The sequence below is a fragment of the Misgurnus anguillicaudatus genome, chromosome 24 (assembly GCF_027580225.2).
Source record: "Misgurnus anguillicaudatus chromosome 24, ASM2758022v2, whole genome shotgun sequence".
NCBI classification, from domain to species: Eukaryota; Metazoa; Chordata; class Actinopteri; order Cypriniformes; family Cobitidae; genus Misgurnus; species Misgurnus anguillicaudatus.
The window spans coordinates 24,313,161-24,423,861 of NC_073360.2; the positions used below are offsets into that span (position 1 = coordinate 24,313,161).

The 110,701-nt window shown below is 36.8% G+C and overlaps 5 protein-coding genes and 1 long non-coding RNA gene across 7 annotated transcripts; 2 read left to right on the plus strand and 4 right to left on the minus strand.

Moving 5' to 3' along the window:
* Positions 1-15,797: 15,797 nt before the first annotated feature.
* On the plus strand, positions 15,798-42,108 carry gipr (gastric inhibitory polypeptide receptor). The gene is made up of 14 exons (XM_055196729.2): positions 15,798-16,047; positions 28,351-28,505; positions 28,615-28,711; positions 29,790-29,897; positions 32,894-33,015; positions 33,577-33,683; positions 35,083-35,236; positions 36,621-36,780; positions 36,891-36,951; positions 37,051-37,120; positions 37,588-37,676; positions 40,675-40,810; positions 40,962-41,003; positions 41,176-42,108. Exons 2-14 carry the CDS (start codon positions 28,449-28,451, stop codon positions 41,527-41,529), a joined length of 1,557 nt encoding a protein of 518 aa, XP_055052704.2. The 5' UTR covers positions 15,798-16,047; positions 28,351-28,448; the 3' UTR covers positions 41,530-42,108.
* Positions 42,109-43,557: 1,449 nt separating this feature from the next.
* LOC129438144 (cytochrome P450 2M1) lies at positions 43,558-52,796 on the minus strand. Its single transcript, XM_073862880.1, has 9 exons — positions 52,510-52,796; positions 51,594-51,749; positions 51,005-51,154; positions 50,063-50,223; positions 49,412-49,591; positions 48,622-48,763; positions 45,381-45,568; positions 45,155-45,296; positions 43,558-44,959 (listed from the first exon to the last, which is right to left on the minus strand). The coding sequence occupies exons 1-9, from the start codon at positions 52,706-52,708 to the stop codon at positions 44,775-44,777; spliced, it is 1,503 nt and encodes a 500-aa protein (XP_073718981.1). The 5' UTR covers positions 52,709-52,796; the 3' UTR covers positions 43,558-44,774.
* Positions 52,797-53,572: 776 nt separating this feature from the next.
* Positions 53,573-56,969, minus strand: LOC141361571 (uncharacterized). Its single transcript, XR_012367699.1, has 3 exons — positions 56,745-56,969; positions 56,240-56,334; positions 53,573-55,947 (listed from the first exon to the last, which is right to left on the minus strand). It is a non-coding gene; the product is annotated as an uncharacterized lncRNA (long non-coding RNA).
* Positions 56,970-69,289: 12,320 nt separating this feature from the next.
* Positions 69,290-81,839, minus strand: LOC129438146 (cytochrome P450 2M1-like). Its single transcript, XM_055196731.2, has 9 exons — positions 81,594-81,839; positions 78,442-78,604; positions 77,461-77,610; positions 76,932-77,092; positions 75,090-75,269; positions 73,829-73,970; positions 70,870-71,057; positions 70,572-70,713; positions 69,290-69,530 (listed from the first exon to the last, which is right to left on the minus strand). Exons 1-9 carry the CDS (start codon positions 81,783-81,785, stop codon positions 69,346-69,348), a joined length of 1,503 nt encoding a protein of 500 aa, XP_055052706.2. The 5' UTR covers positions 81,786-81,839; the 3' UTR covers positions 69,290-69,345.
* Positions 81,840-83,639: 1,800 nt separating this feature from the next.
* Positions 83,640-106,617, plus strand: clip3 (CAP-GLY domain containing linker protein 3). 2 transcript variants are annotated; one of them, XM_055196727.2, is made up of 14 exons: positions 83,640-83,794; positions 86,880-87,029; positions 87,170-87,309; positions 98,193-98,286; positions 98,489-98,650; positions 98,864-98,982; positions 101,321-101,557; positions 102,033-102,168; positions 102,279-102,425; positions 103,165-103,299; positions 103,431-103,554; positions 103,873-103,934; positions 104,427-104,499; positions 104,611-106,617. In XM_055196727.2, the coding sequence occupies exons 2-14, from the start codon at positions 86,900-86,902 to the stop codon at positions 104,666-104,668; spliced, it is 1,617 nt and encodes a 538-aa protein (XP_055052702.1). In that variant the 5' UTR covers positions 83,640-83,794; positions 86,880-86,899; the 3' UTR covers positions 104,669-106,617. The 2 variants fall into 2 exon arrangements, with proteins under 2 accessions (XP_055052702.1, XP_055052703.1); XM_055196728.2 differs by having other exon boundaries at positions 104,614-106,617.
* A 616-nt stretch (positions 106,618-107,233) lies between these two features.
* dharma lies at positions 107,234-108,828 on the minus strand. The gene is made up of 3 exons (XM_055196733.2): positions 107,932-108,828; positions 107,519-107,703; positions 107,234-107,428 (listed from the first exon to the last, which is right to left on the minus strand). The coding sequence occupies exons 1-3, from the start codon at positions 108,269-108,271 to the stop codon at positions 107,336-107,338; spliced, it is 618 nt and encodes a 205-aa protein (XP_055052708.2). The 5' UTR covers positions 108,272-108,828; the 3' UTR covers positions 107,234-107,335.
* Between the last annotated feature and the right edge of the window lie 1,873 nt (positions 108,829-110,701).

Genomic DNA, 110,701 nt, shown 5'->3' on the forward strand with positions numbered 1-110,701 from the left:
TCATATATTTGATAGTTATTGTATTTTAAATGAAAGAAAACACGGTTTTTGATCTAAAAAAAAGCATTTTCCCTCTGTACATGACTGTGGGGACGAGCACTTCTGTGGTGCTTGGAATTCTAATTAATTAATAAAAATCAAACATTGCTACATTGATGGCTCAAGAAGGTGTAATTGTTCAAATAACATGTTGTTTCATTTTAAAATATAAAAAAAATGTCACCCTAAAGTGTTTTACAAGTGTAATATTTCTGTAAAGGCTAGGGAAAGAAAAATTGACATTTCCGCACAATGACACTTTTACTTTATCACTATAAAGTGCCTTGTTGTATAATTGAGGAGCACATTCTACAAAAGGTTCATTTAGCAAGAAACGTTCCAGGATACCTTTTGCGATAGACAGAAGCTAACTTTAGGCCTGGGCCCGGTTGCATAAAGCACCTTAAGTTTTTCCCTTAAGTATGACACTTAAGGGGTAAATTCCCCTTAACTAAGAGAATAATTTAAGGGTATTGCATACAGTATAATTCCTTAAACGGTTATCTTAGGTAAAAGTAATCGTTAAGTGTTTCACGACAGTGACCCAGGTTTGTCGTTATAAAATACTATTGTTCCAATGGAGATGCAACAGAAAAAACTTAAGGTTTTTCTGCAACACCCTTAAGTTTAAAAGAGACATAAGGGTGAACTTAAGGGAAAATTACACTTAAGGTGCTTTATGCAACCGGGCCCTGGTGCGTAACCATGACAATGTGCACACGTCTATCTATAAAGATCAAGAAGTCAAACCCCCCTAATATTTATGAGTGGAGTGAACAATTAAAAATAAAGGAACCAACATTACAATGAAAGCAGTGGCTGTGTAACTGCCTACTATAATTGTAACAATAAGCTTGGGTTGACATATCATTCAAAAGAGTCCATGCTGCTGTTTTCCAACAGATGATAAAGTACGTGTGTGAATAAGGTTGATAAAACCAGAATCACTGAATGTTTTCACAAGTTTTGAATTAGAGAAATATTAGAAAAAAAATGGCATTTTGATCTTGATATTTGGTTTTATATTTTGGTTTTAAGTTATTTATATTGCAGTCCATTTTTGTTAGTGTGCGCTCTGGTGATTTGTGTGGGTGCCAGGGATAATAGTGCCAGATACTGAGGTAATGGGAATTAAGAATGCAGTAAATCTCCGCTGGCAAAATAGACCCGTCAGGTCAACTCAGTGACTTACAGATATGTTCCAGTGAGTTTTTCAGCTTAGATTTCAGCTTAGATTTAATTGGGCACTGAATTGCATATTCAATTGAAGGAGTTCTGTTGTCACACTATGATGTTTGGCTTTTTATGAATTTAGACATTTAGATTACTGTTAGGTATGGCAACTGGCATGCGTTTGTGTGGTGGATAAATAAACAATAATGTGATGACATATGTCTCTATAAGGTCATCATCAGTCATTTATGATGCAGTATTAAATTCTTGACAATTGATCAAACCACAGAAAAAATATTTGATATACGTCTTAGCAGTAGGGCTGTACAGAATAATAATAATTAAAAACTCAAATGTTTTTAGTAGCTGGGTTATATGTTGCGGAAAAAGTAGGCATCACTAAATGAAAGCAATTTTCTTTGGGAGTGCTTTACAGAGTGTGAATTCAATTTGATTTGGTTAATAAACTCTCAGTGTTTGCTTGAGGAGGCTTGCAACTAATGATGATTCTCTAAAATTACATTTCATTCTCATAAGCAAAACAGCAGTTACCACTCAATGTAGGAGTGTTATTAACTTAACTTGTTTTGCTTATTGGTTTATTAAATCTAGAGAATATACTGAAAATGGGTGGATGCTGTATTACAAGCTGTCTTATTTGTACGAACACACTGCCTGTATAGGATCCTTCAGCAATGCCACAATACAAGCCTCACATTCTCATACAAGAAGTTAAAAGCATCAGGCTTAAACAGAACATCCACAAATGGTTGCCAGTGTGGATTTAGGCATTTTGGAAACTTGAATATTCATTCCACTTGATATTGTCATCCATCAGATTTTGCTTCTTAACTTTTTGTAAACATAATCAATTACAGAATGTACGGGTGGAACAAATACAAAATTATTCCCTTGAGTCCTTCAGTCTAGCGTCCTTCCTCCAAACTGGAGACAGCCACTGGCTGTTGGAGAATTCCTGCATTATGTCATTCCAGGTTGCAGCTTTTCTGTAAAAACGGAGAATTAAGTAAGCTTTAAGGTTTTATTCCAGGTTTTAAATGGAGACCTGTGAAATAACAAGTTACTAAATGCCACAAACATCACAGCTTTTCTACTGTGTGACTACTTGATTTACAATCCCGGTAGCTATTTTTTAAAGTTATATAGTAATGTAGTTTTAATGCTTGTTTACAGAAGTATTATTTCCCCCTACAGCAAACATTTTCAGTTAATCATTATGCTTCCCATCATGTCCTCATTTGACCTATGAAGCAAACACAAAGGCTTTGAGCTTTTAGATATAGTACAGTATGAATGCAGAGATTACTGCACCTCTGAATTGGAGTTGTTTGTATGACTCATAGTTTGCTTAAACCAATAATAAGCCTGGGAACTGGGTGATCATCGGCCAGTCAGTCAGTCTTTGAACAGATGGAAACAGAAAGCATATACTGGAAATGTATCTTTGAGGTACAAATATGGACTCATGGGACCCAAGGGTAGCACTGTAATTCTGTAGTTATTATTTCCAGTGGATTGTCATGTGTGTTAAACAGAACATCACCTGACGTTAGGCTCTAGCGTCGACCTGACGTGAAAACCTAACGGTGCCCTGACGTCAAAACCCAACGTCATACTGATGTCAAAACCTAACGTCAGTCTGACATGAACACCTAACAACATCCTGACATCCAAAGACTTCGTCGGCCTGACGTCCAAAGACAAATTTGACCTGACGTCAAAACCCAGCGTCATTCTGAAGTCAAAACCCAACGTCATTCTAAAGTCAAAACTCAACGTCGGCTTGATGTCAAAGCCCAACATCATTCTGACGTCAAAACCCAACGTCGGCCTGACGTCAAAGCCCAACATCATTCTGACGTCAAAACCCAACATCGGCATGACGTCAAAACCCAACGTCGGCCTGACGTCAAAGCCCAACATCATTCTGATGTCAAAACCCATCATCGGCATGACGTCAAAACCCAACGTCGGCCTGACGTCAAAGCCCAACATCATTCTGACGTCAAAACCCAACATCGGCATGACGTCAAAACCCAACGTCATTCTTACGTCAAAACTCAACATCACTCTGACATCAAAACCCAACGTCGGCCTGACATCAAAATCCAACATCATTCTGCCGTCAAAACCCAACATCATTCTGAGGTCAAAACCCAACATCACTCTGAGGTCAAAACCCAACATCACTCTGAGGTCAAAACCTAACGTCGTCCTGACATCAAAACCCAACATCATTCTGCCGTCAAAATCCAACATCATTCTGACGTCAAAACCCAATATCATTCTGAGGTCAAAACCCAACGTCATTCTAAAGTCAAAACTCAACGTCGGCTTGATGTCAAAGCCCAACATCAATCTGACGTCAAAACCCAACATCGGCATAACGTCAAAACCCAACGTCGGCCTGACGTCAAAGCCCAACATCATTCTGACGTCAAAACCCAACATCGGCATGACGTCAAAACCCAACGTCATTCTTACGTCAAAACTCAACATCACTCTGACATCAAAACCCAACGTCGGCCTGACATCAAAATCCAACATCATTCTGCCGTCAAAACCCAACATCATTCTGAGGTCAAAACCCAACATCACTCTGACGTCAAAACCTAAAGTCGTCCTGACATCAAAACCCAACATCATTCTGCCGTCAAAATCCAACATCATTCTGACGTCAAAACCCAATATCATTCTAAGGTCAAAACCCAACATCACTCTGACGTCAAAACCTAACGTCGTCCTTACATCAAAACCCAACATCATTCTGCCGTCAAAACCCAACATCATTCTGACGTCAAAACCCAATATCATTCTGAGGTCAAAACCCAACATCACTCTGACGTCAAAACCTAACGTCGCCCTGACATCAAAATCCAACATCAATCTGCCGTCAAAACCCAACATCATTCTGAGGTCAAAACCCAACATCATTCTGACGTCAAAACCCAATATCATTCTGAGGTGAAAACCCAACATCACTCTGACGTCAAAACCTAACGTCGCCCTGACATCAAAATCCAACATCAATCTGCCGTCAAAACCCAACATCATTCTGAGGTCAAAACCCAACATCACTCTGACGTCAAACCTAACGTCGTCCTGACATCAAAACCCAACATCATTCTGCCGTCAAAACCCAACATCATTCTGATGTCAAAACCCAATATCGGCATGATGTCAAAACCCAACGTCATTCTGAAGTCAAAACCCAACGTCATTCTGAAGTCAAAACCCAACGTCATTCTTATGTCAAAACTCAGCATCACTCTGACATCAAAACCCAACGTCGTCCTGACATCAAAATCCAACATCATTCTGCCGTCAAAACCCAACATCATTCTGAGGTCAAAACCCAACATCAATCTGACGTCAAAACCTAACGTCGTCCTGACATCAAAACCCAACATCATTCTGCCATCAAAACCCAACATCATTTTGACGTCAAAACCCAACATCGGCATGACGTCAAAACCCAACGTCATTCTGAAGTCAAAACCCAACGTCATTTTGAAGTCAAAACCCAACGTCATTCTCACGTCAAAACCCAACGTCATTCTGACGTCAAAACTCAACTTCGGCAGGACTTCAAAACCCAACGTCGACATGACTCCAAACCCAATGTCATTCTGACGTCAAAACCCAACGTCAGTATGACGTCAAAACCCAATGTCATTCTGATGTCAAAACCCAACGTCATTCTGATGTCAAAACTCAACGTCACTCTGATGTCAAAATCCAATGTCACTTTGACATCAAAACCCAATGTTGCCCTGACGTCAAAACCCAACATCATTCTGACGTCAAAACCCAACGGCGATCTGTCGTCAGAACACAACGTCGAGCTGTCGTCAAAACACAACGTTGCCCTGGCGTCAAAACACAACGTTGCCCTGGGGTCAAAACCCAAAGTTGAGCTGACTTCAAAACCTAATGTCGGACTGATGACAGAACACAACGTTAGCCTGATGTCAGAACCCAATGTCATTCTTAAGTCAAAACTCCAATTTGGCCTGACGTCAAAACCCAATACTTTCTCACATCAAAACTTAACGTTATTCTGACGTCAAAATCTAACATCATTCTGGCGTCAAAACCCAACAACATTCTGAAGTCAAAATATATAAAACCCACTCAATTAAATACAATTTGTCTAATAATAACCACTAAACATGACAACACAGGTGAGCTTGTATGTTTTTAAATATGTGACCTTGTTTGTGAAATCCAGGCTTTGACATTGATTTCAATATTTGACATGGCCTTACTCAGATAAAGATATCAAGGTTATAATTTCACAGAATCTTCTTTAGAATGACTTTATTTTTAAAAAGAGGATATGTCAAAATCAATTTAGCTGGGTCTGGGTCACATATACCATTTTCTTTTTTGGGGGATATGTATTAAAGTAAAGTGAAAAGAAGTTACCAAGTCTTTTCAGAAAATTAGCAGTTTAATGCAAAGCTTTTCCTCTGAACCCATTATTTTGTAGAGCCATGTGAGCTGTTCTTAACTCTTATTTCATTTAAATCCAGAAGTAATACAAGTGGGGTAAACAAACACCACTGGTCAACCTTACTACACTCAGACTGTGAGGAATTAAACTGTCATTCTGACGTCAAAACCCAACATCGGCATGACGTCAAAACCCAACGTCATTCTTACGTCAAAACTCAACATCACTCTGACATCAAAACCCAACGTCGTCCTGACATCAAAATCCAACATCATTCTGCCGTCAAAACCCAACATCATTCTGAGGTCAAAACCCAACATCAATCTGACGTCAAAACCTAACGTCGTCCTGACATCAAAACCCAACATCATTCTGCCATCAAAACCCAACATCATTTTGACGTCAAAACCCAACATCGGCATGACGTCAAAACCCAACGTCATTCTGAAGTCAAAACCCAACGTCATTCTGAAGTCAAAACCCAACGTCATTCTGAAGTCAAAACCCAACGTCATTCTGAAGTCAAAACCCAACGTCATTCTGAAGTCAAAACCCAACGTCATTCTCACGTCAAAACCCAACGTCATTCTGACGTCACAACTCAACTTCGGCAGGACTTCAAAACCCAACGTCGACATGACTCCAAACCCAATGTCATTCTGACGTCAAAACCCAACGTCAGTATGACGTCAAAACCCAATGTCATTCTGATGTCAAAACCCAACGTCATTCTGATGTCAAAACTCAACGTCACTCTGATGTCAAAATCCAACGTCACTTTGACATCAAAACCCAATGTTGCCCTGACGTCAAAACCCAACATCATTCTGACGTCAAAACCCAACGTCGATCTGTCGTCAGAACACAACGTCGAGCTTTCGTCAAAACACAACGTTGCCCTGGCGTCAAAACACAACGTTGCCCTGGCGTCAAAACCCAAAGTTGAGCTGACTTCAAAACCTAATGTCGGACTGATGACAGAACACAACGTTAGCCTGATGTCAGAACCCAATGTCATTCTTAAGTCAAAACTCCAATTTGGCCTGACGTCAAAACCCAATATCATTCTCACATCAAAACTTAACGTTATTCTGACGTCAAAATCTAACATCATTCTGGCGTCAAAACCCAACAACATTCTGAAGTCAAAATATATAAAACCCACTCAATTAAATACAATTTGTCTAATAATAACCACTAAACATGACAACACAGGTGAGCTTGTATGTTTTTAAATATGTGATCTTGTTTGTGAAAGCCAGGCTTTGACATTGATTTCAATATTTGACATGGCCTTACTCAGATAAAGATATCAAGGTTATAATTTCACAGAATCTTCTTTAGAATGACTTTATTTTTAAAAAGAGGATATGTCAAAATCAATTTAGCTGGGTCTGGGTCACATATACCATTTTCTTTTTTGGGGGATATGTATTAAAGTAAAGTGAAAAGAAGTTACCAAGTCTTTTCAGAAAATTAGCAGTTTAATGCAAAGCTTTTCCTCTGAACCCATTATTTTGTAGAGCCATGTGAGCTGTTCTTAACTCTTATTTCATTTAAATCCAGAAGTAATACAAGTGGGGTAAACAAACACCACTGGTCAACCTTACTACACTCAGACTGTGAGGAATTAAACTGTCATTCTGACGTCAAAACCCAACATCGGCATGACGTCAAAACCCAACGTCATTCTTACGTCAAAACTCAACATCACTCTGACATCAAAACCCAACGTCGTCCTGACATCAAAATCCAACATCATTCTGCCGTCAAAACCCAACATCATTCTGAGGTCAAAACCCAACATCAATCTGACGTCAAAACCTAACGTCGTCCTGACATCAAAACCCAACATCATTCTGCCATCAAAACCCAACATCATTTTGACGTCAAAACCCAACATCGGCATGACGTCAAAACCCAACGTCATTCTGAAGTCAAAACCCAACGTCATTCTGAAGTCAAAACCCAACGTCATTCTGAAGTCAAAACCCAACGTCATTCTGAAGTCAAAACCCAACGTCATTCTGAAGTCAAAACCCAACGTCATTCTCACGTCAAAACCCAACGTCATTCTGACGTCACAACTCAACTTCGGCAGGACTTCAAAACCCAACGTCGACATGACTCCAAACCCAATGTCATTCTGACGTCAAAACCCAACGTCAGTATGACGTCAAAACCCAATGTCATTCTGATGTCAAAACCCAACGTCATTCTGATGTCAAAACTCAACGTCACTCTGATGTCAAAATCCAACGTCACTTTGACATCAAAACCCAATGTTGCCCTGACGTCAAAACCCAACATCATTCTGACGTCAAAACCCAACGTCGATCTGTCGTCAGAACACAACGTCGAGCTGTCGTCAAAACACAACGTTGCCCTGGCGTCAAAACCCAAAGTTGAGCTGACTTCAAAACCTAATGTCGGACTGATGACAGAACACAACGTTAGCCTGATGTCAGAACCCAATGTCATTCTTAAGTCAAAACTCCAATTTGGCCTGACGTCAAAACCCAATGTCATTCTCACATCAAAACTTAACGTTATTCTGACGTCAAAATCTAACATCATTCTGGCGTCAAAACCCAACAACATTCTGAAGTCAAAATATATAAAACCCACTCAATTAAATACAATTTGCCTAATAATAACCACTGAACATGACAACACAGGTGAGCTTGTATGTTTTTAAATATATGACCTTGTTTGTGAAATCCAGGCTTTGACATTGATTTCAATCTTTGACATGGCCTTACGCAGATAAAGATATCAAGGTTATAATTTCACAGGATCTTCTTTAGAATGACTTTATTTTTAAAAAGAGTATATCACAAAATCAATTTAGCTGGGTCTGGGTCACATATACCGTTTTCTTTTTGAGGGGGATATGTATTGATACTAAAGTAAAGTAAAAAGAGCTTGACCAAGTCTTTTAGAAAATTAGCAGTTTATTGCAAAGCTTTTCCTCTGAACCCATTATTTTGTAGAGCCATGTGAGCTGTTCTTAACTCTTATTTCATTTAAATCCAGAAGTAATACAAGTGGGGTAAACAAACACTACTGGTCAACCTTATTACACTCAGACTGTGAGGAATTAAACTGTCATAAAACATCTCACTCCAGACTCCAGTTAAGTAACCCAAATGCAAATCATGCATGTTTATACTTGTAACATTCGGGTGAAATTGGCAACATACAGCTCCTCTGAACACGGTTTTGTTGTTGGTTCAATTGTATTGTGTCTCCACATAGGCATTGGGAATAAATTATATACCTTAGTCAGTTTAATGAGTTTACTTGTTCTTATCGTTGTAGCTTCTGACAATTCTTTACAAGTTGAAGGTATTGTAGTGACATTTTAATTCACAAAAACTAAAAACAAAGATTTACTCTATTAGGTGCATGAGGTTCAAATCTTTCAACAGCTGAACTAATGCCACTCATGTTTCTTATGCAACAGTTTGTTTAAGGTTTTACTATTATTTAAAAAATACAAAAGGGATTAATGAACCAGAAAATCTCAATATCCTTGCTTATGGAGGGCATTCACAATTACGGCACCATTTCCTAAATGTTTTGCATGTATAAGGATCACTAACAGTTATTAATTATCCTTTAAAAATAAAATTAAACAAAATTTAAATAAAGAAACCAAAATACACAGTAAGAAAGGATTGGAGGTGAAATGATGCGTGTTGGGAAGGACGACAGAGACAAGGGAATTCCAAGAAACATATAAGCTCTACTGAACAAGGAACAAAATAAACATACATGCAAGGAGCATGGCTGGCAGGTAAGGATGATTAAAGATGACGAGCAGATGCGGAAGAGTGAGAGATTCTGGGATTCAGAGTCCATATGGAGATGACAGGAAAAAACAAAAGGAAAACAGGCAGGCAGACAGACTGGGATCCTGATGGTCCGATTTCCACGTGTCAGTTCAGGTTTCCAGATGCTTGAAAGTATTAAAGTGCTTTTGAATATTTGACTAAAACTGTAGAATAACAAAATTTTAAGTTTTGCAAAGCTTGCACCAAATATCCCTAAAATATTTTTCTAACCTACACAAAGAAATATTGTCTCATGACTTACATCACATCCAGCTTCAGTGGCCATATACATTAAGAATAAAACTTACAGCAATGTCTTTCAAAGCCTCCGTCTCAAAACAGAAACTTGGTGACCTTCTCTGTGTAAATAATAATGAATGTTGAGATGAAGGTTCGAGTGTCCACTCAGTATTACAGACAAAATTACATCATGAATGCCACCATCAAAGATCTGGCTGCCCTAGAATGTGTTACAGTAGTAGCTGGAACGTTTAGCATTAAGCTACTGCTGCCAAAACCAATGTATAACTGTCAGTGATTATTATGAAGAGATATTTTTTCTGATAAGATCATATCCTCATAAAGCTCAGCTGTTATTGGCAGCCCCAAGAGAAAATGTCAGCCAATGGAATGTAGACCTCAAGTGCTGGAGCCAAACACCTGTCTCTGGATCTCATCCCTTTCGCCAATCCCAGTTACAAGTCAAGTATATCTGGCAAAAAAGCCTTTCTTATCAAAGGCCAGACAACAGCTTTATTTCAACTTTAAATTGAAATAATTTTACATCGAAAGATTTAGTTTTCCTTTTAAATCTATGTAAACAAACCTGAAACATAGGACTCAAAAGAAGGCCTAATGCATGGTTTCCTATAATCATTAGTATGCATTCCTAATAAGAATGAAGGATGCGTCAACCCTGAAGTTTACTGACTTTAATGCTGTTTAATATCTTCTGTTTTGTTACTGTGCCAACAAGATGTTCAGTGTTTAATTGTAGTTGCCCAAACTCCCTTTATTAACAGCTTGAGCAGCTTTGTTATTGTAGTTTCACCTTGCTTTCATTATTAGCCTCTTTCACACAGTAATTCTGTTAAATTACCATGAAGTAAATACAAAAATGTGCTGTTCACACATCCAGCGACGTTACGTCTTTTTACCAGTAGACATCATTCAAACATCAGTATCAAAATACCGGTAAACTCAGAGAGAACGCGGAAGTTACCTGTGGTGCGCGGCCGGCGAGCTTCTTGTCGTATTTGTAAACAACGGCGGGTTATGACTTTATATCCACGGTCCGTATTTTGTTGTTTTCACATCTGTGGCAAACAGTCGCGAAGTTGCTCGTGACCAAACAAATTGCGTGAGGCGGCGTCAACCTGCGTTTGCACATTAGGCTTCATAGATGGTGTGCTAAGGACGTCGGCAATATGGCAAATAGACGGTAAGCTGTTTTAAACAACTTTGGTGAAGAAATGTGGATGTTAACTTCAGGTGTGCTCGACTTTTAAGCAGCATGTGTGTGAAAACGTCCGTAAACAGTTCGGGGGGAATCCACTGATCTATATAAATGACTGGATTGCGCATAGAACGCTTGACGTAACTACGTGAGGTGAAGCCAGCGCAGAGTTCGAGCCGCCATCTTGGTATACCCAACCGGCAGAGAGCGTCATTGACTTCCATTCAAAATCATGATCAAAATTTACACCCTTTACAGCGTATCAGTTACACAAGGTTAATTTTTAGGATATGTGTACGTTAATTATTTGTTAATTCTGGTGTTATTTGCAATGTTTATGTTTTAATCGGGCAGGATAATGGATTAAAAAAAAAAACGTTAAGGTGAGTGTGTCTGCTGCATTCTGTTAATGACACGGGTATAAATAAAGTTTTTTTTTGACATTCAGCTATAGGGTCAGCGTTATTTCTTTAAATAAGTTTAGGTAACTTGTAAGTTTAAATAACATAATTACACAACCAGGAAATTATTGCATACACATACGGTACAAAGTATGATTATTTATTTAGATTTCAGAATGAGCACGTAATTGTCATTAATACTAAATATGCTGCGGTCTGTCTACTGATCTGATACTGTAATGAAGATGAATGTATAATAACTGATTAAAAACTAAAATGTACAACTTTCACCAAATAACTATGTACATGCTTAGGACGTTTGTGGTGTAATAATGTACAGGGTAACTTCAGATATAAAACGAAGAATAGTAAAGTGATGTTTTATCATTAAAATCTGATCGCGTCCATTGATTTAATAGAACGTTTGGGTATACCAACATGGCGGCGCGGTGGCTTCACAGTTGTGACGTCATGCGTAATCCAGTCATTTATATAGATCAGTGGGGGAAACGCGTCACCTGTATAAAATTTTTTTTGATTGGCCCGATCTGTCAGCGCGGTCTGACGTCTGTTCAAATGCCGGTAATCCTATATTTTTCGTTCACACATAGCACTTACCGGTAAATTACTGGTAATCTTACAACCTGTCTTACTGGTAAATTGGGAGCACTGATTTACCAGAAAGGTTCTGTTCACACATGACATTTTAACTGCAATTTACCAGTAAATTACCAGTAAAGACTGTATGTGTGAAAGGGACTATTGATACACTGCATGTCCCGTGTCCAACCATATTTACGATGCTTCATTTCGGCACCCAGGTTCACCCCCAAAATGTTTTTACTGTTTAGGAAGACTTCTCATTAACAGCTCTTAAACACATTGTAAATATGTCAGTGGCTGGAATTGCCTTTGGACAAGGACACTATTCTGGGGTACTGCTGTATTCACCGTGCCTTTTTTTCTGCAGCACAGGCCAACATAAATTTGGATTAGGCTGATGGGTCCAATATAAGGCTGGTAAACAGCAGTACTGGTGGTTTCATCGAGATTATCAATCGGGAACTAATTAAAATTGCAAGTGTTATCTATTGGTAGAACCTAAATATGTTTCTAGTTTTCTTTTATGTTATTGGCTGAAATATTTGAGTTTTTAAATGATTTCCTCACACTAGGTTCACCACAATCACACTGTCCAAATGTTTCTTATTTGAATGATGTATATGGTAAAAGAAAAAACTTGCATTAAAAAAATTATTGATGTAGCTTCCTTTGTATTATTTTACATGTATGCATTTGGCAGATCCTGGTAACGTGACTTACACTGCAATTCAAACAATCAAATGTGTTGGAGATTTCCAGGACACTGTTTAATTTAAACAGCTGTTTTAGGTCACTGTGTGCCAAGAAATGGTAACACAATAATCTTTCTCATGCAGTAGAATTGCTGAGAACTGTCAACTGGGGTTAACAAGATAAAGTAGATATTTTACTTTCTTTATTTACAATGAGCTTGTTTGCAGTGAATCTAAATTAATAATTAAGGTCACTAAATCGCTACAAAATTACTCATTACCAGAAGAGTTTGTGATTAACTTGAAAGTTATTTTTCTTTACCCATATAGAGATAAACTTTTACCTATGCCTTTGTATCTGTGGCTTTAAATTAGCCACAGATACAACTTTTAAACTAACTTTTTACAGGACTTGAGCTTTCACATCTCCAGAGTTAAAAATAGACAAAACTGTGTATTAAAAATAGATTGCTATAGAGATTACTATACCAGCTTTTAGCAGAATTCAGATCTTGGGAGATTTTGATGCACTGTCTAAATGTTGTTTTAAAAGCCAGCCTCGGCTAAGAGCTCCATTCCTCTTTTCATCAAATTATCCAGTGAATTATCACTTACAGTAGCAAAATGTAATATTGTATGCATTTAGAAATGTTACTTTGTGCATACAGTACAGAAACTGATAACCCAAACCTTGACTGCTGTGCTTGAGAGAAATGTGAATTGTGCATTAACTTGGCTCTTTGCCTGCAATTCTTTCCCAGCGTTATGCTATCATTTAACTTATACAGTAGAATCATTAATGAACATAGTTAAACTCTAAACCTGTTTTGCCATAATCTGTATTTTCAGCTTATCTTGCATGTTAGGGCTTTGGCTTGATGATAATTAATCTTGTTGTGAAACCATTAATTAAATGAAATCTGTTTCTCTGTGATCACAGAAGCATTACAAACATCAACATGAATTAAACTCAGTTATGTCATTTTTTTATTTATTTTTTTAGTTTATGTGGTACACTGTCAGAAAAAAATGGTAAAAGAAAAGGTCCCTATAGACGCTTTCAGCAGTAACAACATAAACAAGCAGCTGTCGTGGTCCGCACGTAACTTCCGGTAAACTCCGCTAAGAATAAATAACAACAAAGTTCTTTAAACGTAGTTTATTTATATAACAAGCAAAAAACAACACATAAAATACATAGGGAACCAAAACATTTGTTATTTTCGACGAGGCATTTGTTCAAGAGATCAGTTTAGCAACTAGTCAGACCATTAAAAAAAACGAAACCGGAAGTAAAAAAACCCGTCTATAGCTGTCACTCGGGCAGTAACCTTTAAAAAAATACAGCTTTGGATCTATACGGTTAGGCCTATACCTCAGAGGTATTACTGTACCAAAGAGTGCATACCTCAAAGGTATACAATATACCTCTAAATGGTATGTTAGGATCTTTTTAAAAGGTACTGCCCTAGTTACAGCTTGGGACAATTTGTTTGGGCATTGTTAATGACAATGTATCAAGGTAATCTGTACAACCTGGTAATTTTCTTGTCCCCATGTAATAATCCAAATCTTAAAGGTGCCAATGAAATAATAAATTGTTCTTTGATATTTACATAGAAGGTGTGTAACTTTATTAAGTAAAAAAATTATTTTGCTTTTACATGTCCATTTACAACCCTAGGATTTATCATTTGAATGAAATGGTCTATTTTGCTCTATTTGTAAGGGTCATTAATAATAATGTTGAGCTCTGCTCTGAGGCTCATGCCAGTGGCTCACATAAGTAAACGGACCTTATATGTTTGAGCCTGTATCATTGTTTGGAGATTGTTAATGGATGTTTCTGAGTGGTAAGTTTGTGGGGTTTTTTTTTCAGTATGGACCTGCATAATGTAACATCAATAGCAGAACTAGCCTAAATGCTATGCATATAACATATATAACACATATAACAGCTAACTCAGCAGTCACAACTTTGTCATTAATTTAATGTGTAATTTAATGTTGGGGCGTACATTTCGACTGTGACGTCACAGTCTGTGTTATGTTGAGATTGGCCTATTTTCCAGCAGTCTTTTGCACGCATGAGGTTTACATAAAAATTCAGCTATGCTTCTGTAAATAGTTTTTTATTTTATGGCACCTTTAAAGTGTAAATCTTCAATTATTCTAAACATAATTTTATTGAATATTAACTGATAAAACCAAACACACAGATTATAAATACAAACTAAGGGGGTAGAAAAGCCCATAGGTAGCTATTTAGGTAAATGTTAAGAAGGCCTTAAATTTATAGCCACCAATTTCAAGTTTTAACAAACATAAAATCTTGACAAATCAAAACCGGTTCTTAACAGTTTAAACAGGTGTCATTGCTCTGGGTGTGATTAATAAATAGACACGATTCCTTTGTGTGAGTAAGTGTTTACACCAGAAAATCTGCTGTTGAAAAGGGAGGGTCACACATTCAGTGTTTAAATTTAGACAGATAATTAGCAGGTACACTCAACCTGAAATCTAAATGTTGTGTGGATTAAGGTACAGTAAATAAAAATGATTTTATAATGATTTGATAATTTGTCAAATAAATTTGTTATTTTTTAAGTTATTGCTACCTTACCTATGAAGATGATGATGATACATGACTTTCAGTGTAGCGAACAATCAGAAGCCAAAATCCATGTTAGGAAGCATTTTCTAACATTGCAAACATTTAAAACACAGTGTGATTTATATTTTTCTGTTTTATGTGTATTTTGTTTAATTGTTTTGAAAGAAGGCAAGTCAAGCACAATGATAAGATAATGCAATATTTCCCTATAAAGTAGCCTACTGCAACTTCTAACAATTACACCGCTTTATTTAACCAAATTTAAGAAGTAATAAATATGAAATAGCTCATAGCCCATCAGGTTTTCATTTCAGGTTTTCAATGTTGTCATTAGAGCAGCTTTTGGGATCATAATCCGTTTATCATTTTCAACACACTTTTGTTGGTTGACTAATAAATAAAACTCAGTAACAAAACGCTGTGTTGATGTGTCTGGTAGTAAAAAATGTAGGTTGTGGTTCCTGTGCCTTTAAGAAACACGAGCATCTATTTATCACAATAGATTTGTAGGTGACCCAGTCGGGTGTGCGCACTTTCAAGCTGATACTGTGTGTGTGCGCGCGCTCTCATAGACTATGTGATGGACGCGAGGAGGCTCAGTTTCATTTCTGACTTTCAAAATGATTTATTTTGCACAGAATCAAAGCGAAACAACTTTTCCAGTTATCTTAATAAATTGGTTTGGCTAAAAGCTCAATTCAGCTCAACTTAAGGAATTTACATTCAGTCCATATTATCGGTCAACATACCTGAGAGGTAAGACGTTGATTTTTACAACACCGGTTGTGTTAAGTCTGTCTGCGTGTTTTGTCTGACTGTTTTGTTCTATATGGTAAATCTCTAGTTTGAAGTCTAGACATGAGCACCTGACTTAGTATTACAGGGATATGTTTTGCATTTAAAGGATAAAAACATAAATCACTGCGTAACTGATTATATTTTTGTCCATATGCTCTATGGGGGGATCGATAGATGCACGATACTCACAACTATTTGCTTTCGGTCTGATTCTAGCCTTCCGTGGCATTCAAAAAGTGAAAAATTATTTATAAGTTTCTAACATTGATATGTCAACCACTGTAAATATTTATTTATTAACCCTCGTGATTTACGGTGTGTTTGTTTTAGTTAGTTTGTTATGTCAGTATTGTGCATTTCACAGTGCATTTGAAAAACATTACAATCCTGCTGTAGCCTACTAATGTTTTACTTATCTTTATCTTTACGCATCTTGCATGGGCACCATATGCGCGTAAAAACATAAAGGCGCAGCCCAGCCCAATGAAGTATCAAGTCGTCTTTTTTGTGCATTTTGCTCTTTAAAGTTTACAGCGCTTCAAATCAGTGAGCGATGTGCAACTCGTTAATTTATTAAAAACTGAAGCAAGTCACGAGACTAAAATGCCTTAAGACTCGTTCATACATCTCGTCTATTGGCCAGATTATTTTAATTGCAATAGGCTATAATCGTCAATAAATCGTCACGACCTCAAAAAACTGTCTGGGTAATAAAGAGTAGCCTAAATAGATAAGAAACATGTCTTTTTCACATTCCTATAGACAATCAGTGTATTGTGCAAGAAAACCCATGTTATTTAATAAAGAAAGTACTTGATGACGCATAAAATGCCCCATGATTGTAAAATATCAACATTATAAATAACTCAGAAATCAACAATGCTGAAATTCAGCCGGTTAAAGTGTGAATAATTTACAAATGAAGTGTTTACATAAATGTTAAATATTGTTAATATATACAGCTTCAATTTTAAAACTTTAACTAAATCTGATCATGTCTGTGAAATCCAGTCTAAAGTCTCATAATCTGATTACGAGATTAAGAACATCATTTGATTTCAACCATTTATTTCACTTTAATTTCAATCTTTGACATGACCTTACACAGTCATTAGTGAGTTATAATAGCGAGTATTTGTACATTTAGGTTTCATAACATTACTAAAATGATCTCAGTAGTTTATTAGTGTCAAACATACTGTTATAACGTTAAAATGTGAAATACAAAGCATCACTTATATTCCACAAAGGACTTTAGTATTCCCTCGTGGTCATAGGCCTGGTCGATATATAAGCATTTTTCTGATGAAGGCCCTTTGGACAGAAGTGGAAAGACATGTCTTTTTGAAGCTATTTCTTAGCAAGATATTAAGGCCATTTTATATAAATATGAGGTTATGAGTTTCCTAGATTATAGTTAAATCAAATAATATATATGTAAACTGTTGATATTTTCCTCTCCTCTACTTAAGTCTTTCTTGATGCTCTTCAAGTGAAAATATGAACTCATTCATTTGAGGCGAGTGTTTAAAGGACAAGGTCTTGGCATTCAGCAACGGCAGAAACAAACACTATTTAATCACAGTCATTACAATGAATAGGACTGTGTGTGTTTGTGTACATGTCATCCGGTAGACTCTGAGTTGCTAACACAGTCGTGAGCGCATTCAAGTCACACTAACATCAGACTTGTTAGTGGTAATATATGCTTTAAAACATGATCAAACAGTACAGTAGTACAGTAACAATTTTAAACTACACTGTATAATAATCAGCTGTTTTCATTGGTTTCCCATTCTTAGAGGAAAGACACAAGTAGAGACTAAAAACAGTGAGTGTCAGTTACATGATGATTAGTAAAAAGACAGAATTGCATCATAAGAATTGCAGGACGTCTTTGTGCTTTTTCATCATGGGGTGTTTAACCAATTGTTGGTTCAAATATATATTTATGTTCTGGGTTAATTTAACCCAAATGCTGGATTTGTCTCTTTTTGAATGTATGCTTTATAGCTTTGTGCCCTTCCTGTAGATCTGGATCAGACAGAACTTGAGTTATTTTTATATTGTGCATCTATTTTGATAGTCACGCTGTCTTTATATTTCTCTACTTCCTCTTATGCCAGACTGATTCCGTTCTGACCACAACAACTATAACTTTCTTACAGCCATGATCTCAGCTGCACTCTTGCATTTGCACGTACCTGAAATGGAAACTATTTAAACGTATTATGAAACAGTCTATTCTCAGATGCTGTAATATTGACCGTAGGGAAATGCATGTGTGTTTGGAGAGACTGGATGTGTAGCACATTGCAGTTAATGGGTAAATGAGAGTAATGTGACTGTAGGTTAAGAGCACTAAATGTCACATTTTGCAGTTTGTGCAAGGAGCTTGGCATAAAGGCACGTAACAAATTTTTAAGATGCTTAGGCTCAAGGAAGATGTTAAGATGAGCTTGTGGCGTACCGCGGGTGGAGCAAACATTATCCCACTATCTCTGGATAACTTACGATTTACTACATGGTCATGTCGTTTACATTTTATGCACCTATGTGGCGATTGCCAACAAAACACAGACATTTGATGCAGTTTACTTAGCGTCTGCGACTCATAACCCGATTGTTTAACACTGGGACAGCCACATTTCAATGAAATCCGGCATAAAACAAACACACTTGCACAACTCCGCTTCTGTAGTTAAACAAACTACATCCATCGTTCCCATAATACAGGGTTCTTTGGGAAGCTGAACAAGCTTAATTTTCCCTCACAAACAACAACACTTGTTCGGTGACGGTGAATTTGTGGCAGCTTTTGGTTGGTGTGTGTGTGCCAGTATAAGTCCCCATATTATGACTTCAACCCATGTCACGAACCCATGTAACGTATCTATAGTCACGTAAATTTTTCATTCTTTTTCGTGATACTTTCACGAATTTCTGAATTTTTCCGTGACCTTATCACGAATTTCTGTTTATGTGTCATTGTCACGTATTGGTTACTCAACTGTTTTGTTCTATTTTCAAACCATTGTTGCTTCGGTTTAGGGTTAGATTTACATAAAATGACATCCTTACCCAAACCCAACTCTAACCCTAACGCCACGCATTTAAAAATCCGTAAAAAAAATAGTATAAACCAATACTTAAAGGTGCAAAGATATTTGCAGTAAAATGTCCAAAAAGCACTAGGCCAGTGTTATATATTTTGTCCAGCTGATTACTATCAATATCTGTAATGTTTTCAACTACTTGTAAATCGTGAGAAAATTTCCATTCAAAACATTGACACGGGGCAGTGCAGTCTCCTGTCAATGACGTTAATATCCATGTGACCCTTTGTTACCACCTTTACTGACGTAAAAACCACATGACAACAGTGGTCGAGTTCGAAAAAATAAAATGGCGGCCAAGGAAGCGACTGGAACACATAATTTTCACTTTTTACACATTTTAATTGCATTTCTAGCGAGAAATTAGTATTGTAGTTTTCAAATATGTGATTAGTTATCACAAAAGCGCTCTCTGTTTATATTTCAAACACGCTGCCTTTGAAGTGTGTCCGAAAGCCTTTCTCTGAGTTGCCTTCATGCCTCCGAAGTCATTTCCTCATGACGCAGCGAGGCAACAAGTCACTGCCTTGAGTTTTCGGATGCAGCCAGTGTCGTGGAAAATGCGGAATTATGCCTTAGCGCCTGTCGGGCTACGCGCTTGCTTATGGACTTATGGATATCTCTGTACCGTCTGTCGCTGGTTGTGTCAGCTCCTGTAAGCGTACGGGCCAACCAAACGACCCAAGAAGAGTTTGGAACAAAACGAGAGAAAGAATGAGGGTTTGGTGTTGTATTATCTGGATAGAGGGAGCTTCGCGACAACATTTAACTAGACAGAGATTCTGATCCTGCTTGTGTTTTACGCGATGGGTGAGTTGTTTTGATTCGTACCCTTCAAAAAACGTATGCTATTATATTGATCACAACATTCCAATCAGTGCGTCTTCCCGCAGACGATATTCACATCAAGAGGTATTGTACAGCAATATAAATGCTCATTTTAAGACACTTCACAATAAGATTTGTACTGTCAATACATTATGTGAAAAATCATTGTAGATTGTAAGTTGAAAACTTAATGCTATGCTGTGTTAACCATCGCATTTGGACTAATACTGTAACATCTAAGACTAACAATTTCGTTTTGAACATCACATATAAACTTACATAATGAAGTAAACGATGTCATCAAACGCAACATTTATAAGACCTGATTACCTTATCCGTCAATGTGATTTCTCATTCGCGTCTGATTGATGGCCATCAGCGGTTGAGTTAAAGACTACAAATCCCATAATTCCACGCTGCTTCAGAGGTAAAAATTATACGTATTCCTCCTTTAAAGTGACATCCTAACCCAAACGGCAAATCTATCCCTAAACCGAAGCGACAATGGTTTGAAAATACGAAAAAGCAGTTGAGTAAGGTTACAATGACATGTAAACAGAAATTTGTGAAACGGTTACGAAAAAACACGGAAATTTGCGACAGTATCACGAAAAAGAATAAAAAATGTACGTGACTATAGGTACGTCATTTCGTGAGACTGGGTTAAGGACTTCCACTGTCCTTTCTGCACTGCTTACGCAACTGATTCAGAAAAAAACTTTAATGAGGTAGAATGCATGAAATACCATTAACCCCCCCACCATTTAAAATAAAAATAAATATAAAAAGAGTTAATTTTAATGAAGTCAAAATAAAGATGGAAATCTTTTGAGCTACAATTGAAGAAAAAAACGCTGGGCTATAGCGTTTTTATAGCGTTGGATCAAAAAGGGACAAACTCAACCCATCGGGTTGTAATTTAACTGGATTGTTATAACCCAAAACCCTGGATCTGAGATGTGAAATATTCAAGACAAGTACATCCAGCGTGACTAAACAAATAATAAGAATCTGGTCTAAATATAACTTGATTTTGGACATTTCTGAATCACTGAGTGGCAGTGTCTGGCTCGCACAGAATTTATTACACGTTCACAGATATAAATAAATAGCTGTGTATGATAAAATATCCTCCTCTTCCAACTTTAAAAAGCTTCGAGGCTGGTCCTGGAAAATCCAACAATTACAAGCCCAAGTCTTATTATATTCATAGATCACATTGAAAGATATGGTATAAGAATGCTAAACAAACAGAGAACCAATGCCATTTAATGCGGAATGAGGAACGATCTGCACAATTCCCCCCTTTTTAAGGTTTAAAGGATCTCCAAATATGCTCATTCTTCATTCCAATGCTCTGAGCTGAGACCGACAGTTGCACATCAAACACAAAACTTGAAGATTTATGTGGTGTATTTGGCTGTTACTGTACATACTAGAAAAATGCATGTAAATCAAACTAGCCTGGGGTCTTAAACAATAAATATCTAACCTTTATTGAATGAACCACATGGCAAGCTGCTGTCAGCTTTGCCTACTGGCTTTACAGTGTTGTTTCTATGCACAGTAGCAAATAGGTAAAACATGGTTTATTGAGATGCTGCAGTCATTGTTGTTAACAGAATATACAAGGATTAGTGTACTTTTAGGCATTTGAGTCATTTCTCACGCCATTTGGTGTTTGCCGAAACCATAGTCAAAATGAATATTCACAAACAGCATTGCAGAGTTGTGTGGCAGAAACAGTTTTTTTTATAAAACAATACAATGTGTTATATTCTTGAGCAAAGTAAGTGTAATAACATGAACTGCTTTGTTATCTTTCATTCTGTCCATTCGTAATAGAGACACTGTTTTAGATTTATTGTTTTTGCAATGTTATAATGATCATATATAATTGTTTCTCAGTCTCTTTAATAAAATACATCTAGAAAATACAGGAAATGTGTATGTAGTATTAAAAACTGTATAAAAATGTAAACTGATGGGTCAAGTTTTAAGGGTAAACTCACCTTCCACTTGAGCAATAGCAGAAAACTGCAGGATCTCTAAACCTAAATAAAATTAAATCTTAATTTCTAATTTTAAAGAAATTGTAATAGAAAGTCTTTTTACTTCATTCTGCTCAAAAACACCCAAGATGTGTTTAGTGCCAAGATGTAACGATACTTCACAGTACGATACTTCACGATACAAAAAAATGCAACGGTGTTGCATCGTGCATGATGGGGATATTTATACGATGATGTTCATTTAATTTTATTCGTTCACCGGTCAACACGTGATCTACTCTGCGCCAGCGTCACCTGTGCTTCACCGCAGTCACACAGACATTGCTTGAATCACATGCAGAATGAACTGAAGGTCAGCGAAATGACTTCGGTAGAAACAGAAACATATGAAGAGTTTCGTTGCAAAACGAGATAACCACCGTTTTTTTAATTGTTCTGAAATCTAGTTTTTTCCAATTAATTTCAATGCAACTGCAGTTGGTTTGTTTTGATTTAAACCTTCATAACTTAAAAAATATAGCTAAGTAGCACCATAAAACAAAATAATAACATGATAACATAATAATAAACATGTTTTGACAAAAATATAAAAAAATGGATTTATCTCGTTTTACAACGAAACTCTTCATATATAGATGATGCCCCGTCATCTTTTAAGTCCAACGTCTGGCAGCATTTTGTTTTCATATCACTCGACGGGAATCTTAATCAATCGCGCGGACGCGATAGTTTGGAAAATGCCTAATATCGGCAGATAATATCGGCCTGCCGATATATCGGTCGGGCTCTACTTTATACTATATGTACATGCTTTTGGCAGATGTTTTTATCCAAAGCGACTTACAGTGCATTGAAGGTAGTGTATACATTTATTCTGTAGGTATTTCTATTGGAATCAAACCTATGATTTTGCCCTGCTACTGGAACAGAGATTTACAGTTTATTGAGCTAGATGCGAAACTGCATGTACTTTAAAAAAAATAAAAAGAAGGACCTCGGTTCAAGCCACGACTATAGGTCAGGTGGCCTTTCGGGAGTTTGCATGTTCTCCTTGAATCAGCGTGGGTTTACTTCCGGTACTCCGGTTTCCTCCCACAGGCAAAAACATGCAGACTTGATAAATTGGAGATGCCAAAATGCCCCGTTCCCAACATGTGTATGGATTAATTTGTGTGGATCAACTTGACCAGCTCTCGATATTAATATAGCCACAGATGCTGGAATAGTGTGAAGAATAAACAAACATATGAAAGTGCATAGATGTCAAAGATTTGCAATGCATATACTCCACTTACGTGGATAATAAGAGATATCCGCTACATTAGAGGTCAGGTTGCAGACAGGCAGTGAGTAATGTAAGCAAATTTACAGCCTAAGCTAATCTTTTCCTTTAATGCTGCTGCTGCTGCTTTTAACATTTGGCTGCATTTATTACCGACACACTGTTAGAGAGTGCAGGACTGCTTGAGACATTATTAGTCTGTGGTTTTAACATAATGTAGAGGCATTGAGACTTCACAAACAGGAACTGAATTGCTCAGCTGAAGAGCAAGTGCATCTGACATGTTTAGCATTTTTTTATTAGACTATAAATGGTCTCTGCCAACAAAGCAGTAGGCCTATTTATGAATGACCTGAAGCTGGGATATGAAGCTAAAGTATTTGATGAACAAATAATAATATTGGTTAATTTTACTATCTCATTTTTGGCGGGTGTGTCGTTTAGGTGTGTAGGTTGTGCTGCGACTTTTTGCTGTGAACATAATACATGGCTGATTTGAATTGCCTAAACACAATGTATGCAGTTTAGATTATGTAAGTAACTTATTAACTGAAGAGGAATCTTATTGCTGACAATATACAAACCATCTGAGTTTCATTGGCATCAGTATGCTGTGCACCATACACAATAAAATGGCAGCACGAGAGACATATTATAATATTTAGGAAGTTTTTTTAGGGGAGGTTTGCAGAGTTCACCCATTTCATGTGTGAGAAAACATTATGGACCAAGCACAGCTGTCTTGAATTTCACTTTTATATTTCATGTCACTTGTTGTCTTGCCTTTTGACAAGAGACAGTTACACACAAACAGCCTCCATCTGGAGAGAGTTAAGTCTACATTATTATCTTTCTCAACTTATTTGGTCAGTTGTCATTTGTTTAAATGAGAAGGGTAACCCTGTGGGAAGCATTGATTTAGATTAATCATTTTATGACAATAGGATTTCGACATTATCTGCAGTGATAGCAACAAACATCTGAATTCAATTTAAGTTTAACACATAGTTGGGTAAAATATGAACGAACCCAACCATGGTTTTATATTAACCTAGAAAATATGCATATTTGACACAGCCATGGGTTGATAAAACCCAACATTTTTTATTGTAGCACCGTTTACCGGCTGCAGGTAACATTTGTGACCCTGTCTGTTTAATGGGACATTTCACAAGACTTTTTTAATCAACCTGATCTCACAAAATTCAGTGAAATATTTTTAAACAATATTTGCTTCAGTTTGGGGTTAGGTTTGCTGTTTGCGTTAGGATTGGTTTATACTATTTTTTCATATGCTTTTTAAACCATTGTCGCCTGACAATAGGGTTAGAGTTGGGTTTGGGTAAGGATGTCATTTTATGTAACCGGAAGTTGTTCTAACCCCAAACCGAAGTGGCAATTGTAAATAGGAAAAACAGTTGAGTAACCAATACGTAAAACTGACATGGCGCGGGCACGTAAAATGGTGGAAATACATGACAATGCCACGCAAAACTGAGCAAAATAATGCGTATCTATTTCACATATTTTGTGAGATCAGGCTGTTTTTAAGATATCAAATAAATATTTGGTTTCCAAAATACATTTAAAAATGCCACTTTTTAGGAGTGAGCAAAAATGTGCTGTTTTTGGGTGTGTCCTTTTAAATGCAAATAAGCTGATCTCTACACTAAATGGCAGTGTCATGTGTGGAATAGCGCAGATTAAGGGGCGGTATTATCCCCTATTGACATCACAGGGGGAGCCAAATTTCAATGAGCTATTTTTTCACATGCTTGCAGAGAATGGTTTACCAAAACTAAGTTACTGGGTTTATCTTTTTCACATTTTCTAGGTTGACGGTGTCAGGACTCTGCCTTGAAGTCTTGTTAAATTTTGTATCTTGTCATGGTGGCAGAGTTCTGGCAGTCCCTGGCCTTGTGTGGAGGTTCATGCCTTGTTTTTGTGTTTGGGCATGTACCTCCGGTGTCTTGTCATTTGTCCCCGCTCCCTCGTCCTCCTGCTTATTGTTAATTATCACTTATTCCTTTCACCTGTTCCCTGCTCGTTATCTTGTTTGGTTTATTCTATTTAATGTCAGTGTATCTTTAGTTCTGGGCAGGATCATTGTGTTGTGTCGTGTCGCGTGTTACTAGTACATTTAGAGTCTAGTTACCCAGTCAAGTTGTAGTGTAATCTGTCAAGTGTTTCATGTTTCATGTTTCATACCCCCTCGTGGGTTCTTGTTTGTTGTCGAATAAAGTGTTTTCTGTTCTTCCCCGACATCGTCTGCTCTTGGGTTCATTTGTCTGCCAAACCCTCATAGACGGAAGCACTGTGGACCCAATTATAGCACTTAAACATGAAAAAGGTCAAATTTTCATGATATGTCCCCTTTAAAGGTGCAGTGTGTAATTTTTTAAAGGATCTCTAGACAGAAATGCAAAATAATATTCAAAACTATATTATCAGGGGTGTATAAAGACCATTCGTAATGAACCGTTATGTGTTTATTACTTTAGAATGAGACGTTTTTATCTACATACACCGAGGGTCCCCTTACATGGAAGTCTCCATTTTGGGCGGCCATGTTTCTACAGAAGCCCTTAACGGACAAACTTTTTTACTAAGTTGTCTCCGACGTTCACATATTGTGAGCAAAAGTGAGGGGTGAGCAGTGGACTGAGCCGTTGGTTGCAATTCGAAACCTCACCACTAGATGCCGCTAAAATTTACACACTGCACCTTTAAATTCAGGCTAAATTCTCATACTATAATTAGTAGATTATAGGATCATCAAAGTTTGATTTCATTTATTGATTTCATTTTAATTAGAATTTTTGACATGACCTTATCAAAGATATACATTTTATATATTTTATATATATTTTATATATTTATTTTCACATAATTTTCTTTGCATTGATTTTATGTAGAAAACAGTAAATCGGAAAAAAAGACTTCAGCTGGATTTTTAGAGTAAAGGTCACATTTTTGTTTACAGTGAGATGAAAATTACATATTAAATAACATTAGCATATGTTATCATGCAATTAATTCACCAAATGATGAAGAAACCCTGAATTTCATTGGTGGATTGGTGCATCCTCCATAACTCACAACAGACCCTAAAATTCTAGAATTACGGCATGCAAATTGCCTTCAGCAAGTGTTTTGTTTGATTTGCATAATTTTAAGTGACACTTTGGTTGAAAGCATCTGCAAAAGGAAGAAATGAACGTGGTGCCGACCGAGCTAGTGCTGACAGCACATGGAAATAAACAATAAATCAGTAGCTGTAATTCATTCTTAATGAATATACCCCAGAACCAATTCTGTGTCATAGTGGGGTGATGTGACATTGCCGCTAAGGCTCAGAGTTGCAACGAGGTTGGTGGTCTGAGCCTGAAATGTGTACTTTATATGACCAAGACACTTAACCCCAGATTATTTCACGGGATTGTGCGTGTAATGCATCTTGTCTAATTTCTAATGGAAATAAAAATAAACTCGCCAACCTAACTATAGACGAGAAATGTTTTTCCACTTGCCTTTAGGAGATGTCTAAATCAAGACCACGCTTTTGTCCTTAAATGGTTGCTTGAGAAATGTTGGTTGATGTGTCATAAGATTTGGCAGGACAGATTTATGATTTAGAGTCATCTGAATGTTTTCACATAATGTCCAGGTTTTGATTTCGTGTAAATATATGTTTGGCTGGATGCACAAGTGGATGGGGTTGAATATGCTTTATAAATAATCAAAAGGATTTTTAAAGGTGATGCAATATAAACTTTTAATAATTGTGTTTGACTTACAGGAATGAATTGTTGGGTAACTCTATATAGGAGTCATGGGGTACACCATACCTAGAAACTGATATTAGTTTATTTTTAAATGTTTTCTGAAATAATGTGGTTTAAACATGACAACGAACTATATAAAAAATATTTCTAATAGTACACAATTCTGAAGGGTGAATGTTTTATTGAGAGTTATATTTTTGCATGATGGATAGAAGTCTGTTTTACTGTTCTTTAATAAGAAACTAAAGCATTGAGACATTACAGACTTGACTATGAATAATTACTAAAGTGAGTTGCATTAACCAGCTCTTTAATGTATCTGTGTTTGCTTTGTGTTCAGCATTTTCCAGCCTGATTAGCACAACACAACACACTAAATAATTAAATACAAATCTCATCACATGATTTAACATGTCCTCTTTTGTTCAGACATCATCTAGATAAGGGATATTGTTGTTCCCCTTTGAGCACACTTAAAGAGACATTAGTCAGCTCTACTTTGGAAATGAGGTAAAATAACCGTCCTCTTTGAACCACCATCGATTGAGCTGAGATTTAACACCCTGTCTGGACTTACTCAAGATGTATTAAATGCAGAGAGGCTCAGTTAACAGATTTTTTAAGGAGTCATACCAGACTCCATTATTCAAGTTGAATGTAAAGTATTTTTGTCAAAATGGATGCTTATTATATTTATATTTATTTATATTTAAAAAGCAACTATGGTCCGATTCACGATTTTACTTTTCCTTTGGTGTGTAAGTGTGTATTAGTACATGTTAACCATATGCAAAAGGTCTACAAACCCCAAATTAAACAATGATGCAAGTTATCGTCTCCAACATAAATCTCTTTTCTTGGACTACAACAAACATACGGATTGTAGGCAACAGTTTATTCCTAGGATTGGTGATGTAGACAAGACCGACATTATCATAATTCCTTCCGCTTTGGACTCACAGCCTGTAAGTTAACTCCTGTTAGCATTGCATTGTGAGCGAATCTTTCAAACATGGGAAGGAGCGTCACCTTTCTGGCTGACATCAGCGGTATTCAGGCCACTCACAACGTACATATTAGCTGTTTAATCAGGGACACAGAGCTTTTCAGATCGAAGAGTTTTGTAAAAAATCAATGTAAAGTATACTGTAAAGACTATCAGTTGACAGCAAGTTGCTAAGTTACTTATAGTTCGTAAAATGTCTGTCGAAATAAACTTTCTCTGTTTGGTCCTGAAGGGCGCAGGAGGTGGCATGCTGATCTGAAAGGATATGTTTGGGACTGGTTAAATAAGCTTTAAGATGCCTGATCCCCTGCCCCAGTACCTGTCTTAGTGATGAAGAGCACCCCTACCATCTTCCTCCTCACTTTATCTGTCCTGTGCAGAGCTGAGGTATCGACCAATATACATTTTTAGCCAAGTTTATTGAATTTGAATTGCAACTATTGTATATAATGTGAGTGAGGCTGTAATTGTACATATGTACTAAATATTCTTTCAGAGCGTGAGTGGTAAGACGGTGAAGGACACGGTTCAAGAATGGAGCAGGTATCGAAACGAGTGTCTAATGGCGATAAGCGCACAACCCACCCCATCAGGTAGGCAGCAAATGATTGCATATATATGTAAATTACAGAGATAAAATTCCAGAGTTCGATAATGCACTTAAGCCACCGCACACAGCTCCGGCCCTAACACAATTGTTAGCATCCATTCAGATTGTAGCTGTATTTGAAAGTTGAAAGAGATGGGAGCTTTTCCGCAAGTGGTTGTTTAAGCGCCGACAGTGGAGAGCAGAGAGTCCTGCTTCTTTTTACAAGATTTTGATAACTTTTTTTATATACTTGGTGTTTTTTACATCATTCAAATTTGGTAACACATTTTTCTGTGGCGTGACAAACTCAGTACACATTTAATATCTGGGACTTCTTTCTTAGGCTTTTACAATATATAAATCAACATGTTTACATGCTGTAAGGAATGTAGTTTGGCAAAAGTAACACTTTTAATAAAGATATTAAAGAAATAGTCTACTCATTTTCAATATTAAATGAATGTTATTACCTTAACTAAGAATTGTTGATACATCCATCATCTGTGTGCGCTTTTCTAAGCGGATTTAAAAGAGGAACTATATTTTATGGCGTAATAGCACTTTTGGGAGTACTTCGACTCGGCGCAGTAACATCCTCCCTCTCCCATTATGAGAGGGAGAAGGGGAGCGGACTTTTCAGGCGAGTCGAAGTACTCACAAAAGTGCTATTACGCCATAAAATAAAGTTCCTCTTTTAAATCCGCTTAGAAAAGCGCTACGTTTTATTTTGTACCACCAAACTTGCTCGTATAACTACTCGTCTTAAATAGGAAAAACGTTGATGTGTTTGGTCATTTCTAACTTTATCTCTAAATGGTAGCATTGAATGAATGGGGCTAAGCTAAATGCTATCGAAGTGTCGCAGCACGCTCCAGCGCTTACGTGCACGCACACAGATGATAGAGGGATGTATCAACCCTTCTTAGTTAAGGTAATAACATAGTTTAATATTGAAAATGAGTAGACAATTCTTTTAACATGTATACATTTTCGTTATATAAGCACTAGTGAGTCTACAGAGTTTTCAAAGCACTTTTATAATCAATGTCATATTCACATAAACTCTTTTTTTTCTCAATTAGGCTTGTTTTGCAAATCCATGTTTGATATGTACGCTTGTTGGACAAATGGAGTTCCCAACACAACTGTTAAAGTACCCTGCCCCTGGTATCTACCCTGGTATGATCAAGGTATAGATGTCATCCAATGGCTTAGAATAAACAATACGTCCATGTGAAATCAAATTTGTGATTTACTGCTTTCTGCATAAAATCTTCATATACAATGTAAAGAACATTCTGTGATAATATAACCTTAATATCTTTAATATTGACTGAGTGATGCTTCTAAATTTTAGCCGGGATTTCATAGACAGGCTCACACACTGTATGCTACTGTATAGTCATCTGATTGTACATCTAGTGTAATAATATTTGAATTGTTGATAAAACTTTACTTAAAGGGGTGTTTATAAGACTGATATGACGACACCATGACCATGATATGACACGATATGACAGATTTACATAAAATGACATCCATAGCCACACCCAATCCTAACCCTAACGCCAGACGACGATGTTTTAAAATTTAGAAAATATAAAAAATAAATCAGAAAAAATAGTATAAACCAATACTTCAAGTGACATCCTAATGCAAACACCAAATCTAACCCTAAACCGAAGCGAAAATGGTTTGAAAATAGGAAATCATGGAAAAAACGCGGAAATTCATGACAGTATCACGAAAAAGAATCAAAACATTAAGTGACTATAGGTACATAATTTTGTGAAACTGGGTAGGACATATAATTATCAAACTTCAGAAAGTACTTAGCTTTATGGGTTAACAGTACAGTACATGAAACTGTCATTTAAATGTCATTAAGTGTTATTAGTATGTCAAATAATTTTAAATACCTAAACAAAATCCAACAGACACGTCAAAAGTTTATACTTACCTTTATGTACGTGCACAATAAATAAAAAACTGACAACTAACAGAGCTTTTTTTCCTCACAGAGGATTCATTTTCTGACATAGAAGAAAAAACTAACAAATAATTTTTTAAAGATGCAATTTGTATTATCTGCGCCGCTAGATGGCGCCAGATCAAATCAATAACAATGACGTTGTTTAATGACGCTCTAAAGCAGCGTGGAATTATGGGATTTGTAGTCTTTAACTCAACCGCTGATGGCCATCAATCAGATGCGATCGAGAAATCACGTTGACGGATAATGTAATCAAGTCTTATAAATGTTGCGTTTGATGACATCGTTTATTTCATTATGTAAGTTTATGTGATGTTCAAAACGAAATTGTTAGTCATAGATGTTACAGTATTAGTCCAAATTCGATGGTTAACACAGCACAGAATTAAGTTTTCAACTTACAATCTGCAATGATTTTTCACAACTCACCCATCGTGTAAAACACTAGCAGGTTCAGAATCTCTGTCTAGTTTAATGTTGTCGCGAAGCTCTCTCCATCCAGATAATGCAACACCAAATTGATCCTCATTCTTACTCTCGTTTTGTTCCAAACTCTTCTTGGGTCGTTTGGTTGGCCCGTACGCTTACATGAGCTGTCTTTGCTGACACAACCAGCGGCAGACGGTAAAGAGTAATCCATAAGTTCATAAGCAAGCGCGTAGCCCGACAGGTGCTATCGCATCGTTCCGCATGTGTCCACGACACTGTCTGCGTCCGAAAACTCAAGGCAGTGACTTGTTGCCTCGCGGCCTCATGAGGAAATGACTTCGGAGGCATGAAGGCAGCTCAAAGAAGGCAGCGTGTTTGAAATATAAACAGAGAGCGCCTTTGTGATAACTAATCACATATTTGGAAACTACAATACTAATTTCTCGCTAGAAATGCAATTAAAATGTGTAAAAAGTGAAAATATACTTTTATTTACACTAAATTTGTGCTCCAGTCGCTTCCTTAGCCGCCATTTTATTCTTTCGAATTCGACCACTGTTGGCATGTGGTTTACGTCAGTAAAGGCGGTGACAAAGGGTCACATGGATATTAACGTCATTGACAGGAGACAGCACTGCCCCGTGTCAATGTTTTGAATGGAAATTTTCTGACGGTTTACAAGTAGTTGAAAACATTACAGATATTGATAGTAATCAGCTGGACAAAATATATAACACTGGCCTAGTGGTTTTTGGACATTTTACTGCAAATATCTTACAAATTGCACCTTTAATTAATTTAATCTAATTGTTTTCCAGCGATATGGACCCAATGCTGCATGGCTTAACCCATTATTGTACTGTTTTCATTTAATTTTAGGTGAATCTAAAGGCAATAAAATATAATTTTATCAATACTAATTATTATTATTATTATTGGATGGTTGATTTTATTTCTTAAACACAACTTTGCAAATGGATATGACGCTGTTATAAAACTATATGACAGAGTATTAACACTTAATGGCATTTTAATGACAAATTCAATTTGTATCACTAGTAAATGTAACGGGTGGTGCTTGAAGAAAGCGAATGAGAAATGAATCCATGTGTGAAAAGGTCATTTATTGTAAATCCCAAAAGGGCCAGCAAACATATCCAGTAAGGGCAAATCCACAAAACGTAATCCAAAAACAGGCAATAGTTCAGGGCAGGCAGCAAAACAATCACAGAATCCAAATACAGGCACGGGTCAATCACAGGAAGATACAAAAACAGAATACAGGATAACAGATCAACAGGGAAACAGACAGAGTATGGCTACGTATTAATCAGCTGGGAACAGGTTTACAGGAAGTGCTTAAATACAAAACAGACAGGAAGAGTGAAGCGTGGCATGATGAGTATCAAAATAAAAGCCGGAACAGAACAGGATATCAAAATAAAAGTCCTAATAACAAAAAAACACAGAACACAAGAAAACACAGAACAAAACCTTACAGTAAAAAGTGGTCATTTATGTTGTATTGGTAATATCAAGTTGTCTTGACAAGTTATGATGTATTGGTGAATGTCAAGTTGTAATGACAAGACATCTCAAACAATGTCATCTTAATAAATCAGTTTAAGATCTCCAGAAGGTTCTCTGTACTGGATGGATTTTATTAGTTGCTGGTTAGATGTAACTGTGTTCACTTGAGTAGCAAATTGTACAGTTAAATAATATGTAATGTGTTGCTATTCTGCCCTGGAAAATTCTCTGTAGTGCGTAATGGATTTGTGCTGAGGGAGTGTGGTCCAGATGGCCAGTGGCTCACTGTCAACAGCAGTCGCACCTGGCGAGATCACTCACAATGCAATGCAGACAGCAGCCAGCAGACAGCACAGGTACAACAGACAAATAATCTTATTCACCATCAGCTTTTAATGAGCATCCATATTTAGTTTCCACAATTTTCAGAACAAAATGTCTTATTCAGTATTAATGTGACCTCTTTGGCATTATGCACAACTCTTTTAAGTCATTAGATTAGAGGTAAAAATTAGGATTTCATTTTGTCTCTATTGCTCCTGCTGTTCTTGCTATTATGCTTATATAAGCATAATGATGTCTTAATACTGCATAAAAATCCATAGCAGTATTAAAACTACAAATCTAATGGTTGCATGGTTGCCTAAGCCTTGGAAAAACAAACACTTGAATTATTTATGTAAATGTTTGCAAAACTTGCTTGCTTTGTAAGATGCTTTTATCCGAAGCAACTACCAGATGCATTAATGTCAGACCTATAACAGCATTATGGTCTGTTTAAAGCACAGCTGCACTTGTAAACTGATACTTTGTGATGTTTGCCATGCCTTCAAAAGTATTACAGTACTTATAACTCTACAGCACAGAGCTGGCTTGTGTTTATAAAGTGTCATTCTGTTACCCGGTTGTCTTTACAGGAGAATCAGATGCTGATCTTGGCCTATTTCAGGGTGATATACACAATTGGCTACTCGCTGTCTTTGGCCAGCCTGTCTTTGGCTTTAGTCATACTTCTTATATTCAGGTAAGTAACAGATCACCTCTTTCAGCTGAGACGAAAACATCATAACTGTCCAGAGCCATGCTTGACTAGTCACAAATTACAAAAACAGAAAATGTTGTTGATGTCAAAAGAAAAATATAGCATTATGGAGGCGCCAAATGACTATTGCATGTGAAGAAAACACCAGTGTATCGTATAGTTATCAACACTCTGTTGTAAATACTGGATTTACCATGAGGATAATGCATTCTTTGCTTTTATGTGAAAAGTATATCACATCACATCTGTCTGTATTTTGATACTTTGCTATTCAGACATTAAAGGAACAAAATTCACCCAAAAATTAAAACTTCATCGTTATTTATGCATTTGAACCCCCAATGTCCTTCGCTGTTCTTCAGAACCCAAATGCAGATTTAAAAAAATGTTTAGTGGTGTCAATACTCCTGTAGTTACCAGAAAGAGTTAAATAAATAAATTCACTCCATTCGTGTCATATTTTTTAAAGGACAAGTACGGTTTTTACACTTAAAGCCCTGTTTTCAAATTGTTAATGATGAAATAGAACGGTTTTGACTGAAATTTGGACATATGATGCTGTCTCGAGAATTTTCGGGTGTTTGTTGTTTCACCTCCCACCTCTATAATGGGTGTATAGGTGCACTGAAACAATCCTTCCTAAAATGCATTAAACTTTTGTTTACAAAGACGTGAAACTCACCGAGTGGTCAGGGGTGTTCACTGATGTGCTCACACAGAAATCGCTGCAAAAGATGCTTTTCAACAGGTTTTATCATAGTTTTTGTCCAACTCCATTGACTTGTATTAGATGTGCTGTGAGGTACGGTATTACTCCGCGCCGGGAACCTTGTTTGTATTCTTGCAAATGGCAAAGGTCGATTATCGCCACCAACTGGGCTGGAGTGTTTATTATTCAAGCTCTCAACGGAAGAATGTACGCGTGTGAGGCGTTTGAAAAAATAGGTCCACAAGTTTACAACGAATGCTAAAACAGCTGTTGGAAAGCATCTTTTGCAGCGATTTTTGTGTGAGCATATCAGTGAACACCCCTGACCACTCGGTGAGTTTCACGTCTTTGTAAACGAAAGTTTAATGCATTTTAGAAAGGATTGTTCCTGTGCACCTATACACCCATTGTAGAGGTGGGAGGTGAAACACAAACACCCAAAAAGTCTCGGGGCAGCCGCAAACGTCGAAACTCCAGTCAAAACCGTACTATTTCACCATAAACAATCTGAAAACAGGGCTTTAAGTGTAAAATACCAAACTTGTCCTTTAAGTGTCTTGAATACATTTACTCCTCTTGTTATGTTTTTTGTGTTGCATTTTGTGTTTCAGCATCCACAGCTGTTTTCAATGTTTTCGACTCTCCTGTATGTGTTTGTGTGTAATCTCATAGGAAGCTTCACTGCACACGTAACTACATCCACACCAACCTGTTTGCCTCATTTATCCTGCGAGCTCTGTCCATCCTCACGAGAGATGCCCTTCTCATGAAAGACGTTCCTGAGTTCAGAGACAACAAAGATGTTTCCATTGTGCTAAGTGATCAGGTATGCGTACATGTCGTGATAATCCAGCACACACACACACTCTCGTAACTTTACCTCTGTTCTGTATTTAGTGAGCTGACTGTAGTTCAATGGTTTCAAGATGATGGACAAAGCAAGAGAGTAATGTTGGATATCAATGTACTGATATACGTAAGCAATAAGGTACGAGAGGCTGTGCTGTATCGTGAATAAGTAACGGCTGAAGGGCGTTGTTAGGCACGACGCGAAGCGGAGTTATTCTTAATTACCTATATAGGGAATAAATTCAACAATATTGCACACCCAAGTTGGTTATGCATCCCGACACTTTGGGTGTGTATTATTTTCAAATAATTCAATGGACTGAAGTCAATTATTCAGCTTATACCACTTTTACCATAGACATTGCTCTGGTAATTATTTGACACTTCAGTTGTGCGTTTATGGAAAATTAATGCATACCCAGTTTATATTTTTCAACCCATCAGAATAAAGCATTCAAAACCCCTGTGGTAAAATGTCTTTTAACCTGCAAACTTTCCAATATAAAGCTACAATATGGTTTCATAAAGTAAACCCACATTAAAACTCACATAACACATGCTGTTTCTGCATTTCTGATGTTAATCTGGAGTACCTATAGAGTAGTATTACATCCTTTATATCTCCGAAGACTCTTTAGTTTAATCAGATTTATAAAAGAAAGATAAGCTTTACCAATTCTTTCCAATAACATATAAAAATGAAGAAGGAGTTACGAGATGCGGGATGAGCGAGTACGAGTCATGCAACACTATACAACACTGTTTAACTTATGATTCACTACATGTTCGTGTCATTTAAATAACATGCACGCGCCTATTTCCAACATAACACAGAAGTCTTACTCACCGCATGCAACTCATGACCTGGTTGGGACTTTTCAATAAAATCCAGCGCATCAAACACACACGCAAAACTCCGCTGCTACCCCGGATAATAAACTATATCCATTGTTTTCATAAGGCTAACTTTCTTCTTACATCCAAAAACACACTTCTTCTTTCGTGCCATTGTAGAGTTTTGAAATTAAATAAAACTTTGTCGCGTGATGTGAATGTTTGTAAGTTCTAGCGTCTCCCGCTGATTGACGGGTGGGCGGGGTTTTCCGGGAGAAGTGCCCATATAAATAAGTGATACGTATAGAAACCCCTGAAACGTCAGCTGGACCCGTAATCGAAAAAAACTTTTCGAAACGTGTACGAAGTCTGGCGAAGTGCATTCGGCACAGAAATACTCTGTAACACGCCCAACTGCTTTTTTGACACTTTGCCTACGTTTAGCATGAGGAAACAACTCTATAACTGTGTTATTAAGTCAGAATGCATGAAATACCATTGAACCACCCCTTTAAAAACTTCTGCAGGTGATGTCAAGCTGCCGTGTGGCCCAGGTCCTGATGCAGTACTGTGTTGGGGCCAATTACTATTGGCTGCTGGTTGAAGGTCTGTATCTTCACAATCTTCTGGTGCTGATGGTCTTCTCAGAAAATAGTTACTTCTGCGTATACGTCTTCATCGGTTGGGGTGTGTACACACACTCACACAAAAGATAGATCATCTTTTCAGTGCAAATGTAATCAAACTTTAAACATACAGTACAGAATTAGACGCAGATTTTTTATGTTTTCTGACAGGTACACCTGTGCTGTTTGTTGTGCCTTGGATTGTTGTGCGTTACCTGTATGAGAACACAAGGTAAAAGGGCACTCTTGATGCAACACAACATTCTTTCACTTGGATAAAGTTTAAACCCTTTGGTTAAGATGGTTAAACAATTGTGCATAAATTCTCAAGGTGCTGGGAAATCAATGAGAACATGGCATATTGGTGGATCATTCGAACACCAATTCTCTTGGCAATTTTTGTGAGTTGTCTTTTGTATTTTCTCTTCAGCTTGTATTTATATTTAATACAGTACATGTAAATAGGCCTTATTTTTATATGTCATATTTTTTGCAGGATTTCAAAGAAATCATAGCCTAAAATTACAATTTTATCTGTTACCTACCAGATGTTTAGCACTGTTATGTTTGTACTGTAGACTTGCATTTCCTGTTTGGTTTCACATTACAGATTCTGCTTGCAATATAAATAACCAGTTAAATATGTTCTCCCTCATGAATTATCCATGAATGATTTATTATTCCAGAAAATTCTTGATGATGGTAGAGGAAGTCTTTTACAGCATGCTGAAAGTCTTGCAGTCACGGTTTAAACAAGGGTTTTATGGAGATCAGTCACATTGAACTTGGACTGTGTTGAATTCATGTTAAGGAATTGTTAATGAATACACTGATATTCACTGATATATATGTAATATATATTTTGCAGGTGAACTTTTTCATATTTTTAAGGATTATTCAGATCCTCATTTCCAAATTAAAAGCACATCAGATGAGATATACAGATTATAAATTTAGGTAAGAATTTTTGCACCATTATTTACTTATATATGTGTATATATATATATATATATATATATTTCAGATGATTAAATTGAATGCATGTTTTTTGCATGTATTATATTAATCATTTAAGGTCACCTAATATAAGATAATTACTTTTATGTGTTGTATAAACATAATTGTGTGTCACCTGTGTACACAACCACCTTGTAATGATACAAATCTGCCCACTCCTTTTTATAAATCCATGCAAAACCTCAACATTATCATGCAAGGGACAAGCTGTTAGTGGTTTTTTTTTGAGCAAACTGATGTCACTTTGCGCAGGCCCCACCCACAACCACCTAAAGACCACAGCTAGGTCAAAATTTTAAATCTTCTTTACATAATTCATTACGTTCATTATGAACATTGAAGTAAGGTGGTTGTCATATTTAAAAGCTATAGATAAAAGTACACAAAAAAAGAGATTTTCATTTGCATTTAAAGAAACTCACAAAAACGGAAAAAATTTCTGCACACCCAAAAAGGAGCCTTTTTTGGCATTGTATAATAAATTATCTATAGTGTATTTGGACCTGAAATGTCACAGGCACATTCTGAGGACACCTGAGACTAATATTAAATCTTGAGAAAATGGCATATTAGGTGACCTTTAAAGGACAAGTACGGTATTTTACACTTAAAGCCCTGTTTTCAGATTGTTTATGATGAAATAGAACGGTTTTGACTGAAATTTTGACATATGATGCTGTCCTGAGAATTTTCGGGTGTTTGTTCTATCACCTCCCACCTCTACAATTGGATGTATAGGTGTACTGGACCTATTTTTCCAAACGCCTCACACCCGTATATTCTTCCGCTGAGAACTTGAATAATAGACACTCCAGCACAGTTGGTGGCGATAATCCACCTTTGCCAATTGCAAGAATACAAAGAAAGTCTGAATCTGAAAACAGGGCTTTAAGTGTAAAATACCGGTTTACATGATCTCTGAAAGCCAATGCTGAAATGTGAAATCACCCAAACAAACACACCCCTACCCCAATAGAATCTGGACCTTCTTTTGATAGACCCGCCCCACATATACGCAACCCAGGCAACATTGTCGGTTAGTAGACACGCACCTTACTGCTGATTGGCTACAAGTGTGTTTTTGTACTCGACTCGACTCCCTTTTCCAAAGTGTTTTTCAAAAATCATGCACCCCGCCTTTAACAAATATATTTTTAACATTACCTGTTCTTTTATAAAGTGCACCTTATTGCATTGTTTTTTTATCTGCTAGCTTGTCAGAATCAATCCTTAAAACCATCTTGAAAAAAACCTCTTTGGCATTTCCTCGCCCCCACCACCAATGTATCTACAGTGGTTTTAATTCTGTCCACATTACATGAACCACAACTTAACAACCCTTGATGTTTCAGCAAATGTTTATCAAATGTCACACTTGGGTAGTATGTGCTTTATGGACCATTCTAGTCCCACCAAAGATAGTCGGAAACAGAGTTGACACTTTGTGCATAAGCATTACACAGCTAATTGATTTATCCACAGTGCTTTAAAACATTAAAGAACCTTTATTATTTATGTGAAAGACACACAGCAATGAGAACATTACAGTTTTTCTCAGTCGCTTTGGTACATTTCGAATCATACTTACAATTTGCAAAACAGTAAGTGCATTTCTCAAAACAATTTGTACAAATAGCAAAACATCATGGATAACCTGCAAAAGCCACTCTTTTACTCAAAATACTTAGTTCATCTCTCAAAAGTAAATATCTGTGTCAATGAACATGTCAGTGCCATCAGAATGACAAGTCCTTGTTTCATTGTGTAAGGATAAGACAGTCAAATTGTTTAGTCATTTTGTCAATATAAAAGTTTACTCTGAAGTGATGTTGTGATGTAAACTATGGCTACAGTTTTGACGACAAGTATTGTAAATTGTAAGTTACACCTTAGTGTAAGTTATGTAGGAGTTTGATTGCAAGAGACTGGACAAGATTTAAATTTACGCTTTTGCTGTATGTACTGTAATTCGTTGAAAGACCATGTCATTGCCATAAAAAAAGATAAAGACAGCACTGCAAGCACTGCATAGCATAAAGAGAAAAAAACAAAAGTAGAAATGTGAACATGATAGATGTCTAAAAGATGTCTAACCATAGCCCAAGAATAGATGATGCACATACTTTTAGAACATGTAAAAGAAATGAAAGCAAACATCTTGAACACACTTTGCTTATATGTTGGAATATCATACATCTTCAAGTTATTGTGGCAAAAATGACATGTAACAAAATTCAATGTTATTTAGTGGGTTACTCATTGCCGGACTATATCGGGTCTAAAGGTACCAGTCATTTCAATGTCTCGGTTTTTGCTTGCTGGGGACGTTTCTGTCTTTTAGAGAAAGTCAAGATTCACCTGGGAGCAATTTACCAATTCAGGACAGATTTAGAAAAAATTTCTAATGGAAATGTATAGAAATATGTTTGACCATACCCTGTATTTTGACAACATGTTCAACCATTTTGCATGTAAAGACTTATACTATAAACTAATGCCTAAATGTTGTGTGGAGTGAGACTATTCAACAGAGACCCATTATAATTCATTTTGATCAACATGACATAACCAATTGATAATGTAGGAAAAAGCAAAGAATTGTACATAATCATTTGCATGGATGTACAAAAGCATTTGCAACTTGTTCAAAGAAATGAGAAACTGCTTTTTTGATGTGCACAAGTGACACAACGATGTGAGAATTGAACAAGCAGTTTTGAGAATTTCAATTCTGATCTGAGAAATGTACCAAAGCGACTGAGAAAAACTGTAATGATGTTTGCCTTTGTACTCTCAAGCCAGTTTAAATTGTTATATAATCTGGGTTCAGAAAAACTGCTTATAAATCTGTTATAAAATATATTTGAGTTGACATGGAAGCAAGATGGATATGACTGTGTTTTGAAAGATCTGTCTTAAAAATTTTTTTGGTCCTTAGGTTAGCAAAGTCCACGCTGACCCTCATTCCTCTGTTAGGGATTCACGAGGTGGTGTTTGCCCTGATGACAGCTGAGACGGAGGGTGTACTTCGCAATGTTAATCTCTTCTTTGAACTTTTCTTCAACTCCTTTCAGGTACAGAAACTCTTTCAGAGTTCCTAAGAAACAGACCATGTCATTACCTAACATTTATAAAGTATATCAACAAAGCCATGGGCTATTTAAATGTATGTGTGTGTTACATGCTCTCAAAACGAATTCTTTTTGATATATCTGTCACCCACAGGGCTTTCTAGTGGCCATATTATACTGTTTTGTCAATAAAGAGGTAAGAGAAATTGCAACTATGTTCCTGTAGCTCAACTGATAAAGCATTGGGTTGGCAGTGCAAAGGTCATGGGTTTGAGTCTTGGAAACACATGTGCTGATAAAATGTATTTGTAATTGACTGCAATTGTTAGCATCATATTCTATTATTTATGTCCTGTCTTTGATTCCAGGTGCAGTCGGAAATCAAAAAGAAGTGGCATCGATGGAAACTGGGAATAAGCAGTTTAGACGATCAACGTAACACAGGTAGCAACACGCAGCAGGGAGGTACCGGGTCCCGGTGCCACCACGACCCACCTTGTTCTCCAGAGTGCCCTCTGGACAGTGGAAGCCAACTATCATCCGATCCAACCCCCACAGCCAGCCAACCGAGCACTCAGCATCATTACCATCCTGTCGCGCAGAAAGGCAAAACCTACGGCTACTCCTCTGCCAGAAAGCAGGATCCGAACGGGTTTGATGTGCCAGCTTTGCCCCAGTGTGGAGCTGAGGGTGAAGTGGGATATTCAGAGAGCTACTGCTGACAGCTGTGGATAAGTTCACATTTTATTGATGGGACCATTGATTGGCCAGACGGATATTATGGTGTCTTGGAAGATGAGCCCTCTAACCCAAATGGAATGTTTTTTTGGGGGGATGGATACAGTATATAGATACCCACTGGGAATTTTTCTACTCCTGAAGTATGTGGACTTAAATAATTTATGAGTTTGGCGAAAGCTATATACGTGGCAACCCAGATTTTTTTCTGCTTTACTTCTATACCTCATTTTGGACACCAGATAAAGTCTGTTATGTGCCAACATTGGGGATCAACTCAAAAATGTGTACATAAAGTAAATGAGATGTTTTCATTGAACAAATATCTGTTGAAAGTAAACATACCAATATATACAGGTAAGGCACACAAACATCACCTGGCCTGCAAGGTCATCAAATAATAATACAGAGGTCTCAAGAATTCGAATACTTAAACCGCACATTCAAATGTATAATGTTAAAAAATAGATAAATGATTGCAAGGACCAACAACAGGACAAACATGTTTATAGTTTGAAGGAAAATGCCACAGTTTTTCGATGTTTTGCTATGTTTTTACCTCAACGTAGATAAATTAATACATATCTATCTTTTTTCAATGCGTGCACTTAATCTTTGTACAGCGTGTCATATATGTGTTAGCATTTAGCCTAGCCCCATTCATTCCTATGGCTCCAAGCAAAAGTTTTATTTTGTGGCACCATACTTACTCGTGTAACTACTCATGTAACAGTCTTTAAATGGGGAAAATGTGGAAGTGTTTGGTGGCTTCTAAATTCATCCCTGTTTGGATCCTAAGGAAGGAATAGGGCTAGGCTAAATGCTAACACATTCACGACGCGCTGTACAAAGATTAAAAGCATTCATTGAAAAAAGATATGCATGTATTAATTTATCTAAGTTGAGGTGGGAACATAGTAAAGTGTTGAAAAACTGTGGCGTTTTCCTTTAAGCACATCCTCATTGTGAAGTGCCTCTGTAGGTCTTGAATGTCTTTATGGGGGTGTTGTTGTATCATTCTTATGTAACCTAGGGAGCAACAATGTCTGCCTGACTTAAACAACAAAAAAATCTAATTCCTTTATGGCTCTGCATTCCAGTCAATAGTCTAATCCCCTTTCATGTAATGCCATGACAGATACCAAGCTGTGATCTGTGTTTCTACAAAAGTATTTGGGTTTGCTAAACGGATTAGCAGGTAATTTACTTAACAGGCAACAGTATCTTGGAAACCGTTTCTTTCCTAAATTTTCCGTCCTCACGAGAGAAGGAACGTCATCGGAACATCAGTTACTAAATATGGTAGTCTGGAAAAATGTTTAAATTATTGTGTTTTTCTAAAATCTATTTTTATACCTCGTAGTCTCCTCTTTATTTGTTAAAATCACATCATTGGATTATTTTTGTTGTTCTACATTCTTCTTGAATAAATAAACAGGGGAGTGAAAATAGTTTTTGCACATAGGTAATTTTGTCCCTGGCACATAAAAAGAACATGTTATGTCAGACGTAAAAAGCTTCCAAGATGTTGGAGGTGATTGTCTCATTCCATTAATGGACATCTAAAGCCACCTAGTGGATATAAACAGAACTGCGCAAAACATTACATTTTCTGAATCACATCTCTCACATAGCAATTTAAGAACATTGGTGGTCATGTGTGAATTTGTGATATTATGGTAAATATATTGGCAAATATCACTGTCGTGAGGTCATTTTAATACGTTAACACACATTATTAATGATGGGACACACATTACTCTTCTTTTTTGCTGTAATCTGAAGTGAAGGTCACTGTGCTGTCTTAGATATTGAAATATATTACCAATAAACAGTAGCTTATGATTACCCCAAAGCATTTCACACATGCTTTAGCACACCTGTTGTCACATTCACAACTAAAGAAACATAATTAGTATAGGAAGGCTGCCTAAAAAGTTCACCCGTGACTGTTAACTGGCTGGACCGTATGTTTTGTTGTTATTGCCAAAAACATTTGTGCAATAAGGCAGTTTGGGCATATTTATTTATTTCATTAAAGCATCAAACAGAGTGTGTTGATTGTTTTTTCCTTGTTGATTTTTGGATATGTTGGGTGTGCCAAAAGATTTACTAATATGCAGACTACAGAATTGCTTGTAAAATACTATAAAATATCCTATGTCATAACAAATTACAGGAAAAAGCTTAAGAGTTGAACAAAGTTGTTATATATTTTATGAAAAGATAGTTAATAAATGTATGTGTTTAATAAATGTGTTTAAAACAGAACAAAGAAAATGATAAAATGCATTTAAAGGGGACATTTCACAAGACTTTAAAGATGTAAAATAAATCTTTAGTGTCCCGAGAGTACATATTTATATGTGAAGTTCTCGCTTAAAATACCATATAGATAATGTATTATATCATGTATTTAAAAAAAGTCAGTTTTTGGGTGTCTTCATAAATGCAAATGAGCTGATGAAATGCAAACACTGATGGCCATGATGGTGGTTTGATAAAATTGAAAAAATCATACCTATTATATAATATATCCTCTATAGAATTAGCTATGTCTGGCTCTCACCCAAGGTTTTTCCCCTCCTAGGACTTTTCACCAACAGGGTTTTTCCTCCTAGGGGTTTTTTTCAACCCCTGGGGAGTCTGCTGCCATTGGCCTAACTTAGCACCTTCTTACATATGTTGCATTATGTGTTTTTTCCTGCATCTATTTATGTAAAGCTGCTTTGAAACAATTAAACAATTCTGAAAAGCGCAAAATAAAATTGAATTAAAAAAAAATAACTCTTTCTGCACTAAATGGCAGTGCCATTGTTGGACAGTGCAGATTAGGGGGCAGTATTATTATAATAAGATCCCCTTTTGACATCACAAGGGGAGACAAATTTCAATGAACAATTTTTTTCATATGCTTGCAGAAAAAATTGACCAAAACGAAGTACTGGGTTGTTCTTTTTCATATTTTCTAGGATAGAAGCACTGGGGGCCCAATTATAGTACTTAAACATATTTCATGATATGTCCCCTTTAAATTACAACATAATTCTTATAGTAACATTTGTGTTATTACATACTTTTACTGAGTTTATGATAACAATCTAAAATATGGAAAAAAATCAAAATAAAACAATTTATAGTCCAACACATCCTATGTCCACGGATAGCTGAAAATCTCTATCTTACACTCACTTTGGTAATAAATCCTGGATATGGACTTTTGCACCCTCTATGTCCTAGGAATGGCATAGCACTCGTATATGAGGGGCATTCGGCCAAAACTGCAGTCGGTGGGGGTTGTGTCGAGCTCTTCTGGTGGCACTGTGGCTTTGAAGGTGAAGCGTTGTAGCAGAGTAGTGAAGATGAGAAAAAATTCCATCCGGGCCAGAGCCTCACCCAGACACGCTCGCTTACCTATCAGTAAAAATACTCTTCACATCAGAAATTGTATTTAAATGCTCTTTCAAAAAAACAGTGGTTCCCCAATGTTATTTGTCAATGCAATTATTTAACACATGCATGGACCTAAATGTTTATCTGAAAAGCAATTATCGGTTTTTATAACCACTTTTTTTTTGTAGCACTGAGCACAAACAACAACCAGCTTACCCATGCCGAATACAACAAATGCGTCATTCTTCTTAAATCGTTTATTTTCATCCAGGAAGTTCTCTGGATCAAAGCAGTTTGGGTTCTTCCACAGTTTTGGGTCAGAAAGCACAGATGATAACAGTGGATAAACCACAGTTCCCTAAAGATAGACAGATAGCCGGTGAGTGTATATCCACTTACAATGTTCACTGGCAAATTTTCATTAGCATTGTCAACCTTATACCTTAGGAATGACATAGCCATTATATTCAGTGTCACACATCATCTTGTGAGGGACAGCGATGGGCGCGAGATCCATGCTGCGGTGCACCTCGTGGAGAACAGCATCTGTATACGGCAGGTTCTGCCTGTCTTCAATGGAAGGCCAACGTTCCTGTCCTATAACCCCATCAATTTCCCGTTGAACACGCTCTGTACAGAACAAATGACAGATGAAGGTGCCGAACAAATGACAGATGAAGGTGCCAGTCAAATGCATAAAATGTAGCTAGCATCAACCAATACATCAGCTTTCACATTTACAATAGGTTTTGGTAAATTTATTGGAAGTCATTGCTTTATTCTAAGAAGCCTATTATATGGTAGCCTATTTTTTTTTTAAGTTTAAATGTTATTTTGAGATCTAGTTTCGCTGCATTATCATGTTGTGATTAAAAAAATATTTTTCTGCCATGTAGTTTTCTTTTTCGAGCCCCTCAAAGATTTCTACTGTGAGTGCGTCACCAGCCTGGGTCCTTCCCACGTTAGGGTGCTTCTGAGTCACACACCTCCCTCAACATTCCCAATGAGACGCACGCCCACACCCCAAGTCTCCGCGAGCTGCACGCCCGTCCGCCCGACCACAGCAAAGCGCCCCTTGTCTCTTCTGAATTCATCCCGCTGGCTCCCCTAAACTCTGCCCAGTGTCCGCTGGCTCTCCTGAGACAGGAGAGTAAGCGAGGCAGACGGTCACTGTGGCTATGGAGGTATAATCCCTCAAAAAATTTTGGGGGAAGGTCAGGGGGGTGTTCAAGGGAAGCATAGCACCTTGGGGTAGAGTTCAGGGTAGAGTGGAAGCGCTGGTCTGAGTGCAGGAGAGCCAACGGGCGCTGTAGCAAGTTCAGGAGAGCCAATGGGCACTGGACTGAGTTCAGATGAGACTGGGATAAATTTAGAAGATACAATGGGCGCTTTGCTAGAATCAGGCAAACGAGCATGCACCCTGCAGAGATTTGGGGTGTGAGTGTGCCTCTCATTGGGAATGTTAAGGGAAGTGTGCGACTCAGACGCAACTCAAGGCCAGTACCATCACAGCCAAAACACCTACCTCTAGCTCCAGCTCTGAACAAAGCAAAGGGAAGTGCAGGACCTTGGGGTAAAGTGCAGGGTAGGGTAGGAGCTCTTGGCTTAGTTCATGAGGGCGTAGAGGCGTTCAGCAGAGTTCAGGAGTGTGCCATCGCTGGAGTAAGGAGAACGAGTGCACAACTTGCGATTACCTCTTGGGGATGAAGAGAATGAGCGCACACCTTGCAAGGACTTGAAGAGCGAGCGTCCGCCTCTAGGGAGCCAGGATAACAAGCGCACACCTTGCAGGGACTTCAGATGAGTGAGCATGGCACTCATAATGTTCAGATGAGGTGGAGGACACAGTGACAGTCTTAGAGTGAGCTAAAGCACTTGACTGGTTTCGGGGAGGGACTGGATAATTACTAATTAAATCAACTTCGAAATTAGAGCCAGTAGATTGGAGGACAAAGATTAGAAAATCCATTAGAGGTAAACGAACAAGCTGATGTGTAGCAATGCGGGGCCAATAATCATCCAGTCCCAACCAAAAGCATGCATGTAGCTTGGTGTTGTCCCAGCTCATGTGTATGAGGTCCACAAACTCCTCAATATAGTCCTCCAGAGGCCGCCATTCTGCCTTAGATGAAATTGGAGGTGGTCCTCTGGTGTTTCCATAGTTAGGTCCGGTATTCTGTCAGGGTGTCGAAGTAAAGACGAGGAGAATCCAATACGATAAACTTTATTAACAGTGACTAGGGAGAACACCACACTATAATGACAATAAACAATACCGGAAAAAGGACAGGGGAAACAGGAGAACTTATTTAATGGAGCTGATAAGGGTAATGGCTGGCAGGTGACAATGATTACAGGACAAGAAGCAGGTGCCTGACAGTGAGGGAGTCCATGGGGAGATGATGAGGACAAAAGGGAAAACAGGCAGGCAGACAAAATGGGATCATGGCAGGTGTGTTGAACTATGGAAGCTGAGAAGGCCATTCTAAGCCTCTAAGGTTACTTACACCCATTCCGCGAGTTGTCTTTATAATACCTAGTGGTTTATATCATATTACTGCTGATTGGGCTGGCATTTTTGACACGCCCACCAAACAAGAGAAAACGTATCTCAAATTTGTTGCACACCGGTGCACACCATTTCCAGGAAACATAATGTTCAACCTGGAAACCGTAGCAAAACACAGCGCACTGGTTTGAGCTTAAACGTGCCCCAGCTGTACTGCTCTTGATTGACAGAGGTGTCGTCTAATCAGCAGTTACTATTCCATATGCTCAATATACCTATCTTTTCGGGTTTGTGAATTTGAGGTTGTGTTTTCTAATTTGTTTTCTGATATTTTATTTGGTTTTCTGATTTTTATTTTGTTTCTGATTTGTTATTTTGTCATTGTTTTGTTTTGCACTTCTCCACTGTAATAACTTCACTTTTATAATAATCTACACTTTTTAGCGTTTTATTCAAACAACATTTTACTAATAGTTGGAGCCTAGATTATTGTTAACTTTTTTTTCTCCAAGTTATCTGCGAAGGTTTTTTTTGTTTCAAACGTACAATGTGCATCTCCCTCAAACTGTAAACAAAGCACGGGCGCACAAAAAAAAAAAAACAACAACAAAAAACAGCTGGGGTGCACCAGATAACACGTCACCCACGTCGTACGTCATCTGCATCACTGCAGTCACGTGACTCCAGTCCCGTGCATGCGCCCCACAACAGACGCAGAAGAAAAGACAATGCTGAACAAAGTCACAATCCTTGCAATTTCTTGGACCAAAATGCATTTTCGATGCTTCAACACATTCTAACTGACCCACTGATGTCACATGGACTACTTTGATGATGTTTTTATTACCTTTCTGGACATGGACAGTATACCGTACATAGATTTTCAATGAAGGGTCAACAAGCTCTCGGACTAAATATAAACCTCTCAAACTGTGTTCTGAAGATGAACGGAGGTCTTACAAGTTAGGGAAGACATTAGGGTGAGTCATTAATGACATTATTTTCTATCCCTTTAAGGCTTTGAAAGTTACTGAATTGTTTAAAATGAATTTCTGTTTGAATTGCAACAAATTGTTTTTTATCTGACCAAATCTGAAATAATTTTATGAAAGCAAAAAGCAGTTCTTCATAAAATTATTCGCTTTGCTGTCTACTCACAGATTCATACCCCTACCTTGAATATCTGGGTGCTTCATCATAAGAAGCAGAGACTGTCTGATGGTGGATGAGGTGGTTTCTGTGCCACCATTGAACAAGTTCCATATCAGTGACACAATGTTTTCAAGATTATATTCTGTGTCAGGATTGTTTTTCTCCTGCAAAAGAGAGCAGCATATAAACTACTGTAGGTCTATAAAGAGATAAATCTCAGTCAACCATGATAAGAAAATGTATTCATTGGTGGAATGCTGCAAAAAAGATCTTGTAAACTAAAGAAAAATAAGCTCTAAAAAATGTTGGGTTGTTTTAACCCATACTTGGGACAAATGTGGTCAAACCAAACAGTTGGGTTAATTTTCAACCCATATTTTGACCCAAAAACAAGTCAACATTTTTTTAGAGTGTAAAATGAATGATATATGACTCCAACTTTCCCCTTAAGACTTTTCAGGCTATGCAAACACAAGCAGAGAAGATCCAACTCAGATAGGTTAATGTTTTTATAGGCTAAACAGAAAAAAGACAACACCATATTTAAGAGGTCCTTTAGAGGTCAAATCAGATTACACTGTGTCTTAACAGTGTTCTGGTAATTCATTTGTGAGGAGACTAGTTATCTAAGGTGAAATAGAACTTCTTCAAACATTGATGAAACAACCAGGATCCCTTTACCTGTTAAAGTTACTTTACAATGTATAATAGAGAACAGTAATGGTGAAACATCATTTCTAAAGTTAATGTACAAATTTTTCAGGAATGGGGGAAAACATGGACTATGGACATACTGAAACGCAAATATTTACCTCTTCCATTTTCAACACAAAGGCCTCAATAAAGTCCTTTGGGCATGAGGGATCCTCCATATTATTCATTCGGGCCTTGGTCTCAGAAATACAGTATTCTCTTGCCTTTTTCAAGTTTCTGAATACCTCATGGTGTTTACCTGGCAAAAGACTGACTAGCCTAGGAAAAATATTATAGATCTGTAAAGATAAGAAAAAGTTATATTAGATTCTTATGAATATATGATATAATATTAATAAATAAAACATTACAGTAGCTAACCTGAACTAACAAATAATAATATTTTTCAGCATTTATTACACTTTGTTAATGTTAGGTAGCCTAATACTAATATGATTGTTCATGTTTGTTCAGTGTGCATTAACTAATGCTAGTTACTTTTAAAAGTGTAGTAAATGTTGCATTTAATATGAATTAAAAGAAATGATGTAAAAGTATTGTTCATTATCAGTTCATACATTAATTATTGCTAACAAATACAACCTTATTTTAAAGTGTTACCTTGGATAGTCTTTCTACGCGAACTTAAAATCTATTTTATCTATGCTAGATTTTGTGTGGACAAATTAACTTAAATAAATTTTTAGTTCAATAATGTTTTTTTTTATTTTTATTAAATAACCTTTATGTAAAATTATTTGTTAAAATACCTGTCCAAGGGGGCTATTAAGCATCTTGAAGTAGTTATTTACTGTCCCAAGTAGAAACTTAAACTGTGGATCTTCAAATTCAAATCTATGACCAAAGACAATGCTGCAGATCACATTGGCCACAGCATTAGACACCATGTCTGCAGGGCTGAATGCAAGACCTTTAATAGATATCCAGAGACAAAAGCTCAGAGATCAAGTCAAGTTTAGTGCATTGTAAAAATGTAATGTATGTTATGTAATATGAGGTTAAAGGGATAGTTCACTTTAAAATTAATGTCATCATTTACTCATCCTCATGTTGTTCTAAACCTGTATGAATGTCTTTTTTCTGATGAACACAAAAGAAGATATTTTGATAAATGATGGTAAGCACACAGTTGACGGTACCCATTAAATTCCATCATATTTTTTTATTCCTACTATGGAAGTCCATTGTCACTATCTGCTGTGTGTTTACCATCATTTCTCAAAATATCTTTTTTTGTGTTCATCAGAAAAAAGAAATTCATACAGGTTTAGAATAACATGACGATGAGTAAATAATGACAGAATTTTTATTTTAAAGTGAACTATCCCTTTAAGTGCTGACAGGTGGCTTAATTGCTTGGTTAAAATGTTTACATTTAATGTTCAAAGTTTCATTTGTTTTTTCAATCATACAGTATACAGTTGAGACAGTACATAGTTAAAGAAAACTACTTTTCTCTGCTAAATTAAAACAACATTCACTTAATAAAACATTCATTAATGGTTGACATTAGGTGACACTTTAAAGTAGAATACATAATTCAGGACAGGTTCTTCTGTACGAAGTGTCCATTGGTACATTTATTAAATGTTTTGTTTTTTGCAACTTTCAAACAAACTACATCACAACCATATAAGTAACATAATAACCTTGACACACAGATCAGAAGAGAACAGATCAAATAATTTTACCTTCATATTTGGTCATCATTTTCACAAGATTCTTAGCCTCGTCTTGGACTTTTTCCTCAATACTCCTGCGGCCCATTCCAAAGTTTTTTAGGGTCATAAGTGAGAACCTGCGCATCTCCCTCCACCTGTGTCCACTGGTGGACAAAACACCTGTGCAAAGGGACAATGTTCAATGTATTTTCAATGTACTACATTGTCAGCATATTTTCTATGTCGAATGAACTACACTGCCCTACAAAGGCAAAAGGCAGTAACTTCGTTTTTGGTTGAAAATTAGTTATTGATATTTTTGGGAAATTCAAGGCCTCCTTTATCATGTGGATAAGTGTCTTTAGTCAATGTTGTGGTTGTTTTTTTTTTAAATCAAAAAGAAAATAACTGACAACTAAAGTCTTAAACTTTAAAGTAATTTTTTGAGTTAAGGTCTTTTGCCTTTGTAGGGCAGTACACATTTCTGTTCTATAGGTAAAGTTTAGGATTTTTCATGCTTATAAATCACAGTATCTTTTCATTCTAGCAAGTAAAAATTCTGCTTGATTAAAAAGTGTACATCTTTTAAGTTGACTTAGTTAAAAGGCAGCAAACACACCATATCCATGTGTGGCCTTCATGATCATGGGATAGCTGGACCTGCCACTGAATTCCTCACCGAGACCAATAAGGGTATCCTTCAGGGCTTGATATCCAGAAATGATCACCACAGGAGTGGTCGACAACCAGATGGTAACCACCGGGCCGTACTTTTTACTGAGCTCAAGACAGAACAGAGGTTTAAACTTCATACAATACAAACTGTGCATTTATATTACATGTACAGTGCACATTCAAATTTCTTAAATTAAGATTACATTTTAAAACAAAACCCCATGTTTAATTAGTTGATATCTTATTGTGCTTTAATGGACTCCGTATATTGTGGTATAGCTTAAACTTATTATTTTGTCTGCAATTTAGGGATGGGAATAAGTACAAGCACAATTTGTCTTTGAATAACATCAACATAACAAAGCGTACTCATGTATCATCTCTGGGGTGCACAAATCCCAGACACTCACCTAGTAACTGCGCAGCGGTGTAGCCTAATATTATTTAAACAAAAATACAACATACACCCAAACTGGACAAATGTAGTTCAAACAGCAGTGATTTAACATATACATTATTTTATAATAGCTATATTCCAAGGTTCTCGCAGTTTGTACAGTAAGCAAAGCGCACGTGTACAGCAGTCATGTGAAACAGGTGAAAGGGTGAGTGGACCCATAAACTCTTCAACAGATTAACCTCAATTATAACATACCTAGATTTTATTAAACGCTGATTTAAACATGTCAGGACTGTAAAAATGTCACATATTTGTGTCACAAATACGACTTTTACTATCTTTATTGGTCCTTTGAATTTTAACTTTAGACAATTGGTATCTTAAAATTAAACCAAAACTTTTTGTCATTTTAATGTGTTAAGGTTTGTGTGCACAAGGCATAATTTATGCAAGCATTGAATACTGAGCTCAAGATAATATCTGTATGCTTGCTTCCCATCAAACTGAAAAATATTCCCAAGCAGTGGTAACGGACGCGGTCCTGGAGGCAGGCGTTGAAAGTTACTTTGCTTTCCTCGACTCTTCCATAACAATAACAGAACCATCACAACGATTACAATGGATAATACATTTGTCTTTAATGCCAAAAATATATCCATGTCGAAATATTAGAATGACGGGGAATTATGGTAAATGCACAGCTGCTCAGTGTGATGTTTGTTGCTCTTCTGCAGTTTTAACTGCTATGTATGTATGTATGTATGCAGCCATAAGCCATGCCCACCCCCATAATCAAGACAAACAGCGATTACGCGCATTGGCTTTCCTGCAGGACCGGGTGGGACAGAGGAGGAGCCTTCCTTAATTTTCCGTCGTTTTAACAGTGATTGTTTTATATTACAGCTCAGTTAAAAACAGTTTTTTAAGTGTATTTTCGTATATAGTATCTGGTAAATCGCGTGCGTTAAATGCCTAAAAAAAATCTGTGATCAGTATCCCCAGCAAACACAAAAACGTTATAAAAACGTTTTTTTCACGTTGTGAAAAAGTTTTGATAACGTTATTTTCCGACGTACTTAATACGACCAAATGTCGGGTTTTTTGAACGTTATAAATACGTATTTTCACAACGTTGCAAAAACGTTTTGATAACATTATCTAAACATTTTTGCAACGTTGTAAAAATACGTATTTATAACGTTCAAAAAACCCGACATTTGGTCGTGTTGAGTGCGTCGGAAGGTGGCGTTGTCACAACCTTTTCACAACGTGAAAAAAACGTTATTAATACCTCTCATGTTGCACGTGCCGAAACGCGTTGGGCGTTAACAGAAAGAACCCGTCAATCATCAAACCTGTAAGCTCTCAATCCTTCTGGAGGTAGACTTGAACTGTAGGTTCCGCAAAATCTGTCTTCCATTATTTTAGTGAAAAATGTAGATTTCCAGTAGGCTTTGAACTCATGTTTAACACAATTCTTCTGAGGACCCGTTAGCTACACTGACAAATCACTGGAGAAAATAGCTAAGAACTACAAGGATTTAATTTAATGCAACCTAATATGACAAAACGTCTAACTGACACAACATATAATTGTAAACATTATGAACAATGAAATAATGTAAAAAAACGTTAGTCAAAGACTTCATAACAGACATATCAAGTTAAACTAATAGTATACAAACACTGGAAACGTTTACTCAAAACAAAACTAAACAAAATGCCAAATCTCAGTTCTCAATAATGATATATTAATTTGTCAAACAAGTATAAGGATTTTAATAATTATTAAATTCATACAATGGTCAAGCAAACTGTAATTTAACGCATTTGGTTTATTTTCTGGGCTAATCTGCTTGGTATGTTTTACCAATAAAGTGTAAACAGAATTTTATCTTTTAATTCAACTTACATATCTTAATGCATTAAGAATAGAGGCCTGGTTTCACAGACACGGCTTAGCTAAAGCTAGACTATGCCTTAGTTAAAATAAGATGTTTAAGCATCTTTAATAAACATGCCTTAGAAAAAATTTGTTACTGGTGTCTATCTTAAAACAAATCACTGGCACTGGCTTATTTTAAAATCTCACATTGAAAGTTCTTTTCAATTGAGACAGCTCAAACATCTAGGACTATGGGCTTAAGCCTTGTCTGTGAAACTAGAGATAAGCATAAATCTCATTAAGTAACGAAGTGATGTTAATACAGCAATCATATAGCTCTAAGATGAAACACATGCCTTGTATTAAGTCATGCTCAGTTAAACAGACAATTATGATTATAGAGGAAGTTTACAGATTTCCAACCCACTTTGTATTGTTACAATGTCTGTAATATATGTAATCTGTCATCTGGCAGAGTATTGTCAAGAACTAATTGGGAATTTAAGTTAAAGCGTTAACATTGTCCATTCAAATACCCCAATTTATTGTAAAAATATAACGTGGGTTGAAAATCTGCAAACTTATGCTTTGAGGCAGTGAGTGCAATATATATATAATGTTCGGCAGTCTTGTATGTCCATCTGGTTGCCATCATCTGAAGTCTCTGAGAGTGTAGGCGTCATCTGAAGTCTTTACAAGTGAGGCTGGATCCATACTGGAGCTTCTGTAACTTGTATGGGTATCATGATAGAAACAGGAAAGCAATAGGATTACCATAGCTGCTGCTCATATTATTTCAAGCAAAAGATGATCATGTGCACTTGTTTAATACTTTTCATAACTTAAGAACAAGGTTATAAAATGTGTTATGTGAATGCTTGGCTAAAAAGGTAGGACTTTTTCTAGATTTACACTGGAAGAGTTTGGGAGTAAAATGTGAAAAAGCTCTGCCTCCTTTGGTGGACTTTGACTCCTGGGTACTACCAAGAATTTTGTGACCTTATTAAGCAATTATCTGGTTCAAATCACAATCTGATTTTTTTCTGGATTCCTTAGTAAATTTGTCCTCATTATTTGGGGAACCGAGACAGTCTCTATGGAACAAACTACATATGCAATAGTATCATTAAGTTGGAGGAACAAGCCATCATAACTATAATTTACGATGCCATTCAAAGTTTAGGTTCAATTTTTTTACGTCTTTTATTATATGAACATATTGTAAGTTGTAATTAATGCTGCCTTCACGTGCTATCGTAATTATGGTAAATAGCAAAATCCCACTTGGAAAATGCACATGAACACCCCTCATGTTGTATTTTCCACTGGGCAACTCGTAAAATATTTTGATGCCCGAGTTGCCAAGATGAGATTACCTTTGACCTTTTCAAAATGGCGGAGAGCAGCAGCAACGTCGTGAATGGTTGAATGACAACAAAAGCAATGGTAAATTCTAGTTCACAAATGGAAAATGCACTTGAACACAACACGCTGGTAAATACCAGTTCACAAATGGAAAATATCATCTTTCCCATAGCACGTGAAGGCAGCATTATTCCTGTGATTAATGTTGAATTTTCAGCATCATTACTCCAGTCTTCAGTGTCACATAATCTATCAGAGTTCATTCTAATACGCTGATTTGCTGCTCAAGAAATATTTTCAATTATTATCACAGTTGATTGTTGTGTTGACAAATTGTTTAGTGTTACCTTAAAATGGTAAGTTGCACTTCTGTTTGTTAGAAGTGAGAGTAAAGATTTTGTTTTGCATCACAGAAATTACACTTAATTGCATATTTTCAAAGAAAACAGATCATCTACTTTGTGATAATTTCACAAAATTTCTGTTTTCACTGTATTATTGTCAAATAAATAAATCACAGCCTTTTGAACAGTAGAGTTTAAGTTTGAGGTCTTACTTACTAGCCATAGGGTTCATACATAGCCCCTTAGAGATGTTTTCTGACAGGTTTGCTTGAACTCTGCTGCATGGCCATCAGCATAGACAAATCTACAAACATAACATGCAACTTGTCACAGAGCAAACAATATTTAGGATGCAGTACAAAAGGAAACAAGCAAGAGTAGAGTTGAAACGTTATAAAGGATGGTATACAAAAAATAGAATACACAAAAAATAGCTGAATTTTATGTTTTTAGGTTTATTTATTCATATTGCACAGTGTCACTCACGTTTGTCAAAACCTTCTTTAAATAACTGTAATATTTTTTTAAAGGAAATAACAAGATGCAAGATTACGTTGTGAAGTGCATATGTGATTGAATGAGCTTTTTCAACTCACCTGAGTTTTCAACATTTCTCTGTCAGCACTGCAGCTCCATTCGAAAATGCAGAAATCTTGAGCTTATTTTCTATTATGGGGTTATTTTGTCACTTCTGAAATCAGAGAACAACTTTTTATCTATATTGGTTTACGATAAAACATACTTTCAGCTAATTTTGACGTCCTAGAAGTTGCTACTGCCTAACGTAACAGTACATCCATCGACTGTGAGTAAATCGCATATTTTAGGATAAACAAATTAACATACTTCCAATAATGCATTGACACCCTTTACAACGCTTTTAAAACCTCCCAATGACACATTTAGATGTTCTCAATCGGCCAAACTTTCATAAACAAGCGCTAAAACTATAGCGCTAGCACCATGCTAACGGATATGCTAACGGACTTTTCTCGAAGACACAAGCCATTTCAGTGAGGTAAATATTGAACAAAAGCGTATCAAGTAGGTGTCAACCACAGTTGTGTGTATTATTTTTGTAATTTGAGAGACAAAACTTACCTGAAAAAGTGAAGAAAACCATAAGAGACACGGAGCTTTGTCGCTTTCTGTTGTTCCTAGTAGCCTCGTTTCCATGGTAACTCACGTCACTCCAACGGATTTAAAGAAGCAGTAACGTTCAGCACCCGCAGCATACACACACAGCATTTACATAAATAAACATCTTAGAAAACTACATAAACATTTTTAATCGCATTAAATTATTATTAAATCGTGAATTTAAAAATTTTGATTGTTCTATAGGACAATTTAATCTTTTTCTATTTAATCTTTTATTTAACTTTTTTTTTAACTATTACGCTAGTATTTAACCCTAAGATTCTAAACCTGTATAAATTTATTTGCTCTAATGAACACGCGGGAATTTTGAGGAATGTTCGTAATTTAACCGTTCAGGAGCCACATTCACTTACATAGTATTCTTTTGTCCTACTATGGAAGTGAATGGGGCTTAACAATTAAATTACAAACATTCCTCAAAATATCTTATGTTCATCAGAACAAATACATTTATACCAGGTTGTAGCAACATGAGAGGGAGTAAATGATGACAGCATTTTTATTTTTGGGTGAACTATTCCTTTACTGCTCAACGTGTTATGGAGCCATAGGCATGTTGTTTTTCCATTTCTGAGTTGGGTGTGTAAGTCACCAAATCGAACTTTATATTATCTTTTTATCTAAAATACAATTACAGTACAATTTTGTTCTATTCCAAAATCCTACAACATGCCCGACTTGAAAACTTTTCTTTACAAAGAAAAGTTAAAGTATAACATAGTGTTACAACTAATCCATAAGTTTACAAGATAATGACAGAAAACAATGTAAATTTCATTAATCAAAATGAACTGTAAATACAATATCACATAATTGACAATTATGATTTTTTTTGTGTGTGTGGCTATTTCAAAAATACTTTTCATATGCACTAACCCATAATAGAAGAATGCTTATGAGGGAGACATGGATCGCTACAGTATGTGGAAACAACATTCACATCTAACATGTAGATACAATCGTATTTAATTATTTGTGTTTAAACCCCACCCATGGGGTTCTCTGTAATGTTTGCACTTCTGTCAGTTTAGCTAAATAAAAATATATCTGGACTTTATAAGGACTAAGTATATGCATGCCCAGCAAAATCTAAGCTGAGCCAGTTCATATGAGTATACTACTGTTGCTGCTCATCGAGATTTGTTTGAGAGTGAAGGAAATCCCTGAAAAATCAGCATAGAACAGCATCATTCCCATGCTGGTTTGGTGCTGGTGGACACCAGTATATCAGCACCAAAACACAAAATATGCTGGTCTTGCTGTATTTTTAGCAGGGTATGCATGCGCTCGCGTATTGGAGTTGCTTTATCGCATAATGCGCCCTCGGCATTAAAATAACAGTAGAGAGGTATCCCAGCAAACATTGGTCGGACGGCAACGTCGTCTCCCTGGCCAAAAGAGGTCGCGGCAGGACGCCACAAATGGTGTACTATTGGTCCGAAATCAACGTCGTCTCCCCGTCCAAAATTTGTCGGTGCTGGACGGCACAAATGCACAACATGTCCTAAAATGCATTTATGTAGTCCTTGTGAAATATGCAAATGCTGTGCGTACACCTTGGTTAATACTGCAATAATTAACCCAAGTGAACAAAGTATATTTTTAAGAGGTTATGAATAGACGCCCACCCGCGTCCCCCACACGTCCAGACCAGACCCGCAGGAAAAAAAACATAACAATCCCTATGAAATACACGATTTGTATGCAAAGTAAATATATTAACTTTATCTTGTTTAAATAAATTATAATCACAAAGTGCCCAGTGTGATTGCAAAGCAACACTGCATTTTAGTCATTATTTCACCTGTTCTATTACTGAATGCACGCATACAAATGTAAAACAGATACACATCCGGTCACCACCCAGGTGTGAGCTGGATGCAATCTCAAAAACTGTGATTCCAATATTATTTTAAGAAATATATTACAAAATCCCGCGATAGGACAGATTATCTCGCGAGATAGTGGTCACGTCACGCGTTCTTCCGGAAGTTCACATTCAAACACGAGGAGCGATATCGAGGGAGTTTTGTCTATATATTATGCAAAATCTACTGTTGGGTAAGTACATTATGTATTATTTGATTAACGTGCTTAAGTTTTACTTGTTTGACACGAAGGCTCCGAAATAAACGTTGCCAGAATTGTTGTCCACACTGAGTATGACAAAAATTAGCTAGAAGGCTAAAATCTAACGTACTTTGAAGTTATAACGTTACATGGTATAAAGTATGTTTAAGAATACAGTCAAAGTTATTACTGTAACTAATTAATGTAGCCTCTTGAAAGTCTCTTTCAGAAGGTAAATTATCTGAAAAATAAAAGTTGTTTGGCATTAATGGAATTACAATGATATGATTGCCTAAACATTGCACATGCAAAATATTAAATACTGTTTTGCATTAAAAGTTCAGCATAAGCGTTTGTTTGATTAACTTCCTTTGCTTTTGTTTTGTACAAAGAAAAAGTAGAACCTCATCCAAATAAAAATAAACAAGCTGTTAAAGGCACTGTGTCCTACACAGACCCTTCAAAATATAACCACCCAAAACCCAAGTCAGGTAAATGCCTCAGTTTGAAAATACATTAACAAATTGGAGTTGTTATTGTGGAGTTAATATAATTAATTACAATTTCGTTTTATTTACAGTTGAAGATCAACACAAACCAAATAAAGATGCGCATTCTACAAACAATAACAAAAGGTATGGAAAACTGTAGATATTAATTTTTGTAGATATGGCTTAAACAGTCTACACATTTGTTAATGTTCTAATTATGTTGGCTTGACAAAGCCAACATACTGTTCTTCGATCTAAGCTTATTATTATTATTATTATTATTCTTCTGGTCCACACTTTTTCTCACAGTAACTCCTCCTAGAGCTTTCAAGCTACACCCACAAAACTTTACAAAACTTTTAAGACTGGTACGTAGATTGGTGCTATGACTTTTCTAACTGATGGGACCTACCGAATTCCTAAACGGGGCGCTCAAACACCCCAAATTTTCCATTGACTTAACATTGCGACAAACTTTGACGGGTCATAGCTGCAAACGAGAAATTTGTAGAAACTTGTGGGTTATCACAGTTGAAGAGGCTGGCAGGCTCTGTAAGAACATACATCACATTGGGGTGTAAGTTTCACCCCTGGGGTGTAAGAGGCACCCAAATTTCCCCATTGACTTATAATGGGGCAGGAAACATGCCCATATAAGGGAATAAAAGCGTCCCAGATGAAATATCTTTACTTTAGAGTGTCGTAGAGATATGTGGGTGGGCTCATTTTACTCAGGCATCCAATCAGTCTCTTTGGATCGTCCCATAGCTATTAAGCCACGCCCCTAGCAACCATTTGTGTGCACCCTAGCAACATCTCCCATAGACTGCCATTATAAAATGCCCAGATGGATATCTTTGCAGCACAGTGTCACAGAGACATGGGGGTGGGCTCATTTTACTCAGGCATCCAATAAGTCTCTAAGGATTTTATTGAGGTATTAAGCCACGCCCCTAGCAACCAAATATGAGCACCCTAGCAACATAATAAACAAAGCCTTATATCTCTGGATCCAAACATCATAGAGACATGGGGGTTGGGTCTTTTGGTCATGTTAGCTTCATGCTAGCTTCATGCTAAGTCATACTAGCTTCATGCTAGTTTCATGCTAGCTTTATGCTAATTTCATAATAAATCTTGCTAACTTCATGCTTATTCATGTTAGCATCATGTTAGCTTCATGCTAATTCATGTTAGCATCATGCTAGCTTCATGCTAATTCATGTTAGCATCATGCTAGCTTCATGCTAATTCATGTTAGCATCATGCTAGCTTCATGCTAATTCATGTTAGCATCATGCTAGCTTCATGCTAATTCATGTTAGCATCATGCTAGCTTCATGCTAATTCATGTTAGCATCATGCTAGCTTCATGCTAATTCATGTTAGCATCATGCTAGCTTCATGCTAATTGATGTTAACATCATGTTAATTCATGTTAGCATCATGTTAGCTTCATGCTAATTCATGTTAGCATCATGCTAGCTTCATGCTTATTCATGTTAGCTTCATGCTAACTTCATGCTAACTTCATGCTAATTCATGTTAGCATCATGCTAACTTCATGCTAATTCATGTTAGCATCATGCTAGCTTCATGCTAATTCATGTTAGCATCATGCTAGTTTCATGCTAATTCATGTTTGCATCATGCTAGCTTCATGCTAATTCATTTTAGCATCATGCTAACTTCATGCTAACTTAATGCTAATTCATGTTAGCATCATGCTAACTTAATGCTAATTCATATTAGCATCATGCTAGCTTCATGCTAATTCATGTTAGCATCATGCTAGCTTCATGCTAACTTCATTCTAATTCATGTTAGCATCATGTTAGCTTCATGCTAATTCATGTTAGCATCATGCTAGCTTAATGCTAACTCATGTTAGCATCATGCTAGTTTCATGCTAATTCATGTTAGCATCATGCTAGCTTCATGCTAATTCATGTTAGCATCATGCTAGCTTCATGCTAATTCATGTTAGCATCATGCTAGCTTCATGCTAATCATGCTAACTTGATGCTAGCTTCATGCTAATCATGTTAGCTTCCTGCTAGCTTCAGGCTAATCATGCTAGCTTCATGCTAAATCAGGCTAGCTTCATACTTAAACATACTAACAGCCAGATAGCCTACTAACCTAAACTTCTGTCAAACCGTTTTAAACGTTCAGGCCAGGCTTTGTCAAGCCAACATAAAGTTTGTCAACAAACTTTTCTATCTAGTTTGTCATATGTCCTTTTTTGTGCTAAAGATCAAGTTTTGTGTGCAACACACCTGGATGAGACGTGCCCGATCCCTGACTTTGTCTACCCTACATTAAGTTGTAAGTTTTTGACTTCTTTGCTTAATACTACGAAAAAGCGTGATTCTTTCAAAAAGGACTTTTATATATTTTGATATGAAACTCAAAAATGTATATAAATTGTTTTGGTGTATTTTGTTTACACAGGCACACTTCATGACAGTAAACATCGGTATCAAGATGGTGTGATTGATCTATACCCTGGCCTAGAATAAGCTGTGACACTATGAGACGTACATGCTACTGATACTTTTGTTATTTTTTTGGTGCATTCCCAGACTATACAAACACATTGCTTTGCTCCAAAGTGCATACACTTTTGCCTTTTATAATGTCATTCTCATTTTTATGTAAAAATTTATTAAATGTAAGGGTTTTGCCTGAATGTAAACATAATATCCAAAAACTTTGATATAAAAAGTGATTTATTTTAATATTTGACACTACTATGTATTTTTTTTAAATACATTGTGCATGTGTATGTTTATTGTACTTAATGAAATTACATGCAAGGTGTTTGTTTCGCAGGGTCACATAATGAACAGCCATCTTACAGACAACCGAAAGAGGCATAGTATTGTTTTCTTGTGTATTGTCATACACCTACAAAGGATTTTTTGTAATCATACAATTATGGTGTTATTCATTCATTAATGTGTCCTTTCTTACCTTAAATAACTGACGAGATGCGCATGATATCGCATGCGATTTATCGTGCAGCCCTAGATTTTACATCAGTGACAACACAGCTTAGAGGATAAACATGTACATTTCTCTGAATCTGAGTTAATAGTTACAAATACAGAGCTTATAATGTCTGTCATTGCTCAACCACAAAGACCTAAAAATACAGACAGCTAATTTCATAACTAATGCAGTATTACACTGTGAAGTTATTTATATATACTGTTAAAATATTACACTACCATATAATTAACTCTATTTGTCCAGGTGAGGTAACACAACGAAAAAAAACAGGATGGAGACTACCTGATTCTTCACCTATGGCCTCAGCTTCAAATGCAAGAAGCAAGAAATGCTATATGACTGTGTATTTTGCATTATGAATACATTATGAATACATCAAAGATGTTGATAACAAGGTGATCTGCGTAAATTGTGACATAAAGAATATGTATATATATTTCCATCTGTCTTTCTATAACATTATTTCAATTGTTTTCACATGTAGGTCCAGCAACTGTCTGAGTTGGTGTATAGTCTGTCAGAGACTGCGTGAACAATGTTATGAACAGGTATGTATTCTCTTGAATTGTGTAATCCTGCATAATATTTCAGGAATATATATTGATTACCACCATTAACCCAGCTATTTATATTACTTCATTTCAGGATTTAATCTGTCACACATTACTTGTCAGAAGTTTTAATGTTCATAGTGGCTCAAACAGTCAAACAAGAAATCAAAACATAATTTCAGTGTAAGCCATTACTTGTCATCAAAACTTATGGATGAGGATATAGTTTATAGCACTTGTTACATGATAGATGAGTAGTTGTGAAATGTTAAAACATAGTTTATGTTTGAACATTGCATGCAATTGCTATGTTGCACATTACTGTTAATTGTGATTTATTGACCATTTAGGTAATTTGTCTAAGGTGAAGTAATCAGACATTTCTTTCACAGAATGATGTCTAATTGTCTTATGGCAAAGTTCAATATGAGCGGTGGTGGACATCTGGAAAAGAAGGCTTTTAAAGGCACACCTTTGTATTATGTTATTCAAGGTAATTTGGGGAATATGTTGATCTAAAAAACTTGTTTTTGTATATAGATAAATTTTTATTGCTATGCTTTATGTATTTAGGGGACATCACAGCTCACCTGTCTTTATCAGAAATATCCTGTTCATTTTTTGACAATTACAAACCTAGTCAAAGGTCTTCCTCAAGGGCACCACAGTGGCCCTGCAGAGGGAGGGGACAAATGCCGCCTCCCCCACACGTGATCCAACACTTATTTAATGCAGAACACCTTTCATACTATATATTGTATTGTATTTTAATTGTATTTATCCTAAAAATAAACATACTCTTCTCCTCCCCCAGATGCTGTGAAGAGGTGGAGCCCAAATGCCAGAGACTCAGAAATAGATGCAGCTATGGCAGACCACCTCAAGCACGGTCCAGGATGAGCTGGGGGTTGTGAATACACTAAATAAGCCAAACAGCTGTAATGTGTAAAAGAGAGAGTTGACCCAAAAATGAAAATTGTTATAATTTTTTTACCCACATGTTTCAAACCTGTATACATTTCTATTTTCTGCTGAACACAAAGATTGAAAAATGTTTGTAACCAAGCTAACTGTCAATCATTTTTTTTTACAACTGTAGTAATGGGTTGTGAGATCTGCTTTCTGCTTTCTATTCTTTTAAATATCTTTGTGTTCAGCAGAACATAGAAAAGTATACAGGTTTGAAACATAAGAGAGAGTAAATTACTAAATAATCATTTTTGGGTGAACTATCCTTTTATATAGTAAAGTATTTTGAAATTGTTATTATAGTTAAACAGTTTAAAAAAAATAAAAAGTGCTAAATCAGAACATGCTTCTTTTTTTTGCTTATGTCCACAAATAATGTGTTCTTTAATGTGTTTGAAATACACGTGATTACAACGTTATAAAGACGTTCAGGTTTGACTGGACTAAATTTGTGTATTTTTAAAACCTTAATAATTGCCTATTACAATTGTACAAACTAGCCTGTTTTATATGCACGTTTTAAGTGAGTATAACGCCTAAATTAAGCAGAGACTCATATTACCGTCCAGAAGAGGACATTTTTAGACGTGCACGGACCGTGCAGAAAAGACGTGTGATTCACGGTCAGATGACGTCAAAGACGTCGGTTGGATTTTCATTTTGGAACTATTTTTCAACCATGACGGGACGTGACGAACGGACGTCTTTTCAACGGTCATCACACGTCCAAATGTTTGCTGGGATGTTATATCTAAAAGCTGCGAGTGGGGACTGATTTTGAGCATCACCTTTGCGCTTTGGTCTGCCCATTTTGAGAGAGAGGGAGTGATAGAGAGGGTAATTTAAGCGGAGCAGCTAGGCTACTTGCGTCTTTGTGGCGCGTGATCAACAGAAGACAAGCCGCTGGCCCTGCATGATGGAGCAGTCCATGGCAAAAATCAATGCCGTATCGGCCACCAACGTGCGTCGGCCCACCAGCAAAATGCCCAATTACCAACACAGTCATGCCTAAAAAACAGACGTTATAATTACGTTTTATTCCAACGTTATGATTACGTTATTTTGACACCTAAATAAAACGTCTCACAAATGGTTTATTTTGGTCAGGTTTTATTTTCGTAGTAAACGGACGTAATATTTACGTTTTATTCCAACGTTATAATTAAGTTATTTTAACACCTAAATAAAACGTCTCAAAAAATGGTTTATTTTGGTCTGGTTTTATTTTCGTAGTAAACGGACGTGATATTTACGTTTTATTCCAACGTTATAATTACGTTATTTTAACACCTAAATAAAACGTCTCAAAAATGGTTTATTTTGGTCTGGTTTTGTTTTCGTAGTAAACAGACGTGATATTTACGTTTTTTTACTACCTAAAAAAAAACGTACTAATTAGGTGCTTTTACAACGTATTAAAAACGTCCTTTTTTGGTTACATTGTTTTTCTAATTTAGAGTGTCGTTTTTAAAACGTTTTTAAAACGTTGTGCTGCAACATTACCTAATTACAACCAAAATACAACGTTGTGAAACGTTGTAAAAACGTTTTGTGTTTGCTGGGTCGTTTCATCGGGCGCACGTGCAGTGATGCGATAAGCGTCTGGTCAAAACTTTACTTCCGGTTTCTGTTTGTTTAGTGGTCGCTGTAACTGTAAACAAATATCTCGTCGAAAATTGGGTTCCTGTGATCTACGTGTTGTTTATTTTGCTTGTTATATAAATAAACTTCTTTAAAAGGACTTTGTTGTTATTTGTTCTTTACAGAGTTTACCGGAAGTTAAGTGATGACCACGAAAGCCGTTATGTTCTGAAACCGTCTATAGGCCTATATCTCTAGTCTAGATCATGCAAAGTTTAAGATACAGCTGTTTTGATTACAGATTTTGAGCTTGCTTTATCAATGTCGCTGGGTCTAAAGGTTTCGAAAACAAAACTTGCATGTGCATCTTGCACAATACATGCTGTAGGAATTAACTTTTTATTTTGTTAGCAACAAAATATAATATTGATTTTAAATTTCTTCTTTGATACCATTCTGAGTTTTATTTTATGCGATTATTACTGTAAATCAGTGGTGGCTCGTGACTGCTCACACGAGTGCAAATCCAAAATAAGTGTTCGGAGTGTCATGTTGCTTGCGTTTTCAAAATATGTGTTTGTTGCATCATGTGAACCATGTGCATCACGTGTTTTGTCAAAATAAGGCCCTGTTTACACGTACATGGTTATTTTTAAAAACTGAGAGATTTACCTTCGTTTGTGCCCCTCGTTTTCACGCAAACGGAGATCTCGCCTCTGAAACTGATTGTTTCTAAAAACTCCAGCCAGAGTGGAGATCTTGAAAATCTTCGGCTGCACGGTTGCATGTAAACTGAGACAAACGAATGTTTAACCAGGCAACGTCACAGACTATGCACCAGAGCTTACACCTATGTCAAAAGTGCGACCTATGTTTACATGTGACTGCTACTCTGAACGCTTCCAAGATCACATTTATGTTCGTGCAAACTCGTTTCTTGTGTTTGTATTTGCAAATACAGCTGCTCCATTATGTCGAGGAGCAGAGACGAGTGCTCGGAGGTCAGCGATTTTACGCGTGTTTGACTTCATGCGGTGCTGCAAGAACCGACAGACAGATGATGTCAACGTACCGCGAGAGCGAGTTGAGAAATCACACAAAGAGGTCTAATTTCGAATCGCTCTCGCGGTATTTTAACATCATCGAACACCTATTGCAACAACTCCGCCCTTCAACAAAAAGAACAAGTCCGCATCACCACCAGCGCTGTCTGTGATTGGCTTACGTGGGCTTGAGCTTCTCTTGACGGCATACATGCACGGGTGTAAATAAACACTTTTCTGAAAGCTGACATGCGTGCACAATATTATTTTTGAAACCGGAGAGGTTGAAATGTCTGTTTATGAAAATAGCCGCCCACGTGTAAACGTAGCCTAAGTGCCTGCTGCACAAGCGTCAAGATCATTTATGATAAAAGAGATGTTAACGTTCACAAAAAACACGCAAGACACTCCCTTAACAGTATGAGATTATGTGAGTATCTGGCAAACGTGAGCGTCTCTTTTATCATAAACCCTTTAGATGCGTCTGCAGCAGGCAGTTAGTTTGACAAGACACTTGATGCACACAGGATCGCTCGACGCGCAGAACACATATTTTGAAATTACGAACCACACACATGATGGGCTACATACATATTGTGACGAACTTTGCATCGAGCCCAGACAAAAAAAGAAGTCATCAGCCGCCACTGCTGTAAATTATACGTTTTTTTTTTTAGAAAATAATTATTTATTTGAGAATTTAAAAAGTATTTGTGTATCTTATGTTTTATAAAATAGCCTATACTTAAATGGTCCTGTTTTTATTATTTGTTTGCTCAAATATCTGTTTGCTAAATGAGGCTCAGGTAATAATGTTGTGGAATGTGGGGGTGAGGTGTAGCATAGAGCACACTCGCCTGACTGTTAGAATAAATCTATACCACCCCTATGTTGAATAGACTTTATACCAGAGCATCAGAGTTTACAGTATTTACAGGATCCTGGAAACATAAGCACACAGACATGCAGTTGCTCAGTGCAATTTATTGGGGGTTTACGGGGGCTTTTAAAGGGTTTTCCAAAAGGAGGGGTGGTTTCAACAAAAACACCACTCTATACATTAATGGACATCTAAAGCCATCTGGTGGATATAAACAGAACTGCGCAAAACATTACATTTTCTGAATCACATCTCTCACATTGCATTTTAAAAGCATTGGTGGTCATGTGTGAATTTGTGATATTATGGTAAATATATTGGCAAATATCACTGTTGTGAGGTCTTTTTAATACGTAAACAAACATTATTATTGATGGGACACACGTTACTCTTCTTGTTTTGTAATCTTTGGTAAGGAATCAGTGTGAAGGTCACTGTGCTGTCTTAGATATTGAGATATATTACCAATGTAAAACACTAGCTTATGATTACCCCAAAGCATTCCACACATGCTTTAGCACACCTGTTGTCACATTCACAACTAAAGAAACGTAATTAGTATAGGAAGGCTGCCAAAAAAAATCACCTGTGACTGTTCACTGGCTGGATGTATGTTTTGCTGTAATTGCTAGAAAACATTTGTGCAATAAGGCAATTTTTGGCATATTTATTTATTTCAAGCATCAAACAGAGTGTGTTGATTGTATTTTTCCTTATTGGTTTTTAGATCTGTTTTGAATGCCAAAAGATTTACTAATATTTACTAATATACTAAGATACAGAATTGCTTGTAAAAGACTATAAATTCTCTATGTCATGAAAAAATATATGAAAAAGCTTAAGAGTTGAACAAAGTTATTATATATCTTATGAAAAGATAGTAAATAAATGTATGTGTTTAATAAAATTGTGTTTAGAACGAACAACAAAGTAAATGATAAAATGCATTTAAAGGGGACATTTCACAAGACTTTTTATTAAAGATGTAAAATAAATCTTTAGTGTCCCCAGAGTACATATGTGAAGTTCTCGCTCAAAATACTATAGATAATGTATTATAACATGTATTAAAACAAATGTGCCGTTTTTGGGTGTCTTTATAAATGCAAATGAGCTGATGAAATGCAAACACTGATGGCCATGATGTTGGTTTGTTGAATTTGAAACTCAATTGTGCTGTCAATTAGTTTTTTCTCTCTCTTTCTCCCCATGAAATTGTAAAAAAATCGTAACTATTATATAATATATACTCTATGGAATTAGCTATGTCTGGCTCTCTCCCAAGGGTTTTTTTTCCCTCCTAGGACTTTTCGCCCACAGTGTTTTTCCTCCTAGGGTTGTTTTCTACCCCTGGGGATTCTACTGACATTGGCTTAACTTAGCACCTTCTTACATACGTTACATTTTTACTATACTCGCTAGTATGGTTAATCTTATGTGCTGTATTTTGCTGCTTATGTTTTATGATTTTTCCTGCATCTATTTATGTAAACCTGCGTTGAAACAATTAAACAATTGTGAAAAATTTGAATTGAAAAATGTAACTCTTTCTGCACTAAATGGCAGTGCCATGGTTGAACAGTGCAGATTAGTGGGCAGTATTATTATAATAAGATCCCATTTTGACCTCACAAGGGGAGCCAAATTTCAACAAACAATTTTTTCATTATGCTTGCAGAGAATGATTTTCCAAAACGAAGTTACTGGGTTGTTATTTTCTAGGTTGATAGGGGCCCAATTATGTCCCCTTTAAATAACAACATAATTCTTATAGTACCATTTGTGTTTTTACATAATATTATTGAGGTTATGACAACAATCTAAAACATGGAAAAAAATGTAAATAAAGAAATTATAGTCCAACACATCCTATGTCCATGGATAGCTGAAAATCTCACACTCATTTTGGTAATAAATCCTGGATGTGGATTTTTGCGACCTCTATCTCCTAGGAATGGCATAGCACTCGTATATGCGGGGCATTCGGCCAAAACTGCAGTTGGTGGGGGTTGTGTCGAGCTCTTCTGGTGGCACTGTGGCTTTGAAGGTGAAGCGTTGTAGCAGAGTAGTGAAGATGAGAAAAAATTCCGTCCGGGCCAGAGCCTCACCCAGACACGCTCGCTTACCTGTCAGTAAAAATACTCTTCACATCAGAAACTGTATTTACAGTTTTCTCAGTCACTTTGGTACATTTCTCAGATCATAATTGAAATTCTCAAAACTACCTGTTCACTTCTCACATCATTGTGTCCCTTGTGCACATCAAAAAAGCAGTTTCTCTTTTCTTTGAAGAAGTTGCAAAAGCATTTGTAAATGCAAATGCTTATGTACAATTCTCTGCTTTTTCCTATTATCAGTTGCTCATGTCATGTTGATCAAAATGTACTATAATGGGTCTCTGTGGAAATAGTCTTACCCCCCCCCCCCCCCCCACAACATTTATGCATTAGATCAAGTCTTTACATGCAAAAATGGTTGAACAAGTTGTCATAATACAGGTTTTGGTCAAACATATTTCTATTTTTTTCTAAATCTGTTCTGAATTGGTAAATTGCTCCCAGGTGGATCTTGACTTTCTCTAACAGACAGAAACATCCCCAGCAAGCAAAAACTGAGATGTTGAAATGACGGATTACAGTACAAACAGAAAAAGCGTACATTTTGTCCAGTCTCTTGCAACTAAGGTGTAACCTACAATTTGCAATAACTGTCATCGAGACTTTAGCCATTGTTTACATCAGAATATCCCTCCAGAGTAAACTGTTATATGACTAAACAATTTGACTGTCTTATGCGTTCACAATGACACAAGGACTTATCATTCTGATAGCATGTTCATTGAAACAAATATTTACTTTTGAGAGATAAACTAAAGATTTTGAGCAACAGACTGGCTTTTGCAGCTAATCCATGGTGTTTTGCTAATTGTATGAATTGCTTTGAGAAATGAACTTACTGTCGAGAATGATTCGAGAAATGTATCAAAGCGACTGAGAAAAACTGTAAATGCTCTTTCAAAAAAACATTGGTTCCACAATGTTATTTGTCAATGCAATTATTTAACACATGCATGCACCTAAATGTTTATCGAAATAGCAATTATCATTTTTATAACCATTTTTATTTTTTATTTTTGTAGCACTAAGCACAAACAACAACAAGCTCACCCATGCCGAATACAACAAATGCGTCGTTCTTCTTAAATTGTTCATTTTCATCAAGGAAATTCTCTGGATCAAAGGAGTTCGGGTTCTTCCACAGTTTTGGGTCAGAAAGCACAGAAGATATCAGTGGATAAACCACAGTTCCCTATAGATAGATAGATAGATAGATAGATAGATAGATAGATAGATAGATAGATAGATAGATAGATAGATAGATAGATAGATAGATAGATAGATAGATAGTGAGGATATATGCACTGACAATGTTCACTGACAAATTTTCATAGTGTCAACCTTATACCTTAGGAATGACATAGCCATTATATTTAGTGTCACACATCATCTTGTGAGGGACAGCGATGGGCGCGAGATCCATGTTGCGCTGCACCTCGTGGAGAACAGCATCTGTATACTGCAGGTTCTGCCTGTCTTCAATGGAAGGCCAACGGGCCTGCCCTACAACCCCATCAATTTCTCGTTGAACACGCTCTGTACAGAACAAATGACAGATGAAGTGCCAGTCAAATTCATGAAATGTAGCTAGCATCAACCAATACATCAGCTTGCACATTAACATTAGGGTTTGGTTAATTTATTGGAATCTTTTACTTGTGTCTTAGAAGCATTATATATTATAGCCTTTCTTGAAAGTCATTTCAAAGTCTAGTTTCGGCACATTATCATACTGGGTTTAAAAAAACAAGAACTCTATCTGACATGCATTTCCCTTTCAATACAGTTCAGTTCGCATTGAGTCAGTAGCTGACGCTATGTGGCAAACTCCTGTTTACTCCACAATTGAAGCCTATTGTTACAGCCACTGTGGCCGTGGGGGTATAGTGGGGGCTCGGGGTAGAGTTCTGGAGAAACAGGGCCCACTGGGCTGAGTTCAGGTGAGCCAGTGAGTGCTGGACTGAGTTCAGCTCTAGCTCCAGCTCTGGGCAGAGTTCGGGGTAGTGTAGGAGCTCTTGGCATAGTTCATGAGGGTGAAGGGGTGTTGGGCAGAGTTCAGGAGTGTGCACTTCGCTAAAGTCAGGAGAATGAGCACACACCTCACAATGACCTGGAGAGTGAGTGTGCATCTCTTGGGGAGCCAAGATAACGAGTGTGCACCTTGCGGGGAATTGGAGAGAGAGCGTGGCACTCAGATAGCAACATGGCACTCGCAACGTTCAGGTGAGGTGCAGGACATAGGGACAGTCTTAGAGTGAGCTGGAGTACTGGATAGGTTTCGGGTTGGAACTGGATACTTTCTAATGAAATCGTTGGCAATCTCAACTTCGAAAATAGAACCAGTGGATTGGAGGACAAAATTTAGAAAATCCAGGTAAACGAGGTAAACAAACAAGTGTGCGTGTAGCAATGCAAAGCCAAGGATCATCCAGTCCCAACCGAAAGCATGCATTTAGCTTGGTGTCGTCCCAGCTCACCATTTGTATGAGGTCCACAAAAACCTCAGTATAATGTTTCAGAGGCTGTCCAATCTGCCTTAAAGAAAATAAAATGTGGTCCTCTGGAGTTTCCATTGTTAAGTCCTGTATTCTGTCATGGTGCGTGAAGGAGACGAAGTAGAGACTCAAATGCGATAAACTTTATTAACAATGACTAGGAATAACACCACACCACTACATGACAATAAATAATACCGGACAAAGGACAGGGGAAAACAGAAGAACTTATATAATGTAACTTATATAATGGACCTGATGAGGGTAATGACTGGCAGGTGACGATGATTACAAGATGAGGAGCAAGTGCGGGAGAGTGAGGGATTCTGGGAACTGGAGTCCACAGGGAGATGACAGGGGAAATAAAGGGAAAACAGGCAGGCAGACATACTAGCATCATGACAGGTGCGTTTGAACACCCTGTTCTGATAACGCAAGAGTTGCAACTATGGCAGCTGATGAAATTGTTATAAATACGTGTTTAAGACACAGGAGCCGTTTCTAAATACCAAGTATGGCAAACTCGGACTTGTGTCCTTCATAGTTCGAAATTGCAAGTTCAGACTTGGAAGAACGAACTCCTGACGCGAAATGCTTTCTGGGAAACTTTGCTGTCATAAGTCCACACAAATCTCCTCTGATGCATCCTCGATAAAATGGGCGGATCAAGAACACATCCGGGGATTTTATGTGAACTTGGGCTTGATGTGAACTTTGATTTGGAACAGTACTTGGTCTGCGACTGATGACGTTTCACAAGTCCACAAGAACACAAGTACAGACAAGAACGCATATTGAGAAACGGCCTTAATGTTCAGCAACTTCCCCCTGCTGTCTAGAATAAATATAACACATCTGTTAAAGACGTTACTTAGACCCATTGTACGAGTTGGTTTATATCATGTTGCTGCTGATTGGGCTGGCATTGTTGCAACATGATCTCACAAAGTTCCGTGGGATAGTCACGGAATTTTTTGCTCATTTTTCCGTGACATTCTCACGGATCTCCGCATATTTCCGTGGCCCTGCCGAACCCTAAACCGAAGCGACAATGGTAAGAAAATAGGACAAAACAGTTGAGTAACCAATCCGTGAGAATGCCACGGAAAAGAAAGTCCGTGGCAGGGCCACGGAAATATGCGGAGATCCGTGAGAATGTCACGGAAAAATTAGCAAAAAATTCCGTGACTATGCCACGGAAATTCGTGAGATCAGGTTGCATTTTTGACCTACCCACCAAACAAGAAAAAACATATCTTAAATCTGTTGCACATCGGTGCACACCATTTCCAGGAAGCATGTCCTTTAACCCGGAAACTGTAGCAAAATGCTGTGCACCAGTTTGAGCTTGAACGTGCCCCAGCTGTATTATACTTTCGGTGTATTTTGATTGACAGAGGTGTCGTCCAATCAGCAGTAACTATTCCATACGTACAATATTCCTACATTTAATGGTTTGTAGATTTGTTGTTGTGTTTTCTGATTTGTTATTTTGTTATCTGACATGTTATTTTGTCACTTGATTTGTGTTTGTGTTTTTAATTGGTTGTTTTGATTTGTTTTGCACTTCTTGGCCACTGTAATAACTACCTTTAGCCTTTTATTCAAATAAGTATCATTTATTTTACAAATAGTAGGAGCCTGGAATTATTGTTAACCTTTTTTACAATACATTAAGGCTTTAAAAGTTACTGAATTGTTAAAATAAATTTCTGTTTTAATTGGATAAAATAGTTTTTTTATCTGACCAAATCAAATTGAATTATATTCGCAAACCAAAAGCGGTTCATCATGAAAGATTCATACCCCTACCTTGAATATCTGGGTGCTTCATCATAAGAAGCAGAGACTGTCTGATGGTGGATGATGTGGTTTCTGTACCAGCACTAAAAAAGTTCCATATCAGTGACACAATGTTTTCAAGATTATATTCTGTGTCAGGATTGTTTTTCTCCTGCAAAAGAGAGCAGCATAAACTACTGTAGGTCTATAAAGAGCTAAATCTCTGACAATCATGATAAAAAAATCATTTATTTGTGGAATGCTGCAAAAATGATCTTGTAAACTGAAGAACCGAATTTACAATGAAAGGCATGTTAGAGATAGATAACTCCCAATTTCCCCTTAAAACTTCTCAGGCTATGCAAACACAAGCAGAGAAGATCCAACTAGGTTTATGTTTTTATAGGCTGAGCAGAAAAAAAGACAACACCATTTAAAGGGGTCCTTTGGAGGTCAAATCAGATTATACCGAGGGCTCTATCTTACACCCAGCGCAATGCGCGACACAAGTGTCTTTTGCTAGTTTCCACCCTGCGCAATTATCATTTTCACGTTTAGCGCCACGTTGTTTAAATAGCAAATGCATTTGCCCCCCCCCTTTTTTTTTTTTTTTGATGATATTGGATAGCCATACATTTAAAGCAATTAAAAGCCTGCTTTTTTACTCCCATGACTAAAAGAAAACGGGTTTTAAAGGTTTTAATAAAAAAAAAAAAAAATTCAATACAAGTGAAAACCAACACAATTATTTAACATTAATCTTAAACTGTGGACCTTCTTCCTCCGCTTAGTTTTTCAGTTTACAAAGTCTGTCATCTAAATAGGGATTAGACATAGCGCCAGCGCAACTGCTTTTAAGGGGATGAGAGCTGAGACTCCTATTGGTTTATTGCACGTTACGCCCAAAATACTCCCATTACTCTTTAAAAAAAAGGACCAACCCTTTTCGACCATGCGCTTGGCGCACAAATCAATATTTCCTGTCGTTAAATTAGCAAAAGTGGATTCGGACACACCCATTTAGACGTTGCGCTGTGATCGTTACAATAGGGCCCTGAGTCTTAACAATGTTTCAGTAATTCATTTGTAAGGAGACTGGTTATGTAAGGTGTTATGAAATAAAACTTCATTAAACATTGATGGAAACAACCAGGATTCCTTTACCTGTTAAAGTTACATTACAATGTATAATAGAGAACAGTAATGGTGAAACATCATTTCTAAAGTTTCATAGAAATGTATGCATTGTTAAGGAACGGGGAAAACATGGACATACAGCACAACTATTTACCTCTTCCATTTTCAACACAAACGCCTCAATAAAGTCCTTTGGGCATGAGGGATCCTCCACATTATTTATTCGGGCCTTGGTCTCAGAAATACAGTATTCTCTGGCCTTTTTCAAGTCTCTGAATACCTCATGGTGTTTACCTGGCAAAAGACTGACTAGCCTAGGGAAAATATTATAGATCTGCAAAGGTAAGAAAAAGCTATATTAGATTGTTGTATGAATTTGTTATATAATATGAATAAATTAATTAGTAACAATACAATAAGGTTGTATTTGTTAATATTCGTAAAAAATTACATTAACTAACCCGAACTAACATTAAATAATAAAAAATTTCACCACTCTAAAAATGGCTGAGTTATTTTTATTGTTAGTATTTAAATGTTGTTCCCCCACACCCCACATTTAAATATTTGATATCTTCTCATATAACCCTTATTGTTATCCTTGTATGACTAATGAAGCAACGATAACTGTCATTTGTCTTAGCTTGCATTTAATAAGTTGAGACTAAATTGTGACATTTCCCTTGGCGATACACAAAAGCTCGACATGGGAAGATCAGTCGAGGTCAAGAAGTTCGACCAGACTTACCTGTCATTTCAACTTACTATTATTTATCTTACTATTATTTTTCTATGTTGACATGACTTGTAAATCTTTGTTGATTTAACAAAAAATTTTAAGGCAGCAAAGTTTTTTTAAAAGTGTAGTGCTTCCTTTCTATACGCTATATAATGTAAAGTCTGTCTAATAAACTTTGGTCTATGTTTGAACAGCATCTCAGTGTCAGTGTCTGTCATGGTCCCTTATATACAGTATATCAGAACTCTCTGCTGCTCAGTTCAGACCTCCAGATTACGAAACATATTCCTAGACCTGGCTAGAAGTCACATTCTAACACCCCTTATGGGTAAATATTGGACAGGCTAGGTAAAATATTGCCCAATGCTTGATTAAAAATTACCCAATGTTATTGTTATGAAACCATGCATTAAAACAACCCAGCATTGAGTCAATTTTAACCCAGTTGTGTGTTCTGTCCATTATTTACCCAAATGAACCCAGCAATTTTTACAGTGCATTTAGTAAACTTTGTTGATGTTAGGTAGCCTAATATTAATACAATTGTTCATGTGTGTTCATTGTGCATTACCGTATTTTTCGAACTATAAGTCGCTCCGGATTATAAGTCGCATTAGTCAAAAAATGCATAATGAAGAGGAAAAAAACATATATAAGTTGCACTGGACTATAAGTCGCATTTATTTAGAAAATTTTTTTTTTGGTCTGCATATTTTAATAATTGCAGTTTGTAATCTCCAGAATAGGATTTTCTTTTTGGGGTCATTTTGTTAAGTCTTTCTCAGTTGTCTTTAAGTTTACAGTTTCAATTGTTTTCAGTTATTTTTTTCAGAGGTGGGCTAGTAGAGCAGCATAAAACGCCCTCTGGTGGCTGTAGACAGTAATGTTTTATATTGGTTCATGTTAATTTTGGCATATAAGTCGCAGGACCAACCAAACTATGAAAAAAAGCCTTTCATGCCTTTCATTACAACTTTTTTTCAAAGTGTAGTAAATGTTACATTTAATATAAATTAAGATTAATTGCTGTAGAAGTATTGTTAGTCAGTTCAGGTTAGCTACAGCAACTAATGCTAGTGTTACCTTGGATTTTACTTAGGGTCTACTTACAATCTTTGTGAGTGAACTTATCTTATCTTTGTTAGATTTTGTGTGGACTTATTAACCTTATAAAATTAATTTTAAGTTCAATAATGTTTTTGTTCTTGCTTTAAGAAAAAATAAATAGCTTTTAGGTAAAATTATGTGTTAACATACCTGTCCAAGGGGGCTATTAAGCATCTTGAAGTAGTTATTTACTGTCCCAAGTAGAAACTTAAACTGTGGATCTTCAAATTCAAATCTATGACCAAAGACAATGCTGCAGATCACATTGGCTACAGCATTAGACACCATGTCCGCAGGGCTGAATGCAAGACCTTTAAGAGATATCCAGAGACAAAAGCTCAGAGATCAAGTCAAGTTTAGTGCTTTGTTAAAATTTAATGTGTTATGTAATATGAGATTAAACGCTGACAAGTGGTTTAACTGCTGAGTTAAAATGTTAAAATTAAAGGTTCAAAGTTTCAATTATACAGAATACAGTTGAGACAGTACATATTTAAAGAAAGAAAACTAAATTTAACTGCAAAATTAAAATTCATGAAGTATGAGAGAGGCCGCACTATGCATAAATATTTTATTTGCACAAACGGTTGGTTTTTGCAACTTAAACACAACCTATATCACAACCATATGAGTAACATAACAACCTTGACATACAAGAAAACAGATCAAATAATTGTACCTTCATATTTGTTCATCATTTTCACAAGATTCTTAGCCTCGTCTTGGACTTTTTCCTCAATGCTCCTACGGCCCATTCCAAAATTCTTTAGGGTCATAAGTGAGAACCTGCGCATTTCCCTCCACCTGTGTCCACTGGTGGACAAAACACCTGTGCAAAGGGACAATGTTCAATGTAGTTTCAATGTAGTACATTTTTAGCATTATCTATGTCAAATTAACTACACATTTCTGTTCTAGTTAACACTGTAAAAAAATTCAGTATTATAATGTTATTGCAGCTGGGTTGCCGGTAATTTACCGTAGATTTACATTTATGTTATTTACTGGCAAGAGTTTGTTCAAAGTTAAATAAATTTTAAATATTAACAAGTCTTTTTCTTTACAGAAAAAAATTATACAATAACAGCCTCATGCAAAGCATTCTGGGAACCAGTCATCATCATCAACCTTTTTCTGTTTTTTGCTTCAGATTTTGTATGCTTTGCTTGATCCTGTTTTTTTAGTTTTACTCTGTAAAGACAAAGACTTGTAAATGTTTAATGTTCATTTAACTTTGAACAAAATGTTGCCAGTAAATAACATAAATTTAAATCTACGGTAAGTTACCGGCAACCCAGCTGCAATTTCTACGAATTTTTTTTACAGCGAATGTTTTGGATTTTTCATACTTATAAATCACAGTATCTTCTCATTCTAACTAGAAAAAAAAATGTAGCTAAATTAGTACTGTAAAAAATTGCAGTAATTATGCAGCTGGTTGCCAGTAACTTACTGTAGAAGAAAAAGACTGAAAATGTTTCATGTTCATTAAACTTTGAACAAACTGTTGCCAGTAAATAACATAAATGTAAAATCTACAGTAACTTACTGGCAGCTAGTTGCTAGTAATACACAGTAAAACTGTAATTTCTACAGAATTTTTTTACAGTGTAATTATTATTTAATTACGCACAGTTAAAAGGCAGCAAACCCACCATACCATATCCAAGTGTGGCCTTCATGATCATGGGATAGTTGGACCTCCCACTGAATTCCTCACTGAGACCAATCATAGTATCTTTAAGGGCTTGATATCCAGAAATTATCACCACAGGAGTGGTTGACAACCAGATGGTAACCACAGAGCCGTACTTTTCACTGAGCTAAGAACAAAAGAGTTATGAGGTGTTGACTTCATATAATACAAACTGTGCATTTAAATTACACGTACACTCAAAAAAATTATTCAAGCCCTTCTTAGACATGACACATTAAAATTGTGTTCAATTAATTTAAAATACCTCATTAAGTAAGTATAAGTAAGTATATATATTTAATTAGTCTAACACAAAATAAATATGTATAATTTATTGATTTCTTTTTAATTGCATTAACACAATTAGGTTGAGTTTGGGTTCTGGAAAAAGAGTTTCCCAGCATGCTTTGCATGCAACTGCTTTTGGAGAGTATTTTTTAATTAAGTGTTATTTTATGCATTTTAGGTAAAGAGAAAGACTTAATAGTGTTTAATGTCCGTTTATCTTATTGATTTAGAAGCGTTTGTGGTATATTTTTTCAAATTGTTTGGTTACCATCGTGCAGAAGAGTGGTGCTTGTGGTTAGATTGTGGATGTGACGTATTTCTCTCAATTTTTATTTTATGATATTATTTTATTTATTATTTTAATATTATTAGCATGCTAACATGTGCTTATGCTAATCAGTATGATATAAAAACGTTTTATATAAAATAACAGAATTGAGTACACTATTCAGACTACACTACATTGAGTTATTCAAACTACGCTAAATCAAGTTATTCAGACTACACTAAATTGAGTTGAGGCAACTAATTGAGTAATGCCATTTACTTTAAATTGAGTTGAACTAACTCAATATATTTTTATTGTGTAAAGCAGTTTTTTATGAGTTAGGGGTACACATTTATATTGGATGGTAATCCTGCCCACAATTTTATTGAGTTTCTCCAATGAATCATTTTTTTGAGTGATACAGTACAAATTCAAATTTCTCAAATTAGGATTAAATTTTAAATGTATCCAACAAAATCCCAAATTTAGTTGACATCCCATTCTGCTGTAATGGACTAAGTACTGCCAGCATTGTTGTGTTCTTGTTTTTGTTTTATACAGCGTAAATACAGATATTACTTTTTATTCAAATGTATATGAAGAGTTTGGTTCCAAAACGCAATAAACGCCATTTTTGAAAAAAATGAGTTACTGCCAAAATCAGTATTATATCAGGTCAGTAGTTAAAAGTAAATTCTTAATTTTACGCAAAATCCAATATCCGCTGTGTTATTCTGTCATCTTTTCTCCCTTTTTTCCCAAAATGCGACAAACGCCACTCCCACTTTTTTACAGAACGCAATAACTCCATTTCTGATATTACAGCCCACCGTTCACGCAATGTAAACAAGCAATGGCGGACGCGCGTAGTACACGGAGTCCTGGTTTTCCTCATCTACTTTGTACTACGTGATCAACAAACAAAACAAAATAATACTTTAATTGCATCGCTAAACCTGTGATGGTTTTCTGTGATGGGAAAGAAACGTAAGCCATCAGCATCTAACAATTTCCCTGAGAGGCACTCGGGAGACGGGTGCTTGTTCTCCCGACAGCATCAAGCTTCTCATGCTAACACATTGACCCCAGAGGATCTTATGAAAAACTGTACATAATTTTACTCAAAGTCAACGAAAATCGAGCAGGACCAAAAACATTTTACAGTCGATCGCTGTGAAAGACGTTAAGCGAAGACGTCAAGTAACCGCAATGACAGGGTTCTTAATATGACAAAGTAAGTGTTTTGATTAATAACATTAATGTTTATATTTTTAATTAGTGTGTACAACTAGTCAACTAAATGAATATAACATGGCAAAGATGAATGCACATTTATATAGGCTATTGATTCAATAGATTTATAGCATTTTGAATAAAAACTTGTCATGGATTTATTGCATTTTGTGGAAAAAATAATCCGTTTTTATAATAAATCTTTGAAAATCAACTTATGGATTTGAATTTTTTATGTTTTTATAACCTAAAGATGCTGTGTGAAAGTTTGTAACAGAAAATAGTTGTTTTCATCTTGTCACTTTCTTGGTATAGAAAACACGTTTTTACCAAAATTTGTCAAAATGGATTTGTTGCGTTTTGGAACCAAGCTCTTCATATATTTCTGTAGCATAGCTTTAAAGAGTAACTAAACCCTAAACCAACTTTTTTTAGTTAAAGATCTGTAAGAATGATGCTTTATTAGTGCTGATCATTGATTTTAGTAAGTTTTTTGACATTTGGATATAAAGTGTTTCAATACTACAATATATGGTGTAAAAACGTCTGAGTGCTGCCCTGTTCAGGTTGAACGTTGGCCACTGAAGTTGAATTTTCCTATTGGATGTTGGGTCCAAAAAGTAACTCGTGACGTAAGCAGATTCAAGCTCACCACGCCCTTGTTACGATCTCACTACACACTTAAGTTCATCCCCTCTATCTCCGTTGGGATCTGCCCACTTTTCTTGCATTTTTCAAATATTGCCAGTGGGTGGAGTCAGGCTCTGACCAGGGGTTTAGTTACGCTTTAAGTTATTATTTTGTCTGCAATTTAGAGATTGGAAAAATCTCACAATAGGCTTTAGCTTTAGTATTCTTGTGAGCTCTCTGGGGTGCACAAATCCCAGAATGGTGACACGTATACCTAGTAACTGCGCAGTGGATTAATATAAAAAACATTTACAACATACATGCAAAAAACTGAGCAAATGAAGTTCAAATAGCAGTGAGGAACATATACATTTTTTATGACAGTTGTTTTTGAGTGATTTAAATCTATACAAGCCAAGGTTATTGTACAGTAGGTCTGTATACAGAAGCTAACAAAGTAAACAAAGCTTCCCACGTGTACAGCAGCCATGTATAGATAAAAACTGGGTGAGAGGACACAATGAACTCTACAACAGATTGTCCTCAATGAATCAATTTGTGTTGTGCCAAAAATATGAATTTCCTCATCTGTATTTAAACATGTTAATCCTTTGAAATTGAACTTTATTAATTTAACTGGTATCTTAAAATTAAATAAAACAGGTTTTTTTTTTTAATTAATACATTGACTACTAACCTCATGATAATATTTGTATGCTTGCTTCCCATCAAACTGAAATATATTCCCAACCAGTGGGAAGGGACGTGGTCCTGGAGGCAAGTGTTTGAAATTACTCTGCTTTCCTCGACTCTTCCACAACAATAACAGAAACAAAACAGCAATTACAATAGATAATATATTTGTCTTCAATGCCAAAAATATATCCATGTCTGATGGTGAATGCACAGCTGCTCAGTATGGTGTTGGTTGCTCTTATGTAATTGTATCTGTATATATGCAGCACATAAGCCATGCCCACTTGTGGAGCAAAAAACAGTAGTTTTGCGCATTGCACAGAGCAGAGGTGGAGCCATCCTTAAATTTTTGCCGTTTTATAGTTTTATATTTTTAAGTGCATACTGTATAATGGAACCTATATAATCATCAATCACGTAAGTAAAATGTCTAAAATTTGTTTTTCTGTGATCATCTCTAACATGATGCCCAAGGCCACCAGGTTGTCAGCACAGAGTCTGTGGGTTGCCCGCCAAAGCAATATTAGCCTAAATTTTAATATTAATTTATTTATTACATATTTATTATATTAGCCTGGCTTCTTTTATGTATATTAACATTTTAAACAATGATAATACATATTAAGTAAAATTAAGTAACATCAACGAATTAAACAAAAACATTTTGAGAAAACTATTTCAAAAAAGTAGGCCTCCAGTTTGTTTTATCCATTGTGGTAGCCCTTGCTCACAAAAAGTTAAAGACCCCTGGTCTTGATCATGCAGATTTTAAGATACAGCTGTTTTCATAAGATTTTGAGATTGTTATGTCAATGTTGTGATTTTGCAACGTTGTGTCTAAAGGGTAGTAAAACAAATAAGTGTATCTTGCACAATATATTGATTAGCATGTACTTATGTAACAATTGACCTTTTTTACATTTTATTGATTTTACGTGTCTTCATTGATACCATTTCAAGTTTTAATTAAAAATTTTTATAATTATTAAAGAGTTTTAAAGAAATCAATTATTTACTTTAATTATTTAGCAATACTTGAAGCTATCTGTATCTTGGTTATTTATAAAATATACTTATATGGTCCTGTTTTCATTTCTGGGCTTTGTTTGTTTGCGTTGTTTGCTCAAATATTTGTTTGCTAAAGGGTCAGGTAATGTTTTGAAATGTGTGTGTGTGTGTGGGGGGGTATAAGTGCTATTTTATTAGTCTCAAAATGAATATTGCTGTTAGAAATATGTATAATTATCAACAAAAACAAAATTGTAAAATACCATCAATTAACATGTCTACGATCAGAGCCAAACATAAATATTAGTTGTCATTCAGTTATCAGGTTTGTAAATGCAATCTGGGCATATTTTGAAATATTAAAAATGTGATTTGTCTGGTTATTATGTATTTTATGACTATGACTGTTATTGGGCTACATAAGCAATATGTTACACCCTGCAAATTAACTCTTAGATGTTCTCCACATTTGTTCAGACTAATGTCAAAAATGTATAAACTAATTTTATTGCTGCATTAGATGCATCCTATGTTTAAAATGTAACTGTGTGCGTATTTTCGTAAATTGAACTTATGTGATTTAGGATTGAATGGACATTTCTTTATAAACCCTTAAAAAAATCGGAAATAGACATTTGCTGTTCAGCCAAACCTACAAAAAAATTCTGTAATAATATTATAAATACAATATTTGATAATACTATCACTATAAAACAGTTGGGTTGTTTTAACGTATAAATGAATATTGGACAGAATCAACCGTTTTACTTTTCTTACAGTCATTTTACTGGAAAAAAATGTCCTTGTTCAATACAATTTTTGCCAAGCTTCTAGAAGCAGCATGGTGTTTAGTTGAGGATGTGAATGGTGCTGAGATCAGAGTGGTCCACGCGTGAGTCACATTCGTGACGCAGCAGAGAGAGGAGGCGTATTCGACTTCATACGGCAATGTGTAGATTACGTATTTCATCAAAGTGCCGCGAAAACGATTCAAAAGCTATACATTCGAAGCAGATCTCGCGGTACTGTGATGTCATGCACCAAACGGATTATGCAGCGCAGCATGAATTCAAGCACACCTAAAAGACAAGGCGCAGCATCCCTCCATCCTCCATAGTATTTCTCCCCATCCGACGCGAACAACAACGACTGACAAAGAAAGGAAACGAATTCGTTTTTGTGGCTTGTTGTCAGGTGAGGCGAATATTACATTAGTGTAATAAAGATATGTGCAGGATGTAAATGGCGATCGTCGTCTTTGTCAGCGTGACAATCAGATTGTTTTTCATGTGCTGCGTGATGGGGCGTCCATGTTTTCTTGTTGACACAGGCTATGAAAGACTGACACGCTTTTTCACACAACATAATTATTCACGCGTTAATGCACATGTTTTTGTGTGTTTTGTCGTGATATACAATTTAGATGGATTTAATTGATAAATATATGATATGTTGAATTCGACAATACTGGGATGTTGGAGAGTGTGCCCTTTGCATTTGTGTCTGATCCAGTTCTGCTTACGCCCCTTTTTGTTGAAAAGCACGAAATACAGTAAAATACGATTAACATAATCTTTTTAGGGTTTAAATTAGTTGAGTAATAATTGTTAAACTGTGCATCATATTGACTTCTAATAGGGTGAATCATCAAGATGGATTAGTTAAATGACGAGACATTTGTTTTTATTAGATTTTCCTTATCATTAAATTCACTAATATAAACTATAGAGGACTGTTAGTTGTGCAAGCAAGGTCATTGTTGGTATAGGGAATTCTGCACTTTACATTGTAGAAATGTCAGATTCAACTATAGTAAATTACTAGCACTAAATTACATTTTATTATATATATATATATATTTTGGTATATAATACAATTATTGGTGTTATTGACTTGCACCTTTAGTTGTGCATGATGTAAACACCTACTAAATTCTCCATCTGATGCAGTATAACAGCTAATGTGTGGGCTTAACATTAGCAGGAATATATTTCAATGAAAGATAATAAATCTTTTATTTGCTCACATTGCCAGATTAAAATAACAATTTAAGTTGTTGGCATTGGCATTGCTGGCTACCGAGTAACAAGACATGACGGGAAACAGGGTTTGATGCAGATAAGGCTAAATAAATCACAGACCAAAACAGCTTAGCCAATTTGGCATAAGTGCTAGTATTCTAGCCAAACTCAATTTAAAAGAATGGCATCACCAGGGATGACATCTCTAAAATGCTTATCATAGTGAAAGTACAAAGTTATTGATCATTTGATTTGGGGAATTCCAGATTAGTATGCATTTTAAAATTATCAGATATAATAGATGTTCATTTCAATGGAATTTATTTGTATTATAGTTAGCTTGGAATGTAGTATAGTTAAGTTTCTCCTGTTTAGTTTCTGTATTCCATTTTGCATAGATTACTGGCATTTTAAAAAGTAAAATGATGTTGCTGGAATCAGTAAGGGCTGCTCAGTTATGGGCCAAATCATAACCATTATTTTTTTGTGATAAAAAAGCATAGTCACGATTGTTTAACACGATTACTCAGTGATTTTGAAAATATGCATTCATTTAAGCTTTTTATTAAAGGAAAACACCAGTTTTTCAATATTTTACTATGTTCTTACCTCAACTTAGACAAATTAATACATACCTATCTTTTTTCAATGCATGCATTTAATCTTTGTACAGTGCATCGTGAATGTGTTAGCATTTAGCCTAGCCCCATTCATTCCTTAGGATCCAAACAGGGATGAATTTAGAAGCCACCAAACACTTCCATGTTTTCCCTATTTAAAGACTGTTACATGAGTAGTTACATGAGTAAGTATGGTGGCACAAAATAAAACGTGGCAATATTTTAAGCAGATAAAAATGAGAACTATATTGTATGGTGGAAAGGCACTTTGCAGCACTTTGACCTCGGGCGCAGTAATATTGACGGAAGTTTGAGGGAGAGGGGAAGTAGTCAGGAGTGATTATGTTACTGCGCGCTGAGGTCGAAGTGCTGCAAACCAAGTGCTCCTCCGCCATATAATATAGTTCTCGTTTTTTATCTGCTTAAAAAATCGCCACGTTTTATTCTGTGTCACCATACTTACTGGTGTAACTACTCATGTAATACACTGCAAAAAATTATCTTCAAGAAAAAAAATTCTTAGTATTTTGTCTTGTTTTCAGTAAAAAATATCTAAAAATTCTTAAATTAAGATGTTTTTTCTAAATGAGCAAAACGACCCAAGAAAATAAGTCTAGTTTTTAGACCAAAAATATCAAATTTAAGTGATTTCGTGCATAAAACAAGCAAAAAATTCTGCCAATGGGGTAAGTAAAAAAATCTTGAACATTTTTCTTAAACACTAAGTTCAAGAAAAATTCAAGAAAAATTTGCTTACCCCATTGGCAGATTTTTTTTTTGCTTGTTTTGCTTGTTTTAAATCACTTGAATTTGATATTTTTGGTCTAAAAACTATTTTCTTGGATTGTTTTGCTCATCAAGAAAAAGAATCTTAATTTAAGAATTTTTAGATATTTTTACTAAAAAAAGACAAAAATATTAAGAAAATACTTTTTTCTTGAAAATCATTTTTTGCAGTCAGTCTTTAAATAGGGAAAACATGGAAGTGTTTGGTGGCTTCTAAATTCATCCCTGTTTGGATCCTAAGAAATGAATGGGGCTAGGCTAAATGCTAACAAATTCACAACGTGCTGTACAAATTGAAAAAAGATATTAATTTGTCTAAGTTGATGTAAGAACATAGTAAAATATAAAAAATGGTGGTGTTTTCCCTTAAGTAAGTGTTAAGTCAGAAGTGCCTTACAAACACATCAGTCTAGCGGCATTCAATTTATATTTTAATTGCACAATAATTGTTTTACCTCGATTGTCTTGTTTTTGTAATTGTTTGAATTAAAAATGTAAATTGAAAATCAAAAACGATTAATTGCACAGCCCTAGAAGCAGTTCATTTATGTTCATTCCCGTAAACATTGTCATATTCTGAATGTTTGTGAACACAGTGAATGTAAATGTCCTTGTTTATAGGAAAAAGTGAGTCATGCCTTTACTCCCCCCAGACTTCACATACTAAACTTAGAGCCTGGCAGAGAGTTGACTACCATGAAAGAGCATCACTACTTGTCATCCATGTTTTAACCTGAAACCAATCCGATAGAGATCTCTGTTGTGAGAGATGCTACATCTTAACATCTGATGTCTTTAAGTTATGAAATGTCAATGTGTGTTTTTTCTAAAGCATGCAATTTTAATGTCCAGGCCGAATAACATACAACAGAATGACTAAAGAGGAAACGTCAGAGGTGGAAGAGGCCCAGCCAGCCTCCGATTTCGTCAGCCCCGTTCATGAACCCCGCAAGAAACCCATTGTGCATCAGTCCGCACAGGCTCCACTTCCCAAAGACTATGGTGGGTTCCTGTACAACGGATACAAGCTTTTAAGCCTTCATATAAAATACAGATTTTGTTTGATGTATAGGTAAAATACAATAATTTCTGTGTAAGAATCCCTTTAATATATCCCCCTGTTTTTCTTTCACCTATTCCAGCGTTTACCTTCTTTGATCCAAATGATCCAGCCTGTATGGAGATTTTGACAGACCCTCGGACCACAATCCCTGAGCTGTTTGCCATTATCCGCCAGTGGGTCCCACAAGTTCAGCACAAGATTGACATTATAGGCAATGAGGTGAGGTTCACAACAGCCAAGATAGGAAACCAGAACAGAACATCCAGTCTACCAAATATTAACGTCCTGTAGAAACGTTTAAATTGTTTCATACCCGACAGTGACCTTCTAAAACCAAACCATGAAACATGTACACAGTGTAATCCTGCATGAATGGAGAAGATTAAGTTTCCATGTACCTGCTGGTATTTAAATGTAATTTGACCTATCAGAACATTTCTATCATATAATCCTATGTGGAATGTGTTGTGTTCAGGCTTGAATACTTTTTTGTCATGGGAAGGCTTTTTGTTAATGGAGATCAGAAAACATGTTGTTAGCTTAGTAATTGTTGTTCACTGTTAGTACAGACATACAGTACTGTACTTCTCACACATGGGGCGGTTTCTCAGACAGGGATTAGACTAGTCCTAGACTAAAATATATTTAAGAGCTGTCCAAACTGAAAACAACTTGTACTGACATTTCTTAAATACATTTCCAAAATGCACACAATGTTTTGAGTAAGGCATGTTTCTTCAAACTAGTTATATTTCCTAAGGCCTAGTTCTGGTTTATGCTGGTCTGTGTCTGGGGATACTGCCCCTGAAAGTTGTTATGTAAAGGAGCGGTGAATCAAATACTCAATTTTAACTTGATAATTTGTTATATTAGAGGTTATCATACTTAAATGAACATCCTGCAAGTTTCAGAACTGAAAACGTCCGTGCTACTGAAATATAACAGTTTTTGGCACCAAGCAAGTAAAACAAGCCAGTGTGGAATTCGAAAAAATATGACGTCAAAGTAGAATTGAAGCACCTCCCAAAGCCAAATACAACCACCACTTTTGTAGCCCCGCCCACAACTTCGCGTGACACACGCGTGTCTCAACAAGTAAACATGTCTTTAAAGATTGACAAATGTAACCAAAATGACTTTTAAATAATTTTTTTCTGAGACTTTTATTTTGACGCAGTGATCTGTTATGATAGACTAACCATGAAAACGCATTTTCGGTTGTGGAAGAACCGCGTGGGAACAACACAGAAGCTAAATACTTTAATTCGGAGGCTTGGAACATAACATTAGGAATGCGTGGATAAAGTTTGCTTTTAAAGAAGTTCCAGCTCGTGTGGGGAGTGTTTGTTAACGTTGTGTACACGGATTCATTTGTAAAGAAGTCGATGCTGGATTTGCAGAGAGACTGTGATTAAAAGCACAACTTATATTGGATCTATACAAAGTTATACAAAGTTAGTGATATGGAAGGATTTATCAGCCGCAGTTTAGATTCTGATGCCCGTTTACTGTGTTATATACGGTAATTTAGGCGAGTTGCGTTTGAAAGGTCAAACACTCAACAAAGCTTATTTTTTATCATATAACTGTGGTATTTAACATTACGTGAATGTAAAAGCAACCTCACAAGCACAATAGAAATATACAAAGTTATTGATAAGGATTTATTAGCTGCAGTTTAGATTCTGATGCGCGCTTACTGTGTTGTATACGGTAATTTAGTCACGTCGAGTTTTGTTTCTACTTTAATATACGGATTGTCATTATCATCTTTAGCACCCAGAATCTTTTGTGGCTCAAACATATTTGTGTTCGGCTGCTATTTTTATCACATTAATGTTTTTAAAACATTTCCCCACATGTAATGATGGGGAATGAAGCTGTCCAATCATAGCAGTGGGTGTTTACGTCCAGGTCTTCAGTGCGGCCCGCCCCTTCAAACGAACCATTTCTCCAGAGAGCCACTAATCCATGTTACAAAATAGCCTATTACTTATTGCTTTTGATGTTTTTGAATGTAAAAACCACGCGAACATCATAAGTAGACATCAGACAACAGTATAAAACAATAAAATCGACAAATTCACCACCCCTTTAACCTCTGCAAAGTTACATTTATTTTAATGTTTACTTATAGTCCAAAACGGTTACTTTTCAAGAAGTGAAAAAAATACAGTATTTCAAAAGCAGTTAAATGTAGAGTTGTCATACTTGGTACGGCATCTTTACATGTAACCATATTCTTGCCAGTGTAATGATATAATCCACATTTGACCAAAATTGAGTTTAAATGGACATACATGCATATTTTACAGTAACGGTGGTTGAAACGCGTTCTTACGATCATTAATTAGAATGGCCAAGTCGCGTTTCATATTGACGAATGAATACGCTCAGACAGTTTATTCAATAGCCTACGTCTTAGTTTATTAAATACGCTTAGTTTATTTAATATTAATTATAAATTTATTAAATGTCTCTTGCAAACTATGAAGGGACGATGAATCAATACACTGACATGGTAATGCTAGACAGATACTTTGTTTGCACAGTCCTACCCTAATTTTGTCACTCCTAGACGTACGTCTGGCGTCAGGGGGGGAACGTTTACCTCGATGAAGGAAAGTCATTGTCTCACCCGGCTATGTTTATTCGGCTATCCAGTGCTGAGCTTCGATGAAACTTCACGAGACCAGATGATGCTTCCACCGGGCGGGAGATACGTGGCGTGATTGACAGCTTTGACACCAAATGGATATACGTGAAAATCAGATGACATGATTTCACATCTTTTAATTGGCCATTTAGATATGTGAAGCATACTGTATACGGAAATGAACCTGGACATTCAATCCGTCGAAAAATCTCAAAATCGGCAAAATGGACGGACGTGGTTTTTATTGTACAGCGACGATATACTAGTTTATCCTAGAACTTACTAGTTTATTCAGTATGTACAATACAAACACACACACATTCATTTTGTGTATATAGTTTTCATTTCAAAAGTATTTTAAGTGCAACATGTTACCGGCTTCACTGTGTATTAGATTGACCTTGTGGCTTTGATGTAGATTAGACTAACCTATGTTCATATACCGAGTTGTTTTGGTTGTCTGTGCGTAAAGGATAATGAATGAAGTGGTATGAGGGTGTAGTCTCTCTTGAGGTACAGTAGTGGAGTCAGCAGGATTGATGGAAAACGAAATAAGCTTCAGGCTAATCTCTCCGTTGAACTCCACCTGTCACCTTATAAGGAGCATCTCTCTACACTACAGCAAGCCGCCCACCAGGGTTTGCTACAACAGGATGAGTGAGTCTGCACTGTCAGAAAAAGTGGTCAGAAATATTTCAACGTGTCACTGAGGCAATAACCTTTAAAAAGGTCCAAATAGGATACAGATACAGTATGTACTGTATAAACTTGGTACCAATATATACATTTGAGGTACTAATATGCACCTTTTGGTACCAGTGTGTACCTCTGAGGTACTTATATGAATTGTGTACTTTTTAAAAGGGTAACGCCCCAGTGACAGCTAGGGTCCACTTTTCTGACAGTGTCGGAGGTCTTGTTTGTGATGATAAATTACATTTGCATTCATGCATTAGGATTGTTTGAGCCCTGTGGATTTTGTAAGGAGCTTTAAAAAAGGAAAAAACATTGTATGATTAATTGAAGTATGATTTTGATTAAATTATTTCATAGAGGAAATCAGTGTTTTCCAACTGTAAACAACCATTTATATAAATATAGTCAACTCAGTCTTCAAGTAGTTATTTTGTTTTCAAGTAGTTATTTGCTACATTCCATATGCTAAGTGCGTCGTTATAACTGGTTTAGTTTAGTTTAGTTTAGTTTAGTTGCAGTTTTGCTTGGTTTATCTAGTTTATCTTAGACTAAGAACTCTATGGACAGGGCCTAAGTCTAGTCCAAGACTAAAATGTTTGTTTGAGCTCCTAACTGAAATCAGCTTGCACTGACATAAATAAAATACATCAGTGCCATTGTTTGGTCCCAAAATGCACACCAGTAATGTTTTTTGTAAGGTATGTTTGTAACTACTTAAAGAGCACCTATTGTCTGATTCATGTTTTAACATTTCCTTTGGTGTGTATTAGTACATGTTAACTATATGCAAAAGGAAAAAACCTCAAAGTAAACAATGACGCGTGTTATCGTCTCCAACGTAAATCTCTTTTCTTGGACTACAACAACGCACAGATTGTATGCAGCAGTTTACTTCCTGGGATTGGTGATGTAGACAAATCGACATTATCATAATTCCTTTCGCTTCGGACTTACAGCCTGTAAGTTAACTCATGTTAGCAACCGAATCTTTCAAACATGGTAAGGAGCGTCACATTTCCTGCTGACATCAGAGGTAATCAGGCCAATCACAACGTACAAATTAGCTGGCCAATCAGGGACACAGAACTTTTCAAATACATACGTTTCAGAGAGTGATATCTGGAGCTACAAAAATGTATGGTATGTGGAAAATAATGTGTTTTTTAATCCATAAACCACGCAAACACATTGCATTATACCAAATACACAAAAAACTTTGTTTAAGCAATAAACAACCCATTCTCACTCCCTAAGGCGTCAAAATCTGAAGCATGTTCAAACGCCTTCAGCATCAGTATGAAGACGCGAAGGGTGCCCCTATGCGTCACTATATCGACGAAATGGGAACTCTGTTGCTTTCATGCTAATCCCTCAGCGTCAGATATAGACGAAAGGGAATCCCGGAAGGTGATGCCGTCACGTTATGCGACGATCGGCAGGATCATGCCGCTTCTGGACGGTAACTACTCAATTTTTATTCCAAATTTTTTACCATTGTCGCTTGGGGTTGAGGTTAGAACGACTTTCTGTTACATAAAATAACATCCAAACCCAACTCTAACCCTATCTCTGTAATGACACGTAAGGAGTGGAAACAACTGCAGGGGAAATGTGTAAACAATGTTTATTAAATATAAACAAAGAGAGAGTATTTAGAGTCAATGCAGAAGTGACACAGTCCGGTGTTGATGTTGCTGGCAATGGTGGCGAAGACTACGGTGGAAGTTGGTGTTTGAGTGCGGTGTTGGTGGAGTGGTGAGCAGTGGTGAAATCCAGGCTGAACACGGAACATCCACACGAAGACGACGACAATACACATCCAACTGAAAACTGTAATCCGAACGACACGAGAACCCAAACAACACAGGACCGAAACACAATGAAAGAATCTGGCAGGGAACAGAAAGTCAGGTGAGTATATATGGAGGAGATGTAATGATGAACAGCTGGAGCGAGACAATCAACACACAGGTGAATCAAATCACTCTGATGAGCACATGGCAGAGGTAAGTGACAAACAAACACACACACACATGACACGGAGGAAACATAGGATTTCCTACCGTGACAGTACCCCCTCCCCTAGGAACGCCCCTTGACGTTCCCAGCCTGCTTTACCTGTCGATTGTAATCATCAATAAGGCGATGATCCAGTATGTCTCGAGCAGGAACCCATCTTCTCTCCTCCGGACCGTAACCTTCCCAATCCACCAAGTACTGAAATCCGCGTCCCCTCCGTCTAGAGTCCAGAATACGGTTAACCGAATACCTGGTCTCCCCATTAACAATACGAGGCAGGGGGGAAACCGGGGCCGGCGGATTAAGACGGGATGAAATCACCGGTTTAATTTTGGAGACATGAAAGACGGGATGAACCCTCCTGTACGCCGGTGGAAGGCTAAGACGCACTGTTACCGGATTAATGATCTTGGTAACAGAAAACGGGCCAATAAATTTGGGAGCAAGCTTTTTCGAGACGGAACGCATCTGAATATTCAGGGTTGAAAGCCACACTCTTTGACCGACGACGTAACGGGGAGGCTTCGACCGGTGGCGATCGGCCTTGGCCTTGGTGCGCGACCTTGCCTGGAGCAAAGCTCTACGAGCTCTGGTCCAGGTACGGTGACACCTCTGGACTAGTGCGTTTGCGGAGGGGACCGACACCTCGGATTCCGTACTGACAAAATTAGGTGGTTGGTACCCTAAACTACAGTTAAATGGAGACATGCCCGTAGATGACACTGGCAGAGAATTGTGTGCGTACTCCACAATTGAGAGTTGCTGACACCAGGACGAAGGATTCTTGGAAACCAAACATCGTAACACCCTTTCGACATCCTGATTGGCTCGCTCGGTTTGACCATTGCTCTGGGGATGGAACCCGGATGAAAGGCTAACAGTCGCTCCTAACAATTTACAAAACTCTCGCCAGAATTTGGACACAAATTGGGGACCCCTGTCAGAAACCACGTCTGTCGGGAGGCCATGTATTCGGAAGACGTGATCAATGACAGCTACCGCTGTTTCCTTGGCTGATGGTAATTTGGGCAAGGGAATGAAATGAGTCGCCTTCGAGAACCGGTCCACTACGGTTAAAATCACCGTATTACCCTGGGAGGGTGGGAGGGCGGTAATGAAATCTAGCGAGATATGGGACCAGGGTCTCGAAGGGACTGACAGCGGCAATAGTAACCCATCCGGAGGTCGATTGGAAGTCTTACCAGTGGCGCAAACCGAACAAGCCAAGACGAAGTCGTGAACGTCACGAGCCATACCAGGCCACCAAAATCGTTGCTTAACTAGGAACCTAGTTCTACTAACCCCTGGGTGACAAGCAACACTGGAAGAATGACCCCACTGGAGGACGTCAGACCGTAACCTCTCCGGCACAAATAATCGATTCGGTGGGCACCGAGCCGGGGGCGTTACCCCTTCTAAGGCTGTCAAAACCTTCGATTCGACCTCCCATCTGAGCGCGGAGATAATGATGGTCTCCGGTAAAATGGGCTCGGGAGTAGCAGTACGATCGGAACGCTCAAAAAGACGGGATAAAGCATCGGGTTTGATGTTCTTGGAACCCGGCCGGTAAGACAATGTAAAATCGAAACGTCCGAAAAAAAGTGCCCACCAAGCCTGCCTGGAGTTAAGTCTTTTGGCGGTTCTAATGTACTCGAGATTCTTATGGTCCGTCCAGACAATGAAAGGTACACCCGACCCTTCAAGCCAGTGACGCCATTCCTCCAATGCTAGCTTGACCGCCAACAACTCTCGATTGCCAATGTCATAGTTAACTTCCGCAGGAGATAAACGGTGAGAAAAATACGCGCAAGGATGAACCCTTTCGTCTGAGGATGCACGCTGGGACAACACTGCTCCTACCCCCACCTCTGACGCATCGACCTCCACTATGAATTGACGTGAGCGATCAGGGGTAACAAGAATGGGAGCTGAAACGAAGCAGCTCTTGAGTTTGGTAAACGCAGCCTCGGCTGCGTCTGACCACCTGAACGTCAAACTAGGGGAAGTCAAGGCGGTCAGAGGTGCGGCTAGCTGGCTGAAGTTGCGAATTAAACGCCGGTAAAAATTGGCGAACCCCAGAAATCTCTGCAGGGCCTTGCGAGACTCTGGGGATGGCTAATCTACCACAGCCTTAACCTTCTCAGGATCCATGCGGACACCCTCAGTCGAAATGATGTGTCCTAGAAAAGAAACAGACTGTGCATGAAAAACGCATTTCTCCGCCTTGACAAAAAGCCCATTCTCTAGCAACCGCAGAAGCACTCGTCGTACGTGTTGCAAATGTTCCTGGAGAGACGAAGAAAAAATCAATATGTCATCCAGGTAAACATATATGAACTGATCTACCATGTCTCGCAACACGTCATTAACGAGTGCTTGGAAGACTGCCGGCGAGTTCGTTAGACCGAAAGGCATCACGCAGTACTCAAAATGGCCTTTAGGGGTGTTAAATGCAGTCTTCCATTCATCCCCCTTCCTAATACGGACCAAATGATATGCATTACGTAAGTCCAATTTAGTGAAGACGGACGCTCCCTGCAACCTCTCGAAAGCTGAAGACATCAACGGCAAAGGATAGGTATTCTTTACCGTGATGTTGTTCAACCCTCGGTAATCAATACAAGGTCGCAAGGATCCGTCCTTCTTCCCCACAAAAAAGAACCCCGCCCCCGCTGGAGAAGAGGAAGGGCGGATGAACCCCGTTGCCAGAGAATCAGAAATGTATTTCTCCATGGCCTCCATCTCCGGAACAGACAGAGAGTATAACTTGCCCTTAGGCGGAAACGTACCTGGCAATAAATCTATGGCACAGTCATAGGGACGATGCGGAGGCAGAGAATCAGCCCGAGACTTACTGAACACCTCCTTCAGGTCGTGGTACTCCGCGGGCACGTTAGACAAATCCACTGCTTCCCCCTGAAACACAGACTCAGACACAGATAGACAGGCAGAGACAAGACAGAACTTATGACACTCCTCGCTCCAGCTGGTAACAGAACCCAGTTTCCAGTCTATCTTGGGATTATGGGAATGGAGCCAGGGATGACCGAGAACTATAGGGGAGAGAGCAGTGTCAGTAATAAAAAATGTAATAGTCTCAGTATGGTTGCCAGAGGTGATGAGTGTGATGGGTGCAGTTGTGTGCTTGATGGTGGGAAGCTGATGTCCATTGAGGGCGAAGGGCGCAATCTGGTGGGTGAGTGGAATGAAAGGTAACTGAAGCTTACGTGCAAGTGAACTGTCGATGAAGTTACCCTCCGCCCCCGAATCCAGAAGTGCGTGACCAGAGTGAGATTTGGTGGACCACCGTAGCCTCACCGGAAGGAGAGTGGATGATGTCGAGGTCTTGCTGGCAGAGATCCCGCCCGATAGTAGCCTCCGTCTTACTACCGGGCTTGGTCTTTTACCGGGCATCGCTGACACTGATGACCCGGCTCACCGCAGTACATACACAATCCAAGGGATCTCCGCCGATTCCTCTCCTCCCGGGGTAACCGAGCTCGCCCCACCTGCATGGGCTCCGGATCTGAGAGACCGCCGGCGGAAACTTCGCTGGGCAGATGGGAAACCTCGGAATGCGGCTGGGATTTGGCAGATGACTTCCTACGGGCGGCCATGGACAGGCGTGCGTCGACCCGGATCGCCAAATCCACCAGTCCGTTGAGCGTCGTGGGTAACTCCGCCGTGACGATCTCTCGCTGGATCCGATCCGCCAACCCATGCAGGAAGTGATCCCACTGCGCCTCCTCGTTCCACCTGCAAAATAACTACCCCCTGGAGGTGAAGATGATGCGGGCGGCGTGGGTGGCGCAGTGGGTAGCGTGGTGTGTGGAGATCGCTGTGCGAGCTCGGAAACTTTCGCCACCATTGCCTGGACGGCCTTCCGCATATCCTCGATTGCTTTGTCCTGATGATCCATCCTAGCCAATGATCGCTGGAGAAACTCCTCCAACGCGGAAATGGGTTGTTCCCCCGCTGCTTCCATGTTTGGCCAGATTCTTCTGTAATGACACGTAAGGAGTGGAAACAACTGCAGGGGAAATGTGTAAACAATGTTTATTAAATATAAACAAAGAGAGAGTATTTAGAGTCAATGCAGAAGTGACACAGTCCGGTGTTGATGTTGCTGGCAATGGTGGCGAAGACTACGGTGGAAGTTGGTGTTTGAGTGCGGCGTTGGTGGAGTGGTGAGCAGTGGTGAAATCCAGGCTGAACACGGAACATCCACACGAAGACGACGACAATACACATCCAACTGAAAACTGTAATCCGAACGACACGAGAACCCAAACAACACAGGACCGAAACACAATGAAAGAATCTGGCAGGGAACAGAAAGTCAGGTGAGTATATATGGAGGAGATGTAATGATGAACAACTGGAGCGAGACAATCAACACACAGGTGAATCAAATCACTCTGATGAGCACATGGCAGAGGAAAGTGACAAACAAACACACACACACATGACACGGAGGAAACATAGGATTTCCTACCGTGACAATCCCCAAGCAACAATGGCTTAAAAATCAGAAGACAAAAAGTATAAACCAATACTTAAACTGACATCCAAACCCCAAGTCTAACCCCAACCCCAAACTACAATGGTTTAAAAATTGGAAAAAAATTGAGTAGTTACCGTCCAGAAGCGGCATGATCCTGCCGATTGTTGCATAACGTGACGGCATCACCTTCCGGGATTCCCTTTCGTCTATATCCGACGCTGAGGGATTAGGATGAAAGCCACGGAGTTCTCATTTCGTCGATATAGTGACGCATAGGGGCACCCTTCGCGTCTTCATACTGACGCTGAAGGCGTTTGAACATGCTTCAGATTTTGACGCCTTTGGGAGTGAGAATGGGTTGCAATAAAATAGGTGCTCTTTAAAAGTCCTAATATAACTAAGTTGTATTCCTGGATTAATCTAAATTCTGTCCGGGAAACCACCCTTATATCCCAATCTTATCTCACATGGGACACCAAGTGAACCTCACTGGCAATTTAAAAGTCACAATTCAGACTATGCAGCTTTTAAGATTTTCAATGTAGTTTTTTGTACTGTAAAATGCAAAGTTTTAGTCTGTAACAAACATACACCCTGTTGTAACAGTACAGTTCTTCCATCACAAAATGGCTGCTTTACATTGAGTAAATGCAATGTTTGCTGACTCAGCAGTAAGACTTTCTATGCATATCATCAATATCAACTGACCTATTAGTTCATCATTAAAGTGCATCTCACTAATAGGTCTCTAGTCTGGCTTTGAGTGGCCATTTGCTATTAAAAGGCTGCATCTTCTTAAGCCTATAACCGTCTGCTATTCTGCAGTAGTTATAAAGGGGATAGTTCACCCAAAAATGAAAACTCTCTCATCATTTATTCATTTTCATGTTGTTACAAACCTTTATACATTTCTTTGTTATGATACACACAAAGGAATATATTTTGAGGAATATTTGTAACCAAACTGATCATGAGCTCCATTCACTTTCATAGTATTTTTTCCTACTATGGAAGTGAATGGGGCCTCTGATTGGTTTGGTTACAAACATTCCTCAAAATATCTTCCTTTGTGTTTATCAGAACAACGAAATGTATACACGTTTGTAACATGAGTGGTAAACTCATTTTTGGGTGAACTGTCACTTTAATTTAATTCTAGATGCACAGCTGTCAGTCAAATAATAATGCTTCCCTTCATGTCTATCACATTCTCATTATAATTTTTAGATTTTGAAGCGAGGTTGCCATGTCAACGATCGTGATGGCCTGACAGACATGACTCTTCTTCACTACTGCTGCAAAGCAGGTGCTCATGGAGTGGGTAAGTGTTACTGGAGCTGGCAGTCTTTGCCTTAACTTGCCTGACATATCACAAATCTCATTAAAAATGTATTAACTTCTAAATCTAATCCCTTAAAGTGCACACAACTGTACTTATCTGTCAAAATGAAGGCTATAATGAGAAATATGCTTGCGGCATGTACTGTAACTGTTGCTATAGTAACAATGTGTTTTTCTCGAAGGTGATCCTGAGGCAGCTCTCCGTCTGTCCAATCAGCTGATAGCTCTGGGTGCTGACGTGAGTCTGCGCAGTCGTTGGACCAACATGAACGCGCTCCATTACGCAGCTTACTTTGATGTGCCAGAATTGATTCGTGTTTTACTTAAAGCCGCCAAACCCAAAGGTTACTCCCATATCTTTTGTTTCCCTAACTTAGCACAAAAGTGTATTCATGAGATCTAATTCACCAGCACCTGACAGATTTAATTAGTATATCAAATGTTACGTATGAAAAGACTAATGAGGGGTTGAGACGGTGGGACATCTGAACCCATTTTGCACTAATGAAGTGCTGTGTCCTTTCATGAACACATGTGATGTTTATCTCTCTTCACAGTGCTCAACTCCACCTGCAGTGACTTTTATCATGGTACAGCGCTGCATATCGCCGCATCCAACCTCTGCCTGGGTGCTGTGAAATGTCTGCTGGAGCATGGAGCCAACCCCAGTGTCAGAGTAAGCATGATTAATAAAACTCTTTCATTTAATTATGTTCATCAGCTTAATTGGCTTTGCCGTAAACCCACTCATTTATATTAAAGTTATTGGCATCTGTATTGATAAGATTGGGTCTCATTCACTAAGCATACGTATGCACAAATTTGTGCGTGAGATGTGCGTACGGATGTATTCACGAACATATCGTGATTCAACAAAAACGTTCGTATCAAAATGTCTTCTTAAAGGAACAGTATTTAAGAAATTTATATTAATTAATCATAAAATGGCCCTGATATGTCACTAGACATTAAGAAATCATGTTCATTTCAAATACTTATATCACTGATAACAGTGGTCTGGCCAGGATATTGTCATTTAAAAAGTGGAGTTGGAGCCCTCAACTGATGTTTATGTTGTCATTTTGTGTATTGGCCAGCAGTTGTGTGATTGCAGTACCAGTTTTAGCCACAAGTTTTGTGATTGCAGTACCAGTTTTGGCCACAATCCTACATACTGTTCCTTTAATGTACGCAAAAATTCAAGAAAACCTAAAACCACTCGTACGCTATCAAATACTAGGCTATAAATATAATGTGTATAATAATGTTGATATATAAAATGTACATGATTATATTTTATATTATAATATTTTCTGTATTAAGTATTATTTTACATGATCTATATTATTATTATATACATTATATTATACATTATTATAGCCTACTTATTTTTTCTACACATATAAAGATGCACGTAATGACAATTCTTCCTCACTTTTTAAATCTCTATATAAAAGCGTCTGCTTAATGCCTAATGTAAACGTCATGTAAATGTAATGAGAAGTCTAAACGTCAATCACCTGATCTCCTGTCTGTTTTATTTTAGATACAGATGCGCGTCTCTGTCATACTAATTAAATTTCCTATTTGTTAACGCATCCAATACTTCTTTAATGTTACTCCTGTCAGTGGACAGCACTGGCTTCCATCAGGCACAGCAAAACCTCACAAATAAAAACTGCAAAGCAAAACATAACTTTACAGATAATAAATATGATCATGGATTTCTTAAGTATAAGTTTTCGGGAGAAGTTCAAGTGTACGTATAAATACGAAAAACATACGCAATTATTAGTGAATGAGACCCAATGTTTCATAATATTTTAGTGGTCCACTAAACAAAATATATTTAGTTGTTTGTTTAATGTTTGTGATTTCTTTTATTTAATTATGAAAAGTATGATGTTAAAAATTTAACTTTATAATAATAATAATAATAATAATAGTTTTTGTGTGTGCACATTATGTACTGCACTAATAGTTTTAATAAATATAGACTTAATTTGTACAATGTAAGTTTTAATAATAATTTTATAATAATTATATAATATAGATTTTCATATAACATGTGACTAAACAAATTTGCATACAGTTTATCTGCTAAAGGTTTTATTTTAGCAACATTTAAGAGTAAACTAAATAGCAGTCTAATAGATATGAACTAAAAGCCACACATTTTCATGGTATGACATGTAATGCATTTAATTGCTTAAAGGTGCAGTGTGTAAATTTTAGGGGCATCCAGTGGTGAGGTTGTGAATTGCAACCAAACGGCTTAGTCCACTACTCACCCCTTGTTTTAAAATGCATAAAGAAGCTATGGTACCCGCTACTGAAAAAAACTTGTAATTGATGGAGACAACTTAGTAAAAAAAGTTTGTTCATTAAGGGCTTCTGTAGAATCATGGCGGCACAAAATGGCAACTTCCACGTAAGGGGACCCTCTGTATATGTAGATAAAAACGTCTCATTCTAAGGTAATAAAACCATAACAGTTCATTATGAAAGGTCTTTGTACAGCCCTGATAATATAGTTTTGTATATTATTTAGCATTTCTGTCAAGAGATTCTTCTAAAAATTACACACTGCACCTTTAATAGTTAATATGGACTTTAAAATCGCATTGATTATATTACATTATAAATTTGAATCATTCTTGTTGTATAAATAGGTGACCCTGCGTGTGAAAACCCAGCTAAAGTAATTTTTGTGATCTATATAAAATCATCCTACATAATGTAAAAAAACATTCTGTAAAAAATGTTACCTTAATATCATTTAATATTGACCGAGTAAGGCCAAAGATTGAAATCAGTGTGAAATCAATGATTAAAATCAATCTTTTCTAATTAGATTATGCAATTTTCCTTGGATTTCAAAGTCAGGGTCACATAACATGTCATTTATGCAGGAAATATCAGTCATTTAATGCTAAATGATATATGGTCTGGTTAATTTATTGTTTCCAACAATAACAAGCATAAATTCTTTATCTGACCTCTTTAAACTACAGAATGATAAAGGTCAAGACCCCGCTGAGGTCGTTCCCGACCCCATGGACATGAGTCTGGATAAAGCTGAAGCTGCCATGGTGGCTAAAGAAATGAAGCAGGTGTTGCTGGATGCCGTGCCACTCAGTTGCAATCTGCCTCGGGCCACCCTGCCCAACTATGACAACATCCCCGGCAACCTCATGCTCTCATCGATTGGACTGAAGCTCGGGGATCGCGTAGTGCTGGATGACACAAAGGTATAAAATTTTTTTTTACTTTGTGGAGATGTTTATGTAACATTTCCCCTGTCATGTGCCCTCACTTACCGGACTCTATTTATGCTCACAATTGTCTTTATTCATTGTCAGTTCTCGTCTTTGTTTTATGTGTATTGCATTACCATCATCTATGAATCATAGTTATATGTTTGTTGTTACCTGTTGTCCTCTTCGTCCTTTCTACACATACTGTGATGTGTCAGAGAAAAAGATCAAGGGGGGGAAAGCAATTTGATAGTAAGGTGAGGGGAATTTCCACTGAACAAATGTGTGGAGTTCAGGATGAGTCATCAATATTTTTGGATAATTTTCCTAAAAGCAATTGTAAATTTTAAATGTACTTACATTTGCTAAACCTTTAAGAGTGTGGTGTACAGCTTCAAAGCTAATCATTTTTAAGGACTTGTTGTATACCATAAGACATTCAGTCCCAATAAATACCTCTCTCCTGCAGGCTGGCACCCTCCGTTTCTGCGGCACCACTGAGTTTGCCAGCGGTCAGTGGGTTGGTGTAGAGCTGGATGAGCCGGAAGGCAAGAATGATGGATGTGTTGGTGGGATCCGCTATTTTATTTGCCCCCCAAAACACGGTATGGGTTTTCCTAATTCAAGTATTATTTTAGTTGTGAGACTATGTTTTTTCTTAAAACAATCTAAGAAGACGACTTAAGCCTTCGTATGGCGTACATTTGTTCTTCAGGTATCTTCGCCCCTGTGTCAAAAATCAGCAAAGCTCTTGAACAGCCCCCCTCTTCTGTCACATCCACCCCCAAATCCCCTCGCATGGATTTGTTCCGTGTGACTGGCAAGATTAAGAAAGAGAAAAAAGAGAAAGATCGGGAAAAGGGTGAGTGTTGTCATTTCAAGAAATATCACAACTGTTAAAGGTGCCAAAGAATGCAATGATATAACGTTACATTGTTCTCTGATATCTACATTAAGTGCAAAAATTTTCCAAAAATGTTTTTACATGTCCATTTACAATCATAGGATTTGTCCCCAGAATTTAATGATCTATTATTACTTTATTTGAAAAGGTCATGAATAATAATTGAGCTCTGCTCTGATTGGCTGTTTCTCAGAGCAGCTCTTTTTAGTAGCTCTGTGTGTATTTGTGCAAACAGACCTTATGTTTGAATATGTAACAGACAAAGATACATTTTGTTGTAAATTTGTGTTGTTTTTTAGGTATTGACCTGCAAAATGTAACCTCAGCCTAAAGGCTAGCATATAGCATTAGCTAGCACATATCGCTAACTCAGTACATCACGACTGTAACATCACAGTCAGAGTTATGTTGAGATTGGCCTGTTTTCGAACGGCCTTTTGCATGCACAAGGTTTACATTAAAACGAGGAAACAATCGTATGAGGCTCACGATATGTCATTACAATGTACAGAACTCTTATAATTCATCTATGCCTAGATAAATACAGTTTCACATTCTACAGCACTTTTAAAGTTTCATTCAAACTTCAGTCGATTATTTGTCTTAAATGTCATGTAAACACGTTCAGTGTAACTGATATAGTAGTCTGATATTCATGAAATCATCAAAAGGTATTTTTGGTTTGCCCCTCCACCAGCACCAAGAAAGAAGTCTCTCACTGGCATGAGTCTGGATCCTGATGGCGTAAAGGTGGAGGTTGGGGATCAGGTGTTGGTGGCAGGCCAAAAGCAAGGGATTGTTCGGTTTTTTGGAAAGACAGACTTCGCTCCTGGTATGTCTGTGTGAATGCCTAAGCTGTTGTTTAACAGAATAAGTATTTTTTGAGACCTAATATTAATGTCCATGTATATTTTAAATGTTTGATCCGTCCTGGATCATATGTTTGTGTGTTTTTCTCATCAGGGTTTTGGTTTGGTGTGGAGTTGGAACAGCCCACTGGGAAACATGATGGCAGTGTGTTTGGAGTGCGTTACTTCCACTGTTTGCCCAAATATGGGGTTTTTGCACCACCATCCAGAGTTCAGAGGTAAAATACCTTTGTGGTAAACTAACTTGTTTTGGAATTGTAGAGGAACCATCTGTTTTGTTGATCTTGGTTTTGTTTTTTACTCATTTTTGTTTCTTCTTGAATAGCCTATGCATTAAGTGGTTTTGGGGTTTAAACAATGAATGATGGAGCTTAGGCTAAGTTCAAGCTGTGTAATATTTATGAAACCACTTCTTGTCAGATGAAATTAAAATGGCAAAGGGGAAATGGGGCGGATTTTGTGAAGAAAAATAATAAAGATGCTTTAATAATATTTGATTATAGGTCATTGGTTTTATAATTTTACTTTAATTGCAGAATTGGAGGGCCCAAAGACCCGGGGGATGGCACACTAGTAAAGAAAGTCCACCAAGTGACTAGTAAGTACAGCAATAAGACACATCTCTATCTTATACATTCTCAGATATAAACATATTTGAAATAAACATGCTTTTCACAACTAGATCAAGTATCTGTGGACTCGTTTTAAACCATTCGTTTTTGGTTGCAACGTGCCATCTTGTGTATATCTGGTTTGTTGAGCATACAGTGGCCTCTAGTGTCCATAATGTGTAATAGCACCATTTGTCAAGAACGAAACACTGTACTGTTATATGTTTTTAAGATTTTTTATTTTAAGAACATAAGTTTAAGGATATATGATCGTTTATTAAGAGTATTTGTTTGTCTGTTTACTATTTGGGGAAACTTGAGATAATGATGTTAAATAACTGTTAATTTCATAAGGCATAGCATGTTATAGCCTAAAAAACTATACAGGTTACCCATTAAAGCTAAACATAAAAAAACTATTTAGCTTAATAACAGGGCCTATATCAAAAAAGCAAATTAATGTCCTCTTTTCTCTGCAGTGTCCCAGCCCAAGCGTAATTTTAATGCCATGCGGTCTCCAAAAGACATAACATCTGAGAATTCCATATCCAGGTATGTTGAGTTTACATGTGCAGTTGTGCACCAAAAAAAACATAATCTCCCATTAACAATTATATAAATAAATGTATATATATTAACATTTAGATTTTATTTTTGATTTAGCAGGTTGCTGTTTTGTTGCTGGTTCCCCTGGATGCTGCGGGCAGAGATGCAGTCGTAAATCCACTGGTTTTGTCTTTAGTTTTCATCTCCCTGTTTTTCAGTTCCAAGATAAAGTCTTCCCCTCTGTGTACTTTTATTATTCATATCAGCTTCTCTCCCCGACTTCTGTCAGAGGCACAGCTGAAACATCCCCACCTCCTCCCACTCCTCCTATGGCAATTCAATAGCAAAAAAATAGTGCCTTGTGAAGTAACCAATGTCCTGCATTCCAATAATTAAATTACAGAGAAATAACAAACTTACTAAAACAAAATAAGGGAAAATGATCTCCGGTTAAAGCCATTCATATCTCTGTATCTGTTCGGGATTTTTGCTAAACCACTCTGGGTAGATTACTGGCAGTATTCATGATAGAAAGAGTAGACTTGTTTTCTGTGTTCATTTATAAAGGTGCTTTTTAGTTTTGTTTTAAAAACACGTCGCTGCTGTATTATGCACCTCTGCTGGTTTACTTATAGCTTACAACCTTTGTCTTGGTTCCTAAGTTTAAATGCCTTGTTCATTTTTGTAGGTGACATATTTCTGTATGCTCATGAGAAACAATATTATTCGTTTCAGATTTCATGACAGTGTCTTACTAGACAACACTGTAGTCTGAAAATGTTAATACTACCAATATGGAAAAGAACAGGGTTTTCCATCTGAGCCCAATGTTTTAATTACATTGAAGTTTGCATTATGTGTGTGGCATTATAAATATTTTATAAATCTAAATAATAAGTCAGTAACAATCATATTTCTCTCACCAAATATATAGAAAATCAAGCGTGTGTGCTTCATCTAGTATACTTAAAAATTAAGTATCATTTGCTTGTAGTAAAAAAACTTTTTTCGACAAAAGTGAAATCAAAAGTGTTTATATCAACACTATAGTGTCTATAGTCTACTGTATAAAGCGCCTGCCCAACTCCTGTCCAGTTTAAGCTTTGATCGGTTTTGTGAATGCTCTTCTTCAAAACTCTGATCGTGAAAAATATGTGCTTACTGTACTGTAATGAAATGTGTAAGTAATAACAACATTTACTTTTATGTCAACTTCCTATATGAATATGGATAGCATTACCACCTTTAAAAGCACAGCATGAGTACAAGTGGCTGCCTTTATACGACATGGGGTCAACTAATACAAAATCACTTAACTGATCCCAGGGATTAAGGAGATAAAAAACAGCTTTGCATTCTCCTAAACAATCTTAAACACTTGGTGAACTGCACTGATCTTGAAAAAAGAGCAACTTGCAAGATGTACTGCTTAAACAGATCCGCTTTTGATTTCTTCACTGCTCATGTCATGTATCATTGAAAAACTACTGGATTTGTGTGATAGGTTTAGTCATTAGAATAGTATTGTTTTGATGGAGTGCAAACATCTGCTTACAACAAACCTTAAATTGTGAATTCTCATTTTTTGATTAAACCTGTTGTGATTTTTTTTCGTTATTGTGACTTGAAGTCGTATCATACAGTATATGTCTCATATATCAAATATTTCAGAACTACGGTCACATTCATTCTGTTTTGATGCCAAAATGAGTGCAAAATGTATAAATTATCATTTCATGTGTAAGTAAATCTGACTCCAATTTTACAAGCTATATGTATATTGAGGTCTGTGTGTGGCATATATGAGCTAACCTTATTATTATTTTCTATCCTGTTGTGGAATTGGTACGGCTCATTTGTAAACATTTCTTTGTTCAAAAATATCTATATTTTAATAGTTTTACAAGGCACTTCTTAACATCTCGTGCATTGTGTTTTCATGTTAACTATACTCTTCATGAATTCAGTTCTGGATTTGATGGACAGCATAATTGTACTGCATGCTGTGTATACATTTGCAGATTTCATTTTCCTACAGTGTTTCAGCATGAGTAAGCTTATTAATTCAAGTGAAACTATCCTGAAGGTCGGATATATGACTAATAAACATTTAGTGTTTTATAATTAGTTTGTGTTTTTGGTGATTGTACCTTTCAGTATATTCACATGAAATATAAAACTTCCTCAAATGTTAATATTTGATTCCTGTTTGATTATTTTTGGGAACCAAATAACGTAGAAATGTTCAATGCAATTTCATATTGTTATTTATAATAATCGTACGTTTTAATTCGCGCAGTCGTACTTCTTTACGTGGATTCGTAAGTATTTTACGAATTTGCTAATTCGTATAAAGTTATTTTTAACCTGTTAATCCTACCACCAACCTTGAAAATGACATGCCCACACTTAAATGTTTGCACCTCCTAAACTATTGGACATAAATTATTGTGATATATTTGGAAAGAAGACACTTGAAATTTATATTTTTAACACTTTATTTTCAAAATTTTAGATTCAAGATAAGTTAAAAAGAAAATCAGTTATATATGGTTAAGTATAGCGGAAATGAAATGTTATGCAAAAAACATCTTTCTTAATCTATAAACAACTTTATTAACCTTATAAATAACCCACAAAACATGGTTATTTTAGGTTAATTTTGCAACTATAAAATAACATCTCGACGGGAACAAAAAATTGCTATCAATAATTTATTGTAAAAAAGTACATGAATCTCAAGTTTTTAAATGTTTAATAGAAAAAAATCCGTCTGTCTGTTTACAAATGAAAGTTTCTTAACAATGTTCAAAATACAAATAAGTCAGTGTTTAATAATAAATTAATCTGAGTCGTGTGTGTGATCCGGAGAGGGCTTTGCGTTTTTGCAGGTTGATTGTCTTTTTCTTCGTGCGCGTCGATTTTTGAACCACACCTAAAATACAGAAAAAATTTATTTAGGATTTTTTTTAGATGGAAACGTCAATACAAATAATTTTATTAAATGTAACGAGCTCATTCTTACCCGTACAATCTCCTCGGTGAGGCCGGAACTTTTGGCTAATTCCGCCCGGGCATCTACCGTCGGGTAGTCGGTGATGGCGAATAATCGCTCGAGTTGTTGCGTCTGGTTGTCTGTGAATACAGTGCGTACTCGATTGCGCTGACGCTGAGATGCGTTTCGGTGACACTGATGCTCAACTGGGTCACCTGAAGATGAATAAAATATTTTTTATTATTAAAAGTTTCAGACACTATATTCAATAAAAAAAGAAAACAACCCATTATATATTAAACAAACAAACATGTTATTAAGTTATAGGCCTATACAATTTTTATTTCCACTGTTTTACCAAGAAAAGATAAATATCTATACTTGCGCACACCACAATTCTTTCTCAGATTTTTAAATAATTAAATAATGACAAAAACGTGTACCTGATGTGTTAAAGGGCCACTGCTGACCCGTGTAGTAGTTGGAATTGAAGGTCATTTGATAATATGAGACCGGGCTACAGCAGCTGTACATGCCCGTCCAGGATGATGATGCTGATGGGTGATGGTTCATCATCAGGGCCGCATTCTGAACTCCACATTCATCCTGATAGAGCTGATCCAGTTTGGTTACGTGCCCTGGGAAATCCCGCGGAGATGATGGATGATCCTCTGTGGGTGTTTGATTGCTCGTGTCGCTCAGGATGAAATCAATAGAAAAGTTTGAAAACTTCTGACTTGCCATGTTTTCTCCAGTGCAGTCCACGGGAGCTGATGTTGGCATGTATGTCCCTTCTCTTGCTCTCTGTTAGTAATGGCATTGAGCTGGGGAGTTGTATTTGTACCTCCTCGTTTACTAACTTCAAAACTAAGATTAAAGTTGGTATTAATGTATCATTGTTGGTCCATTAGCACCTCTTTGTTGAAGTGATGCAAGTTCAGAAGGTCAAAGGAAATTAACTTTTGAGGATTCACTTTGAAGAGACTTAAACCATTTGAACTGACACTTCAAATCTGAATGTTTATTGATCATACAGTACTTTGATACAAGTCATCAAACAGCTTCCTTTATACAACTGATTTTGGATAATTGTATTAGTATACATTTCGTGGAGATTATTTGGAAATTTGCGACTCATTTGACCTGTATCATTTTATTGGTTTTTTAAATTAAGTTCAATTTTACTTGATTAGTGTTGTTATTTCGCATTTATATGTCATTGAATTATTCGTTACCCATTAAATCAAAGTAATGTTATTTTATATAGGGGTAAATAAAATTGTTTGCTGATTTAATCGACACTATCGACCAAAAAGTTTGCTTCTTGGAAAACAATGTTTATAAGTGTCATTCTGTTTAAAACTGAAGAGGAAGACGTCCAAAACAAAACAATTTAAATAATATTGTTACTTTAAAAGAATTTATATAATTTATTTTAATCATGTTACAAGCTACACCTGAAGACTGATTATTTATTTTATATGTATTTCGAGTCATTTAAAGTAAACTTTATTTTTTGGTCATTCACTGAAACATTAACACATCAAAACTAGTTTTACCAATTTTGTTTATAAGGCAAAAACTGACAAGAAAATGTTGCATTTGTAAATGATCTTAGATTTCAATGAACTTTTTCGTCATACATAACACAGAGAATTATTTGGGTTTTGATGACGCTTGTTCAAACAGACACGTGGGCTTTGAAGCGGTGACGTCATCGTTTGAGTTCTCCGAAGTTGAAACAGATGAAAGTCATGTTAATGCAGCTTAGAAATGAGATCGAGAGTGCTGTGGTATCATGTTCTTTGAGTAAAAATGTATTAAAAGAAATTTACTTGCTCGTTTAACATATTGCTTATTTAATTAATTTAGCAAAAGTAAATGGCATAGATAAATATCACTACACATAAAGATATAGGGTATGTTTCCCGGACAGGGCTTATCCTAGGCATAGACTATGAATGTTTGAGCTGCCATAATTTAAAAACACCTATATTGACACATCTTAACATACATCAGTGCCATTGTTTTGTTTTAAGATTCACACCAGTATTGTTTTTTGTAAGGTCTGTTTGTAAAAACTACTTGAATGTCTTAAAATAACTAAGGCCTATTCCTGGATTAATCTAAACCCTGTCCGGGAAACTGTCCCATACTGTACAAGACACAGGCCTGTGTAAAATGTCGGCATCTTGTGGTTTTATATGGAAACTACTATTTTCCCCTTGTGCTGACTAAAAATGGTCTAATAGCAATTGCCCCGAGTTTATGGTCATTTTTGTTATCACTATAGACAAAAAAGATAACATATATTATTTAATAATATTCCATCGAATAAGGTGTATACAGGCTGAATTATTATATAATTTACTAAAATAACACTGTGAAATAATTCATTCAAATACTTTTAGTGCTATATATGTGCTGCATGCCAATAAATCACAGCAAATAAAACATATTATCAAATAAAATTATGGTTATTTTAAAGAAAGGTTATTTTAGGAATGACAGACGTGGTTAGTTGGTTATGTCTGAGAGAATGGGTGTTTAACAAGCCGGCAGATTTCCAACGTAACTCAGCTTACATCACTAATATTCGATTCCTTTTAAGCTACTAGGGTTTACAAAGAAATTATATGAAAATCCCACTGAGCGGATATTGGTTTTGCCTCTTTGCCAGATGGGATCATTTAATAATCTCCATGGCCCACACAGTACATGTTATATACAGCAAAAATCAAAATATTGCCTTGTCCTTCAGTATATACTGTGGATTTTTGTGGCTTCAATCCAACAATTTGGCATGCAGGCTGTTATACATTTCATTGCCCTGGTGTATGCTAAAGTACAATTAGAAATACATTCATTAAGAAATGCAATCGTTGCATTATCAGAAACAATGCATATCATTTCTATTCTACATTAAGATCATTAAGATCAATTTAATTACATGAAGGGCTTTCATTAACAACTGAAACCTTAGCAGAGTGCATCACTTGTATCTTCTACATCAAAAGTATTAATATAAGAACTAAATAACCGTATACATTAAACAAATCTCAACAGCATGTATTTGCATATAAAAACAACTGATATAGAGTTTCACATTAAAACATGAATATGGTTTGACCCATATTTAGTCTTGTGTTGCATATTTATAGAGAACATCTAGCATCCATCTGTACAGGAAGGATTTATACAATGCCACTGACA

Excerpts from the sequence above, each read along its gene's own strand:
- LOC129438146 (XM_055196731.2), bottom strand. The coding sequence starts at position 81,785 with ATGGATATATTTTTGGCATTGAAGACAAATATATTATCTATTGTAATT. Across the intron at positions 73,971-75,089 it reads TTGTGTTGAAAATGGAAGAG|GAGAAAAACAATCCTGACAC; the intron begins GTAAATAGTTGT and ends TCTCTTTTGCAG. Across the intron at positions 69,531-70,571 it reads ATTTGTTGTATTCGGCATGG|GTAAGCGAGCGTGTCTGGGT; the intron begins GTGAGCTTGTTG and ends TTTTACTGACAG.
- dharma (XM_055196733.2), bottom strand. The coding sequence starts at position 108,271 with ATGCCAACATCAGCTCCCGTGGACTGCACTGGAGAAAACATGGCAAGT. Across the intron at positions 107,704-107,931 it reads GTGGCCCTTTAACACATCAG|GTGACCCAGTTGAGCATCAG; the intron begins GTACACGTTTTT and ends ATTCATCTTCAG. Across the intron at positions 107,429-107,518 it reads TCACCGAGGAGATTGTACGG|GTGTGGTTCAAAAATCGACG; the intron begins GTAAGAATGAGC and ends TCTGTATTTTAG.
- gipr (XM_055196729.2), top strand. The coding sequence starts at position 28,449 with ATGAAGAGCACCCCTACCATCTTCCTCCTCACTTTATCTGTCCTGTGC. Across the intron at positions 33,684-35,082 it reads GTCATACTTCTTATATTCAG|GAAGCTTCACTGCACACGTA; the intron begins GTAAGTAACAGA and ends GTAATCTCATAG. Across the intron at positions 41,004-41,175 it reads ACTGTTTTGTCAATAAAGAG|GTGCAGTCGGAAATCAAAAA; the intron begins GTAAGAGAAATT and ends CTTTGATTCCAG.
- clip3 (XM_055196727.2), top strand. The coding sequence starts at position 86,900 with ATGACTAAAGAGGAAACGTCAGAGGTGGAAGAGGCCCAGCCAGCCTCC. Across the intron at positions 101,558-102,032 it reads TAGTGCTGGATGACACAAAG|GCTGGCACCCTCCGTTTCTG; the intron begins GTATAAAATTTT and ends TCTCTCCTGCAG. Across the intron at positions 104,500-104,610 it reads TCTGAGAATTCCATATCCAG|CAGGTTGCTGTTTTGTTGCT; the intron begins GTATGTTGAGTT and ends TTTTTGATTTAG.
- LOC129438144 (XM_073862880.1), bottom strand. The coding sequence starts at position 52,708 with ATGGATATATTTTTGGCATTAAAGACAAATGTATTATCCATTGTAATC. Across the intron at positions 48,764-49,411 it reads TTGTGTTGAAAATGGAAGAG|GAGAAAAACAATCCTGACAC; the intron begins GTAAATATTTGC and ends TCTCTTTTGCAG. Across the intron at positions 45,297-45,380 it reads ATGGCTATGTCATTCCTAAG|GGAACTGTGGTTTATCCACT; the intron begins GTATAAGGTTGA and ends GTCTATCTTTAG.